At 35.5% G+C, this 144,179-nt stretch overlaps 11 protein-coding genes and 1 non-coding gene across 15 annotated transcripts; 5 read left to right on the top strand and 7 right to left on the bottom strand.

Moving 5' to 3' along the window:
- Positions 1-5,612: 5,612 nt before the first annotated feature.
- LOC113767989 (transcription initiation factor TFIID subunit 2) lies at positions 5,613-23,415 on the bottom strand. Its single transcript, XM_027312199.1, has 25 exons — positions 23,200-23,415; positions 21,535-21,868; positions 20,890-21,035; positions 20,724-20,790; positions 19,322-19,521; positions 19,085-19,238; positions 18,046-18,130; positions 17,875-17,966; positions 16,681-16,806; positions 16,508-16,561; positions 15,188-15,256; positions 14,263-14,360; positions 13,812-14,159; positions 13,630-13,717; positions 12,550-12,675; positions 12,404-12,460; positions 11,758-11,837; positions 11,627-11,669; positions 11,224-11,310; positions 10,580-10,669; positions 8,629-8,687; positions 8,457-8,547; positions 8,216-8,381; positions 7,907-8,090; positions 5,613-7,266 (listed from the first exon to the last, which is right to left on the bottom strand). The coding sequence occupies exons 1-25, from the start codon at positions 23,313-23,315 to the stop codon at positions 5,655-5,657; spliced, it is 4,572 nt and encodes a 1,523-aa protein (XP_027168000.1). The 5' UTR covers positions 23,316-23,415; the 3' UTR covers positions 5,613-5,654.
- A 1,755-nt stretch (positions 23,416-25,170) lies between these two features.
- Positions 25,171-32,230, top strand: LOC113769503 (general transcription factor IIE subunit 1). 2 transcript variants are annotated; one of them, XM_027313963.1, is made up of 10 exons: positions 25,171-25,366; positions 25,532-25,654; positions 26,318-26,438; positions 27,546-27,674; positions 27,933-28,042; positions 28,128-28,311; positions 29,724-29,927; positions 30,795-31,025; positions 31,156-31,360; positions 31,858-32,230. In XM_027313963.1, the coding sequence occupies exons 1-10, from the start codon at positions 25,344-25,346 to the stop codon at positions 31,959-31,961; spliced, it is 1,434 nt and encodes a 477-aa protein (XP_027169764.1). In that variant the 5' UTR covers positions 25,171-25,343; the 3' UTR covers positions 31,962-32,230. The 2 variants fall into 2 exon arrangements, with proteins under 2 accessions (XP_027169764.1, XP_027169763.1); XM_027313962.1 differs by lacking the exon at positions 31,858-32,230 and adding an exon at positions 31,522-31,850.
- A 1,788-nt stretch (positions 32,231-34,018) lies between these two features.
- Positions 34,019-35,092, bottom strand: LOC113768876 (ethylene-responsive transcription factor ERN1-like). The gene has a single exon (XM_027313385.1). It carries the CDS (start codon positions 35,090-35,092, stop codon positions 34,019-34,021), a length of 1,074 nt encoding a protein of 357 aa, XP_027169186.1.
- A 15,831-nt stretch (positions 35,093-50,923) lies between these two features.
- On the top strand, positions 50,924-51,472 carry LOC113768406. Its single transcript, XM_027312746.1, has one exon. It carries the CDS (start codon positions 50,977-50,979, stop codon positions 51,394-51,396), a length of 420 nt encoding a protein of 139 aa, XP_027168547.1. The 5' UTR covers positions 50,924-50,976; the 3' UTR covers positions 51,397-51,472.
- A 5,792-nt stretch (positions 51,473-57,264) lies between these two features.
- Positions 57,265-58,030, bottom strand: LOC113769470 (oleosin 1). Its single transcript, XM_027313920.1, has one exon. It carries the CDS (start codon positions 57,995-57,997, stop codon positions 57,494-57,496), a length of 504 nt encoding a protein of 167 aa, XP_027169721.1. The 5' UTR covers positions 57,998-58,030; the 3' UTR covers positions 57,265-57,493.
- A 962-nt stretch (positions 58,031-58,992) lies between these two features.
- Positions 58,993-61,586, bottom strand: LOC113767454 (protein CHUP1, chloroplastic-like). The gene is made up of 4 exons (XM_027311560.1): positions 61,310-61,586; positions 61,090-61,154; positions 60,371-61,006; positions 58,993-59,998 (listed from the first exon to the last, which is right to left on the bottom strand). The coding sequence occupies exons 1-4, from the start codon at positions 61,407-61,409 to the stop codon at positions 59,018-59,020; spliced, it is 1,782 nt and encodes a 593-aa protein (XP_027167361.1). The 5' UTR covers positions 61,410-61,586; the 3' UTR covers positions 58,993-59,017.
- Positions 61,587-62,475: 889 nt separating this feature from the next.
- LOC113768512 (probable translation initiation factor eIF-2B subunit delta) lies at positions 62,476-69,531 on the top strand. 2 transcript variants are annotated; one of them, XM_027312904.1, is made up of 7 exons: positions 62,476-63,167; positions 64,944-65,078; positions 66,934-67,301; positions 67,474-68,218; positions 68,310-68,406; positions 68,490-68,544; positions 69,071-69,531. In XM_027312904.1, exons 1-7 carry the CDS (start codon positions 62,633-62,635, stop codon positions 69,131-69,133), a joined length of 1,998 nt encoding a protein of 665 aa, XP_027168705.1. In that variant the 5' UTR covers positions 62,476-62,632; the 3' UTR covers positions 69,134-69,531. The 2 variants fall into 2 exon arrangements, with proteins under 2 accessions (XP_027168705.1, XP_027168706.1); XM_027312905.1 differs by having other exon boundaries at positions 66,937-67,301.
- Positions 69,532-69,968: 437 nt separating this feature from the next.
- LOC113767463 (putative AC transposase) lies at positions 69,969-74,663 on the bottom strand. Of its 2 annotated transcripts, none has more exons than XM_027311569.1 (5): positions 74,130-74,663; positions 73,943-74,024; positions 73,353-73,580; positions 72,170-73,044; positions 69,969-71,193 (listed from the first exon to the last, which is right to left on the bottom strand). In XM_027311569.1, the coding sequence occupies exons 1-5, from the start codon at positions 74,139-74,141 to the stop codon at positions 70,279-70,281; spliced, it is 2,112 nt and encodes a 703-aa protein (XP_027167370.1). In that variant the 5' UTR covers positions 74,142-74,663; the 3' UTR covers positions 69,969-70,278. The 2 variants fall into 2 exon arrangements, with proteins under 2 accessions (XP_027167370.1, XP_027167371.1); XM_027311570.1 differs by having other exon boundaries at positions 73,943-74,038.
- Positions 74,664-77,287: 2,624 nt separating this feature from the next.
- On the bottom strand, positions 77,288-80,785 carry LOC113767300. Its single transcript, XM_027311345.1, has 4 exons — positions 80,347-80,785; positions 80,106-80,227; positions 78,478-78,627; positions 77,288-77,445 (listed from the first exon to the last, which is right to left on the bottom strand). The coding sequence occupies exons 1-4, from the start codon at positions 80,566-80,568 to the stop codon at positions 77,346-77,348; spliced, it is 594 nt and encodes a 197-aa protein (XP_027167146.1). The 5' UTR covers positions 80,569-80,785; the 3' UTR covers positions 77,288-77,345.
- Positions 80,786-83,902: 3,117 nt separating this feature from the next.
- LOC113768877 (protein decapping 5-like) lies at positions 83,903-91,192 on the bottom strand. The gene is made up of 11 exons (XM_027313386.1): positions 90,994-91,192; positions 88,693-88,793; positions 87,341-87,412; positions 86,336-87,256; positions 85,644-85,694; positions 85,437-85,508; positions 84,899-84,958; positions 84,633-84,695; positions 84,349-84,540; positions 84,134-84,262; positions 83,903-84,049 (listed from the first exon to the last, which is right to left on the bottom strand). The coding sequence occupies exons 1-11, from the start codon at positions 91,190-91,192 to the stop codon at positions 83,903-83,905; spliced, it is 2,007 nt and encodes a 668-aa protein (XP_027169187.1).
- A 4,797-nt stretch (positions 91,193-95,989) lies between these two features.
- LOC113767786 (single-stranded DNA-binding protein, mitochondrial-like) lies at positions 95,990-98,947 on the top strand. Its single transcript, XM_027311979.1, has 4 exons — positions 95,990-96,320; positions 96,878-97,104; positions 97,835-97,935; positions 98,464-98,947. The coding sequence occupies exons 1-4, from the start codon at positions 96,042-96,044 to the stop codon at positions 98,541-98,543; spliced, it is 687 nt and encodes a 228-aa protein (XP_027167780.1). The 5' UTR covers positions 95,990-96,041; the 3' UTR covers positions 98,544-98,947.
- Positions 98,948-99,387: 440 nt separating this feature from the next.
- Positions 99,388-99,488, top strand: LOC113769682. Its single transcript, XR_003468231.1, has one exon. It is a non-coding gene; the product is annotated as a U6 spliceosomal RNA (small nuclear RNA).
- The last annotated feature ends 44,691 nt before the right edge of the window (positions 99,489-144,179 follow it).

Genomic DNA, 144,179 nt, shown 5'->3' on the forward strand with positions numbered 1-144,179 from the left:
TTTCGTGCTGAAAAGTTTTTTCCCTCGCTATACACCAAAGATTTGATTGGTTTTTCCCTTTTTTTTTTGCAATAAAAGAATGCAAATTCGTGGAGATGTTCAGTATGGTAACACTCGTGTACATAGTCAACGCCATCAGAGACCAGAAAGAATGAATTCGTTCTTCTTCAATCTTTCAAGTTCAAAAGAATAGACCAGAGCCGAAAGCAAATATTGCCTATTCCAACTGAGCAGCAAGTATGCGTTAGTGCCTTTTTCAGCAGTTTATCAGGAAACTTAAAACCTTTAAAACTTGAACAGAAAAAAAAAAAAGAAGTAGAGTATTTGGTCTCGTAAAAATTTTCAGGTATCAACTTACTATATATGGATTTAAGCTGTTCTTCTATCAGAATAGTTTCGCTCTAGTCCGTGTCTTGGTTATTCTTCAAATGTTGATTTTGTCCTTCTTGATAGGCATTAGAGTGATTTTCAAATCAACACAAGAAAAAGAAAACTAAGCATTGATGAGCAGCTGCATTGCTACAAGTGGTCACTCACTCTATAGACATAAAAATGACTAGTGACATGATTTTATCTTTAGATATACTAAGTAAAAACACTCCTCCATATATATTGCTTTTGTAACATAAAGGGAGATAAGGTGCAGAGTCTTTAAAGTGGAATAGGAAGAGACGCTAGAAAAGGGAGCAGGATCAGGTTACCTTACTCTTGTAAATTCAGCCTGCTCTATCACACATAATATGACATTAGTCCAGCTTGGGCACTAGCTGCACTTCGAGTCTGGTCTATGATCAACTCTCTGAAAAAGGTAAATAAGCCCAAAATTCCTAACTCAGTTGGCGGTTAGACTTATGGCAGAAGTGCACCAACTAGGATTAGCCGTTTAGATATATTTCTGATGCACTGGAAAATGGGGAAAAAGTTTCTTTTGAGAAAAGTGGACGAAGCAACGTACTGGGAAACAATATGAAAAAAGCATAACCTAATCATCTAGTGACATTAAAATTTTTTAAAGAAAGAGATAAAAACCTTCTATAAATAAGTTAAAACCTGCTATATAGATTAGACATTTTATTTAAAGCATTTTTATCAGAAATCAAATGAGAAATTGCAAAAAACAAAAATCGAGGCATGTCAAAATGGCCGTAAGAACTGAAAAAAGAACTGCTATATCTAATATATAATGCGTTGGAGAATAAAGGAGCTAGACAAATTCCAGACCTCTTATTCTGCACCATTTATTGGAATCCATCCATTCCCGCAGCCGTTTTCCTTCTCAAGAAACAAAGATAGAGAGAGCACAAGGAAGAAATGATGACTGATTGAATGAATTCAGTGTCTGAAAGAACAAGTGTTGATCGTGGGAAGAAGACTCAAAGAGTATTTAAATGGAATTCTGGCAAAGGAATAAAAAAATCCCGTGCAGGGCGTAATCAAGGGAGAAGTGAAAAGCGACAAATCCCCAAAAGGAAGATTTTAGCAATGAATGCAGCAGCTAGCATGGTGCAACTGTTCCTTAACATGCCGCCTGCTACGACCACAGCACAGCTCTAGCTTCTCTTCTTGTCTTTACATCAAAAAATTCAGAAAATGAGAGAAGAAAATAAAAACTGGATCAAGAAATTCTTATGGGAGGGTTTTTGTGAATACTAGCTGGGACACTTGGAAAGGAGGCAACCTAAGATTGAAGTATCCGATTATTTTCCTTTTATTCCCCTTGTACTTTTGTGGCTTTTGGGACGTGTAGAAAGAGATACAGTACTTCTTCTGCCTTTTTTTCCCAAGAAAAAGGAGAGATATTATGTATGTGTATAATTGCGTGATCAAGTTGCACATCTCGGTCTAGGACCGTAGGTTGTTCATCATTGGCTTCTCACTTCTGTACGGAAATGTTCAGGCCCGGGGGTATTAATAGTCCGGTAATTAAGGGCCTTGGATTCACACGGTTGAGATTTAAGAACAAACCCTGGTCATCATTGTATGCAAATCATTGTTATGATAACGCTAGGAAAGGGAAAAAGGGGGAGGCAAGAAGGTATGCAATGAGAAGAGGTCGATGAGCAATATTTTATTCAAGCTTTTACCGAACATGGTTGAACATCTTTTAATTTTTGTTGGTTTTTAAGGTATAAATTAAGAAACAACACCTTAGTTAGTGTTATAATAAAAAATATTTTACTTTTCATTCATCAATTTTCGCTTTTACAGAGATAGAATAACAAATCAACGATAAATATCTTCTAACAAATTTTAACCAAAAAATAATTGTTAATAACTCAACATAATCTTTTACTACCAAATCTTCTGAACAATCTTAACAAAATTTTGAAATTTCTAACAAACTGGAAATAACCAAATACTAAAAATCCTAATAATTAGATTTATTCAATAACTATTTTATTTATCCTAGTGCTAGAAAATCTAGAAAAATCTGCAGAGAAATTATATATATTTCAACACTTCTCCTTGCTACTTTTGTTGCATATTTTGAATTATCTTGTGAAATATATGAACCTTGTTTTGGACTATAAGAACTTTTGGAACTGATGATTAGCATTACAATGAATTTCTTCTTTTAGCTTTTTATGTAAGTTGAAGATAAGTCTTGCAAAAAATCACTTTTTTTTGGCTTCTTATGCCAAATTCCAAATAAAAGATGACTTTTTTAATGTATCTAAATTACATTTCTTATAGGTTCAAAGTGGAACACCCTCAATGCTTGTTATGAAATATATAAGACAAACCCTAAAACTTTTGTATGGTTATTCACAAATTTTGTCATCACCATCATCCTTGGATTTTTCATGAGTATAGGCTCCTTCGATTGGTTTATCAATAATCTTCTCCTAAATTTTATATGTATTTGAATTCTTGATTTCTTCATGTTCCACTTTAGAATTGTCAAAATCCGACCAATTAGTATTGAAACTTTCTCTTTTCATTTTAATTGAGAATAGTTTACTCTTAATCAAATCACAAGTCATTATCTTTGTGAAAACGGCATCAGAAAATGATATGTGTATAGTGGCCTTGGATCTTTGTCTAATTGCAACTCTATGTTCCCTAATTTATCTACCCATTGGTTCTTCAATTAGTGATGAAACAAAATTTGTCTCCACCATAATGCATAGATCATTGACTACCAAATAAGTTCAAAATTTAATGGTCTAAATTTGGTAAGTTTCACCACTAAAAATTGAAACATTTGACAAAAAGATCTCTACTATTTTATGGCTTTGAATTGATAAAAGATTCTCACCGAATGCGCTATCTCTCAAAAAACAACACATGCTTTTAATTTTCTCAAAAAACAACACACGCCTTTAAAATATAGGTTGTGTATACCACTTTATTGGATTTTAGGATATAAACTAAGAAACAATACCTAAGTTAGTGTTGCAAAAAAATTGCTTACTTTTCACTTATCAATTTCCCCTTTTACAGAGGTAGAATAACAAATCAACCATAAATATCTCCCAACAAATCTTAACCAAAAAAATACTTGTTAACAATTCAACACAATCTTCCGCTAACAAATCTCCCGAACTATCATAACAAAATTCTTAAATTTCTAATAAACTAGAAATAACCAAATACTAAAAATGTGAAACAAATCCTAATAATTAGATTTATTCAACAGCTATATTTTTTATCCCAGTGCTAGAAAATCTAGAAAAATCTACAGAAAAGTTGCATATTCCAACATTTTCCCTTCATTTTATAACCAAATACTAAAAATGTAGAACAAGTCCTAATAATTAGATTTATTCAATAACTATTTTATTTATCCTAGTGCTAGAAAATCTACAGAGAAGTTGTATATTCCAACAATTTTCCTTCATTTTATATTGAGCCTTTTAGCTGCAAGAAGAATACATTTGTCTGAACGGTCAAACAATTTGAAATGATATTCTTCTTTGGCTGGAGGGGTCTAACGATGATCATGACCATGAGTGAAATTTGGCAAACTGGCGTTCTCCTGATCTCCTCTGCTGAAATTACAAGACAGGATAAAAAAGAAAAAAAAATATTTAGCTTCGTTATATGCGAAGTAGTAACAACTCGAAAGGAAAAAATGGACACGAGGCGGAGAAACTGATGTACAATCCAGCCAAATTGGCAAACAATGCAAAAGCTCAATGATTTGACAAGTTCCGATACCAGCTGAGCTGATTAATCGAGTGATGTTAGTAGTGTTAAATTGTCCAATACATGCAATCAAAAAAATTCCTGCAACGAATTTGCAAATTGAATAAGTTTCATGAACAGCATTAGTATGATGTTTAAGTAACCGGGGGAAAAAAAAAATAAAAATGACGACATAGTGTCCAAACTTGCAATTTTCCGTCTAGGCTGGGTTTTTTGTTCCTTTTCTTTTTCTCGACCACTACTTAATTAACTTTGGAAAAGACCATCAATAGTTCCTGATTAAATCGGGCTTCATACCGAAGTACAGTTGCTTGCTGCGGATTCATAAGAATCTTTTTTTTTTTTTAATTTTTTGATAAAGTCAAAAGCAGATTTATGAGACCCAACAGACAGCAGCATTGAAGTTGTACCTAGGAGGAGAGTTGAACAGGTGGGACCCAGCGGAGAAACATATCCGCTGTTACTTTTTGACCATCATCTCTACTCTTATTCAGGTCTTGGTCTTGATTGATGCGTGCAATTCAAGAACACTAAGAAGAAAGACAAAGAAAGACAACCTATGATATGCATGGATGATGGATGGATGGATGGATGGGGATCCTTTGATTGGCCTGGCGAAATCCTACTGGATCTTTCTGCTACACTAAGTAGAGTCCCGCAAGCCACAGCCACCTCTTAAACTCTTTCTTCAATTTACCACGCCTTTTGTGTATCGGACAAAAAAAAAAAAAGAGAGAGAGAGAAAAATTACTAAAGGAAGCTCTTTTCTGGTCCCTCTCTTTTTGTTACACAAAAGTTTCAAGCTTTTTCAAAAAGTACTTCTACTGCGAGAAATTAAAGTTCAACTTTGAAACCATAACCATAATTTTACCATCTTCTCATCAAAGGTTAGGTACACGCCACATTGGTGCAAATGTGAAACCTTGCTCGGACGTAGGAGATTTCTCTGCACAGCCAGCAGCACGCTTTTGTTTTATGTCCTTGCCCGCATTCCAAATGTAGTTCGAGAAAGGAAGGAATAGGGAGGGAGGGCAAAAAGGCAAGGCGTATAAGCAGCAGCTGAAGCATGAAAATAGGGCCCCCAACCTTTTATGTACTTGTGACACGCGCCTTTGAACTAGTAGTAAATAATGGACATGTTCGTACTGCACTTGAAAAGGGTGAGCAAATGCAGCAGCTGGATGCATACATACGAAAACATTTGTACTATTGTGTAGTATGTCTGGCTGCATTATCAGCTGAAGAATTAATGCGCCATCTTGCGGCCCTAGCCCCCGCAAAACTTATCTAGCATTGAATAGACACTGACCAATAATTACATATAGTTTCCCAAGCAATTAAGATGTTGCATGGAAAGCGAAGTTACAATCGTCAATAATCACGGGATGAGAATAGAATATATAAGCCAGGTGGGGGCTTCATGTAATCAGGGCCCTGCTCCCATACTACACGGGAGGAAGAAAAAGTACAAAAAATAGCTTTTTCATTTTCACACTAGATTACATTCATGATGGTTTTTCAAGCGTCCGTTTCTTTATTTTAATTTTTAGTCTATGCGAAGAACTACTTTGGGTTGCATTTACACTACTATCCAATGGCTTTATTACCACCTTTGCTCCACTCGTCTCACCTGGTGGGTTCGGTTGCATGCTTGCCCCAGATCCGGAATCGTCCTTCTTCCTATACGAACCCACCGGAGGTGCCTTTCCCTCCCCACCAGTTGCAGCTGACCTAGTTTCACTATCATAATTACTTCTCTCGTGCTCCACTTGACTAGCTTGCTCATCCCTACTAATCCCTCCTGGAATCCCTTTCTTCCTCTGCAATTCAACTGACGAGGATGCCTTCGCCTCATCACTCATGAGCTTTGACAACTCCTTTTCCTTCCGCTTCTTCTCCTTCTTTAGACGCTTCCGCTCCAAGTATTCTGGGTCATTTCGGTGACCTTTGTGCTCATCCCGTTTCCGCTTTTTTTCTTTATGTTGCTTCTTATCTTTTTTCTTGTCCCTCTCTTTGACCAAAGAACTGGTCTCGGGACCGGGTCCATTCACAGTCAGAGATTTTAAACTTGCATATTTGTTACTCATCATCTCTAAATGATCATCTTTCACAATGCTCGTAGATATGTGATCACCTGGCGGTGATACCAGATAAACTTTGCTTGAATCAGCTGTGCACTGCAGTTCCTTCGCATCATCAGCTGCAAGTTTGGCACTGCCTATGCTAGCAGTTACTCGAGACCCCACATCATGGCTCGAATTCACATCCTCAAGGTTCTGATTGCCTGTGCTAAATGTCTCAGCAACAATTTTTTGAGGTGCGTCAACAGAGACAGAACTGCTTGCACCTCTATCAGCATCAGCATGCCCATCTTGAGACTTTTCAAGAATTGCATTATCAGGATCCTCTGCCCGGCTTGAAGCAGCAGAATGTTTGACCTTAAACCGGAACACTGGCTTCTTCCGCTCAAGACCATTGGAAACAGTATCATTCTCTTTGGAAACTTCAGCAACAACTAAATTATCGTGCAAAAGTTCAGCAACTGGCTTCATTTGTTCACGACTGTTTGATGGTGTTTCTGCTCCTTTAGCAGCCTCAGTCATGACGATGTTCTCACGCGGTTGGTCAATGGCCTCGGCAATGACCATGTTCCCATGTGGTGGGTCAACGGCCTTGGCAATGACCATGTTCTCATTTGCTTGGTCAATCACTGGCTTTGATTGCTCATCACTTCCAGAGAGAGCCTGTAGTTCTTTTGCAGGTTCTGGCAGGAAAATATCACTTTCTCCAAGTTCAGCCACTCGATTCCGCTGCTCATTGTTTCCAAGATGAGTATCTGCTTCTCTATTAGCTTCAGGAGCCAGCAGACCATCAGGTTCAGCAATATCAATAGCCTTTGTCAAATCATGACCATTGGAGAGAACATCGCGCGCCTGAGAAGCCTCAGGAAATACTGAACCATCACCATCACGTTCAAGGTCAAGAGCCTCCAGAGAGGGTTCTGGAGGCTTAGACTGTTTGACAAGAGCAGCAAAAATGTTCTTAAGTTCACTGCAAGTTTCTGCATGCCCCATTCTCAGCGTCTCATCCCTTGGTGCCCCAAAAAGGGTAGGTGCCCTAATAGAGTGATGAACAGAAACAGGCTTAAATTTGCAGCAGCTGATGACGTAACCTATTTTTCTTCCTCAAACAGATAGCGAGCAACCAGATATAGCAAGAATGCAGCATATCCAAGAATAACATCATCTTAGCGTTATAAAAATTACCAAGTTCTGATGACCAGGCTACTCATATTTATCCAGGAAAAGGAAAGGGACACCACTCTCAGTTAAATACCTAAGGAGATCCATTTATCCAATTGAATGCTTATCATCTGCTATTGAGATGAACAAAGAATTCTCCTTTTTCCAGACCATACAATAAGCTCCAATGACAAGTGCATATCATTTGTCTCTCTAAGATTCAATGGGGCATAATCAGCATCACACCTTTATTATGTGTCTCCAACTAAGGAACATTTCTACATAATTAGAAGGCATTTTCCCACCAAAAAAAAAGGTAGTCATTGAGATGTATTTTTTGCAGATAACTACATAAAATAAACGTGCTCCTAAAGTACAGTTGGATGTACTTAAAAGTCCCATAATCTGGAAAGGCTTAAACACATCGAACTGCATGTCAGAGATATTTGGACACATTATGGCAAGATTTCATCTGCTAAGCTCAGAAAAGATAAGGCAGGATGAGGCATACGAACCTTCGAGCTAAGACTTGCAAAATGCAGAAAAGGTGATGACGAAGGGTAATATTGTTGAATGACATGGGGCTCTCAAGCAAGCGAAGCAAAGCCACAAGAGTATCACTCTTTACATCATTGTCAGGATCAGATCCAGTTCTCATCTGGCATAATCGCAAAGCATGCACACCTAGCTTTACTTGTCCTGTGATGTAAGATCAGAAATTTTGGTATATTATGCATTTATTTTTTCTAAAAGAACAAACAACTATCACTACATGCTAAACTGAATAATCAAATGGACCTTGAAACACTAGAAAGAATACAAACCTCTTAAAGATGATTCTTCATTCAAATATTTTATGAACAACGTCAATGCTGCATCAATGCCAGCAGACTGAAACTCAAGATCAAGGAGTGCTCTACCTGCTTCAACACGAACTTGCCATACAGCCTTAAAAGTACGGAATGGCTGAATTAGTTCAATTACGCGATCCTGCAATAATCAGCATTTCAACATAAGAATAACTAGTTTGTAGAGTAAATATACATCAGAATGGAAAATACTTACAAGAGGAACAAATTCTGAAAGCTTGATTGCAATTTGAGTCAATGATCGAATACAACTGATAGTCAAAATTCCATTGTAGCTTGGCATTAGCCTGTATATTCATTTTCCATAGCAAATGAGAAGCCCAGAGTCATATAAAGGATTATATCCAGTATTCAGTGAGTTAAGGCACCTGTCGAAGTGCAAAAGTCGGTCGAGGCGCTTGAGAAGGGAGGACAAGTAGATTATAGTCTGCCACGAATTCACAAACACAAATATTAAACCATAAAAGATTAATTGGAATTTGCTATCATGCTTCAAAGAACCTTCAACAGACAAACAAGGTCAAACAGAATCTTCAATGTAGTCCTTCATATCTACACAGATAGCATAATTCAAGATGATGAAAATCATGGCAGGCCTTCAAAGGTGAACAAGTAGATCAGTCTGGCACAAATTCACATACACCAAATATTTAACTGTAAAAGATTAATTGGAATTCGCTTTCACTTTTCAAAAATTTTAACAGACAAACAAGGATGAAGAGAATCTTCAATGTAGTCATTCAAATGTACATCATAACCAATATGCTTGAAGAAAACCAATGCCGGGCCTTCACATAAAATAACATAGGAGCTGAAATAAATTTTATGGTTTACCTAACCAGGTTAATCTCTGGAATTAAAGTACAGAACCACTTGGTCAATCAAGAGAGGAAAAAGAGCTTAGTAGTAAATCCAGCAAAACTAGCATATGCAAATATGAGAAAATTACCATTGAAAGAGCACATGCAGTAAACATGAAATATACTACTGCTTCATCAATCCAATTATTTTTTAGAATTATGAGATTGTTTACTTTGTTTCCCAGCTAACTTATTTAGGTTGCAATTTTTTGAACTTCAATTGATTCTTTGCCAATTAAACAGAGGTGCAGTAAACCTCATGCTTTCTGCACATTTGACTACTATATCCCTGAATAATGCAACAGGAAATTAGATTAATAAGCAAAACCAAGCACTAATATCTTCAAGAACAGGCAACTCGACCAACAAAGCTTAGCACATGGTGTGAAGCAGTCAATTCTCTGGGTCCCCAAGAAGGTGATGCTATAGCCACATTTATGCATTCCACTGTACAGTGATTTCTCAAAGATCTTAAAGTCAAGTTAGAGCTCAATTTGGTTATTGTTCCATCACTGCTAACAGGAACTAATCAAATAGAAGAAGAGTCAAGTTCATGCTGTAAATTGTCACCTTTACACTTTCACACATCTAGATCACAAAATCTGAGATCTTAATACCAAAAGTATAATAAGCTTTTTCCAGGCCCAATAGAGGTAGAGCTTCTAATAGTTTGCTCAGCCCCAAGATTCTAGAGTTTCTTATATTTGATAATCTGCATTGGAAACAAGCCTACCAGTAACACTGTCAAAGTGCACGAGTAATCAGGTTTCAGCGTAGTAACAGGATGCTTAAAGTATACTAAACCCTCTAGAAGTATCATCTTGTACTTCAAGTTAGAAAAGAGAATGAGGGGAAAACCAAATAAGGTGGAAAGCAGATATAACTGTCTCAAGTGTCCTAGAAGTTGGCAGGGGAATGATCTTTTATGTAAACACCAGAGTTAGTAATCTTCACTTAGATCAAATCCACAGGTACACATTGTAATGCATTTTGTTCACTAAGGCAGTATTATCCAAGCTGGACAAAGAGTACAATTATATCAGTATCCTGTCATGCCTCGAATCGGAGATATTTCCTCGGTAGAAAAAGATTTAAATCTATCAAATCCAGTCAGGTTTGGTTTCCAGATTGGAACCATCTTTAACTATAATGAAGTGTTTCCACACTACTACCTATTAAATATAACCCATATCGTGTCTAATAAAAACAATGTCCACAGGAGCAAATAGGCAGCTAGATCATAAATTCAACTACCAAAATAACTTAAAGCACAAGAACTTGCAATTAAAGGCATATGAGAGCAACAAATAAATTAATACACACACTTATGTCGAGAGCAAATAATTGGCAGAAACAGGGCCCATATCTATAAGGAAAAAACATATGCATCACATGTACAATTCATCAATCGAAAAATAAACTGAATAACTACAGACAACCACAAAAAAGATATGAGCACCTGTTGCCCAAATTCAAGTTCGCCAATGGACTGAACCAATGCAGCAAGCCAAAAGACATCAGAGTAGAAATTCCCATTGTTGTCGTTGTACTGTGCAGAAACCAAAATTAGAAAAAGGGAAAAACAGAAAAAGTATATGCACATGATGCAAAGAAAATTTCAAAATAACTAAGCAAGAAGTCAAAGAATGGAGTACGAAAAACTAGATGCCCCTTACATGTGAAGATATGACAAGTATCAGACACCTAGAATCCCAACAAAACACGACACATAGCAACACGAGCAATCTAGTATATCTCAAGTACAAGCAGCAAGACATCAACAATGTCTCACAATTTCAGATAGATACATCCTCCTATATGTGAAACTTCATTAACAAATTGATCACTACTGATTTAATACAGAATAGCGTCCAGCCCAGGAAAGTGGTTATAGCAGTCAAGTAACATTTATAGCAGTTCTCCAGCATTACGTTGCATACTATCTAAGGATTTCATAGAAAAAGAGATTACCCAGAGCGCAATTTATGCATATTCATTACCCAGAGCACAATTTATGCATATTCAACTACATTCTAGCATGATGGCCACAACCCCCTCACCCATCAGATGACCATAGCTTATAATTATGAAAGAGGTTTTTACCTTCAAAAGCTGCAAAATGAATTCCACAGCTTCTCTGGGACTTTTCTTATCTGCTGTCCTGACCGTAGCTATTGCTAATGGAATAACCTGATAGGACGCAAAAGTATGAAACACAAGTCAAGTCCAGATATTAAGTAAATCCAGTTGAAGTTACAAAAAGGGACAGATGACTTGCAGTGACACATTAATCATGATATAGACTATGAATATTCAGACCAACTATGAAAAAGCCCGAGAACCAAAGACAAAGAATGCATTTAAAAATATGGAAAGTTGGGTTAAGTTTGTTATCATGAAAATTCCCTTAGACACAACCTGACTCATTTATCACCATGTTATATATAAGAATTTAAATAGCACTGAGACAATCATACACAAATCACATCCTACCTCATATCATTACCTCAAGTACAAAGTACTCCTGAAAATCATGAAAATCATTTGGCCTGCAATGCAATGAAAAGCATAAGCCTGAGCTATAGTGATTCCTGCAGTACTGAATAGAACTAAAAGCAGGAATTGCAAGAGGCTCACTTGGGGAGTCCAATATCAGGGTCGAATCTCCTGCTTTTATAAAATTTAATCAGATGGAGTAAGCCAGCCCAATCCGTTTCCTATTTATACCCAATAACAGCACATCAATATGACAATGCGTACTTGTCAGAAATGCACAAGAATGTAAACTAGAAGATAGAGAACCTATAATATATGAATAGGAACATTTATGAGTTCCCAGGACTGAACCAACCATAGAATTTGTATCAACCCAAGGCCTTTAATTTATTTACAAAATTATCTCTTTTGCCCAGATGAGGACACACAAATTTAAAGAATCTACCATGACAAATAAACAAACACCAAAGTTTTTTATTCACCACTTGGATTGGAAGAACCTGGGCCCAGATGGATGGATGTAATCACAAATGAGTGCTTTTCATAAAGTTATTAGATCTTGGCAGAGAAAACTTGTTTGTTCAAATTAAAGAAAATTTACTCAGACAGATTTCTGACCACAAAAAGGAAACTTCACTTGAAATACCAAACAGACTGGACAAAGCAGCATTGAGATTGGACCTCTAAAACATGCTTTGATATTTAAACACAGAAGACATGAATTTTGTATCAGTTTTAAAAAAAAAAGCATTCCAATTTTGATGCAAAAAGAAGAGGGCAACAATACCTCAGAAGCAGTAATAGCCAATGCGAATGCCGCCTCAATCCGGATTCTCCAGAAAGCCTTGAAAGTAAAATGAAGAATTTCAAGTTCATGGAACAAAGAAGGGTGTACAAAGAATGGGGGATTATCAAAGGGAAGCAGAAGAGAACCTTTGTGTCAGTAAGAAAATTATTCAAAGCATTGATAATAGAGAAGGACTGTTGTGGCAATGCCTCCAACATAGCTATTGCTTGTGCCTGTGCAACAACATCTTTGTCCTTCTCCAGTTGATTTACCTGAAAAAGAGAGCACATTTAGTTTACTAATATAAGCATAAAATGAGCAAGGAGCATTCATCCTTCAGGAAGTTCAAGCCTCGGGAAACAAAATGTGCAATCTCCCAGTCTGAACCCCAACACAATGAATGAAACACAAAATTCTTGAAAGAAGCATCTTTAATTGCAATAGTAAACATGAGGTTAGACTGACCCTGTATTATTGATGCATGTGTAATACACATATATCATGTTTTGACACGTGTAACAATACACACTAATCATGTCGGGAGTATAAAGATCGCATCCACACAGAAAATTAAAAGAAAGCTAATTACTTGACAAAAATAAAAAGGTAGGTAATGTCTCAATGGACAACCAACAAATTTTTAAATTTAATTGCTCAAAAGATAAGTTTGCTGATTGCCATTAGAAAAAGAGTATCAAGAATCATAGAAGGTGACAAACTTGGTACTTTGTAAGAAAATAATGGAGTTATAGAATAACATCAGAATGCCTTCATTATGAGGTTTGAAATCCAACTGCCAACTTCATAATGTCAAAACTATCTTATTGGAAAGAACTGAAGACAAAGCATACAACTGCTGCTGCACAAAGATCAACCAATGAGGGAATAGTTGAATGACATCTCAAACCGGGAAAGAAAAGCCCAAAAAAAAAAAACTCATACTCTAAAAGAACTACAAGGAACCAACAAATGAGAGATAAAATAAGGACCTTAAAAACTTAAAAGTGAAAAGTAAAAGAATATTTTCCCCCTATTTTAATTCAAAATATTGACCAAACACATCAAGAACACACAAATTCCATGGTAGACACAATCCTAAAAATATCCAACATAAAAAGTTCCTTATAACAAAACTAAAATTGCTTTCAGAATGTTGCTAATTCACCAGTATGGAACATATTAATCAATAAAAGAGCAACTAGTAAAGATGATCACTCCAAACTTACCCACATTTGTACAGGTTGATTAAAGTGAATCTCAGCGAGATATTCCATTTCTGGATCAGCCCTCAGCCACAAAAGGGGTGAATCTGAACTGCGTAGCACAGCAATAATCATTTGAGACATGGCAACACAGAATGCTATCAAGTTTAACATAATAATGTATGCCATCATCCAAAGTAACATACTTTGAACGTATATCTAAAGCTGGCACAGAGTCACCATTATCATCAGAACCATCTGGTTTCAAACCCTTTCTAGGTTTTTGAAAGCGTTTAGCGGCAAGTTTTGAGTGACACTGTATCTCAAGCAGCTGCCAGGAATCTCCAGCCATTGGTAGAATCGGATGGTCATACATGCCATCAAGCTCATGGACTCGTATGCTCATCATGCCAGGCCATCCAACATCACCCTCTCTTTTTTCAGAATCAGGATTTGCATTAGAAAGCGCTGCAGTTGGATCTGGCCTAGCTGTACACCCCCTCAGTACAGCCAATTCAATCATATTCTTCCTTTTGTTATATGAGAATCCCATCCTTTCCATGGCACAATAGGAGGACAAATATCAAATGGAGGCATCATCATATACAAGCAACATCAAAGATGTAGAAAATAAAATTTGAGCCATAAAATTCATACTTAAGCACTGGACAGCCACAAGATCCAACCCAACGAGGAAAAAACTCCTTAAGAAAAGGACGCTCAAGATTACCAACTTTGTTTGCAAAGTGTCGAAACTGCAATACACGTTGGAAAGAAAGACATCAACTCTAGAATAATCAGTGAAGAACCACCAAAACTATCAAAGAATCAGACAAATTCTGCCAGAACGTTTGTCAAAGGAGCATTAATGTCTTTTGCTATGCTACTATCAGATTTTCAGACCCTAACTCGTTCCACACCAAATTGACAGAAATATCTGGAATACAATATACTTGTGATCTAACTTCTACCATACAACTTGATCAATTTGGCCAGCACAACAAAAAACCAAACCAAGATGTATTTGATGGATCTGGTTGCATCAGCAGTCCTGCTGGAGTAGGCTGTGACACATAGTAAAAGGAAGAACTTTGACTGTCTTTGAATAAGATAAGGAGGAATTTCAAATGGATGCACTACAACTTAAAAGCAGAAGTACAATATCCAATGAGGCGACGACAAGGAAATTCAGAAATACGTATACCATAGAAAAAAAATCTAGTGCTCACCCCAGCAGTAAGAGTATAAAGCAGAAATTTGAGAGAGAGAGAGAGAACTCATCGGACGGGAAAGAAATAGAATAAAACAACACCAACAACCACCAGCTACCTTTATTTTTAATCTAAGTCCCAGCTAATTAGTAAATACTAATACAACCACGTTTGGTCTTTCTTGCTAAGCCCTACAATCAACCTCTTCTCCTCCACTCAAATTACCTTTATTCCTCCCCTGATGGGGCAAATAACTTTTTCTTCAACTCTAGACATTGTCTATTTTGGCATCTCCCATATGGAAGTCCAAGATTTGGAAAATCATAATCAAGCATAACATAGGTTAGGTACTGTGGTATAATTATGAATACCTCCTTAGTGCTGAGAGTTCTCAAAGGACGACTTGTATCTTGAGCACGGACAACTATTACTTGAAGAATCTACAAATACAAAGATTTGATCATGTAAGTAAAAAAAATATTTGGCAAGTTGATGCAGCTCAACCAACAAATTAACAAGCAAGTATATCAGCAGTTAAAAATGAGAAGATCAAATTATGATATTATGAGCAAAATCAATCAAGCTAGCAACAAAGCAGCTGTCATGCATATTGCATGTTAAATACTTGTTTTTGTGGTATATTTTCAGCATCGATGTGATAACTACTTTATAAATAGAAGAAATAAAAGATATGAGCCACCTATCACCCACCTCCAGAAGTGAAAACTACAATAAAGAACCAAAAAAAATTGTGCAACATAAGAATTGATTGAAGAACATTTGATAAGTTTTCCCCACAATCTCCTCAGCACCTTATTTACAACCACACATCAAGGAATTAAAACTCTCCCAGATAGCATCCAAGAAAACAGTGCACCAGCGGAGACAGAGACAAGAAACCACTATATGACGCAAAAACTATGGCCCTACACAAAGCTTTTGTCCTTACTGGGAAAAATCAGAATGCAACCAGAATGTTCAACATATTTTATCACAGGTCTTCACCCCAACCCCCAAGAAAAAAGGTGGGAGGAGGAGCTCTTGTAATTTAAAAAGAATGTATTTAATTGACGAATGCCTTCCTTTTCTTACAATCAAAACCCATAACTAACAACATTCAATATGGAAAATTTTCTTTCATGCATGATTGGTTCAAGCTTCATAAAGGTGAGCATATAAAACCACATCTGAAAAATGACGAGAAATTGTCCACTGACTTTTTGTAGTGTCAATTTTTTTTTAACAATTGTAGCACATTCAGCCTCAAAAACACTACAAGCTTCAACAGGATATATCCATCCTTTCCACGCACTAGACTTGAAAGTCCAATTATATATATTTTTAACAAAATATAACAAAAAATTGTAAATGACTAAAAGAATATGATGAATTACTATATTGTGAAAAAGACCAAAGAAAACTAGACTATCAAGCCACACAAAAAGCAGTCTTATCAGAAAGAGGAAATTGCTGCGCAGAAGACATTAATATTCCACTTAGCCTAACCATAAAAAAACTTGCATAATAAAATAAAGCACATACTTCAGGGATTAGAACCAAGAACCAACCTTTAATCTCAATTAGTTTCTAATTGATGCTACCAGTAGGGTAGCGCAAAAAAAAAAAGGAGGTCTTTCAGCATGAACAAAGTCAAAAGTAGACATATATCACAATGATGTATACATTCTTACTTTTCGGAACGACTCAGGACCCATTTGCTTTTCCAACATTTGAAGGACCGCAACCTGTAACATGAAGACATAATACGTCAAGACATAGGGATGCTAGAAACAGAAGAACAAGTGCAATTTATTCTAAAAAACTAACAAACAACTATCAAGTATCATGGGAGATAACAACTTACAGACTTCCATGATCTTATTTTTCCATAGAAACCAAAGCACTGAGTTCCATACAGATCTTTTGAAGAAGCCGATGAGCATAAGGCAGTTGCACCACTATCATCCGCCCCACAGACACCACAATTGGCCTGCAAGTCAAGCAAAAAGGACAATATTAGATCGACATGGAAAACTATACCTTACAGCCAACACCTCATGGTCAGAAGCTAGTATGGGACCATATGCCTAAAATAAGCTATAAGCTGATTTGAGCTATTATTAAGCAAAAAGCATGAAGAGTTGGTCTCCTTGGCTTTCTATCTTCACTTTTAGGTTAGAGTACAAAAAATTGTTCCTCATAAGACGCCAAATACCCTCCTAAAGCAACATTCACCTTCAGAATCTATTTGTATAACAAGGCCTTGTGGATGTCAACAACTTGTTTAGTGATCTATTTCTCATCAAGCACATTAAAAATAATACGTCAAATAAAATCAGGCACCCAATTTGAACAACTAATATCTTTCAGAAAAAGGACATCTCTGTTGCGAAATAAAACAAACCTTAAAAAAGCTCCCTCCATCCCATAATTTGAGAAGTTTTTTCTGGAAAAGAAATTTTTAAGGGGAACATGTAACCACTGTGAGGTGGATGAGGAGGATTTGGATGAATTTACAATGTTGTCCTCAAATTCAAAATTTCCAAATTATGAGGAATGCATTGGTAAGCAGGTAAAGTTACTTTTTCAAATGGCAAAAGTGGGAAAGCTAATAAAATGTTGTGTTGACAACTAGAAAGAGACTTATTTTGGGATGTCAAAAAAGTAAACATGACATTAACAATGGGATGGAGGGAGCAAGTAACAAGAAATTACTAATAACATTAATGTCAAAGAAAAAAAATTTTCCGACACCCCAACATGAATCAATGAGCATTTATTTCGATTCCATAACATTTAAGTAAAATTTCCAACATACCCTGTTTCCTTGGTGAACCACTAGAAATGATTCAAATAAACAACTTACAGCTTTTTTAGGAACGTGAGAAATTGCAGTAGACAACTAACTAGTTTTCCAAGGATTTTCATCATGACCCCTTACAAGAAGATTGAATCCACTATTTTCAAACAACTGACCGTACTCCACAACAAATTTGTTGCTGTATTGGCTAAGGTCAATAACTTTTGTAAAAAACGAAATTCTCATTGGAAAGCAAACCTTATATCGCCTATAACGTGCTTCATTATTTCCCAGGAAACGCTTAACGAATGAATCAGTCAGAAACCCAGCAAGACCATCCAGCAACCAATCTGACGGTAAGCACAAGCAACGATATCAAAATGCAAGTGTCTAATCATTATCATTGAAATAACTCATTTACACACTCACCATCAGTTGGTGCTTCAGGGGTGATATATACACCAAACCACTGTCTTGCAAGAGCATAAGCTAGTTTAATCCTGGTTTCAATCGTCTGTTTAAAATTCTGACCCATTAGCAGATATAGCAAACAACATAGAGAACTATGAAGAATAATTCACAACTTAAAATCAATAAAGAAAGCACACTGATGGGGAGATTGTTAATAACCCAATAGATGTGATTTACTGTCTTCATAATTAACATATGAGCAAGGTTAAGTCCAAACAACATCCAGTATAATTAGGGATTTAAAAATCAGTCAAATCAAACCACCAGTTCACAAAACACATCACAAGCTTTAGAAAATCCAGAGAACCAGGACCACAAAGGGTCAAACTAGACAATCAGTGGTTCAAAAATTGTCATAAAAATGCTCACAACCTATTAGGATGTTGATAATAGCAATTGAGGCTGTCTATCAGGGAAAAGCAGTCCTTTACTACGTCAGGTAGCATTTGCTTACGTCCCCTGGAAGTTCCGCTTCAGTGTAATAATTGATCAACTTACACAACCAACCAGCTCAAGGGACGTAGATTTTACTACAGTGTTGTCTATTTGACCTCCTTGGAGGAACTACGGAAAATGTTCAAAAAGTACCAATTAAAATTAAGAAACAAGAAATAGATCTATAATCCAACCAAGTCAAAATTATCATCAAATCCTCAACCAAAAAGTACAGCAAAGGGCTTGATAATGCTTTTGACACAGAGAACATTTTGATGAGTAGGATTTAGCTTCATAGTTCAAAAACAACAAAAAGGCCCCAACTTCATTCTACAACTCTCTTCAAGTTTGCATAATCTGTACTTGTTAAACTATCATCGCTTTATAAAAACAAATGTCCCTTGCCAAGACAGTCACTCAGTTGCTTCAACACTCTGATGCTTTCTGAAAAATCACAAAACATAAGACACCATCCAATTTCAAAAACTCCACATTTAGGCATGCCAAGTCTGCTAATTGCTAATGCTAATGGTTGACAACTCAATGTCCCATATTGTCATACCTGATCAATGACTTTCTCATCAAACAGCAATTGAGAACTAAAGATGCTAATAGAGGCTCCCAGACTCAAAGAGGATATTGCCATCTCAGGAGCAATAAAAACTTGTGCATAGCACCCAAATGGAAACGAGGCAGAGAGGTATTCCTCATAGTAGCTGTTAAAAAAAACTAAATATTAGGAGATTTACACAACAAAGCAAAACATGTCATGACACACCCCAAAAAATAGAAAAACTACCTGAAAGCACTGTGGAAAAATCCCAGAGTGTTCTGCAACTTTGACAAGTTAGTAGGTAGACAGATATGTGACAGCAATGCATTGTGGCGATCAGGAACAATTTCAAAAGGTGCAACTGCCAAGGATATCCATCTAGCAGCAACAGGAATATTTAGTTTGTAGACGTATGTTTTCCGTGGGGGATCCTCCTTGCTCAAGACCTGCCAAGCAAACAAATTTTGGAAAATTGAAAAAAATGAACTAAATTAACTCTCTAAACAAACTACATGTCATCCATCTAAGACACTTCAAAGCAAATCCCAATAAAAAGAGAGGAAAATTGGTGCATAAAATCCCAGAAGAACTAGTGTAGACTTCTGCAAATTAATGTAAACAAGTCGACCATGCAAGGATCTTGTCAAATGACCATGTAGATATATCATCTTTCTAGCGCAGCAAAATCTGATGAAGCATGAAAATTCATGACTTAAATCTACCAAAAGTATCAAGTGCCCGATATCCCTGCATCACTAGAAGTTCATCCCTTCTCTAGCATCATTTCTAACTTTCAACAGAGAGCAAATTAGTTGCTAGGTTGGATGAATGGTAAAAATATGTGACAATTATCTGAAATTAAAAAGTTTTCCTAGCTACGGGATGCTATCAGAAAGTAATTGCATTTCCCTAATATCAAGAGAGACAGGTCCAACGCATTGAACGCTCAATGATGTAGACAGTGATATTACCCAAAGGTATAGCAGTTAAAGTGAAACTAAGTAAATACAACAATGGTAAAAATTCTACTCTTCTTCATTGTTTATGCTATTCAAAAATTAAATCCTATACCTGACATGGATTAGAATATGTAAAGATCGCTACTGTCATGATAAATACATATGAGTCAATACATAAATCAGCCTAACATAATAAGAAAGGCTAAGAGACTGATGCCCAGAGCTGATACAGGGTCATAAACAGTTCAAAAGCACGGAAAACTAATTTTCATGTGTCAGCTAGATTTCTTCAATTATCAAAACTGAACTGAAGTTATTTGATTGCTGTTAATGATGGCAAACTATGTGCTTGCAAATGACAACCAACTTCCTATTTACTGAATTATTTGCAAACCGTAAACCTTACAATCAGGGAGTTAGCAGGTTTTAAGAAGCAAAATACAGCCCTGGTATTATTGTTTCAACTAAAATTAATGATAAGACCCTGAACCTAAAGAACATTACACCTACAACAAGAAACAACAGTTTGCAACAGTCTCTGGAACAATTGGATAACATTAATCAATTCAAGCCTATACCACGGGAAGTAATCACAATAAATATGGAGCCTCCAATAAATCAGCTGATCTACAACTAAAAGAATCTCGTAACAACTGTGCATAAAACAAAATGATAGAGTTCTACTTCACCTGATAGAGTAAAGTTCCTGAGCTGACCGCCACAAAGTTGCAAGCCACCGTAAATTCCAGATCATAGCTGGACAAGAGTCACAAAGAATAGAATGATTAGCATGAAATTTCACAACAATAATTACCAACCATATGTTGGATCAGAGAATCAGAATCGCATTCTTACCTGCAATGCTGCAAATTGTCATCCATGCATGGGAACCAGCAACGGGCACGCCTGATTTGGTTATCAGTGTGCAGAACATTATGGTCAAAGTGAATTCCTGTTTCTGCTTTCTCCACCCAATACTCAATCCGAACCATCTTTAAATTCTGCATTCAACATAACCTACATGAGGAATCATAGGAAAGTAAACCTCTTCGCATAAGATTAAAAAGCAAGGGAAACAATCAACTTATAGCATGAATGGAAAGGGTACTAAATTTCACCACCAACTGCAAGGGTTGGACATTATTACCAAATCTCAGTACGTAACAATTCAATTATTTTGCAATGGAACAGAATTAACAATTTTGTATAAAAAAACTACCAATTCTCTGTTCAGAGCATCTTTGAAAGAAATGATGTAATTCAGTAGAAATGTCACCAACACAAACTCAGTTACATGTATGTATGTTACCAAGTGATCTACCAAAAAAAAAAAAAAAGCAAAAATTCAAAGAAGCAAATTGAACAGCAATAGAAAGTCCCCAATTGCTTCTATATATGAAACTTATTCAAGTACATAGACTCCTCAAATGATAAAAGCACGTTTAGTAATTCATCTCCATACACAATCAAGCCAAGGAATTCACAATACTAGTCATAAACCTGAGTGCTCTCAGCTGATGGTTGTGATTCATTGTCAAGCTCTATTTGTCCTTGTCGTTCCCCATCTGGCTTGGCAGACTTACTACACATTATCAGCAAATTAGGAACCAGCTCTCTTTCAAGAGACGATAGATAAACAGATCCTGCTGCATCAGCAGCTGAAGTAGCTGTTGAGACAGAGCACCATCTATCTCCATTATCCAGATTTAGATAATGAGGGAAAACTTCAAAATGAGCTGGCTCTCCATCAACTGTTACACTCTCGATTGCCAGATTATCTGCATGCAAACCCACTATCCCATTCTCCGGTACGATTATTTCAAGCTCAGTGTAACTGAATAATCACAGAAACCATATTTCCCTAGTCATCTTCCAATAAACAATGCATTATGAAAAAGAGGATTAACGGCATACGATAATTTTGGTTCAAAGCTCTTCTTCATCGCTTAAAAGTGAATTACAGCAAGAAACTCCACAATGAGTAAAGAGCGTTAAATTGTAAATACACTCAAAATGCACACCCTCAACCCAAGAACAACAAAAGAATATGTAAACCACAAATATGAATCTCATTTTCAAAGGCAAACCCAGAATACTACCACTGTTGAATGTACAGACCACATTCTGTATTTAGCCGACTCCTGAATGGCAACAACCCTAGATTGGGTACACAGAATGGCAGGGAAAAATAAAAACTGATCCAACACCAACTGCAAACCTTGGAAATTGTAAATCCTATCAACACATTTAAATTGAGTTTCTATAAGTTAATATACTTTTGCTATACCCTCACTAGTACTACTTGCACATTATCACCCAAGCTATTAAAAAATGACGCTCTTGTTTCCAAAAGTAATAACAGCAGCAAAAATTGTTTTCCAAGAATATCTATAGGAATTTCATTGTACTCTAATGCTGTTGATTCAATATATATGACTTTACGAGTGTATTTGGTCAATAACAATAAGGTTCAACATTACAACAAATGACTCTTAAGTATCAAAGATTCACGCTCCCATAATTACTAATTAGAAGAAATTTTACTTCATTACATTTTAGCACCTCCCTCCACAAGTTCTGGTAAGGGTAGGATATTGATCTCATCAACAAATTTTAAACTGATTAACTTACATTAATAGACTGAACTAATTGCCAATTGATTGGCTAAACCTTGCCAGAAACTAAACTAGCTTCCCCCCATCCTAATTTTCTTTCACTCTAGTGACAGCTGATTCCTACACAAAATCTCCACCTAAATTTTGTCAATCAGTTTAATATCCCAAACCATCCAAATCATTCGATCTCCAACGTAAACATACTCAAGTTAGCAAATTTCTTCCTTCCAATTGAACATATAACAAGGTGGCAGCACTCGAAGCCTATCACACCTTCCATCCCTACCAACTTAAAAACTCTCCCACATTTAGCCGGTACCTTCAGCAATAACAATCTGCAACTTGAGACCAACAAAATTCAACCTTTTTACGAATTAAATCTACTTTTTCTCACTAATTACATTTCTCAATTTTCAAAACAGCTCCTTTAACTCAGTCACCATAAAATTTACTACTATCTAATCACCATCCAATAAAAATCTGGTTACTGTACAAAAACAGTAATCGCTCAAATGAGCGTACAATTTGGAAAGTTCAAGAAAAGAAGTACCCGTAGATTCGACGCTTTTCCATATCGATTGATAAACAAAGCTTCTGGTGCTTGACCACTGCCTCGGAATTATCAGGTTTCTGCTCTTCAATTTTAGACTTTTTGGGCTTCGCCATGCCAGCATTTATCTACGGATTTTGGAAGGATTCAGAAAAAAAAAGAACAAAAATTTGAGTGATGAAATGAATTCAGAGAGAGAAAGAAAGACAGTACTGTGAATTCAATCTCTCTCGCTCGCTCTGAAAAGAGTGGGAGAGACGGGGGAGGATTTATAGAGGAGAAGAGGGGAGTATCTCTGTGTTTTGGATCAACGTGGAAAGTTTGTGCCCTAGGCTCTGTGATTTAACCTTGACCGTTGAATGTTGGAGATAATTTACTGGACGGCTAGATGTTGGTTTTGGTATTAAATCTGCGACTAGATTTTTCATGGATCTTGTACACGGGTGCATTGACTCGTGATAAACAGTCTTTGCTTTCTGAAGAATAAAATCCAAACCGGGGGAAAAATTTTTTAATTTAGTTTTTTTTTTTTTGGTATCATCTGTCATTTAGCTTTTAATGCAATACAAATTTCGTTCGTGTTTATAGAATTACGTTAGTGTTGGCATTAGTTTTCAACCATTAAACCTACATGTTATATTTCCAACAACAATTCACCTTGATATTACCTCTCAAAATTATTTTGAAATCATAAAATATAATAACTTTTATTTCACATAAGCATCTATTTAGATATATAAAATACATATTATGTTAAAATTAAAAATTTGAAACAGCGTGTAGTTTTAGAAGTTATAAAGTTTTGTAATTATGACAAATGTCAAGTGAGCAAGCATAATTTTCATTTTAAATGATGATGATGATGAGTTCAAACAATATTGGTATTAGTATCGTACCTAAAGTTTGATTCAATATACATATTATGAAAAAGACTTTGATTATTCCGTGAATACACGGGACTTTGATCATTTTGCCACATTAAGCAAAAACGGTGTTACTTTTTTCATTGCTAATCATAAAAACCAACCGTCTGCGTAACGGGTGCCATAAAGCTCCCACGGGTTTAGCCACATGATAGTAGCGTTTCCTTGGGACCTTCAGGTCCCGGATTCGAAACTGCGCTATGGGGGCGCCTGTGCACTTATCGTGCCTTGGTCGGGTTGGGGCGCGGGACTCAGGCCGCAGGGGATTAGTCGAGCTCCGTAAGAATTGACCCGAGCACCCCTGTGTCGACAAAAAAAAAAAAGTATAACGGGTGCCATATGGGCAGTTATTAAAATATATTTTATATGTTAGATTTTTAGAAATATAAGAATAATTAGGGAAAGCGTATAAATGTAAAGGGATTAATTAGAAAAAGTGTATAAATACAAGAAAAATGATAATTGTTAGTATGTGTATCAAATGGTAGGTTGGATAAAATATAGATGTACTAATTAACGAGAGTGCTTGTAGGACATCTGTTAGTAAAACCTAAAACTAAATAATCTATCCACATGAGTTATTTGTTTCAAGAAGTATTATATAGGTTAAAAAATTTAATGAAACAATAACAATGTCATACCCGTTTATAAGACGAAATGGATTGATTGTCAATATTAGAGATTATATCCAGATGTAACTATTTGATTAGCACTGCCCTTAATTAAGTGTGACAACTTTTAGGTGTTATGGATTTTATTATGAAATTCAAACAGACACGTAAATTTACTTCTAAAATGTTGTTGTGTGATTGTAACTTTTACCTTTGGTGAAGTACACTTTTTTTTTTTTAATCCAATCCAATTAAAGCGAGAACTATAACCCAATAACATGTCACAAGCTACAAAAATAGTAGCTGCAAGCCTGCAACACACGATGGTGTGAATACTTCAGGCGTTCAAGCTGGGGGGGGGGGGGGGTGTGTTAAACCGTAATAATATAACTATTAAGTTTTACACTATTACCTTATTAAAACAATCGAAGCAAGCAAGTCGCATCAGCAGTCATAATCTGCAAAGCAGCAGCCAAAAAGCCAGAAATCCTACCCCGGTTCTCTCGAACCTTCAAGCTGGTGATCTCTTTCCTCTGTCGTCAAATTCTCAGAGCTTTTACTGGATAATGACCGGATACTTTTCAATAAAACGCAATTAAATTGAACGAGAATGAGCGTGGAGCCGTTCAATCGGTAAGAGGAATATCTTACGAACTGTAAATCAAGAACCATTGAGCTCATGAACTCACATATGTGATCGATAATATTGTAAAATTGTAATCTTTTTTCAGTTATATAGCTCATTTCGGTTTAATTTCGATGCGATTTGTTTAATTTTATTGTAATTTAATTGGATAGACTGGTCAAGTTAGCTGCTAGGGCATTTTATGATGATATAACGACGAAAGGAGATAATCAGCCCAAGACCGGACGAAGTGACAATCGAGGAATTGCTGTTGTGGTTCTTGATGCTCTCACCAGGTTCTTTTTTTTTTTTTGGTTATTTGATTTAAAATTTTCTTTCAAGCCGCTAATTTTGATCGGAAAAATTATGTATGTTTATATTGTTGCTTATACCGATTGAGAATAGAATGGAACTTGAGAAGTGCTGGAAATTTAGAAGCTTGGTGTTGGTTAATTAAATAGATTGTGTCAATATCAGCATACCTGGATTAGATGAATTATCGTGGACGCAATTTTTATGTTTGCATTGGTGGTTTTTGAACTGCGAGTCATAGTATAGCTGTTGGTTTAAAGCTTGAAAATTTAACTGAATGCGAAAGTCAATTTATGTCTGGAATACATGGTGGCAAATTATCTTTTTATTGTAAGGGGTAATTCTTAAGACGGATGGTGTCGAGCAAGGTAAAATATTAATATCAATTTGGATATGAAAGATCTAAAACTTCACTTTGAAGATGATGCTTCAGCAATATACATTTCCATGGCATGTAGGAATTGTATTTGTTAATCTACTTTTGCGTGTGTATATGCTTACGTTTTGAGGTGCATCTCTGATTCAATTGTATTTCCTATAACACATTTTACTCTTTTTTGTCTGGCCTTTTGGTGTCTGGAGTAGTGTGTTTGGATGATTATGGGGGTTTTGTCATTTTTTTAACTATAATTCCGACATAATTCCAGGCGGCAATGGGTACGGGAAGAGGATTTGGCAAAGGATCTGAAATTGCATTCCAAGCAACTTCGCCGGACTTTGCGGTTCTTTGAAGAAGAGAAGCTGGTTACACGGGATCATAGGAAAGAGGTCAGGTTTCCAGTTTTTAATTCTTGCCCTAAGTTCTATATTGTTTCTATTGTTTGCCTTATAATATATTACTGGTATTGTTAATTAACCCTTGGAATACATTTAATTGCAAATATATGATATCCCTTCTGATTATTGAGCTTTGGCTGCCAAAGTTTCTGCATCGTCTGACCGCGTTCCTTCAGCTTGGGATAAATGTCTTCTTATTGTTCCATGATGCATTCTGGCATTTGTTGAATTCTTTCTTGTAATGTGGAGCTGATGTCTCAAGTCCTTTTAGTGCCACTTTGGTTTCTGAAGTTATGGACCTTGTAGAAAACAATCTCTAACCTGCTGTTCCTAATCACATATCTGTCTGATGGAGATTGTAGATATCAACAATATGTGACAGTCTGCAAAATGAATTCGCTGAATATGAAAATGCCTAGGTTCTTTCATGTCTAACCGCAACACATTTGGTTTTATTTGGATCTTGATTGTTGGACCTAATATTTATGTAGTTTGCAGCTCAGAACCTTGAAAAAACCTCTCTCGGCATTAGTTAATTATTGGGTAACTAGTAATATAAGAACCATTGACTGTCCCCTTTCAGCATATCAAGCTCCAACAGTCTCCTCTCAGATAATCAGCCCTCCCAATAAGCCCAAGCCTGCTTCTTGGCATTCATTTAGTATCATGAAAGAGCCCAGAGAATCTGTGATTATAATATTTCATTACTTCTACCAGTAGACATCTTTGTTCTCATGACTGATTCATATTAAGGTGCTTCAGAGGATAATTTCCACTTTATAAAAGATTCAAAAGATAGTGTAATTTTGGTTCAGTTTCATAGGTATAGATTCTTCTGAGAAACCTTGTAATCCTCTACTTTTCTCATTTGGGTTTGCTTGGTACCTGCTTGGATATTTTGATTGGATATGGTGCTTTTCTTTTCTGTTGAGAGACAACCAAATGATGGTTCCCGAGTTTTGTTGGATATGTGCAACTTAATTTTAACGATAGTAGATGTTCTTTGCCTCTGATGGCTTGTGATTGATTTGTACTGATATTCTCTAGTACATTTCTTTTGATGGAAAAAGTTGTTTTTCCTTGTATAACAATGCACAGACAGCAAAAGGTGCTAAAGTTTACAATGCTGCTGTAGCTGCTACAGCTGATGGTCATCACAATGGGAGAGAAGGAGATGAAAAAATTAAGATGCATACCCACTCTTATTGCTGTCTGGACTATGCACAGGTGCTGTTGTGTGAGGACCTAATGTCTCTTTCTTTATCCACTTTTTAAAATGGGCATTTACTGATACATCAATGTTTCCATTGCATAAGTCATTATCTTGTCAGATGATGGTTTTGTTAAATATTGGACTTTTCAACTAAAGAGTTAAAACTACACTGTCCACGTGATATATATACTTGATGTAATGGGCTGTAACAGAACATATCATGAATGAATTGATTTTAGTTGGGTAACTTTAAGGTGAGGATTTTGTTGCAGATATACGATGTTGTGAGGTACAGGTTACACCGCATGAGGAAAAAGTTAAAGGATGAGCTAGATAACAAGAATACTGTTCAGGAATACGTGTGTCCGAACTGTGGAAAAAGGTTTTATAGCTGCTGCTATTTTTTAAAATCATGTATCTACATTTTCTTGAAGGCTTTGAGGAATCAGTTGGTATTCAAAATCCAGATATAATGCTTTGGATGCCCTGCGGCTGGTTTCTATGCTTGATGAGTATTTCCACTGTGAAATTTGCAATGGAGAACTTGTGGCAGAGAGTGAAAAGTTAACTGCTCAAGAGATGGGAGATGGAGACGACAATGCAAGAAGGCGGCGACGTGATAAACTAGAGGACATGCTCAAAAAGATGGAGGTTTGTCTTCATGCTTGCTAGATGTACATGCTACTGGTGTGATTTGATTATCCTTGTTATGCAATTTTGGAGTTGTAGAAGGGATCTAATGCCTTTAGTGCAATATGTTTGCAAATGGTTTAATTTTGGAAAATGGCAAAATTTTCTGTTTTTCTTTAGTTGCTGTAAAGTAAGAGAACTGCTTCTTTTACAATATTTAGAGAGGCAAACAGTCTTGTTAAGTCTCGGCGCTCGTTAGTTAAAGTTAGACCTGAAATTTAAGATCCTTGATTGGTACACTTTTTGAAACTTCACATCTGGGGGCCTATTCATTCCTATAGAGTAACTCATAGTGATGGATAATTTGGCACTAAGTTTGCACCTTGAAGCCAATTTGGCATTGTGTGAGTTGCAAAATGTCTTTTACAAGGTGGATAGATCACTGCCGCTATACCAAGCCATTTTCAACTTTTCACTTGCTTGAACAGGTCAATATTGTTTTATATATAGTTGTATTATGATAGAAATAGATTTTCTTACTTATCCACTTAAAAGAAGGTGTCCATAATGGTTGAAGTATGGGCTGCTGATAGTTTCTGGTGGTTAATTACATCAAGAACCATGGGCATTAGAGTCAGTTGAGGTTACTGAAACTGAGTTTCTTAGGAGGGTTTAATGCTGAAAGCAATTTAAAGACATATTCGAGTGGGTTTTTACGTTCCCTTTATGCAACATGCTGCTAATGACAGTAGTGATTTTATTTTATATTCATTTGCAGTATTGTACGTTTGTATGTGTTCCAAACATGATTTACAGTGTGAAACACCTTTCTTAGTTCCCAAATGGCAAATGTCTGTTTCCCAAAGAGTGTAGTTGAAATTATTTGTACAGTTATGTTGTCATGGAAAAATATTCTTATTTCATTGTGCTGTTGCCTGAAGCAATCACTCTGTGTATGAAGAAGTGGTCTTAGTGATTCTAGAGACATGCAGGCACTGTGATCATTTGGCTTTTTGTAGTGGGTAGAATTGGATATAGACATGTAGATTCTGGTTCACTTACAATGTATCTGTTGTGGTTTTTCCCTTTCTTGGCATCAATTTATAAGTTTTTTATGCCGTCTTTTGTCTAGATAGTAGGGACCCATGAAGGTATTAAGGTGTAATTTCGGAGCAACAATTTATATGAAGTTACTACAGTGTAACTTTAGATTTGAGATGTCCTTAATACTTTCATTTCACCCATTTTTTAGCTTATTCTTTCCGTTATGCCTAGTTGCAAATTTTGCTTTGTACTTCCAAGGATTTGATTGTCTCTCTGTAGGTCTCATATTTAATCATATATTCCATAAGCTGTTTCCCTTTTCTATTAAGTATATTATATTTAGTTTTCTTGTTCCTGTAATTTGAGTAGATAGTAATATCTGAGTGCAGACACAGCTGAAGCCATTGATGGATCAACTCAATAGAGTAAAAGATTTGCCAGTTCCTGAATTTGGTAATCTCCAAGCATGGGAAGCTCGAGCAAGTGCTGCTGCTCGGGCAGCAAATGGAGATCTTAATGGAAATGATCCCTCTAAATCTGGACAGGGACTTGGGTTTGGAGGAACGCCTATGCCATTTTTGGGTGACACAAAGGTTACCTCTTAAACCGACCTGTGTGCTTATGTGTTAAAAGTTCTTTGTTGATTTTAGGGGTTTGTAGGGTTTGCTGTTGTCAATGTTCTTCATGAAGCAGCCTAGCTCATGTATGTTTACTTTTGGCTTTCTAAACTAGAAAGGATTAAAGAGCTAGGGACGGAGATACAGTTATGTAAAGTTCTAAAATCAGAATATGGTGCATCAAAAATGAAGGAATACCTTGGCCCCATATGCTCCTTTACATGTCACTTCTGCTCCAGTCATTCTCAAATTCCTGATGCATTTCATAATGGAGTTTGACTATATCTGCGTGTGTAGTGGTTTTCCAATCTTTATCCAAGGACATTGATCAACATAGTACATTTGGATGTCTTTTTCCAAAGTCCAAGCTCCCAAGTATGTGTTGGAGATTGTTTCACTTTTCAGTGCAGCTGTTTTTGTTCATGCTCTTAGTTGTATTTGGATTGCTTTTGCTTTTATGCCTAGTTGCACTTTGAAAATCTTTGAAAGAACATAGCCTTTTGAATTAAATTAGTCCTTTTGAATGTCATATACTGGTGCATATTGCAAGGGAAATTAGTCTGTACTTGTTATTGTCCAAGTCCAAGAAGTTGCTGTTGCTGTTGCTTAGAGAATGAGACAAATCTTTGACTGTTGTCCTTATTGTGGTCACTTCCATTAGCACGCAGCCTGTGAGAAGGGTCTATATACATTTTGGGATAATACCAGGAAAGACCTGTTGTTCATCCCTCTCCTGTCCCCCTCCCCCCCCCCCCTCCTCTCCTTTCTAAAAAAAATAGAATCCACCAAAACACAAAATAAAATAGTTAGGAATTAGAGAGGCTTATGGATGGCTTTTGGCAGGTTGAAGTTGATTTCTCTGGTACTGAAGAAAAAGGAGAGAATATTAAAACTGAGAGTGCAAGTAAACCTATGAAAGTTTTGCCCCCATGGATGATTAAGCAAGGCATGATCCTTACAAAGGAGCAAAGAGGCGAGGTCAAGGAGGAGGCTAAGATGGATGGTTCTTCAGCACCTGCTGGATCATCTGATGAGAAGAAATCTGCAGCTGAAACAGACGTGAAGAATATACAGGTTAGAAAAATGAAAAGTCTGGTGCTTTTTTATTTAGGCTCAGTTCTCCTGATTAATTTTGGCACAAGCTTCACTATTTCTCTCTCAAGTTCCTAATCTCTTAATTGAATTTTCTTGTTACTTTTTGTAGGACGAGTATTTCAAAGCATATTATGCTGCTTTACTCCAGCGTCAACATGAACAAGAAGCTGCCCTCAGGGAACAGGGATTGCCAAATTCTAGTATTTCCAATGGTGCTGCTGATACATCATTTGAAAGACAAGTTGGAATGAAATCTAAGCGTGATGATCAAGATGATGGAGACGACGTTGAATGGGAGGAGGCAGCTCCTGCAGGTAAAACATTTTCCGAGTTGTTACTTTAAATTCTAAGGATATCTGATACTTGTTTGTTAAAGCTTTTTATCTGAAGATAATATGCTAGGCATGGTCAATGACTGCCTTAAGCAAAGTGTGAAACTTCTATAAATAAATTGTTTATTGCATGCTTGATGCAGATCTGATTAAGTTATTCAATGGGAAGAGAACACAAGTCTTCCTGTGTGAGATTATTTTGTACCAGAAAAAGTCGTGCAAAGGCTTTCATATCCTGCTCTTTTTAGCCATTTCCTCTCCTTTCTAATTCTTTCTGCTGGTTTACGTGATCTAACTTTTTAGATTCTTTCCAGAGTGCTCTAATCTTCCAAATTTGGTTACTTTAGACATCACCACTGAAATGCATATGCTGTTGAAATCACTTGTGTGTTAATTATTTGGCATTTTAACTTCTTCTGGTATTTTGTAAACCTTTGCTGGTTACCATCGTCAATGAGGTTTACACTGTCGATCCCCAGGCAACACGACGAGCGAAAATTTCAAGGTTAATGACTTAAATGTCCAAGCGGATGCTTCAGGAGATGATGACGAAGACGATGGCTTGGATTGGGAGGAAGGCTGATGTTTTGTAAAAAATTGTTGACTTTTTTATTCTGATGTAGTATCAGGCGTGTAAAAAAGGGAAATGGGCAAAATGATACTGAAGTCCCAGTGCTTGAGCGAACATATCCGTTATCTCCCTACAGTTTTGAAACCCACATTCTATTCTACCCATTGTTTAGAGAAAGTTGATTTGTTAGGTCGGTATGATGTTGAACAAGAAAAGTTACTTTTCAAGTCAATTAATAGCTGAGTGATATGATGCCCTTTGGCCAGGCAGAATTAATCAAACTCGGGAGTTAAAGTAGAATTATACAAACGCTTGGGGTCAAATGTTTCCTGGTTCTTTCTTCATCTCACGTTCTACCGTCTTCTCTCTCACAAATTTTACGTGACTTTTTCCTCGAGCATGTATCAACTCTGTTTTGCACATGGAATTCAACTTCATTTAAAAAAAAAAAGAGTACAAATATAGATGGAAATTAGCGACAAATGGCCGTGATGGAAATTTGGCCGTGTTTCTCTCTTTTTTTTTTTTTTTTTGGAAAAATCTATTGCTTTTTTATTTGTTCGAAGAATATGTCACAAATCAAATTGTCCGAAGTGTTGAAATTGATAGTTTAGGATTACTTTGAATATTGGAAAAGCCCTAAAATGATAGAGCTCAAAGACTAAAACCAAAAGGAAAAATGGTACTTGGTTGTATTGTTCGAAAATCGGAAGCGGGCTGCGCCAAAAATTGACCATTCCAAGTTCCAACCAAATACGTACGCCATACGAATATTAAAGTCTGGGTAAATGACGCACAATTAGGACGAACTTGAATTTCTAAGGACAACCGTACAACAATGGTGAATGACGTGGAATCATAATAGTTCCAAAAGAGAAGGACAATTGGCAAATTTAAATGAGAGAATACGTTGATGGATAAGTGTGTTTTCTTTGGTAAGGCAGCAGATGTATGAAAACAAGAAGATAGTATCGGTAAAACCTACCTTGGTCACATCAATGCTAGTTTTTGGTGGTTATTAAATAAATAATACATTACCTTAGAATAGATTGCGTTATATCTTGGCTTAACACAGCTTCACGCTAAAAAGAAAAGGCAAAAGTTTATGCAGAACCCATTCAATCTAAGAATTTATACTTTTTTAGTACAGGAGACTTTGTTCCACAAATTTTTTTTTTAAAAAAAAAACTTGTTTCCTGTATCTGGGGAGAAAGCAACCTGGTGTAGTTTAAAAAAAAAAAAATTGAAGAATCACTATCCAAAAATTTTGGGGGGGACGAAGAATTTTATTAGAGGAATTTAACTTTATTAAGAGCAAGACCCTTTAAAGAAATTATCATGTAACTCTTATAATACAGGGTTCTTGTGGGCGGAAGCAAATTATTGCTTAGCTTTAGAATCAATGAAGAACTGCATGCAAAATAAAAAAAATAAGAAAAGAACTCATTTGTACAACAGAAGAAATAATCCCAAAGTTCAAACTTTCTCAGTTCAAGAGAACTTTGCTGCTGATGTTTATCATTCCTAATGGTGCTCCACCTAGTTTGGCAAAAAGCAGATTGGTGTAGGATTAAAATCAGTCAAATCGGACTCTGCCTTTTTTATTCACTGCTAAAATGCTTGGCTTATTTAGGCAGAAATTAAGTTCGTTATGGGAGTACAATAAATTAAGGACTTCACAGCAGAAACATCAGAAGCAAAGACAAGACAAAATCAGCTTTGAGCTTTAATGTCACTGTCAATTGATCTTGTATATGTTTTGAGCTACAAAATGGAAATGTCTGTGGTACTTGCCAAAAATGGCACAACCCCTTGAATTATGAAATGAAGCACAAATTTTGCAATTTCATCAATGCCAAATTTGTCTTTTGTTTAACAAATCCAAGAAGGGTTGCAATGAATCACAGATCTTGCGTATTCACAAATAATCACAAGAAGCAGTTAAAAACTTGTAGGCTTGACAACGAGGAAGGAATTGCCATTTTAGCAGAAGGATAAAAATTCAAAGAATTTGGTTAACTCATGATTGTCAAGCTACAACCTAATGGTTTTCCTCCCTTAATTTCTTTTCAGCCTAAGACAGAGGAAACGTAAAGAAAAGGGTCCCAAGTGGCATTAACACCACTACCCCAATTGGTATTTTCACAATGCAAAATCTGTTGTTCTGAGGGCATAGCCACTCCTGAGTTTAATCCGCTCATTTGAGACACAACCTCCTGGACATGTAACATGTCCACATTTCCTGTATTACTTGTCATCAACTGCCCACTTGAACTACTGGCAGGGAATGAATAAGGCATTTCAACACTTGATTGACTTGTTGTACTTGGAATTGACCATGCACTAGTAGTTGTGGAAGTAGTGAACAGGGGATCCTGTTCTTGAACATGGTTTATTTGAGCTGCCCATGCAACTCCATGCTGATTATTAGCCCACATCATGCCTGAGGCCGGGGATCCTATTTGCCATTGCATAGCACTAGCTGAATTATTTTGCACCATTTCTTCAACTTGATCATGGTTCTGCCTCAAACTATGATCATAATTATGTCCTAAGACCATTGGATTAATGCTATTCCCAACAGATGATGATCCAATGTTGTTTGCCAAGCTTGGAGCAGCAGATGTTTGTGGCTTATTCGCGGCCGCGGCATTGGAGATGTTATTGAAGGAAAAGACTGGAAGATTGACAGTGGATTGAGGAGTACTCTGCTGCGAAGAAGCTGTGTTTGCCTGAGAATTGATATTCAGTATTCCTAAGGAAGTCTTGTTGGTTTCACTGTATAACTTAGCCTTGAGAGCACCAACAAGGCCTTCAGGCTCTTCAGTCCTGCAGGCTTCTTCAAAGGAGAATGGTTCACCCTTGTCAGGCAAATCATCATCATCGTTCTCAGGCAACTCAAAATTGGTGCGAGCATTTGCTCCCCTGAGTGCTCTGGCAGCTTCATCATAAGCCCTGGCAGCATCCTCTGCAGTGTCAAAAGTTCCCAGCCAAAGCCTCACCTTTTGCAAGGAGTCTTTGATCTCAGCAACCCACCTCCCGGATGGCCGTTGGCGGACTCCGACGTACCGGTGGTGGCCTCTGGACGACGTTTTCCTCCTGCTTCGCACACCATCATCGGTGGGTGATGAATTAGGCTTCATTTGCTCTGGTTTTGGTTTGGTACTTTGGTTGGTGATGTTTTTTGTGCCCTCTTTGTCTGAAACGTAGCATCTGAGGATACAGAACTTATATGGTAATCTTTAAGGATGGCATATTCAGCACCAAGAAGGGGACAAGTCACTACATGTCAACTGGATTATGCTCTTCCATCGAAGAAGAAAACAATCTTAGCTTTTGATTGATGCAGGCCGAGTTGGTAGTATCGAAGAAAACTCCCAAAATCTGAATAAACCACAACGAAATATCAGATCATATCCTATAATTGCGAAGAAAGAAAATGCAAGAAACCATGCCATTGATTGCAGCTGCAACTGTCCTGTCCCCCGAAAGGGTCAATTTCTTGGTTTATCTTTTCGCTAAATTGCATTGGCCTCTCCAAAAGTTTTTATAATTATACTTATGTCTCTTTCAACTTCCAAGTCTCCAAAATTTCCATTCAAATTCCATATCAGTGTACAAAGGGTTAATTCTAGCGAGAAACTAGTGGTAATTATACTTGAAAAAGTTATTACTATAGAGTGGGAGAATATTTGAACTCAAAGCATAGGACAAATTAAAATAGAACCCACAACTTGAAAAAAAAGAAAAATAGATAGAGGAGATCAATAATATGATTAAAGAAGAGAGGAATGGGTTTTGGTAGTCCATGAAATCTCGAGTACCTAATTCTAATTTAATCCCTTGTCCTTATAACATCCCACAGATAACATGCCAAAACACAAGTAAAAGATAAAAAGAAGAGGTCAAGTTGCTGTTTATGATGGCTACTGGTTAGTGATGTCCAGTGGTAAAATACACTAATCATTCCTCTAGTTTAAGAAATTATGCTGTGACCAAATTCATGGGGACGCATGGCAGCCCGACAAAAACTTTGTCCTTTTAAACTCCGTTTTTGGAGGGTTTCTTCAGAAATTTCAAAGTCGAATGCCACCACTTCCCTAGGATAAAGATAAACAGAGTCCAATAAATCCCATTTTGCTCAAAGAGGATGACTGAGACAATGAGAGAGAAAAGAGATAAAATCTAATAGGAGCAAGCCACTTTTTTGGTGTTTTTGCTTGTTGGCCTGTTTGGGATTGTGTCTTCGCGAACAACAAAAAATTTCAACATTTTTTATTTGGACGTTTTGTAGTACTTTTGAGATAAAACAAAAAGAGATGGTCGAAAATGTCTATAGTAGAAATAGGGGCAAAGCTACCAAAGAAAAGGAGATTGAAAAAGATAAATGGAAGGGTTTTTGGGGCAGGTCAACCACAAACTTGGTTGTAAAAAATTTTGGTTACAAAGAATGGAATCCAATACTAGTGCTATTTTTGTTTTATGTTTTTGGTTGATTCCAAAGAATGATGTAAATATGCAACTCCTGATTTCTGAAGTGTTCTTTTTTTTTTTTTTTTTTATAATTATGTAGAGCTTGTTTATTATCAATCTTGGTTGAAAATTCCAAATTTTAGGCGTTTAAATTATAAATTCCAGTAAGGTATGGATATCCTTTTTTTTTTTGTCAGCAACAATACATTTGTATAACCTACTCTATCTTAATCTAGGGGGAGGGGAATGCTAAGGGAGTGCTATGGCACAACCCTTAGGGAGGGACTTAAGCCCCTCCCTGGTGGCCACTGAGCCATTGGCCCAGTGGTTAGTAAGGGGAGGGAAAAGGAAGATTTGAATGTAAGAACTCTAATTTTTGGAGTTTCAATCTTATTATCCAATGAATGCTTGTTTTAAGAACTGTACATGTAAAGGTTTTCTGATTTATGATTTTTATTATAAGGCTATACAGAAGTTGTATGACCAGTGATATCAGATTTTTACCTTTGTAGAAGGTTTCTTAGGGGGTTCTTGATGCATTACTTTCAACTGTGTCAAAATACCTGATTCTCGAACTGTATATTAATTTCCAGTTGCACTGCAGCTAAGTGTAAATGGCGGCTTCTTATTTTCGGCTATGAAAGAGGCAATACAATTCAATCCAAAAGAGAAGGACAGAAATGCACCAGGGAGCCTCCAAGGGCAAAGTGGCAATCATCAATGGAGGAGATACTCCAATTAATTTTAATGTGTGAAGTTCTTGCCATAAGAAGTTTGTATTTGTGTAGCTGATCAGTTCGAGGAGTTGGGCTTTCGTTTCCTATTATTCAACATTCTTGCTGGCCTCAAATTTTAGTCAGAAGTGTCATACTAAATTATGACTTGTTCTTTATGTTATAGTAATAAAAGAAATAGGTATGGTAAATGTTTGAATCATCATATCTCTTTCTGACTTTTTTTTTTTCTCTTTTTTAAGAGGCAAGATTCACAATGTTATAGATGAGACAGTAATAAGATGTGAGAAAAGTGTTGATTAGCGATTTGTAAGAATTCTTTCTCTGTGTAATCTTCAAGAGACATGTCCTATCCGTGGCGATGACCGGAACTAAATCCATCCAAACTTTTTATTATATAAAAAAAAAATTAGTGTGAACTTTTCTAAACATAAAGTTGGGAATGTCTATATATTTATTAAAAAATTGAGAAATTTTAGAATCTCAAACTTAATATTTTTAATGAGGGGAGCCTACTAATAGTTTAGGTCCCTATACTTACAAAACCACCAAGAATCGTATTCTTTTTGTTTTCAAATTGTTTTGGGTAAACAATTAAAGCTTTTATCAGTATTAGCCATCAAATCATACACGAGCATGAACCTCAATTACCTCATGGAACCATCACTAATAAAGAGATACGTACTCGAGTTTTGTTTTGTGGAAATCTGAATTTGAAGTTCCATATGATTTACTTTATGAAATTAACTTTGGACTAGTTAAATTGTTTTTTATTGCTTTTTTCTCAACAATTTATAAAAGAATTTCTTTTGTTTCAATTCAGGCGATTTTCAACCGTATAACTGAAAGTAAAGGCAGCAATACAAATTTCTATCTGTAAATGTATGATTATTTTATACATTTCAACTTAATTTGCATTCATATTTTATTTCCTACAAATTGATCCAAGTTTCTTTTTACCGTCTGTTTTATTATTTTCATTACTTTTCCCTCGTACAAACAAAGTTATTTTTCCATTGTCTACGTTAAGGATACTATAGTTTTTTTTTTTTAATTCGCTGGTAATATTCTATCAAATATTGAAGCAATATCCACATGTAATATGAAAGGAAATGGGAGGTGAATTTAACTTCTAATCAACATTGCACCAGTTAAAAATTCCTAAAATATCCATATTTATAACCATAAAAGTGAGGTGCAAATTCGTTACCAGTACCTGCTTTTCGAGCATATTGCACTTTCCCCACTACTTCATGTAGCATTGAAATGTTAAAGCTTAAAAGTTAAAACGAAACTGCAGTAAACAATATAATTAGAACGTCATTTCGTATTATCAGAAATTAACATGTACAATATATTTATTTCATCTTTGTTGTTAGGGATAATTTCAGATACCTCCCTCGATATTTCTGACAATTGCACTTAAATATCCTCTAAAATTAAAAATTACACTCACCTCCCTTCGATGGACACATTTGATAAATATTGCAGCCCCTGTCACTAAAAGAAAGTTAAAAAAGTGGGAAAAAGGTACTGACACACAAGTTCTTGCCGCTTTACCCTCTTTATATTCTGAACGAAACATTTGTCACTTTGTTTATAAAAATTAATTAAAAAAGAGAAAAAAAAGTATGAAAATAGTAGGGATCCTCTCAATACAACAAAGATTGCATATACAATTCTGCACTTTTGATTGTTAAAAGCAAGAAGGGCTGGACAAGTTGCAATGGCTCTATCTTGGCAGTATATAAGATGGATAAAGTGTAAAAAAATGAATGGTATTTTTAACACTTGGCATTCTTCCTCTCAGTGGCAGTTGAGGAATAATAAAATCAATTTTACTTCTCAGGATAATAGTTGAGAAATGACAAAATCAATTTTTCTTTTGCAGATGCTTGCGTCAAGAAGCAAATAAAAAAAATATTATTGTTGTAGGCAATTTTTTCTCACGTTTTTGTAATGATATTAGCCACAACATTTTGAGGGCAAGTTGGTTATTAGGAGGCTTTTGGTGCTGACATGTTGTCACATCCATCCCAGAGGGGAGGTAAGTGTAATTCTTAATTTTAGAGGGCATTTAAGTGTAATTGTTAGAAACATCAAGGGAGGTATCTGAAATTATTCCTTGTTGTTAACTTGTTAGATCGTAATGAATGTTTAATTTGACCCCTTGTTCGTCCCCTTTGTGCGAATTAGATAAGAACTCTTTCTTTTCAATCTCGGGTTCTAGAAGGTCTTAAAAAATTTCAAAGTTTATTTCCATCACTTCAGAAGACATGGGATTCCCACAATCTCATTATCCTCGAACAAAAAGAATGAGACAAATAGAGAGGGAGAAGAAACTAAAAAGTACAAGCCACCAATTTTAGACGTTTTTGGTTCTTGGCATGTTGGGGTTTGTGTCTGCATCATGAACAAAAAAAATGAAACATTATTATGAGCTGGAGTTGGGCAATATTCAGGACTTTGACATAAAATATAAGGGAGGTTGCAAAAGGTCTATGGAATTATTGGAGTCAATGCTACCGGGGAAAAAAAAAAAACAAAGATAAAGAAAAGGGTACTTTTTTTCTGGGCTACAATATTCATTTGCAACCCTTCATTTTCTGAAGCTTCTTAGTAGATCTGTTTACTCTCAATTCCGCTTAGAAAGTCCATCTGATGAGCCTTGGATCATAAATTACAAATTTGAATCAAGCATTGATGGTTTATATGAGTAAAAGTAGAAAAAATAGCTGTTAAATCACACACTTGTTGCCCCAGGATGAATGAATTATAATTTCTTGAACAAAATATAGAGCTAGAACTATTAATAAGGAGGCTAATTTCAACCCAAGTTGTACATTTTCAAAACATGACTTTTGATGCCAGGACTGAAGAGTATATACTCCTGCTGGCCATTAACATCGTATGTTTACAATTACAATAATGGGGGGATTAGGTTCATGGAAACATTCTACACATTAAGGTTATTAATTTTTTTTTTTGAAACAAAAATTAGATCTTTCTTTTGTAAATTAATATGATTTGAAACATCCGAAGAAAGAAAAATTGCCTGGTTTTCTGTCACTAGCATATATTAAAGCAGAATGCTCAACAATTTTTCTCTTTGAAGGCAGGACATAATACCTCGTTGACAAATTGTAACAATGGCATGAAGAAAAAAAAAAAAAATACCCAACAACCGTGCAACTACTACTTCCTTGTAGCATGATGGAGAAAGATGGAATGGATAACCACTCAACATCTAATTCGTAGAATTTGAAATGGACAAACGAGTATAAACTCAAAATTGAATTACCAAACTTGAAGAACTTAAAAAAGGATAGCGGCTAATAGGCACTACATCAATTTACCCTTTAGCTATTTGGACGTCCTAATCCCCATTCCCCATGCATATATATAATTCAATGTTTGACTATAAGCCCTTGATTCACCTACATTTCTTGAACGGAAAGCATGATTTCATTGGAGAAATGGTCGACAATTTGCTCCCTCTCCGCAGCATTTGGACCTCACATTCCTCTCAACTCCCCTCCCCCTACCCCTTAACCCCTTCTCTTCTTATCCAGCCTTGAATTAAATCAGCAAAAAGTGCAAAATGTGAGTCTTATGGAAGCAATCTTCAGCATCATCAATTTTCATGCTAGTCTACAACTAATATTCAATATGTCAATCTTGCTGAGCTTTTTAGGCTACCCCTTAACTACAAGAAACAAAGTCTATATTCCCTCTTAATTCCATATCTTCCATGCTTGTTCTATATATCCCTCTCAACTCTTGTTTTTCTTCTTTCAGTAACATGTCTTTGAAGAATATTGGACATTTCTTGATGATCATTCTTTGGCTCTATTTTCTCTTGTTACTTTTCCACGGTTGGGAGGCTAGTAGCACCAGTTTTATCAGGCTACAGAGTGGAAAGATGCATCAATTTTCTACCTCTCACTACAACAGGAAAGCAATGGCGCCAAGCAAGTTCGACTTCACCCCATTTCTTCATCATCACCACCGCCACCACCACCACCGCCGTGATCATCATCATAGACATATTGCGGTCGAGCGTGAGCCGCCTGATGATGGAAGCGGGCTCGATCCACTTTATGGTATTGATAAACGTCTTGTTCCAACTGGTCCCAATCCACTACACCATTGAGCTTGTCACTGTTTCCTTTTTGTTGTTTTTCACCGAGCAAAAGGGTGCTGAATATTGTTGATTTTCTTCATTGAATTGTAGTATTACTATCTCAGACACAGTATTTATCAACCTGATGTTCACAGCGAATCATTAGATGTTGCGTCATTAATTTGGATAATTACTTTAACTTTCTACATCTTTTTAGTGATTATGTGAAGAAATTCATACATGTTCTCCGGGATAGTTTATTTAGATGCAATCTGATATATTCAATGCAGATTGATTACTTAATTAATCCGCGTGTGTGTGTGATTGTCACTTTACTTATTATGTGCATTAGATTCGGGAAACTACATGCAGTGTTTAGTTGCGACGGCACGTCTTGTCACGGGAAGCTAAAAATAATAATAATATTTTGAACTTTCTGCACAAATAATTAAACATTTATTTAATTGATATGCTTCATGCATACTCGTTTTAAACACATATATTACAGTTAATTTATTATGTGAATGCACAGATTCAAATTTATTGCACTCCTTTTATTTAAATACCTTCTCAAATTAGCTTCTCATTTGCAAAAAAGAAAAAAAAATAATAATAATAATTAATGCCTAAGACCTCTGCCTTGAGGTACTGGTTAGCCAAACCATTAAATTAATTAAGCCGTAGTCAAGGTTAAGAATAATGGAGCAAATGCTTTAACAAATTGCACATTTGTCAAAAACTTGTGGTACGTGAGTTGACTACAAGGTAGATTATTTCCCCCTCTTGATAGACCGTGTCGGGTGGTGGCAAAACTCTAAACCAAACAAATTGGAAAACAAAGAAAAAAAAGCTTTTCCAAATTAAGTTAAGAAAAGGAAACTAGTGTCTGATCTAAGCAATTAATTTGAGAAGTTTAACCATATATGCAAATCTACCTTCTTTTAATTTTATTCCCTGTTTTATTTATTAAGCAGGGCTTGAATGGTTGATCAATCTGAAAAAGCAAGTTTACTTTGATTTTGTTAATCAGTTGCTGTGATGACTGCTTGGAGGGTGATTCCTTTTTCACGGCAATAGAACATATTACCAGTAAAAGTTAAATCAATTATAGAACAAGCAAACTTTTGCCTAGACAAAAATTCCCATGAAAATTGTTGGGGATGGAGAAATATAACAACATAAAAATCTGGCGCATGACCATATGTTGGGTAGTCCCATTTGCTCCATAATTTTACTTCCAAGGACTTGAAAACCACCTGCATGCCAAAGCATACTCAACTATAATCCTTGAAATACCACAGAAACTAACATTCTATCGAGGATTTCTATCTGGCTAATTTGGACTTATGGGAAACAACCACGTCTTTCTTTCTTGCAGGAGAGTACCTTTCCTCTAGGACAGGTCAATACAATTTCTTCTGCGTTCTTTAGATCTTCTGCCCAGATGCAAGCTTGAATTTCAAAGTCCCTGGTGAAATAGTTTTCAATGAGCACGTTAAGCTTCTGGTAGGGTAGGTTCGTGTACCTCCGCGGGCTTGCTAGATATTCCTCGCCGGGTATTTTGGTTTTTTTTTTTTTGCCAGGTTCAATCAATTTTGCACGAGAGTGGTCGGGAATACAATCAGAATCTCTTGGTGCGACTGAACTTGAGAAGCATGCTTGCCATCGCACCAGCTTGCCCGTTTTATTTCGAATGATGACCTTTGGCATGATTGGCTGATGCTGAAAAGAAGAAAGTCATTTATGGTATTCCTATGCCTTTGATGAATCTCTTTTCAAACTCCATAGATCAATTGGTTGCATTTACACTACAAGTAGAATCCACTACATACATACATACTTTTATTATGAAGACGTCTAAAACCAAATTGAACTTACATTTAATGTGATAGTAATTGAAACATTGTCTATTGCAGCAGGAAAGAAATAAGATGTGATTGTGTTTGTTTTCCTGTGTAAGTCCAAAGTTAAATTTGAAATTGATTTTTTTTTTTTTTTTTTTTTTTTAGCATTCTATAGTTTTTTTCTTACTCATGGGAATAATCATTGATTCATTCAATGATCGTTTTGCAGGCAGAGACTTTTTGAGTGGTAGCTCACTGATGATTTTCCCTATCCTCGAAAGCAAAGCCCTGATTTTTATTAGTATGTGATTGGAGAATAATTAGCATTCTGTCATATTGTTGAGTCTGATTACGTTATTCTGAAATGGCTTTCATTTTTACATCGTGTTTTAAGGTTTAATGATGTTTTCCGACTGCCTATTGATAATTCTAATGGCAAAATATCAGCAACCACTACCCTCATATCTGGTATCGGTTGAAGACTCTGAATCAGTTTTATTTTAAATATTAGTATATGTTAGCTTGCTAAAGCAAGCATACAATTGGCAGATTTGGCATTGTAAAATTGGAACGATCATGAATTCAAGTGTTGGTTTTGTCCAAGCGCATGCTTGCCAAGATGAAGATTGAAGGGTGCAATTTTTAGAAAATCACCTCCAGTGTTCATACTTGCCAAGATGCAATTCTTTGTCCAATAGTATTTTGTTATTCAATTAAATCCAAGATGAAATAATATTACAAAAAGTAGTAGTAGTAGTAATGAAAATTTTGAGAAATGGGCCAAAATTATAAACCATATATCTTAATAGAATTGTTATAATTTGAAAATATTAGTTAGCTTATACTTATGTTCTATAATCTAAAAAAAAAATATTTTAACCGTTAGGATTTCAACTATTATATTTGTTTGCCTAAAAAATATTATTATATTTTCTAAGTTTAGATCATTAATATTAGTGTGTCTTTATTCTTCACTTAAAAAGTAAAATAGGTGTACAGTGGATAGCATATTTTTGAGTATTTTAAAAACTCTTTAATCACTTCACAATCCCATCTTCAGTTTCAGTTCCATTCCATTTTTTTCTTCAACAAATATTCAAGCAATACGTGAACAGTATAACTCAATGAGCCAGCTATATTACCAACTTCACCTCCAATCTTTAAATCTGAAACTTGAACAAATATTGGGTAAAATACAAAACACCTCTGTGCTAAAATACAAATAACCCCCATGGTATTTGAGACATGATATTTTGGACCTCTATCTTTGGGATTGTGATCATTTTAATCTCTTATCTTTATTTTTAAAAAAATCCTAATCTCGAAGTTCTAATGGAAAATTAAAATTTTCTAACAAAGTTAATCACATGTGCACTATTAAAAATGACTATTTTAGTCCATGATTTTCAAAGTTGTATCTAATTTTATCTTTGTAACAATTTAAACCCTCATTCTCATAATACAAAGTCCATATAGGACATTTAATGGGAAATTAGAGAACCCTAATGGAGTTGGTTCTGTGCACTATAAGTCTATCTTTGAAATAAAAAATAGTATTATATATATATATGTATGTTTATGTATGTATGTATACATGCATGCATGCACGAGTATGTAGTGACATATAAGAACAAAATTGGAAGTGATTTTAATGATAATGGAACAAAATGGTTATTTTTAATGGTGCACATCTATGCACAACATGTGCACACTACTTTGTTGTACACAGTACTAACTCATTTTTAATTTATCATCAGATGGTCTAAATTGGCTTGTTATAGTAAAGGAATAAATTTTTAGTTTTCCATTAGAGGGCGTAGATAGTTCACGTACCATGCGCGGTACAAATACGGCTAAGCAATTTGATTAACAATTACAAAGCAGCAATTTGATTAACCATTACAAAGCAGCAATTTGATTAACCATTACAAAGCCAATTGGATATGCATACTATCAAATTTTGTTGCGGATTTTGATCGTTTTCCAATACCATGCAAAAATATGTAGCAAACCATGAGTATGATTTGATAGTTAAAGGTGTGTCTCAAGGCAAGCAATTGGGGACTTAGGAGCGAGGGGCTGCCACTGCCACTGCAGAGTAGAAGGCGAGGACGCGACGCTGCCACCATCATTGCTGTCGACATCTAACGTGGAAAACAGGGAAGTTGGTGTCAGGGGTTCGACACTGTCGCAGCCACCGTAACTAGCGGCGGACATAGTAGTAGAAAACAGTAGAGGAGTAGGTGATGAAGAACTGTTGCTATGATAGGTATAACCGTATCAAAGATGAACTAATGGATATGTCATCCAAGCTGGTGCAACTTATGGTTGTATATAACAGCCTATTAGGCCTGTCGTTAGTTGACGCCACCAAAGAGAGGGGCGGGAAATGAGAATGGTGGGGTTGTGCATACCCCAATCTTCAATTGTTAGCAGCGGCTATTATTCTGCAATTGGGTATCATTTTCTATGGGGCAAGATATAAGCAGATCAAATGCCTAATAAGAGAAGAGGTGAGATATCAGAATGCGATCAAACCCCATGCCTCTGCTTGCTCTAGGATTGGTGCTTTGGGTTAGTTTAATGTAGCACACTTAACTGCAATGGACTGGCCAAATCTTCCTGAATTAGTAGTCCACTATCCTCACAACACTGTTAGTCACTGTTCACGAGGAAGAAATTGAACAAAGCCCAACTTTTGGGATACAGAAATGATGGAACAAAGGTTAAAAGTTGGGTTCAATTTCTACGCTTTGTCTATCGCTTGTGCAGCTTTGGGTCTCTTTCCCCTCATCCAAACGATCCTTTGGTGGATGAAAGGTCCATGAACAAATCGAATAAAGACTAGGCCCTGTTTGATAACCTAGTTTAGCATTTAAACTTAATGGAATCAGATATTAACATATTCAGATCGTTTGATAACAAAAAATTGAACATCTGACTTAATTAAATAATACTAAATTTTCTAAGCAAAACTTGCTTCCAAAATTAAGTAATAAGCTATTTACTTATCATTGAATATATTATGCACTCAAATGTATTAAATTTAATACTTAACAATTCAATAACTTAATGGATTTAGACTTCAGATTTCAAATTTCAGACTTCTGTTTTATCAAACGTACCCTAACTTTTGGGGATATAGAAAGGATATGGAACCAAGGTTCAAAGTTGGGTTCAATTTCTATGCAGTGTGATTATAAGTTGGGTTCAATTTCTATGCAGTGTGATTATGAGTAGACTTAAAAAAAAGTGTAGGCAAAATTTCCCTGATGATGAGGCTGAGAAGAGAGGCAGCTCTGTTCTGCAATGCTCATGGTTGCTTCGCCAAGCAAAAGATATCTGCAACTTGCAGCCATTAAACCTATCAATAACAAGCTTTTCCAATTGAATTTGTTCGATGCGAGTGGGGAGGAACATATGTAGCATCCAATCCAGTGTGTCTGAAATACAACTGGTCTCTTTCTTGGACCTTCGACGAAAATCATGAGAAGTAGAATGGTGATTAGCTGAGGGGGCCAACTTGAGAGCCAGAATTTAACAATATAGGCTTAATATGGTAAACCTTCTGAGAGTCAGAATAAACTATCTGGCTTTGATTTAGCAACTGCATACAACAACAGTTTTGAATTCATGATGCTCTGATATCTCCACATAACAAGCTTCGTTGACACTGTCCAACTATACAGTAATATCAATTTCCAGACCTATATTCTACTTTGATTGATGCACTTGTGTGGCGAAAAAGCAATAAAAATCAATGCACTTGAAGGGAAATCACGGGCACATCCAAGTCAGACTTGTCAGCTAAAGTCGACGTTTCCGCATTCTCATAGTAAAATAGATTGACATTTCTAGACATGCAGGAATGTAACGCATACTAGCCAACCGATACAATTCTTAGTAATGTTTCACAGGTCATAGGAAGAAAACTGAAAAATTTGTACTCATTATTGAGTTTAAGCTATTCTCATGAGGTGGACCGCAACCATAAATAGTTAAATATTCGGATATACTACTAAAAAAAGGTGATATATTTTCAAAACTAGTAGTAATAATATTCAAAAGTGCCGAGTGCCTAATGCAATAAGAATCAATTCACCATGACTTGATCACTCATGCTGACTTGCCTGAACATATTGCCGACTGGGCTGCTCCAACCTATCAAATTTGACAGAAACCCTTGTCATCTGAGAAGACGCGACGCACTGCTTGGCTTTTTAGGATGGATTTGACTGGGTAAAGGCAGAGCCCTGAAGCCACCAAGCAGCCATACACTACAGCTTCCTGAAAGTGGCATGCATAACTATTCAGAAACTATAGAGACGGATGCACTTGAATTCATTGACGAGGCATTGATCATGCTATTAAAAAAATGGAAAGTTAAATCATATATGGCCCAAGCCACGAACTAAAAGGTAAGAGATGTACCCATCCACACGCACCCAAAAAAGAAAAAAAAAACAGTCACTTACGTCTTGCTTCGACTGATGATAATTTCTCTTCATTCAAATTTCAAAATAGAGTTTTTTTTTTTTTTGGTTGATAAAACCTGCTCCTAATCGCATAAACTGTATATCTTGGAGTTGCAAAGATACGAGCAGACAGGTTGGTAAGTACATCGTATTGATAACAAACTCAAGTTGGTAAAGGGCAGATGGAATCTGTCTTGGATGTTTCTCTTTTCAACTCAGCTTGGAGGTCCCTAGAAAAGATTAATAACTCAAGGGCACATGACATATGTCTACTAATTAATGCAAGTAGAAAAAGGTATCCACTTTGAAGCTGATGGAACAGGATTTGCAAACCAGCAAAACAATTTCTATATATATATATATAAGCTGTTGGTGTTGGCCCCACATTCAGGGAAACCTGTCATTAATCCACAAATTATCTCAATATTAGCTATAGGGACATTGGCATCTTAAAAATAGATCATCGTTAAGAAAGTCAACTTTAATGGGCCATTAGGCATGCGATTGACGTATGCTACGAGTATGCCTTTCATTAATCTAAATGAAATTTGAAGATTAAGACTTTGAAGGCATGCTGCCATTCTTGCTTACTGTCAGCCTCAATGGTTCAGAGCATGCCAAAAAATCAAATCCCGCAGATAACACTATGCCACTTTCCCAGATAAGAATCACGATTCTTGACGTACATAATGCAAAGCTATTATTCTGATTGTTGCTTAAGTATATGTGTCATTATCTGCTAATGTCACATTGCAACCATGTTTAGGTGCGCCACTCGTGCAAGTTTTGCTGCTAATGATGTTTGTTTACCCTCTTTTCTTTAAGAGAAGAATATGATGTATTTGGTTACTGAAGAATTGCTGTCAAGATTTTGGTGATGCATATATATGTTTTCCACATTTGTACTTTCCTGAAACAGGATAACAACTTCAAGGTTTGTATAACACAACTTCAAGGTTTGTATAACGAGAAGCAGTGTTCGTTGTTTCATTGTACGACCAATCTGTTCAAGTTTTCAATCATTTTGTAAAAGATCATAAAGAATTTGACAATTTTGCACTTATATGGATTAGAACATAGATTACCATTAACCAAAATGCTGTAATACCGGACGCACGGTCGAACTGATCCAATCTAAGATCACTATTCCTGCTCCTTAATTAATATGTTAGGCTTCCTTTCCTTTTTATATATGGTCGTAAACTTTTCTGAGTGCTGGTGGTATCCTTCAAGTGATCAGTCAGCAATGACTTGCATTTTCATTACAAATGATCGATCGTCAGTCTTTTACTTGAATCGGTTGGAAAGAATCTTAAACTAATTAGGTTGATACAAAAAAAGAAGATATAAATTTCAACCAAGCAATTAAACTCGATCAGTTGTTCCAATTGCACTTAAAATAGATGGGAGGTGACCTAACAACAGCCGTGTTAGCATAGTTGTGGTTGTGGTTTCTTATCTGCAAGATTCTATGTTGGTTAGCAACCAAACTTGCATGTACCAATAGTTTGGCCTAGAAAGCTTTGGGGCTACCATGGTAAAGTTGTTTTTGCTACTTTTTTTTTTTTAAATTTTCCATAACCCATTGCTGCTTAAAGAAGACAAAGAAATCACAAAAAAAAAAAAGTTCCTTAATTATTATGTCAAAAATTTCAAGACAGGTAGCCAACAACTTCGTAGTTAGCACCAAGGTGGAAGAATTAAGGTACAAAATTAGTTTAGAACTTGGTGGTTGATCAGGTATTGTCAATTTTGGTATATATATCTTGGTTCGTTAAATAACTACCCTTTCTTTTTTCGTTTGCTTCAATGTGACCTGAGCTGGTGTGCAACATGATTAGTTACTTGGAGTAAACTTATCTACTGAAATTCTATCTAAATCCAATTTTGAGAAAGATAATCACACTTTTCTTTTTATGCTAAATGTCCAGTAACATATATGTATATATATTAACATCAAAACGAAAAAGGCTGTGATAAAACCCCATGATGACGATGAGTCAGGATGTGTGTACCATCAAATTTTGTTGTGGATTTTGATCAGTTTCCAAAACTATGCACAAATGTGCAGCAAACCACGAAATGTGATCTTGTAGTTGGAGATGTGCATGCCACAAGGAATTGCCGACCTTTAAAAGTGGGTTACAACCAGTGGTAGAAGATTAGAGGAAGCAATGTATTTAGATTTGGAGGAAAATGACACAAAAAAACAACATCAGGTGGGTCCAAGATGGATAATAACCTCTAAATTACAAAGTTGCAAGTGTGAAGCATATCGCAATTCCGACCACCATTGACTAATGCTCCAAATTGAACCAGACTCCATTCATTTATTTAGCCCACAAATTGCATTGACTCAGCTAACTACTAACCTGCATCCATATATCTCGACTCATTATCCCAAGTGGAAGTGCAGAACAAGTGTAAGTCAATGAACCTTTGCCAGCAGCTAGCCACGGTGCTTACGTTGCTTGCTCAGAAAAATCTAGTTCAAACTGATCAATGATGACGCGTGAGATCATTTCACCAACAATAATCATATTAAATTCCATTTATTGCAATACGCTAATGGTCTATTAGACATTAATCTAATCCACAGCCTGGATTAAGATAATCAGGGTGTAATAGTAGCCAAAACCTGTTGCTAATTTGACACTTGACGCTCTAATATTTTGTTTTAAGTAAAGTGGCGGTTCAACCAATTAATGACTTTTGGCCGTGACTAAATTTGCTTCGTATTTTAAATTTAAAATTCGAATTTCAATATTACCTACAATATAGCATGGAGTTTATAATTATATCGATCGAATTTAGGTGGAAACAAACCTTCTACAAGTGAATTTTACTCTTTTTTTTCTTTTGTTTGGTCCTCATTATACAACCAATCTTTCAGTTAATGAGCTATTTTTCGAGCAATTATGTTATTTAATGATTATATAAAATGATTGATAGGTTAAATTAAATACCTATTATGTTATCCAGGAAAAGAAAAAAGAAAAAGAAGAAACGTACGGGCACTAGATGTATAGTAGTGGAACAGAGTGACATACCTTCAAAATTTTAATTGTCCTTGGAAAATAAATATTTTTCAAAAACTTTTATGCCATTTGGAGAATTTAACGCTAATAATTTGTTTAAGTTAACGTTAACTTAAAGAAATCCACATAAATCAGAAAATCGATAATAACCATCCAAATCCAAAATTGATCAAGTCAAACTACAACCCAAAACCGTCGCCTCCTGTTCCCCCACACTGAACCCCACCACCACCCAGTCTTCCTTATAAATACTCCCCACGCCGTTCCATTTCCCACTAGAAATCCCCGTCAGGCAGCAGCAGCAGCAGCACCACCGCCGCCACCGCTAAAACCCAACAAAATGTCCCGGCTAACTCCACCATGCACTCCCTCCCCCACCTTCGCCACCACCAGGAGTGTTAGCTTAATACGGTCCATAAATTCTTTCTGGGCTAAGTGCACGAGACAAGCTAGCAAAGCTACAAAGAAATTTGCTACAAATTCACCAAAGTCGCCTTTGGCCAAGCCAAAGCAACTTTTGGTGACCCTTAGCAATAAGGCTATCAACTTTAAGCACAAGAAAAAGGTGGATGAAGAATTTGAAGGTGAAATTGATTTTGGAGACGGAGGCCTGTGGCAGAGGAACATCTTGATGGGTGATAAGTGTCAGCCGTTGGATTTCTCCGGTGTGATTTATTATGATAGCAACGGGAAAAAGCTTTCGGAGCTTCCCATGAAGTCACCTCGTGCCAGTCCTCTGCCTAGCTATCTGCAGAAGTAATAGAAGAAGAATCTCCTGTTTGTGATGCTATTACTTGTTTACCTGAGTTTTAGCGTACAAGTGGCTACATATGTGAGTTCTTCAGTCCAAGTTGTTGTGTCTTGATCGTGTATGGCAGAAATCTGGTAAATGAATTATGCATGTACTAGCTGTTGTGGGACACTGAAATAGATGGGGAACTTTCTCTTACATTTTGGGGGCCTCAAATTTAGAAAACCAGAAATCAGTGTCCATGTTTCTTTCTCTTTTTCTTTCTCTTTTTCCCTAGAACAAATTAATATGCATGTGTATAAAATGTTTTCATTTTTGAGGGATGTGAACCTCTGAGATGTTTTGTAGTGGAAGGTTTCAAATTTTGTTTCCGTATTTGGTTCATCTCATATTCTTTATATTTAATTTCCTGTACCACTATCAATGGTTCTCAAGTTTACTTGTTAAAGCTGAGACCCTAAAACCTATAGGTCCTGGTTCGAGTCTTATAATCATCAAACTGTGAGTCTGTTCCAACTTTATGTTGGTATGTATCCCACTAAATGTAGAGATTAATTGTAATTGTAATTAATTATGATCTCTTTGTAATCTTTTGTATTGTTCCCACTGTTGTGGGTTATTGTAATCTCATAGAAAAATGAAAAAAAAAAGACTAAATAGTCTTTATTGGTCAAGTCTGCTAATGATATTCTAGATTCGACACTTCAACTTTTTTTTTTCATTTTTTTAAAATTTTGATGGAGCTGCAAAACTAAGAAGTAGCCATTGATTCACTTTCACTTACTTCCAACTTCATGAAGAGGCAAGTTATCTAGTTCATTCAACTTTTCCTTCATCCAAAGGAGATGAATTAGTACAAGATATCTTCCTTATTTGACCCGAATTCATTTCTTTAAAGGGGTTTAATTGATTAATCATTTCCAGAAGCAAGCTTAAGCCCTCCAATTAGCAAAAGTTTTGTGGTTTCTTTCAAATTGAGAAATTGTTAATTAGTCTACGCAGAGCATAATTACAGCCAATCTGGACCCCTACGAAACTTTGACTGAGTGAAGATATGAGGTAGGGAAAAAAGGAAAAACCCATACAAGAAGTACATAAATACATAGGAAATTTTTCTCAAATTAGTTTGTCAATGAAGGTTGGTTGGACAAAGCATATTTTATAGATCGCTTGCACGAATATGCAGACATCATACATCAAGTCGATCCTTATGTATTGTATTATGACACTAATGATAACCTATTTAATTTATCATGCATATAATAACAGACCTGAACTTAATTAGTACACAAATTATTTATAGTATAGGAGATAGTAGTCTTAGTGTCAAAAGAATTAAGGTAAGATTGTGAAGAGTATGAAGTCTTAGATAATTGGATTGGAGTTTTTAAATTCTGATCGCTGGTCCTGTTTGGATTGCAAATTTTCATTGAAAAATTTTTTAAATACGCTTTTCAAATACCTTTTTACCTCATATATATCACATTATTAAAACATATTTTTCTATAAATACTTCAAAAATTTGTAATCTAAAAGGGTGATTTTCCTTGTGTTGGGAAAAGATTAATCATTGGCGCATGAGGAATGAAGGGGAGTTAATATTGCTAACCATCTTCCAATTTTTCTTTTTTTTTTTTTTTTGAGAAATGCCCGAAATAGTGTTGATTAGCTACCTTTTATCCGTAGGGCTAGGCCAAAGGTTCGTTTCTCCTTTAAGACAATCATAGTCTCCACTCCAGCCATGGCCGGTGGCTGTAAATAATGAAGAAACAGCATAAGGAATGGAACCCAATTCTTTCCTTCATGTGTTTGTTTTTCGCTTTAGTTTTAGTTTATAAGAATGTGGTAGCTGGGGAAGGTAAAGTTCAAGATAATTCGCTTTGCAAATAAATTAATACAGATAAAGTTAGCACCAATTCTGAGTATTTCCGTCTCTCTTGCCCAGTTCAGCTGGGGTCTGCCCCTAGTTTAAAACCTTTCTCATCAAGCATCTTAATTAGTTCAATTGTTTCTACCATCCCTCCCCCCGCCCAAAAAAAAAAAAAAAGCCTTGAAAATTCGATATATATACAAAAAAAAAAGAAGATGATTCGGAATAGAACTACAAACGAGTCGAGTCGGAATAGGACTACAAACGAGTCGAGTTTTGGCCTAATCGAACCAAGTCTTGACTTAGTTTTATCAAATTTGAACTCGACCTCTAGCTCGACGAGTTGCCAATTTAAAGTTCGAGTTCGAAAAAATAAAAAATAATTATTTTATTTTTAAAAAATAAATAAACTAATTTTTCCTTAATAAATAATAAAATATTAGGGATATATATGTAATTTTACTATTAAAATAAATAAATAAACATATATATATATACTCGAACTCGTAAGTCGACTCGCGAACTAACGAGTTTAATATTTTTTGAACTCGAATTCGAGTTTGAATTCAATTTGGCCTGCTTGAGCTTAATTCGAACTCGATATTGATCATACTCGAGTTGAGCTTAGATGCGAGCGGTCGCGAGCAACTTAATTTGTTTGCAGCCCTAATTCGGAACTAAGTCATTGGCATTAGCTTTCTGGGGAGTGTATAGATGCCAAATTCCTGGGTACAATTTTTTGGCTTCCTTTTGAAACTCTTGAATTTACTAAAGGCCCCGGAATGATTTGACTTTTTACATGGATAGGGGTAGAAGATATTATTCTCAAAAAAGATATTATCCAAGGAGTTGAACTTCCACGTAGTAAATCAGGGTTCAAATTCTAACTGATAGGTTTGGGTATGGGAGGAAGTAATAAAAAAAAAAAAAAGAGTGGGAATAGGGGATGACTTTCCAAGCCGAAACGTTGTGCACTAGTCAATATTGTCTAGCAGAGACTTCGGCATTTCCAGCAAAACAACGAGCCCAAGACTTTGCCGCTCTAAACTCCCCAAGGCTTTGTTTTACTCATTCCTTGGGCTCTCAACTCCATTCATCCGTCCTCAGTCATGCTCATTGAGCAGTAGCAGTCAACTGCACCGGAATTTTCCCCCATTTTTTTTCCTTAGGACATAAATTTGACAAAGTCCATGTTCAAAGTCCACGTACGGATATTCTTTTATTTTTCTTTCCTTAGTTTCTCATATCTTAAAGAAATCTACCTAATTAATTGATCACCGACTAATTAACATAATTAATCATTATTTTCAAGCATGGAAAAATGGTCTCGTCAGCTTCATCCAGTTGAACATATCGTGATCTATGTATCTTGTGGTGCATTATTGAGATTCGTAATCAATCTTGAATATCAAGGTACAAAAATTTCAAAATCGACTTCTTCAACTTATAAAATCGCTTTTGATTAAAACTTAAAACCTAACCTGTTCTCCCCTGCTAGTCCAACATCCTCACGTTTTATGTAGTAAATCTTTGTGAGGTTTTAATTAAGCTATTCATTTTTAATTTATGATTTAAAAAATGTTAATAAGCCAAACTTACCCATAAATTTTACTTTGTGGGTCAACGGGATATGGTTATCTTCAACTTGGGACCTTATGATAACTGAGAGGCCGGTATTGAGCAATAAATCATCACAACCTGGCCATCCATGGCAGCTGATAGCTCTAGTAGTTTTGGATAATAAATTCGTACAAATTTGCAATGGAGTGTGTGCCAAAAATTGGAAGGTCTCCAAGGAAAAGGGAGAAAGAAGAAAGCAGGTGGTTGAGCAAAGAAGATTAAAGATGAGAATGGCTCATGTATTAATTCTCTTTGAGAACTTGAGAAGGAATGACTCGGGCGTGTTTGGATACCAATTTTTTTCGCTAAATATTATTTTTCTTATATCACAAACACGTTTTTTTTAGTTATCATTTTATTTTTTCAACTATTTTTTTTTTATTTCACATGCATTATATCATAAAAATTATTTCAAATAATCTCCTGTCTAAACAAACCATTATTGATTGAATACGAATCCCAATGAACTTGCACACTTCACTAATTCTTTTGGCCCTAGTTGAGACACAAAATAAAGAAGAGGCAACCCAAGTTAAAAGGGAGAGAATGAATTTTGACGTTGTGTTTGGAAGAGGTAATTATGGTTGTTTTGGGAGGAGGGAAAAAAAGGAAAAAGAAAAGGTTATGTTACTAATGTATGTGCTTTACACATTTATTCACTCATCTAAAATTCTTGATTTATATTAGATGGACTAAATTGGCATGAAAGGATTTATATATAAAAAAAAATAAGTGCAAAATTGGCATATTTACGTTCCTTTTAGATGCTTACTAGAGAAATAACACCCTTAAATATGTAAATATCTATTTGACTGGAGAAAGAGGAAAAATACACAAGGGAGTCTTATTCAAATTTTCTCCAAGCACAAAAAAAATGGTCCGGTCAGCTTCATTTAGTTGAACATTTCCTGGTCCTGTTGGAATATCTTGAAATACGTTGTTGAGGCTAGTAACCAATCTTGACTATCAATTTTCAAAATTGACTTCCTAAAATTTTTTCAAATTATGTGGGTTTACCGGGGCAATCTTTCCTATGAATATTTACCATCAATTTAGTGCCTATCGCTTTTGATTAAAACCTGCAAGTCATAACATAAGCTGTTTTCTCTTGCTAGTCCAATATCCTTAAAATCAATAACAAAAATTGTACAGTGATTTTTCCAGCTTGACTTGTGAAACCAGAAGTAAACCAAAGTTGACCACTTTAATTCGTGTGCATCCTACTTTAATATGTCCTCCTCAAACTCAAAGTAATTAAAATATGAAGGTACAACCGCTGCTGCAGGTCAACGGACGCCAAGTTGTAGGTCAAACAGACTTAGCTGCTGCAAGCCTGCAAATTGTTAAAGTCTTAATCTTGGATTCTTGGGACATTGCAGGGTTTCTGAGGTTTGTGGGGTCTTAATCTCTTAGCGCGCAGCAGCCTTACAGAAGTCTGTGGGTTTCTATCCCACATCGTTCTTGGGGGATTAAGGGTTTTGTGGGGTCTTTATCTCTTAGCGCGCAGCAGCCTTACAGAAGCCTGTGGGGTTTCTATCCCACATCGTTCTTGGGGGATTAAGGGTTTGGTAGTTAAGTCCACAGGAGAACCTCAAAAGTTGCCGGCTTTTGAGGTTACTTCTGGGATTAAATTTATCTGTCTAATTTCTTACTTCTGTAAGAAAAGGAAAAAGGGACCTTTTATGATATACGTAGAAGAAGCCTAAGCAATAAATTTTCAGAACCTGGCCATTAATGGTATAGTAGTTAGGGGATAAGAATTTCGTACAAAATTGCAAGAGAATAATCCTCCTTAAATATATATATGTGGTTTTATGTATTCATTCATCTGAAAGTCTTGATTTATATATAATGGCTGAAATTAACATGACGAGGATCCCACCGACAATTTTATTTGTTGAACAATTAATATTCAGTTGCCCTCCATAGTTAAAGAGAGAAAAGTATGTTTTTCTCAGATCGTCTTTCTGCTTAAAACTCCCAAAAAAAAAGAAAAAAAAAAAAGAAAGATGAGGTGAAAATGGACTCTCCTTTGTTGAATAAACACTTCTAGGATTAGCATTGATGAAGCAACTAAGAGGTAACTGGCAAGTTGAGGTAGCTAATTAATGCTAGTAAAATTTTGATTTCAGGATCCGGGGTCAAAATTTGGTTGAAGATGTTATGATCAGATAATGAACTAAATAAAGAGACAAGGAGTGACTACATCCTCAATTCTAAATCTGTTTTCAGGTGATTTGAAACTGGCGGTGTGGTGTAAACATTAAGCCCAAACTTGAAGTGTGACGTGGCCCCAAACAATTGAAGAAAATAATCAATATACAAGCTAGAATTTCAAAGCCAAAATTTTATTAAGTCGAACTCAAGATCAAGCATCACACTACTCAAGATAGATTCGAGTCGTTTCCACCCCAGTTAGACCTAGTAACTCCAATTCTTCAATTAGTTTATGAACATGCAAACTTGGAAAGTATCGAAATTGCATTACACACATATATATATATATGACATCTCATTAATAATTAAAGAACAGAACAAGCTAGCCGAAAAACAACATCTTTTTTTTTTAAAAGCCGGTTTATTGCAAGTCCGGTTTGGCATTTTGCACTTGAATTTTCAAGCACCAGGAGCTGCATCCTTCACTTTACCCTGCAAATATCCACCATACTCTCTAGCATAATCCTTCACCTGACTTGCCGTATCCGCAATTCGGCTTCTTGCATAGTCTACCCGGTCCGAACCGGGCGGGTGGAAACCCCGAAAGTACCTATACAGCCAGGAAAAGGCCGCCATGGCTGCGACACCGAACCCGAAGAAAGAGAGCAATCCGGCGATGATCACGAAGAGAATTGATCCAGCCGGAACCCATATGGGGCTGGAGATTATAATCAAGGGAGCGAAGAAAACTAGGCCGAGAACCGTGGCGGTGAGAGTTAGGCCAGTGAGGAGAAGTAGAATGCCACCGGATATTACCAAGGTCAAGAACCCGATGAGCTGGGTTGAGTTGGGTGCATGCTCATGCATTTTACGGAGAAATAAGGTAGTGGCGCCGGCAGTGGAGGTGGTGGTTGGGCGCGGTGGCCTTTGGGGTTGGCCAGGGCTGGCTTGGTGGTCGGCCATGGTTGGAAAGTTGGAGTTGTTTGGAGAGGAGAAATTATCTTGATCGAGAGAGCCAGAGAGACAGGAAAATGGGAATGGGGTTAAAAGATCAAAGGAGGCGCTGGCTTGTGGGGGGTGACGTGGTCTGATGGGTCGCGACATGCAAGGGAACACGTGGAGGTATGGGGAGGAGTTTGGAGTTTAGTTTTCCTAGATGTGCTGTGGGAAGCGGGACTTTTTCTTTTTGGAATTATTTCTGTTTTGGAGATTCGAGGAATATGATCGTCTGTGGCCGGACTACTAGGACTTTCTGTTCTCAGCCGTTCGATTAAGCTGGCTAGATTTATTTTCCCACAGGAATTGTGGTTTAGTTACTTCAGCCCTTGAATGTATGAAACAGAGAGAAAAAGACGAAAGAACAAACTCAGGGTGGAATCAATCTTGCTGCCTTATTTGGCATCATTCATTGGGTAAATTATTAAGGGCACTGCAGCCGGCTTGGAACAGTTTCGTTTGTTTGAACAAAATGTAAATCCATTTTTAAATGTAACATAAATTTATAACTCTTTTATGTAAGTTTTACACATGACGTTAAAAATGACTTAAACTTGACATTTTTTCAGAGCATGTCAAGGCTACCTTTAGGAATGGTAACAGTTCCTGCCCCTGATTCATGATTCAGTTTCCAGCAATGCTTCCCTTCTCAGACTCTCTTGTTGCAGGCATTACTATTCCTTTTCTTGCGAGTGGTGAACATATTGATTTTCTGTGACTGTGGTAATTTTGGCGATAATAATTAGTTGTCAATCTTCAGCATTGGAAACTTAGGAGATTGATGGAGTAACACAATCTCGTAGCAGCAATAAAAACATGTAAAATATGTTGTTATATGGGAAAATGGCAGTTAGGGATGTATAGCTGTACTTATGTATGAATACAGGTGTTTCTATGCTTGTGTGCGCACATTTATTCTCATGATAAGTATAACTAGTTTGATCCTAATTAAGTACCGATCCTGAACTCTGAAGAGCTTGACTATCCTCAAGCAAAGAGAGGTCTGAAATGAAAAAGTATCAGAGAGAGGACAATAATGATTGCTGCTATCAGATTCACTACTACACTAAACTTGCTGGCAGCTGAAGCTGCACAAGGCATTGCTTGACTCAGACATTCTGCCCGAACTGCCTCTTTCCTGACTACTTCAGTTTCGATTGTGTCTTGATTGCCTAGGACAGTGGAAGCTTCATGGCTTTCAGAATTGACATTTGATGATGGAATCTCACTATTGTTTCCCTCCAAAATTTCATCTCTGCCGGAGCTAGTTTTCATATCTGAGCAATAGTCATTGAAATTGTCAGCATTCTTTTGACCATTATCTGATATTCCCTGATCTGATTCTGGGCTATCATCATATATGTATCTAACTGAAGTTATCGCATCATTGAAGGAAACTCTTCTTACACGTCGAACCGCTGGCGTCTCAGGGGAATTGGAGTCTACTCCCTTCTTCTGTAATGGGATGAGTAACCCTCTCTCTCCTCTATTCCTTAAGCCTAATATGCTTGATGGAATGGATGAAGTGGAAAATCTTCTAATTTTGCCTGCCTTGCTTGGAAAAGACCAGCTTTCTGATGCATTATCAGTTGAACCATCCCTTCTCCTTCCCCATCTCTTGATGTTTTGCAGGAAGCCTTTTTTCTTGTTCTTAGTATTTTCACTACTAGAAGAACTTGTGGTTGTGGAATTGCTAATTTCATCACTCTCAGCTGAGGATATTCCAGAGGATAAGCTATCAGACCGTAAATCTGATCTCCTGCAGACATTTGGCTTTATTTTCTTCGGTGATGGGCTACAATGGTCCCCGAGTTCAAACCTCAGGCAGGTACTCAGCCATCGCTGATAAACCAGTTCTTCAAGAATGCTGAGCCTGTCGTTATGCAGCTTGTCAACTTGTTCCGTCAGATTCTTATTGACATTCTTCAGTCTACTTATTTCTTCCTTATACTTGGCTGCAAGTTTATGCTGCAACATAAGATACATCATTCCTCGGTATGATAAATATTTGTGCAAATTGAGATTCAGGCAGGTAGAAGATAAATCATTCTTCAATATGTTAAATACAGAATTGTGCAATTTAAGATTTCAGACAGGCAGAATACTTAGCATTCGAAAGATGGATGGTGCACATACAAACTTGATTACAACTATCATGCAACAATTCTAATTATTTATGAAGAATTGGAGATTTCTTTTTCCGTAGTAGTTTGATGACATGCTGATCAGACTATGGTATAATACCGAGTGAAACTTTTGGGTGATTTCTCAGGGAAATTTCAAAACAGCTAGCATAAGAAGAGAATGCAGCATATATATTGCTGTTGACATTTGCAATACCTCTGTCATGGTAGAAAGTTCGGCAAACTTGGAATTTGCAGCACTCAATTTGACAACCAACTCCCTTTTCTCTAGCTGAAGCTGGATGTTCATTCTCTTTACCTCCAACGCTTTCAACTCCACAACTTTAATAGCTTTGAGATTCTCCTTGGATTCTTCCTTTGCATGAAAGCCCGAAACTTGTTCCTTTAGCATGAGTAATTGTTCCTTCATTTGACCTGAATCAAGTTCCAATTGCCCCTGCAGCTCTAGCATGATAAGTTCTGCACTTTCTAGCTGCTCTGCAGCCAACTGATTCAGTTTCACCTCTTCATAAAGTTTTTTCTTTTCATCCTGCAATTTGTTGATCGTCTCCCGAAGCATGTTAATCTCTGATGTTCTGTCATTTAATTGCTTCTGCAGCAGAGCTATTCTTGATTGCTGCTCCTTCAGGCAATATAACTCGAGTAATCTCATTTCCAGGCTCTCTCTCATTTTCTCCTTTTCCTTCACTACATTCTTCAAGATATCAATTTCGCTGACATTTACCCTTCCATTCTCCTGTACAGAAAACTCGAGACTTTTTGCATTCAATCGATTTACTGATTTACTTTTGCAAGTTTCTTCCTGCTCTTCTTTCTTCTCCCTCGGATCAACCTGCATGCAACGGGTAAATTTCTCTTTAGTATTTTCACCAAGAATGAATGAGGAAAAGATCAAGAAAGGAAGAATTTTGGTACATGGGATTCTTCAGATTTGCCATTCTCCTCAGCTTGCTCTTCATCAAAGCTCACTTTCCCGTGCTCTAAAAATTACAAAAAAAAAAAAAAAAAAAAGAAGGAAGAAGAAGAATTAGAAAAGGACAAAAGGCAATCAACAAGAACTTTAACAAGTTGAAATGATGTAGAAATTCCAGATAGAATAAAAATAAAAATAAAAATAAAACCAGCAATAAGCTACCTCCTGAAGTGCTTGGCTTTCTTGAACGCTTGTTGGTAATCTGACAAACTTTAACAGCCGAAACTACTGCTACTATAAGAAATCCTGCCCTAAGTATCATAGAAATTCTGGGAGTAAAGTGTCAAAGCAGCTCAAGCAGAAGCTGAACATGGCCGCTTAGACCTGCAAAAATCTTGGTTCATATGTCACACTTCATAGATAATCCAAATCTTTTGCTGTTGGCACAAAAATCTCTTCACCAAGCAGCAGTTGATTTTTCTCCAACTTGAAGACAGCAGCAATTAATGGTGCCATTTATTGCAAGTAGAACCATGGAGATTAGAGAGAAGAAGTTGAATTGCCAAGGTGAAAAATTGGAATCACATAAATAGTTTTTATTGGAGGATTTGTGGATTAAACTATTTGTCTGTTATTAACATCAAGGATAAAATCAGGGTGACATCACTTGTTGTTGTTGTCAATAGAACAAAAAGACAAATCATCTCGTGGGACAAAATTTTTTCAGAATATTTATCAAAGGACAACAGGCCAATTTGTCCTTTATTAAAGTTCAAAAAAGAATAAAGGAAGAAATTGACAATTTTCTTATGAAAATTGATACGGCTCATACACTTGAGCAGATGGAAATTAAAAATATCCAGCATCACATCACATTATTCCACAAACTACTTTTCAATATGTGAGTTACAATCTATATAAAAACTGATTATCCAAAATCAAACTTTAAAATCAGTTAAAATAATCTATCGAGAACAAGTTCATAATGTGGTACTCAATTTTGAAAAGTTGTTATGTACTCTTTTTTTTTTTGGTAATAAAAATGATAATTTTATTGATTTAAAAAATAGCACTCATGGCATTTTAAATCATAAGCTATTGTTTGGAAAAATACTTCGTGGTTCTTTTAAATGACATAAAATTTTATTTTGTTTCATACAATTAGATGTATTTAAACTTTGGCTCTTCAAAAAAATGTAATAATTTTTTTTTCAGAAATTAATTATTCCACATTTTTTTGAAATTGCCATTTACTTTTGATTAGGTTTATTTTGGTGAGACTTGATACAAAATTTGACCTTGCCACGTCAGTCAAAAAGTATTCTCCTCCAAGCATAAACAAGTAAAACAAATTCCTCTCAATCTCCACTGCAGTCCTGTTCATGAAAACCCCACTGCCTTTCTGCCAATGGTGCCCTTCCTCTTCTAGCACTAATCAAAACCCTCCATGTCTAAAATGGTCAATTCACCTCCAGAGCAGCTATCTATAAAACCCTATCATCTTGCTCTCACGCAAACCGAGAAAAACTGAATTTCCCTCCGGAAATGGACCCGCGTCGATACTCCCGGGTCATCGATCCGAAAGTCCGCCAAGTAGGCTTCTGTCCACGTTCAGGCCAGGTCCAAAATCAATCCGGTCCGACCGGCCCATCAACATCGCCACCGGTTTCCGACATCTCTCCTTCGAGCAACTCCTTATCTCCAGTCATGATTCCTCCGCCGCGTCATCCATCAGATGCCGCGTCACGTGCGGTGAACGTACCTGCTGCCGCTACGACGCCGTTGAGGCCACGTAGGCCTTCTTTTGATGATCCTAATAATAATTCAAGTAGCACTGAGCAGTTAGTTGTCAGCAGTTACAATCCCGACGAGTCTGTTCTCGGAACCTCCCCGCCGTTTAGCGGCATCGGCGACGACAGAGATGGAGATGCCGAGAGTGAATTCTCTGACAATTCGGTGAATTGGATTCGGCAAAATGATTCTGGTAGGTTTCCTTTGTCGTTGGCACCTGACGGTCGGTTTGATTCAGCGGCAGCGAAAGAGAAGCAGTCGAAGAAGCCTCAAGTAGGATCTAGAAAAGGTAAATGCACGGTAGTTATATCTAGTGCTATGAATTTTTGTTTGAAAATTATGTATGGAAGACTTAGTAGAATTTTTTCTTTTTTAAGTCTATTCTGCTTCATTTTGCACGTAAACATGACTTTTTTCTTTTATTTTTATAGCTTTTGCATGTGTATATGAAGCTTGGTGCTCTGTCTGTTGATTAGTAACTTTACTGGAAAGGCATTAGAATTAGCTGAATTTTGCAAACGTTTGAAGTTTTTTTTTTTGGGTCAATTTTGGGTTTGAATTTTGAAAATGCTGACTGCGGAATTAATTTTATATTCATCTGTATCTGTTGAAAAGATGTCCAAAATGTGTGCTTTTTCGTAAACTATTCTGCATATTGCAACCAGAATGTGAAGTTGCTATTTATGTTGAGTATTTGTGTTCTTATGCTGGTGCAAAAAGAGGTGGGAAAAAGGAAATATAGAAGTTTGTCTAAATCGATATTGGCATTTACGTCTATTCACTTGAAAACTTGTTTGGTCAATCAGGAAAGAGTTTTGTGTTTGGAATACTTTAGAGGTGTCATGACACCAACAGATTGGCTGAATTGATTTATGAGATTTCTGGAAGACTTTGAGGGCAGAAATAGTTAATCACAGAACTGTTTCACAAATGAGTTGCATTCTTCTCCTGACAACTTACACACAGGTTCTGTGTTGGTAATTTTGTTAATGTCTTAGCGTAACATTTGTTTGATTGTAAGGAACTTCCTTTGCGGTTAAGTTCATTCAGATAAATTGAACAATATTAGTGTGGCCTGTATCAGATAGAGATGCATTGGTACTGATCTTAGAGATCATTGAATACATCCCAGGAGGGGTTGTGCGCAGTTTTTTTCCCCTCTTTTCTCTTTTCTTTCCTATTGATTGTCAAAAAAAGAACCATGAAAAAGAGAATGACAGATGTTCGTTTTCCTCTACAGTATTGCTATACTGTAGGACCCTATAATACGAGATACGTACAAGCATGGCGTGGCAGAATTATCTTTCGAAATTTACCCATCCATATTCAAGTTCCTTGTCTTTTGTTGACCCCACCCGTCACAGACATCCTCAGAAAACCACCACCTTTCCCAGATCACCAAATTATGACCAACGGCGGCACCACATTACAAACAACATAACACAACATCACTATTACACCAGTTGGTGGCCAGAGATTGGGGAGCAAAACAAAGTAAGAATAAATGAGAATGGCTAAAGGCTTGAAGCAGGGGAGGGGCTAGGGGAAAGGGAGGAGATAGATAACTCAGGGGAGGGAGTAAAAGTGAAAGGTATGAGGAATGGGAGGAGGAAAGAAGAAGAGATGGCGATGGTTCAGCGATACAAGGGGAACTTTTAGCGGTAAGCGACATAAGAGGAGAGATAAAAGGGTAAAAGAGAGAAAGGAATTATTGGGTGGGTTAGTTTCCTAGTTTTCTGAACATCATACTAGAGTCATGTTTACATAAGTTGTATAGTATATCTTTATTTTACTAGGCCCCAGTGGAAAATATATATTTGAGAGGCTTCTATTGGCATGTTATTCTGACATAGTATGCCACATGAAAATATTGCTCACAATTGAAGATTTTCTTAGTCCCTCATCGATATTATCGATTGTGAAATCCACAATTTTCTTAGTCCCTCATCGATATTATTGTTTGTGAAATCCACGATTTTCTGAGTCCCTCATCAATATTATCGTTTGTGAAATCCACCGAAATTTATAGCATTTATAGAAATTCTAACAATGTTTTGTTGGCCAGAAAGAGGTGGAGGACAAACTGCAGAAGTCCGGAATGACTTGCCATCAGAATCAAAGCCGTTGAAAGAGAAGACCTCAAAAGCTGCAAGGCGTGCCCTGCAGGAAGCTCAACGTGCTGTTAAAGCTGCTGCAAAAGGTTCATCCACTGAAATTCCTGTCTTTCTTTGGGAACCTTAAACAAAATAAGTTATTTCTTAGGCACCCTTAAAAGATTTTTTTTTTTTTTTGGTTTTTTTTTTTTTGGGGGGGGGGGGGGAAGGGGGGGAGATTACCTATTAGCAGTTGGCAACTTGAAATTCTTCAAGATAATGAAGTTTGTTGGCATTTGTTTGATGCTGTACCTGTTTCTAAATAGTGGTTTATGAAGTGGACATATGTCTGCTGGACTGAACTTTTACTATTATGAGTTTCATTATTTTGAGATCTACTTTTAGGTCAGCTTGTTGCATGATAATATCAAATTTGTTAATGTCTTTTTGCAGTTTGTGTCAATTAATTCTTTCTCTGTTGTGTGTGTTTGTCCAGAATGCAAGTGCACAAATGGTTAATAACTTAAGCAACTTAGTTTTTGGGAGGAATATTTTCCTGTATCCAATGTGTTGGTCGTCTTTTTAGGATGTTTTATCTTGTCCCTGTCTTAATGAAGATTGTAATCTACAGCTATATGATTTCCAGCAAGCAATTGCCTTTATTTTCATATTCTTGTCAAAATTATTAAGTTTCCTCACTGAATAATAAATTCTGTTCAGATCTAAGCAAAGATTGTTAATGCTTCTTGGCATTACCATTCAGTAGATTGTTTTCCATGTTCATCCAACTTCAAATTTCGTCTTTCAGATAACTGATACGCCACTATCCAACTATATTAGGATGTTATATGAACTTGGCTATGGGTATATCAATTCCTTTTCTTTGGTGTTTACTCAAACTGAATTCATATAAAAGCTTTGCAAACTTCATATATTTAAGAAGAATAAAGAATTTGCCTTGTTCATATTCATGATTGTCATGCTAAGGATACTACCAAATGTAAACTCCAGAGTATATTAATGGTTAAGTTCCATGTTTGTATATAGGCATGCAAGGTAAGAAACATACTTTGTTAAATACATTTGAAACTATTTTATTATATTTCCTTCTGGTGGGCATTAGATCTCTCTCTCTCTCACACGCACGCACGCACCGCAAAGAGGTACTCTTAAAGTTGATCATCAAAATTGCAATATTACTAATAGTTTATCGTCACAACAGGTTCCCTTTCTAATCTTTTTTAGAGGAGTGATCTCCTAGAGGCTTTATTGTGTCGTATCTGTAGCAATCAGTGAGGAGAAATTTAAGGGCTTGTTGTTCAGTAACTGCAAGTTGGAGATGGCGGATGGAGTGTTTGGAGGACTGGATTTACTTTTGCTTTTGCTTTTCCTTCTTATCCTTCATTCTTTTTCATTTTGTCTATATTTTTTTTAAAACCAAAAAAAAAAAAAGATTTTTCCCCTACTTGTAAAATGAAATGATTTGCGGGAAAACACTAGGGACTTAATACTTGGGGGCATGCATATTTATGTTTTGTTTGGCTGGTAGTTCATCTTATGTTTATGTCTTGTTTGGCTGTTAGTTGATTGGTTACTGCACAATTCTGCCTGGTTTTTTTGGTTCATTTCTCTTAGGGAAGAAGAGTCAAAGCAGGTTGTTAGGTCCTGCATCACTCTAAAGATTGAACTTTTTCAAATGGTTTTTCTTCTTATCTAGCCTGATGCAATCCACGGAAAAGTTGGCCCTGGCTACTTTCTGGTCCTCTGTCCTTGTGTTGATTTCATTTCTATTAGACATTTGCAAAGCAAGCAAAGGATGAAATCTTCTGTGTTAGGAATTCTGCTGAATGGCTTACCCATGACTGTTAACTCTCTCTATACCTAATCTCTTCAAGTTAAGTTGTGTCTAAATTAGAAATGCTAGTATGTTATATCTTTGTAAAGGATCTTTTGCCTAAATAGCAGCTGGTGGAAATAAATCAAAAGCTGCATCATTGTCAGCACACGAACAAACTGATAAAGCAGTGAAGCTGCCTTTACAAAGGAAAGATGACGGGCCTGTCACATCTTCTGCAGCTGTTTCTGAGAGGAGAGGAGGTGAGCGACCACCTGAGAAAGATCGAAAAAAAGATGCTCCTGCCCCACGCATGCAATTTGATGATAAGAACCGTGTTGAAAAGGCTAAAAAGCGTTCAGTAGTTAAGCAAACTGAAGCTAGAAATAGAGTTGAACTCTTTCGTCATTTGCCTCAATATGAACATGGTACTCAGCTTCCGGATCTCGAGTCAAAGTTTTTTCAACTTGACCCTATGCATCCCTCCATCTACAAGGTATTTCTCTTGTTATGCAAAACTAATTTGCTGATTACCTTTTCTGTTATGTTTGTTATGGTTGTCTAGTAATGAGTTTGCGATGGTAAATAAGAATCATGGAAACAGTTTACTGCAGCAGCCAATGGACAGTTATATGGCCATCAAAATAAAATTATTTCTTCTTTGTCAGGTTGGACTACAATACCTTGCTGGAGATATACGTGGGGGAAATGCACGTTGTGTTGCCATGCTACAAGCATTTTCAGAAGCAATTAAAGACTACTCCACACCCCCCGAAAAAACCCTTACTAGGGATTTAACTGCCAAAGTGAATAACTTTGTTTCATTTTTGATCGAGTGCAGACCCCTTTCAATCAGTATGGGTAATGCGATTAGGTTTCTCAAGTCTCGAATAGCCAAGCTACCAATAACTCTATCTGAGGCAGAAGCAAAATCCTCCCTGTGTTCAGATATTGAACGTTTTATTAATGAGAAGATAGTAATTGCTGAAAAAGTGATTGTTGAACATGCAGTAACGAAAATCCAGGATGGTGATGTTCTTCTCACATATGGCTCATCTGCTGTTGTTGAAATGGTTATATTGCATGCTCATAAGCTTGGGAAACAATTTCGTGTGGTGATAGTAGACTCTCGTCCTAGGTTTGAAGGCCAAGCTTTACTTCGGAAGCTGGTGAAGATTGGTGTTAGTTGTACATACACACATATAAATGCTGTTTCTTATATTATGCGTGAAGTTACAAGAGTGTTTTTGGGGGCTGCATCTGTTTTCTCAAATGGTACTGTATATTCAAGAGTTGGAACTGCTTGTGTTGCCATGGTTGCTCATGCATTTCATGTTCCAGTTCTGGTTTGTTGTGAAGCATACAAGTTTCATGAGAGAGTGCTACTTGATTCAATTTGTTCAAATGAACTTGGTATGCCACTGCTTCTTTTGTTCCAGCTTCCATCTTGCTTCGGAAACTATGCTCTGCATTTGACTTTTTATGCGTATTTTAATATGTATAGGTGATCCAGATGCAATTTCTAAGGTTCCTGGAAGAATGGATATCAACTCTTTGCATGATGGGACTAATAAAGAAAATTTGCAGCATTTGAATTTGATGTAAGTTTTGGATTTATTATGGAAGTAGGAGTACAATAAGGATTTGATTCTGAAATTGCTTGCTTTGGGTGCAATCATCACAGGTATGATGCTACTCCACCAGATTACATCTCAATGATTGTTACAGAGTATGGAATGGTAAGTCATGATGTAAGTTACGATTTGATTTTGTAGGTCACACACATTGTAAATCTAGAAAAACTGGTTCCCCCTTTTAATCACTATTAATTTAGTTGTGATGAAAAACAAGTGCTTGTATATTTTTAGGATTAAAAAGAACCACCTTTATTTTTTGGGCCATTCAGATGGATGAGTCTACAGTGTCACTGAATGTATTCTAAAACATCAAATCACAACGAGGAATTGGAAACCTGCTACTCGAAAAGATTGGGGAAAGTGTGAACCATATCGACCATTTAAGTGGAAGAACATCACATTCACTCCTTTGGATGTGGTTTGAATGGATAATTGGCCTGTGGCTTGTGCGCAGTTTCCTTCGCTTTCAAATTTTAATTATTTAGGATGGATTAAGACATACTTAAACTTCTGCTCTAACATGAATACAACATTGCTACAGATGCTGTTTACGGTTAACTGGGTAAAAGATTGTTTCTATGGTTTGTTATTTACTGTATGTACTGTGATATTTGGTTATTTTCTACAGATCCCAACAACCAGTGTACCTGTGATCGTCCGCGAGTACGGGAGAGAGCACCTATTGATATAGAGCACAGAGAAATTGACGCTGGCTGCATTTTGGCAAAATGTGCAGAGGTTTTGGTCCTGCTTTGCACTGTTAACATATATTAGGTTTAAAGGATGCCAAAGTACACCAAAATTTTCATCTTCTTTTGTTTTTCCAACATGTGGGGCCTTTGGTAAGTGAGGTGTCATATATTATTGTCAGTAAGTAGGCAAAGGCGTTCATGTGGTACGCTTGGGGACGATGCAATCAATTTGCCTAATCCGGCAATTTTGTGAAACCATCGTTGTATTGGTATAGTGTCAAGTAGACCATTCCTTTGGCTTAATATGCTTATTATGTTCTAATTCGCTTCAATCTGGGGGCCTCAATTAATTAGTTTGCGGAAAGTAATAAATGGTATTCTGTTTTTAACAGATACATTTTTGTTCTGTTGCAATATTGTGAGATATGTTGGAAATGTGACGAATAACAACCTTCAGCCACTACAATATCTTGCAGGCATGGTAAGCTTATGTAGTTCGTCATGTTATTCCAAGGCCAAACTATAATCGTGACCGTTCCTTCGTGACAGAGATGTTCAGAAATCAAGTTTCATAATGATTTCTTAGCTATATGTGCGAGTCGTGAAAAGCTTTTTGATTCCGAGGTTATTAGATGTGTTCCCTTCCCGCAAAAATTGTTCTTTGGACGACACAATCAGTACCCCTTTTGGCCCTTTGTTGTGCGTATTTCACTCCATTTTCAGTAGCAGAGTGTGAAGGCAGATAGAAAACCCTATGTACACTCAGGTCCGCGTGCCATGTTGGTTTAAGATGTCGATATTATGTCACAGCAGACAGAGTGAACAAGGCATGGGTAAGTAATATCGTTTAGTGTTACAATATCCAAAAATCAATATTCGAATATCTATGGATCACCCACTTGGGAGTGCAAAGGATTGATATTATCGTTTCCCATGACATATCTTGCAGCTATCTACGTTACCCTTCTGACTAGCTCTCACCTGTACAATGGTACATAAATTTATCTTCAAACAGCAAAGAGAATATAGACACTTGTTAAACTCGCAGGTGGACAAGAAGTAACATCTACTGAGATGTAAACTTATGAGCAAAAATGATTAGCTATCTCCCCCTTGTTGTATCCCCTCTGGAGGCAATTAGTCATTATTTCTGCTTCTTGTCCGAAGCAGTTGAGCTATTTTCTGCTGCTGAAGCAGCTGCCAGTTCCATCAACCTTTCACAGTCAACCTCAGTTGATTTATACTTCAACCTCATCCCACCTTGTAGCCATGACCTTATACACTGCAGAGATTGTGTGCTATCATGGGATGCAGAGAAACGCAGCCTATCAATCTCATCACCTTTGCTGCAGAAAAGATCTTCAGGTGCAATAGCAGTGGCTTGTACGGCTAAGAAATCTCGAGCCATCACGGACAACCGTGGGTAACGTGAACTATTCACCTTCCACCACTCCAAAGCATCTGTTGATATGGGGGCTGGTGGCTCTGATAGATACTGGGTTAATTCATCAGTCGCAGAGCTCATGCTTGCCCTTCGTTTTTTACGAGCAATTTCCTCGGCGAAAGAAACAGTACCCCCATCCTCAAGCTCTTGTGCTGCATATGAACTGGTAACGGATTGAAAATGGCTGGTGGAATAATTTCTTATAAAATGGGTTCTTGCTTCCTCAAGGTAATTCTCTAAATTTATACTATCAGGGATTAGCTCCACTTTTATCCGTGGATCCAGTATTGCAGTCATGTAGGTGAATACATTGCAGATTTGGTCATTGTAGTTACGTGCCTTGATGGCCATTTGTTCAGCAGCAGCCTTGAGCCAGTCTGGGTTGTGTCTGGAGTCTCTGCAGGCTGCTATCATCTCCAGAATGTGATCCATGAAGAAAAGAACCAAACCAATTGTTAAAACTTTGGTTGTGCATATATTGTTGATGGTTTTATAGAAAGGCTCTAGATACGCATGCATGATATTGACAGCATTTTTCTCTGGAGAACTAAGCAGCATCCTGCTGCCCAACAATTCCTCATACTTTCGGATAATAGTTTCCATTGATTTCCCTGCCTGCATAGATAAAAATAATATTGAAAATCATAGTTAGCTTTCTGCCAGGTCCGTGCACAGAAGCACCAATAGCATCAAATTTAAAGATCGCCATTAATCCATTGTTTTAGTCCTTAGTTAGCTTTTGATCAGTTTTCCTAAATCCTCACAGAATCTTGGCCTTTCTTAGGAAGGAAATCTGATTTCGCCAGCACTTGATCAGTCAGTATCAAAGAACCTACTCAGATGTCACTTCATTTATCTCTGCAGAGTATACACTCTCTCATTGACAGGGAATGATTAGATTCTGGAGCATTTTCAGAAGTAGGTATTGTTCATCAAAGATCTGAGTACCAAGTACTACTGATCCTGCTTCTTAAATCCCACCCTTCCCCTGCTAAATATATATATTTTTTTAAATTTACTCCTGATCTATCACGTTTTGACATAGTTTGGATAAAATATAGTAGGAGTCAACACATAGCAGTAATTAGGCAACTAGAACTTTGTGCCAAATTACTTCATCTTGTGCTTCTCTTCCAATAGAACTAGGTGCACAAATAACCTAACACTCATACTGTGAAACGAGCATATGAAAAAAGTTCAGCAAAACAAATTAGAAACTCAAATAGTAGTTGTGAATATCATGAAATAATGCAACCCAGCCCAAAAAGACAGTTTAATTTTCATACATCTATTAACTCCACTAGAAGGCTGAAAAGTAAAATCAGCCACTTCCTTAAGACTATTTTTTACTCAGATAATATCAACCTGAAGACTTATTAACAGAGGATTTATGCCTAATTCCGAAATTATCTCCAAGTAAAATGAATTCTACATGCAAGGACAAAAAATTTAAATTTCAGTTAGAGACAGATTTAATGACCAATAACTCTGAAAATTTGGAAATTGTGAAAATTCATGTCTGCTGTAAGATACACCAAACTAACCAATTAAGTGCGCTTCTTTTGTCTCAGCAAGGGAATATAGAAAATACCTTACGTGCAATATCAAGCATCTGGTAATTGCCACTCCATCGAGCAGAGGCGTCAAGGGGAAATTTCCAATTTCCTTCTTGATAAGCAGTCGTAAATTGCAGGAAATCCTCAGACATTTGTAAGGAAGAGTTCAACTCCAGAACGAACTCCCTAATTTTTGAGATTATCGACTTTGTAGTTCTTAATCCATCATTTATGATTGAACTCAAAGTATGAGCAGCACAGGGGTTATAGAAGAAGGGGCCCATTTTCTGGCCATCCATATCATCTTTTAGAGTGTGGCATGCAAGTAGAGCATTTTCACTGTTATTATGTGTACAGGAGAGGACTCTGTTATCAACATTATAGAACTTCAAAACCTTCAATAGAGTGTCATATATTTCAGTACCCCCACAAGGGCAAGGAATGTGACAAACATCAAGTAGAACCCTCTGAAAGGACCAGTTTTCATCTATCCACTGGCAAGTGACACTCATGTAAAGAATTTGCTCATATGACGTCCAGAAATCAAGAGTAATGGATACTTTTGATGAAACCTGATCAACAATAACCCTCACATCTTCCTGCATACTCCGGAAAACTTCATGAAGTACTGCTCTGAACCTTTCCCCTGACCATAGTTGTATTGATGGATTGAGGAACTTGAATGAGTTTGCCAGCCACTTTTCCTCCATAGTAGACGGGGGAAGAGATGCCACAATGAGCCACTGGGTAAGCAACCAATTCAAATGATCAAGTTCCACTTGAGCTGTTTTTACTTGAGGCTGAGGCTTCTTCACTACCGTGACAGGATTAGGATATGTAGTAGGATTTGAAAGATCTTCCACCTTATCATATCCTGGATGGCGATTACTGAGATGCCTTCCCAAGTTTCCTTTATCAAGGAGAAGGCTGACTGTCAACTATACGCATTGGCATATATCTCAGGCTAAATCGATAATGTAGCATGTGAAAGTAAGCCGTTTAAAGAAAGCTCTGGTAAAATTATTCAGCTTTCTAATCTATAAAGTCCTAAAAGTAAATGTTAATGCAGTTTCAGCATACTAATTACAAATTTCAGCATCCAAGCTAATCAAGTTCTTCTGAGTCCTAAGGGCAAATCTAGGCCATATCTTTACAGGTAAGACGTGTGAATTATCAAAGTTGAAACATGTTTCTATGCCTCGGTGAAGGAATAATTACCTGTGGCAGTAGCTATAGAATAGCTCTGTCCACAAAATTTGCACCTCCTACTTTTGCCATCAGCAGCAGTTTCAAAATACTTGAGATACACTGACGTCATCGTCTTTTTTCTTGGTTTTCCAGCAAGAATAGCATTGCCCTTCTCTGAGGAACTTAAACCAGTATCTGTCGGATCAATGCTTGGAATGATCGATCCATCCATTATTGCCAATGACTTTGGTTCCATTTCTGGTCCAAGATACAAGGAAAACTCCCATTTGATCATATTATTGACAAAAGATGTAACAGCTCAAATAATGTTTTCTCTCTTGGAATAACTAGACGAGAAATGAATTTCCAATGTACAAATCTACACAAGAAAGAACTGTCAAGCTTCAATTTTGCTTGCAGGCAGCAATCTTGATGCACCTCTCAAGATTAGTATAACAGATATTGCACAGTTTGCATAAAGAAGAAGTGATAATGACATCCAAACGAAACATAATAATTAATACTAATAGGACTAGTCTCCTGATATTTAAGAAGTACATTGTCGAGATGATAACAGTCCCATTAAAATCCCAGTAGGAGGCAAATAGTCCTGCTCTTACCTTTCAAAGTTTTGAAGGCATTGTTGACACCCCAGTCCATCACATTCGCTGCTGCACTAGATTTCCCACTGACGGTTCCTCCCTGCATTTTAGACACTAACACATAAAAGTTTTTCAAGAACAGAACCATTACTTCAACACAATCACATGGTCACTCGTATACACTAGCCTGTACAACAACATATACCTGAAAATTCATGGGTTTTGGTTGGAAGCTGAATTGGAGCTAATTTCAAGCATCAAAATTGGATCTTGAAATGGTGAAAAGTATTGCCAAAGTTTTACAAGCAAATTCTTGATTAGCTGAGAAGCTCAGAAGAAAAAACAAAGGGTAGAAGAGAAGATCATCATTGATTCATTTCATTTCTCTCTTGCAGTGTGCGATTTTGAAAGAGTGGGAAGGAAAAGAAGTTGATGGAGGAGGTGAGGAAAAAGGGAGGGAAAGGGAAGGAAAGAGGAGGGGAATTTGAAGTTGGGGCTTGTTGGAAAGGGAGCTGGAAGGATCAGTTGAGCTGAGCTGAGAGCGGAGTTAAGAGGGTAGAGTTGGGATCTGCAAGCTGTGGCTACTTCTGCTGCTGCTGCTGCCGCTGCTGGGGACTGAAAACTGAGTCTCACTCTTGAGTGGTATTTTTGAGTTGAAATGAGCCAAAGCCGAAAAAGGGAAAGTGGTGTGAGCGAGTCGACTGAGACGAAATCTGTGATTAGAGAGGAAAGATGTCTCTGGGAGAGAAAGAAGGGATCGGCGACGCTGTTGGGTTAGCGGAGCCGTGACGCCACTACTTAGACTAAGACAACCAAACCAAAGGGGATAATTGCAGTTTTTGCCCCCGCGACTTTTGCATCGGTTGTACTTTAGTCTCTTGTATTTTTTTCATTTGGACATTGCTCAAATTCTTTTCATTTTTCCCTTGTTCAATCTCACACTCTCGATGATTATGTTTCATTTGAATTTGGTTTTCTATAGTTACATAGCTTGTTGTTTCTAATATATAGTAGTTCTCAAAGATGATGAATGTAATTATAGAAATGTAATAATAGTGATATGAAATCAAATTATAAATAATCAAAGTGATTTGAATTGAAACATGAAAAATCGAATTGAAATTAGTACAAAGCATATGGAATCAAAAGTTGAAAATTGTACATTTGCATATTACATTTGTAATATTTTTCTTACGAAATCATTCAATATTTTTTAAGAAGTTTTTATCTTTAATTCGAATTCGCTGATATTATTCACAAAATCAATCTTTCTAATTTGCCTTTTACTCATGAACTCAATTTGCACAATTTTCTTATTCACTTAGATTTTCTTCTTATCCTATGGTCGAGAGGATTCCACAAATTGTAGTTTATTTTTTACTAAGATTCAGGCTTATAGTAACCAAATACTAACACCTATAGTTTAAAAAGTAAAAGTTAATAACATCTATAGATTCAATGGAAATAATTCAACTAAAATGAAAATTTTCCAAGAAACTTTAATTTTCAAGGTCTTACATGTAAAACTCGTTTTACTCTTTACTCCCTTACCTTGCACCTTCAGAATAGAGTAGTAACGCCTTTTGAAACGGCGGCTCAAACGACGTGTTTGGTAGGCGTTCTGACGCCACTGGAAGATTAAAAAACAAGACAAAAAAAAAAGGAACAAAAAAGCCCAGCTGAGCTTGTTGAGTTGAGTTGGACGAAGATGGTTGGACCATTTCCATTTGTTCATGTGGCTCTGGAAAATGCTCGGGCTTGAGTTGAGCTGAAGTCGAAAAACCATACAAGAGTTGATTCAAGCCGGCCTGAGGCGGCTGTTCCAGGCTTTTGTTTAATTGAGCCCCACGGTCCAGCTAGCCCACAAGCCCAGCTTAGGTTGTTGAATAATTTCCAAAAAATGCAAATACTAAAAGCCTAAAACACCCCATGATTTTGCTGACCTAGTGATTTATCTCAACTCTTTTTTTTTTTTTTGTCGATACGATATTCCTACACACTCGCTTGGATTTTTTAAGCAGAGCCACTTTTTAATGTGGCGAATTGGTGGGAGGCAAGATTTGAACCCTTGACTCCCACCCCACCAAGTGTTAATGTATTGGTGGTGCCTACCAGTCCAAAGGATTCAAGTTTTTTACAATTTGTGCCACGTTATTCCACTCATACAGAAATTAAAGCTTTAAGTGAATTTCAGATACCATGTTTGATATTTGAAGCCTATTAGAATTTCATGATTACTTTAGAGGCTACAAGACAATTTTTTACCTTCTACAATTATTTTTTCAAAATATTTCTAGCAAGGGAGGAGTAGGGTTGCAAACAAGTGAAGTCGAATCAAGTTTTGGTCTAATCAAGCTGAATTCAACTCAACTTTATCAAACTTAAATTCGACAAGTTTTCAATGTAAAACTCAAATTCGGTTTCAAATTCAAACCTAGTTGAACTTGAGTTCAAGCCTACTCAAGCTCAAAAAATTAAAAAAATAATTATTTTATTTTTAAAATGAATATAATAGATTTTTTTCTTAAAAATAAAAATATTGAGGATATATGTGTAATTTTATGATTAAAATTATAAATATATATATATATATATATATTTGAGTTTGGTTGCGAGTTAATGCGTAGAGTTTCTATATGCTCGATTCGAGTTTGACAGCTCAACTTAGTTGACTTGATTTTGATGTTGGCTGAGTTTGAGTCGAATTTTGACCGAATTAACTCGCAAGCAATTTGATTCATTTGTAGCTCTAGAGAAGAGTGAAATTTAAGAAGTGAAAACGAGCAAAGACGTTAGAATCCAGGGCCTCTAATTCAAAAAAAAAAAAAAAAAAGTTAAAGCGAGAGTTTGTGCATAATAGAACTTTATTGTTGAGTTTCAATCTTGCCAAGTTTCTCTCATGAATTAAGCATTTTGACCTCAAAAGCAATAACTGAATAACCATGGCATTGTTTGGAATTCCAATTACACATTGCAATCTTTATGCCTTCACGTATTTCCTTCTAAAGCGTGAACTATAACTATTACACTGAGGTAATCAACTACATCTAAGAATGATCCTTCTTGAAGTCCCTTGACCACCACCTCCCCCAACCCAGAAATAGTGAAAGCACTTTTGGCTCTTTCCAGTTTCCATGCTTCCAATCACGCCTTCAGATCCCCTATGGAAGGCGCACCGAAGGGTAAATTCAAAGCGTGATCAAGTCACTCTTCCAATCCACGTCTAAGATACAAGTTCAAGCTGCTGCCACGATGAGACCTTCTCCAATCAGAAAGAGTGTGTTGAGTGCAAGCAGCTCTGTGACTATATATATATATATATATATATTTTTTTTTTTTTTCTAGTTTCTATTTTCTATGTGCTGTGTGAGTCAACAACTATTACATCATCCATCAGTTAACTATTTTGAAGAAGGAATGGTCAAAATTTTCTTCTTAAACTTCTTCTTGATCTCCATATAATGGCGGAAGGGTCTGGACAAAGCTGGTAAGGAATTTTTTGAGGAGGAATTTCTGGTATGCTGCAAAATAAGCAATCTAATTTTGAGCAACATTATCAATAACATATCAAGAATCCCAACGTACCATCATTAACGTAAATCTTAGTCTGATGTTAGCATCCATTCTATTGTATGTGAATTTCCCTTCATTCTTGCGGTCCAATAATTTCTACAAACGCCACCCCTCAACAACCCCCCCCCCCTTCCCCACACACCCAAAAAAAAAAAAAAAAAAAAGGAGTCAAATGGATAGGTACAATTTATACAATTGGTGATGACCACAGTTGGTTGACCTATAATAAAAGTATCTATTACATAAAGAAACACACAAACCACATTAAGTTCAAAAATAGAGTTCCTAATCAATGAGATCACTGTCGAATAGAACATGAATAATTTGGTTTAAAATATTGCAAAACTGAAACAGCCCTAAGGATGTCTAAATTGAGTCCTAGTGTAGTATTAGTGGTAACATGTCTTTTTCTTTTTCTTTTTTCCGGTTTGACTAACAGGTACCCATTAGAATATATTTCAGGTGTTATATTTTTTAAAATATAAGATTAATTGAAAAAAGTAAATAAATATAAGGGAGGATAGGCAAGACTAAATAGGGAAAGTATATAAATATAAAAGAGAATAATAATTATTAATATGTGTATGTCTAGAAGTATTAACGAGGGCACTTGTTAGAAAAATCCCTTTTTTTTTCCTTCAACGCTATCCATCCCATTTTGGGTGACGGATAAAATGTAAGTTGTCATCCTTTAACTTAAAAAACTAAAATAAAAGACCCGTTAAAGTCCCCATAGAAATGTCAATTGTGCAAAATTAAGGTCACTTATTTAATTTTGTTGACCATTGTCTGAAATCTCGAAGGCTGATCAAATCTAGTGAAACCTTGATCAGTGGAATCAGGATCTAATGGGGCATTTTGATGGATTATAGTATTAGATGTCCTTGAATACCAATGACCATAGAGGTCCATTTTCACTGCCTGGAGCAGGTAAGAAACTTTATGCCATACCAAAAGATCAATAGAATTAGTTATATTACCTTAATGCAGAAATTTCAATTTGGGAGAAGTCCATGTTGGTTGAACTATCCGGCACAGAAATAGTCCTTGTCGCCATTGATGTTGGGGCTTTGACGGCTAGGACTTTGCAATTCAAAGCGTTCACAATATTGTTGTGGTCCATTGCCAACCTAAACCCACATAATATATTGTCATTTTAGTGTTTCAGACAAAGAAGTTTCGGGTTTGAATGAAAGCTCCTCATTTCCATGAATGGATACAGTACCACACATAATTTTGACTGAGACAACTTTCTTGAATTTTCGTAGCCCGAATTGCATGAAGTAAAATGGGACAAGTAAAATTTCCAGGATAATTGATAAGGCTCATTGAATCTACGTTGCAATACACAACAACGAAAGTGGAGGACAACCAATCAAGGCATAGAGGTTCTTGATTGAGCAACATGCATGATGCAGAATCTTCCATACGAGAGAGAGAGTGTCTGAACTATCACGGTTGGATACATGATACGTGCAAAATTAAAAACTTGAAATCTAAATTCAAATTAATCGTTTTATATCTAATGACGATAATATATACATGATTAGTACATAAAAGATTGATCCATATGAGGAAGAATTACCTGGTCTGGGTGCAACTCAAGTTCGTCCTATCCTCTAAAAAACAATGAATTATGTATATGGCATTAGCCATCACACTCCATTCTTGATTCTTGCTGTCCATTTCAATATTTTAAAGAAGCTGGCAGCTGTGCAACTCTAATTAATTAAAAATGCATGAGAAATTTTGTTGATTTTTCACATAAAAGCATGAGAAACCACATGCTTCAGGTTAGTAAGCATCAAGATCAAAGTCCCGGTCAACATGACAGTTGAGGGCATTTGCATTTGGTAGCTAACCGAACCATTAATTTGTGTGAAGCTACTGAATTTGTAGGTCTCCCATATCGACCTTTTTTTTCTTTTTTCTTTTTTTGGAGAAATGCTGCATTAAAAAGTTGTATTTTGATCCTTAAAGCTTAATCAATACATTCTTAAAATGTATGAATTAAATTATAAACTAATGTCCATTTAAAGACGCCTATGGACCATACACTACATTAAGAAGCAACTATCGCCATATCACGAAATTCTCATATGTGCTCCACATATTTCCTGTGAGCCAAAATTTTTGCACCTAATGCAGCCAGGCACAGAAATCTCACCCTTTTCTAGAAATTTTTTTCTTTTTCTTTTTAGACAAAAAAAACAGAAAACCCATTACAGCTTATTGCTATAGTTTCTTTTTTCCTTCTTTTTTTTTTTCCGTGTCATTTGCCTCTAAAGTGCAAATGTACAAAATTCCTGTAATTTAATGCAAAAATTAAATATAAGAAAGCATATTCTATTAAAGCCTAGCAGGTCAGCAAGTGTAGAAAACCGTCGTGTGAATCAATCTATGGACCGAAACAAGGAAGTGAATTGAACGTTGACCAATCAAGCTTTATGGCAGGCAGCCTTAACCAATCAATCATTCATCTCCATCAGCCACAGCTTTTTGATCAGTTCAAACTTCGAAGATGCTTTCAATCTCATGATTTCCATCATCTATTCCTCAATCATTGTTATGATTCAATTTCCAAGAAAGAATTTTTAACACTACTTACTTGTACAGAAAGCTCTGATCATGAAGCCCAACTACAAGAGTAGAAGCTCCAAGCTCTCTAACAATGGTCACAATCCTTCCTCCTTCTCGGTCCTCTTCAGTCACAACAATCTCAGTCTTGGTCTGCAACCATTATAATCCTAAATCATACACTTGGTCATTAATCATAACCATACCAAATTATCTTCTACATCAATAAACAAAAAAAAAAGGTACTGGAGGAATTTGATCTTGCCACTTACATTTGGGAAATTGTTGCAGATATCTTTGAAGGAAAGAGCCAAGTGGAAGCCCTTTAACCTGAGAAGTCTGAGCTTGTTCTTGTTCCTAGATCTTGTTGATGGGAAAACATGGAGCAGAGTAATCAAATCCCCATAACGAAGAAGATTGTGTAAAGTCCACTGCAGGGCTGTTCTCGCCACATCTACATCTTCCACAACCACCACTATTTTTCTTGCATCCATTGAACTTAAATTCCTATGACTAGCTAGCAAGACTTCTTCCGTAGGGGTTAAAAAAAAAAGGTTTGCGAACTTCAATGATGGATGGATTGATTGGGAGGCAGTTCTTTTACCTTTGTTGTAACTTAGTTAACGTAGAAATTTCTGTCTGTAGCTGGTAAAAAGGGTAGCATATTTTTGGAGATTGCTTGCGGAAATATGAGAAATGGACACCTGAAAATGACTCTAATGGGATCCTCTGATTATGAAAGGGTTTGCCAGAGAGGATAAGAGGAACAAGAAATGGACTTTATAGAATTGACTGGGATCCCTTTGTCAGATTTTGTCACCCTTTATACTCCAGCAATGTGTGTGTGTGTGTGTTTGGTTGTGCCCGAAGCCAGAGGGGATAGGCAGAGTTTAATTTGATACCTGCAGACTCCATTCAATCAATACATTAATCTAATCTAATCCCTCTTCTATTAGGGGAAAATCAAGGTAGGGTGGTCTGCTAGCTTAAGACTACCACTTGAAATTGAAGTGAAAGAAATTGTTGCATTACAAATTTAAATGCAGACAATTAATAAATATGCTAGTATTGAAACATTGAACTCGAAGCAAGGGTGGAAGTTTTATGAGATTAAACATCTTACAAGTAAAATAAGAAAGACTACGGCCTTTCTTATTATGGAAAATTTGATTATGGAAAGTGATTATCAAAATCAACTTGCTATTGCCTATTGAAGTTCTTTTCCATATTTTCAGCCTCTTAATGATTCTTTTTTTTTCTTCTATTCGGACAAGAAGAACTTAGCTTGAGATTTTTCCTTTTACAATCAAATCCCAAATTATGATTGGTTCAATTATCTGCTCTCTAGTTGTTAGACTATGTATCAACATTAACTCTTTTTGTTTCTTCTTCTTCTTTCTGTCTTGGACAGAAGATGAATGGACAGCCCTTTCTTTTAAACGGGTGAATGGACACTTTAACTGTCGTACAAAGGGTAAACCATAAAGAGTTACCAGGCATAGAAAGAGGCAATTAATATGGACGGTGTTAGAAGACAAAAAGGACAACAAAAAGAAAAAGAACAGTAGTATTGTAGGGAAAAGGGATCTTGAGGGATGCAACTACATTGCATGATAAAAAAGACAATAATCTTCTGTCATATCACACTCATGATTTTACAAATATTAATCGTGCTCATTTCAAGAATTGTCATTGCATGCAGAGATCATGCTGATTTAAGTACAAGAAGATGCAAATAAATAAATAAAATTGGTTGTGGTTTTTGATTGTGTCATCACCATTTTAAAATTCCCATTAGTGCCCAGACAAAAAGATTTAATGTCGTCAAGTGATTTGGCCTGCTGGATTCTCTGTATTTTTGTTTATCCAAACAATTAGCCCAATTTTATTTTTTTCAGTTTAGTAATTGATTTAAGAGGGAATAAAAGTTTTCTGTCCTCTGCGATCCCTTACAAAATTACACTCATTCTCAGGAACTGACACCACGACGCTCCAATAACGCAACCCACATCCCAATCCACCACAGTAGGGAAGGAAGGTCTTGAAAGTCCAATATTCTGGACCTGGTGATTCTACAAGGATTAAGAATCCTTGAAGTTTCCCCATTTGCTGAGGATTCATTATGTCTGAGTAACATCATCGAAAAAGTACTTAAAGGTCTTTACATGGTCCTAGAGTTTCTACAGTTTCTCAATAAGTTTGATGTTGTTTTGTCCTTCCCAAGTATTGAAATTTTAAGGGCATGCATGCAGTTTAAAGGTTTACTTGTTAATGCCCAAAATTTTCTTTCTTGCCACTTTGATTGGATGGAGGCTTAATTGCCCTTTCTTGAAACCAACATTCGACCTGCATATAGATCCTAACTGATACAATTGTAGAAAGAAACAGAAGGGTCGACTTTAGAAGACCACGTCAGGAATTGGCTAATACGTTCCACTATTTTCTTTGTGGTCCATTTTTTTTTTCTGCAAAATGCTAAAATTCACATTCCTTCGTCTTAAATCGACATGTCGTATATATTTTAGTACTGATAATACATAGCATCAACGCACTAAAGATGTGGATTTACGATTGAGAGATGTAAATTTAGCCCCTCACTTGACTGTTTGGATGTTAAGGAGGAGAGAAAGATGAAAAAGACAACGATCCTTAGAGCCAATAATTAGCTATCCTACTTGTGGAATTAAAGCTAAATTGCTGTTCTAGCTTTTATGTGCTTTCTACGTCCGGTATGAAACTTTTTACAAACTGCACAGAAAAAAGATAGAATAGTTCATTTTTGTGAGAACAAGTATTGACAGGATGCTTTAAAAAAAGAAGAAAACAAAAGAAAAGTATTAACCGGATGCATTGGTAGGCTACAGTACACTGTTGCAGATCATACTCCTTTTTAGAGGTTAAGGTCCAAGTCGATCGCCAAACTTCAGGGGTTTAATGCTCAAGGTAGAGGCTATTGAGTTATGAAACCAAAGGTTTTCAAGGTTTCTCAGGTTATATGATGGCAAACGTTGCCCTCAGTTATATACATGTTTCAAGGAAGATACCCTGTAGAAAATGCACAACAACTCTGCTATCTGGTTCCCCATCAAAGAAACCAAGACAGGAGGAAAATAACCTCCACAAGACTGAAAGAATTTGAGTATTCTTTCGGAATAAACGGAAGGATTTCTTACACAAAACTAATGAGATCCGGGGAGAATGTATTTCGAACAACGAGCAGGAACACAGAGATCAAACTAGACAAAGGATCTGCTCTTGCTTCAATCACGCACCTGTTTTCTGGTTCAGTAACTAGGAAAAATGCTGACCACGACCTCTCGGTGCCAAGAGCCCAGGACTCTCAAACAGTGTGACTAAATGTTAAGGACAAGCTTGGAATGATATATCAACTAAGACTCCAGTCAACTGACCTGTAACCCTGCCATCTCAAGTAAGAACCTGCAACAGAACTAAAAGCAATTTGACATGTGTTTGAACATCATCAAGTTCAAACAGACGTTCTTTACTTCACCTAAAATTGTCAAACTTATATGACTAAATATATTACACAGATCAGCAGCCCGTTCATTTGTTCCTATAGGTCTAAATAACAACAGGCAGTTCTGTTTTATTGTTCCTGAGTCTTACCTGCCCTTTAGTTATCATACATATTGTTCACAACAAAGTTTTGGGCATGGTTCTGACCCAGCTACCTGAGAGCAAAACCTGCCCTTGCTAACATTCATGACAATACAAACATCACTGTACAAATTTGATGAGTTTCAATACAACACAAAATACTAAGGGCATGCTGCTTCTACAACCCACAAACAGAGCAAGCTAGCTTATTTAAGTTGCACGGCTCCAAGCTGCTTTCACACGGCCTCTTCCTGCATTGTAATACCCCCTACCACGGTAGGAACCCTGTGAATTCCCTCCCCTATATGGCCCCTGAATGCCATGATCCCTTCGATGTTGCAGAATCTCGCCAATTTTCTGAAAGATTCAAATGCATGTATAATTCAGTAATTGACCAAAAACAGATACCAGAAGACTACTTCTATCTGAAACATGCATTACCTCGTCATCTGTCTTTCTAAGCTCTGAAACCTTCCCTCTGTAAGACTCACCATCCAGGGTAGGGCATGAAAGTGAATCAAAGAAGTCATCCTTACAGTAAGCGCTCTGGAAAAGGAAGTGACAGTCTAGCTGGTGAAAGACTTCAGGAAACAGAAGTTATGGAGAATAAGCAACGAGTGTAAAACTTTTTCTAATTAGGCAGACAATTGGCCCACCTTATTGTCTAGCTTCGGCAGTCCATTTCTAGATTCATCTACTGCTTCTTTTCCTTTACGCCCTATTTCATCTTCTTTGTTATCTTCTGATCCACCTTGCTTGGCTTTATCAAGAAGACCCCAGATCTCCTTTTTATTAAATTTGGCATTCATTGCCTCAAAGTCAAAATCCTCAGTAAAGTTGGCGTCAGCCTACAGAACAAAAACAAAGAATGACATAAGTCAGCAATGAGGTAACTTGAACGGATTCTGGAATCTAAATTTGAATTGTAAAGTACTCCTACCTCACTGCTTCCCCATGCAGGACTCCCACCATGGCGGCGATAATATGGTCCAGCAGCATTTGGCTGGCCAAAAACATAAAATTAAACAGTACGAGCATGGATAAATCAGAAAAAACAAAGTTAGCTAGACATGAGTACAAGAACATAAGAGGAGACAGAAACTAACGTAAAAAGAGAAAAATAACAATTAAGCAGACTCTGATTATATATATATATGTATGTATGTATGTGAGAAGGAATGAAAATAAAATGCAACACAAAATTACCGCATTCGCTCTTCCCTGGCCTCTAGGAGCCTGGTGACGGTATGAAGCAGTGCCAATCAGCTGGAAGATTAGACATCCAAAAAACATTTGATTATGATACGTAGAGTATGAGCAAAATACTGAAGTTCATGATTTCCAATGCTTAACAGGAAATTAGGGAAAATTAGAAGGACATGGTATTTACCGGATTTCCTCTTCCAACTGGATGACCTCTACAGGTCTGATAATTGTGTGAAAAAGCTCTATTTGGCTAACCAAATTGTAGAAGCACAAAAGACGTTATCAATATCACATATTTTTTAATGAAAGAAATCAGTGGAAAAATGCATTACATTCCCCCAGAAAAAATTTTTTTGGATATGATAATTAACAAGGTTCAATATAACCAATCAACAGCATGAAGTCATTTTCTTTCTCTTCTCTGACCCTAGATATCTATCTATGAACTGCCTGCCTTCCTTTGACTTGTATATTGATGTTTTCAGTTAAGTTTGGGAAGTGTGCATAAATGCAGTAAGAGAAAGACATATGAATTTACCAAATTTCCTTGACCCCTTCCAAGCATACGATCTCTATTACTCTGGTACCGGAGATGCATATCTCCATAAATCTGCACAAGAGAAAATGCACAAAAAGAAATGTAAGAAAAACCTTCCAATTGCAGTATACGATATTCTCTATGAAAAGGAAAATCAATCAAGAAAGGCATAAAATGAACCAAATCTCCTCGACCCCGTCCTCGAACCTGTCCATGGTGCTGGCTACCATGGTGAGATGATGATGCAGGATCATACAGCTACAGTTAAAATCACAATCAGAAAAAAGTTTGATATCTCCCGACAATGAAATGAAGAAATCAACTAAAGAAACAATGAAGAGAAAATTTTCATGCACAGTACTCAAGCAACTCATGTTATTGCTACTTTTTATCACAAGGAAAATCAAATTCATGTCTTGTTGACTGTTGAATGAGAAATTTGACAAGCTATTGATTAGAGACATGACAAAGTGAATTGGGTACATTTGATTTATAATTGAACTTGACAAAATTTCTCTCAGTCATCAAGTCTGAAATACCATCATTACAACATAAACTGCAATTTTCCTGATACAAGCTCAACATGATGGTCATGAACTGCAGCAACTGCTTTGGCCATACTAACTGCATGGGCATGTTGCTTGCCCTACGTGAGAAGATTATACTAACTGCTGATAACTAATGCGAATTCAAGCTAACATCGTTATTTTCTCAAATTCTGATCATTGGACAATAACACCTATAGCACGGAAAATGAAGAGAAATGTGCATGCCTATAAAGGAAAATTAAGTTAACTCCTAATAACTAATGTGAATTCATGCTAGCATCTTTATTATCTCCATTTCTGATCATGGCCAATAACACCTTTAGCACCAAAAATGAGGAGAGAAGTGCATACCTTTCGAGCTGGTGATTTTGGCAGTTCTGTTGCTAGTTCTTCAATATTCTGCGAATCTGATGGCTGATGGTTGGATGGTGATCCTAAATTACTGTTCCCATCTGTACAATTGTGAGGAGACGATGCATTTACTGGCCTTCGCTCCCAAAATGAACCTGGGATTGTAGGAGATACATTTGATCCCCTCACATGAGGAGTGGTGGATGAACCCACAAAACTTGATGTGAATTTGGATATCAATGGAAATGGAGCAGGGCCAAGCAAGGACTGAGCTTGGTTGTTACATGGAGGTACAGCAGAGTTCACATTGGAAGCGATTACCAACGAAGGCTCTTTTTCAGAGCCAGAATCAACCACTTCCATCGAAAGGGGTTGATCTGTAGGAAGGGCATTGGAAATGTTACTTGACATTGGTGTGGAGGATAGATTGGAAAACAATGTAGAAAGAGGTATATGGCTATATTGCACAGTTGAAGGCAGTGGCGATGTAGATATTAAATTCACAGAACCAAAACAAGCAGGTGGCAACAAGTTCTGCGGAAGTTCAATGAAATTTAATGCATTTCCGGGGAAGGATGCGTTCACACTCGGATGTGGCAATTGCTGCTGAATTGAATTTGGTAACAATAAACCTTGGGGTTGCGGCGGATAAGTTATCTGCTGAAGATGAGATTTTTCCCCAGGCAACCCAGTAAATCCAGGCCAATAACTTTGCATGGTAGGCCCATTTATGTTTACTGGTGGAAGAGGAATTACTGAAGCCCAAGAGTCAGATAACTCCATGGATCGACGGGGAGCTGTATTTCCTTCAAGTGGCAGAACATTAACTCCCAAATGAGAATTGGAACTAGGATTTGAACCTACCAAGGCACTTGAAGAAGCCAAACTGATATTTGTAGATGGTGGGTGAGAATGATGTGGCTGCACCACAAATTTAAGTTACAGTTAAGATTCATTTGCAAGATGCATCAAAAATATTAGTCCAATCATCCTGAACAGACATACCTGTATAATGGCAGGATCATCAGGTAAAGTTGGTGTACTCTGAACAGGTGGAAAAGAGATAACCTGAAGATCCTGCAAGGTGAAGCAACGCTAGTTAAGATCCTGCAAGGTGAAGCAACAATAGTTACAATAAAAAGCATTTGTAGCAGATAGAAAGAATATCAGCACCAAACAGGCTTGTGAATTTCATGATGAAATGTTGCATGTAAAAAGCTTTCTCCTAATGAGCAGAGAGATCATATGCATGTACTCAGTCCTCGACTTCCAATTTACCTGAAGACAACCTTTCCTTTGATCAATGTAACTAAACTTTAACGCTAAAGCAACTAAGAGGAAAATGGGCATACTAAAACTTTTTTTTTTTGGGCATACTAAATGTTGGTGCCTGCAATTGCATATTTTATCATGAAAGTGAACTAAATGAACTCTAGTGTGAGGGAAAAAAAAGGAATATATGGAAATCCAATGATACAGATATTACTTCAGATAAACTGTGCTTACTTATCAACAGAAAATCTCAGAAATGAAAGCCCCTGGGAAAAAGAATAAGTTCTCCATCAAAAAACCAGAGGGAAGACCAAAATAACTCTTTAGGAGTGAACAAATTCACCAGCTCGACTAAAAATCCAGATTCAAATCTTTACTCACACATTATTGACCACCCTTGATTCCTGTAATTTTTAAACATGTCGTGAAGTCTTATACCAGTCAAACATGTGAGGTGGATTTTCTTTCTTTAAGCCCAGTGCACGAAGCTTCTTGGACCTACACCGAGATAAAGCAAGGGGAACAAGAGAATGCCAAATTGGAGATAGTGTGTTTATTTTTGCATTGTTCTTTAATTCTAAGCACAGAAGTCTCGAGTGTTAAAATGTACAGGCACTAAACTCTCAGGTCCAAATGAATCTAACAGGAAGAATTTCAGGTGAGGTCTCTTGACTCTTCCCCTTTAATTGGCTCTCCTGGACAAAAAGCAAGGAAAAATTCCAACAAGTAGCGACTCTTCCAATCGTCCAAACCTTTCATTCTTGGGTGTAGTTGATAAAGGGCACTAAGGTCAGTCATATGAACTTAATTAGTGATTATGCGGCACTTGGAACTGCCTTACCGTTATCCAACAGTATAGCCAAAGCAAAACTAAGATTGTTACCAGTGTGAATGACGTTTCATGATTCCGAGAAAAGGAACTGAAATTTGTTAACATCTTCACAGCATCTTATTCAAATTCTAAACAGAAAACTTCAAGACAACTCACAAAACATCGAATATTTGTCCTAGACAACTGCTTAAACCCATTAGGTATCGAAATAGGAAATGTAGTGTGTGAAAGATCCAGTCAAAATAAATTTTACCTTAATGTCGGTCCCTCGGAAGTATATGTATTCATAAAGTCTGTCACTGGGTGCAACCTGGGTACCATCCATCTTTTGTCTTTCCGTTCCAGAAGATTTTACTGCCAATAAATAAAGAAAAATCAGTATAAACGGAAACTGAAGTTCATGAGATCAAGTAATAATGGGAAAGGACATCAACTAGATCAATCTTATAAACTGTGTCACAGATGGAAACAGAATCATATCATAAACACAGAAGACTCTTATAAAGTAACCAAATGAGTCTGAGACATTATATCACACATCTAGATCCTTCTCTACTTGTCAAGAGCATACAATCCGATCTTTAAATGTGTTTCCTGAAACAACTGTATTTGGTAGGAAAGAGTCATGAGACTGGATATTCTGAAGGATATATGTAAGGGAAAGTAGTTGAACCACTGATATGAAGATCCATATGCTTAACAAGTTAAGCAGCAACATATCTATCAGCAGATTGTTCAGTTCAAAACGATAAATGCATTGGACTGATGTGCTGAAAAACCGCATCAAAGTTTAGGAAGCAAGAAAAGAAATATGAGTAGTTAAAGTAATGCATCCACTCAAAGAAGTCTTAAACCAGAAAAATGAGACCGGCTTCCGACATGCATTTCGCGGTAGTATCCATGCATGCTACGTAAAACATCCAAAGGGTTGTGGAAAATTTTCTTTCTGCATTGATCAATATACAAATATGCATGCATTTCATGAGAGCTTGCCTTGACCTCATCCTCCCATTTCATATTTCTTCTTCTTCGTTCCCCTGAGTTAGGCCTTCATATCTCTCCTCTCAATCATTTTGTTCCACCCTTAAGGAACTCACTGAAATCGATGACATTCTTTTGTCCTCCCCCCACAAACACCCTGGCGATGTCTTTTAAATTTTTTTCTTCTTTGAATTGGAATAATCCCCTTGTATCTTCATGATTTCCTAATGACATAAAATGCATAATCCTGCCCTAAACAACTTACAGTGTACTTTCTAGTAGATCTATCAAAACCACACACATACAATATCTTTTCTGTATGGTCAGAGAGATACACGTGCTTTTCCACAACATTCAATACAGTAACTGAAAATCCACATACAGTCACTTATTCAAGAAATTTTACATATTTTTGAATTACTTCTTATGAAGAAATTGTAGCCTGCAAACAAGTTGCTCCATTATCCTTAAGCCTCATCAACACATACGTGTTAAATATTCCCGTACAACTCCTATACTTGATTATAAAAAAAACATATGTCAAACAATCAATGTACTGTATGAAAATGCACATACATCTAACAAATTAAAACATAATCTAAGCAAAAACAGTTTTTTAATCAATTATTGTACAGCATCAAAATGTTAAATTCATTTAATATATTAAACCATAATGTAAGCAAACCAATGATACCCAAGAAATAAATAATTTTGCAAGCCTATGCAACTGCAAAATGTATAAAACACCAACTAAAGTACGGACAGAAAGCATAGCTGTATCTGACAATTTGATTCTATGATTTGTTTTAAAAAAAATTTGCGACTTTATGTTGAAGAAAAAGTATAGAAATCATAGAATCAAATTGTCAGATACAACCATGCTTTCTGTCCGTACTTTAGTTGGTGTTTGATACATTTTGCAGTTGCATAGGCTTGCAAAATTATTTATTTCTTGGGTATCAAAGCACAGACTTTATGCTGAAGAAAAAATACTATATACGAGTACAGACATATTCAACATAAGTAGTTCTTCCATGATGATTAATCAAACGAAAAATGAGGGGAAAAACCAACAAAAAAACAAAATTAAAAAATACAAATTTCAAGGAAAAAAGAAAAGAAGAACTGTCAGTGGCAATGTGTATAAGGGTATGTAGGAGTATGTGTGAATTTTGCATGTAAAAATTAGCACATGCATACATATAGAAACACAAATTCGTATGTCGAAACGATTAAATTACGCAAGATTTAAAAAGTTTTACATGTGTGTTCAACTGAGTATCTGAATTTTTTAATATACAAAAAAAAAAAAAACTTTTTTGCATGATCACAGACTCACCAGTACATCAATCAATAAAACAACAAGCAAATCACATGAAATTGAAAAAAAAGAAAAGAAAAATCAAGAACTTCAAGCGTGTGAGTGCGTGTGTGTATGTGTGAACTGTTGCATGCAAGACTATACACAAAGATAAACAAGTACAATTCAATGGCAATACACATTATAAACAGAGAAAATTAAAAAACGAAGAAAGAAAACCAAAAAAAAAAGGAAAAGAAAGGAATTAGAAACCATTTCTCAAGCCTATGATGGACTCCTGCGGGCTGAGATGAAACAAGAATCCTTCATATCGAATATCCGACTTTGTAATCAAGCTGATTAGACTTCCAATGTACGCTTCCACTCCTCTCGCTGCATCGGTCTCCGTCTCCACTTTCTTCCCCTTGTCCGTCACCATCGCAGCCACTGAGGACGCCCCCGGCGCAGCCATTCTTTCTCCTTCTCACCAAGATAAAAAAAAGGAAAAAAAATTCCCAACCAAAGCCATTGACGGTAACAACTAGGAAGAAAGAACCAGAAGGAAAGAAGCGGTGGTGGGAAACGTGAGAACCCTAGTAGGAGAAGAACAAGTGAGTAGTGGGGGAGGGAGAAATTGGGCAATGAGGAAAATGTAGGCAAAGTGTAACTGCCTTTGGGTCGTCAGCTGGCAAGGGAAGGAGGGAAGAAGACGCCTGGGTTTTTGCCCGGTGTTAATATGCATTTGTATTTATGCAGAGTTTGGGTGTGATTTTTTCGAAATTGATTTTGCTCAAATGTTTGTTTTGCCCTTCTTCCCTTTGTCCTTTTGGCCTTTCTCCTCCGGGTTTTGGGTTTTTTTACCTTCTTCATCATTTTGTCTCTTTTGAGTTTGGTGAGTAAAAGCCAAGATGGATAAAGGGGAAATGCATGAAGTTGCCAGGTAGGAAGTAGTTTGGTTTTGCTCACTCTGCTCATTTATTTGCACCACTCTCATTTATTATTGATTGAGTCTCCTGTTTTTGTATATTGGCAAATTGGCAAAATCTTTTTTCCTTAAACTAGTTTCACTTCTTAAAAGACTTGTGGGATCTGTTTGATAACATACAAAAGTGTTGAAACTGAATCTTCTCAGATATTCAGATATTTTGAGTGTTTGGTAAATGAAAATCCATCTACTGAATTTGTTAAACAGTGCTGAACTTGTGTGTATTTTTTTCAGCACAAAAATCCTAACTGAATGCTTAATTCTGATAAGAATCAATAGAATTACTTCAACTACTTTATCTTATCTACCAAATCTACCCTTGTTTGTTAATTATGTTCAAAATTCTTATCCAATTAAACAATTTGATATTCTCTATTTAACGGTTTTTAGTTTCAATTTTCTTCCTTTTTAATGACTTTCACATCTTTTCCATACTCCTCGTATAATATATTTCATCTTTTATATTAATTTGATTTAAAAATAAATATTGTCATTTTCATACCTAATAATTTTAAGTTAATTAAATCATAAGTTCTATTTCTTTTTTGAATGAAAAGATATAAGGGCTAAATTGTCAAATTAAACTTATTAAGCATTCAGTTATAAATATTTATCAAACAGTATAAATAAGTTTAGCATTAAAATTCAAACATTCATATATTTCTTTTCAGTACTTAAAATTTAGCAAATTAATTGTTTCAGTATTCAGATTTCAGAATTCAGATTCAGTTTTGTCAAACGGAACCTTGGGCCAACATTGATTATAAGTTTCTATCCACAAAGAAATTAAGAGGTATGTATGATAATTAGTACTAATAATTACTATTGTATTCTTTTCATATTATTCATGATGCATGTAGGGGTACCATTGTATTCCAATTTTGTCGATATTTTGAATTACATGTTGTACATTTCTTGTTTTTTAAAATTTCTGTTTTTATAACTATTTATTCATTTCATATATGAATGTACCATGATCATGTAGGAGCTAAGTCTTTCTTTTTTTTTTTTAATATCAATATTTTGAGTTATGGTAATTGTGTTGTTTCTACCATTTTTAATTTTTACATTGATTGTGATGAATGTCGCATGCTTTGCTTGTAGTTATTTTAGGGTTTGGAAATAACTTTCTAGTAATTAGTTATATAGTAGGGTTGACATTGGAGAAGAAGAGTTAGGTTGACGTTCTTGTTCATTTATTTAATCAGTTGATAGGATTAAATTAAGGAAAAAATAACTTTTTTTTGTGTCTTTGTGATGGATAATGAGCAATGGTATAGCAAGATTACTTACTGATGAAAGATGACATAATTTAATTATCTGATGATTTACGTAATTCATGACCTATTAAGTTATTGAATCCATGAAAAGAACTTCTGATGAAGTTAAAAGACGATATCATATAGAAACCCCCCCAATCAATAATGATAAATACAAAAGGAAATACGTTAGAAACTCCAAATCTATGCGTCTCTAATATATCTCTATGTTACTATGTACATTGCTGAACAGGGATTTGGCTACCACCCAAAGTGCAACCAGTTGGGACTTACCCATGTTGCCTTCGCAGATGATCTCTTTATCTTATCAGCAGCCATGGAGGAAGACTGCAAGTTATTAAATCTGCACTTGCTGGTGTTCAAATATATTGGTCGAGTCGAGTGCATTTATTCCGCCGCCTAAAGAGAGTCATTAGAAGAAGAAGAATAGAAAGCTTATATATATAGTATCTTCCTTTCTCTGGTCGGGTGAAATAAAGCAGCAGTATGGAGCCAAAGTTAGCTGGTATCATATATGTAAGCCAAAAGAAAAAAGGAGGTGGCCTGGGTGTGCATGACTTGACTCTATGGAATCAATGTTTGGTCCTCAAGTTAAGCGGATATGGAATATTTGAGCCAAGAAGGATACATTATGGGTGAAGTGGGTACGCATAATTCAGCTTAAATCATCATCAGACTGCTCTTGGAGTTTTAAAGCTGAGAACGATAGCTCCAGGCTTCATCAAACAGGTGGTTGGAAATGGTCAAGATACCAACTTCTGGAATGACCAATGGCATCCGCTAGGGCCATTATACTTGCACTTTTCTGAGAACTTGCTTACTGGATTCAATCTGTCAAAATTGGACTCTGGTTTGCTTTGCAAAAACTCAGACCAGTATCACCTGAAGTCACCTGGTACAAACTGGGATTGGTAGATTTCGTAGAACAGCCTTGGCTGTCTCAAATTACTGCATCTGGAAAGCGAGAAATCGAGTGATTTTCCAGCAAGAAACGGCATCCTCTGTGAGAAATAATAGTTGCTCAAATTATTAACACTATCAGGCATGTTGGTGCTTCGTGGAGACAGGTACCAAAAACCCATGACAACTGGAGATTGATTGCAGAGTGGGGAATCCCGGTAGCATGTTTTGATAGATAGTGAAGTATGTATGGACAAGACAGGATCAGTAAGAGTACATAGCTAATGCAAAGATGGCCTTGATTCTTTCTATGAATAGAAATTGAACAGTTTTGCTCTCAAAAAAGAAAAAAAAGAGAGAGGTAGATATAACTCAATATGAATGGACTTTCCGGTACCTTCTTTATGAGTTTTTCCAGCTAATAACATAACTTTAAGAGTAAGTAGACAATGGCAATAAAAGACGATCTTGAGCATAAGGAAATAAGAGAAGAAAAAGAACTCTTTAGCAAATAATTGAAGTTTAACAAGCTAGAAAGATTAAGCAAGAAACAAAGTTTAAGGTGTTGCTAGCTCTATAACGACTCTATCAATTCAACATATATCCCTTCAATCAATTTAATCTTCAACCCATTTGATTTGAGTATTTACATCATGACGGCATATGCCCGTCTTTCCCGATGTTGTGTAGCATGAAGAAATTTTTTTTAATTTACTTGGAATACTATACTCATATTTTGCTTTGACATCCCTTCAATCCATTTAAACTTCAATTCATTTGTTTTGAATCTTCACATCATGAGGACATATACCGCCTTTCCCAATGTTGTATAACACCAAGAAATTTTTTGAACTTACTTCGAATACTATACTCGTATTTTGCTTTGACATGTGAATTATAAATTTGAAGTAATTTACTTGAATTTTTAACTTAAAAGTTAAGTAATAATAGGAGTGTCGATATAGTGATTTTTTTTGGATAAGTGGGAGGTCTTGAATTCAGACCTCCTACTTACAATTACGGGTGTTCATATTTCAGAAAAAAATCTAAAAATCAGCCGATCTAATTTAAATAGAATTTTCGAACAACGGAATTCAAAAAAATTGAAATATAATATTCGGTAAAATGGTTTGGGAACAGATATTAAAAATATATTACAGAATTACCGATTACCAACCAAATTATTAAATTATTTATAATATTATATTATATATTTATTTATTACTAAATATAAGATTAAATCTTAATCCTATTACTAAATACTAATTTGTAATTACTAATTAGCTAACTTAATTATAATTATATTTGGAATACAAATTTTGATGGAAGTTGGCATGCTGGACCTTAGTTTGACAATTAAATCTAGAATTCTTGTTCATTTCAATGTTGTTTAAGAATTGAGATTATGAGCTAGGGTTTAGGATTATAAACCCCTTTTTTTTTGGCATATCATGTTTGTTTGAATTAAGTTGATTGAATTTTATTAAAAAATTCATGGGATATTATTTTGTTACAACAATTTTTTAGAAAAAAAATTAAAATATTTTAATTCACTATTGACATTTTTTATTTTAGATATTAACGAATTACTGATTTTTCGATCTAATTTACCAAACTAAAGTTTGAAAGATAATCAAATATTGGTCTTAAACAATCAAGTCCTTAAAAACTGGAATTTTTTTTTAATCAAATTCAGGATTACTGGCCGATAGACATCCCTACTTATAATTCCTGTCATTTTATTACCTCACTCAACCCTCCCCCTATCAATATAGTCTTCAATTTATTTTAATGGAAATTTTATGTGACTAAAATTGGCCCTTTCTCCAATCAAAATGGAATTAAATTGCTATTTTTAATTCACTTAAAATGTTAATTAACAGCTTTTTCAATTAAATATCCTTTATGCATTTGCAAAAATTGTTAAAGATAACTTAGATGAGAGACAAATATGTTTTGGCAAAATCATAACTCAAGAAGGACCAAATTCGTATTCTCTCTCTCTCTCTGTCCGGTTTTTTTTTTTTGGTAAGGTAAAAAAAAAAGAATTATTAAGATAAAAAATAAAAGGGTTTAAGAATAGAAGGGTTAAAGGGATAAGGATTTCATTTCAATTTCCCCCAAATTTTAGCAGATCATTTCTTTTCTCTTCATCAATGGCGTCTTCACTCTCAAGGACACTTTGCCGTAGACTTCTTCTCTCAAACCCCAGATCAAAGCCCTCGACTTTCTCTTATTCCTTCTGCTCAAAAAGCTTTTCTTTTGTGGACGCCTCCTCAGAGTCGGACGAACCCTCCACTGTCAATTCGGCCCATTCCGATGCTGAGTCAGCGGCCCCCTCTTCATTTTCTGTTTCTTCCTCAGACTCAACTAAGCAGCAGCGCGTCATTCGGAGTCGTCCCCTCGAAAATGGGTTGGATGTTGGCATTTACAAGGTCCAATTTTTGCTGAACATTTCTGAATTTGTTTTTTTTTTTGGAATTTATTGTCATGGTAATAACTGTTAGAATAGAGTTTCAAAGTTTAATTTGTTTTTACATGTCGACAGTAATCTTGTCTTCTTGTTTTTTCTGTAATGTATAAAAATTGTTGTGCGTTTTTGGTGGGGTTACTTTGCACAAAATTTTGTTAGACAGGATGAAATTCTTATTAGTTTATAATGAAAATTACTAGCAGGTCAAAGATTAGAATTTTATTAGGATCTGACTGAAAGTTTGTGTCAGGGCAAGATTGAACTTTTATTATGTTCTAACTGATATTTTTTGTTTGTTTATACGGGGAAATTTTGAAATTTTTTTTTGTTTCTTTTCAAATTTGGCGTGTGTTTCCCCCCCCCCCCCCCCCCAGATTGATCAGGAGTTTAGTTTGTAAGGGAATTTTTTTTGAAAAAAGCTTATAAAATGTTCTTTTGAATTCTTCGGATTAAGAGGAATTTTGCATGTACAAAACGAAGCTGATTTGCATCCGTAACTCTATGATGTATGTGGAACAGGCTGTATTGATTGGTCTGGTGGGGCAGGCTCCTCTTCAGAAGAAGTTAAGGAATGGGAAGGCAGTCACTATGCTGTCACTTGGGACAGGTGGGATTCGGAACAATAGGAGGCCATTTGATAATGAGGAGCCTAGAGAATTTGCAGATAGGTGTGCAGTTCAATGGCACAGGGTTGCAGTTTACCCTGAGAGGTTAGGAGCGCTAACTGTGAAGCATGCTGTACCAGGGTGAGCCTGTTTGGATTTATTTAGGCTTCTGTGATTGACATTTTGCAAAGGTTATGGCTCTTAAGTGTTGAAATTCTAAAAGTTATTGCATATAACATGTCAAACTCTTGTGTATACTAACATGAACTTTTAATTCAATTGAAAGAGGTGAAAAGAGACTTAGAATCCAAATTAATGAACCTTGGATTATGTCCTGCGTTCTGCTGGTTTCTGAGAAATGACAATCTCATAATTGGGAATTTAATACTAAAGTGAGTCAGTTCTGTAGATTACTTGGCAGACCACCAAATTAGATGGTTTATGTTGCGGTTCAAGAATTTCACTTTTTTTTTTTTCAATTTGTTGGTGTTTGTACACCAAATCCTGCTCCGTAAGTCTTACCCCTTTAGTTGTACTATTTGTATTGATACAAACTGGTGGTCCTTGGGCATTGTTACTATGTTTAATCAGTCTACTTTCTTATCATAGTTGATTTATTAAAGATTGTAGCCTATGGAGATATACATTGGCTGTTTTTCTCTGTTCTCTCTCTCTCTCTCTCTGTTTCTTTCTACTGAGTTAGCTTTGAGCACGATTCGCCCTGCACTTATACTCATCAGCATGCACTGTTCTTCACTTAACAACCATGAGCATCCCTTGCTCCCACGTGTTAGTGCATCAATCAATTGCTCACTTTCTTTTGAGTTATGGTTATATCCTTAATGTTATTGATGTTTGCATCACCTCACAGATCAGTCTTGTACGTGGAAGGAAATCTGGAGACTAAGATATTTAATGATCCGATAACTGGTCTAGTTCGACGTATACGAGAGATTGCAATACGCCGAAATGGTAAGTTTATCACCGTGTTCCCACATACTATCATAATTGCACTGTTGTTAGTTATAGTGCTTGTCTCCAGAAACAAGAAACTATGTTTATTGAAGGTACAGTATCAATTCAATCTGTTTTATTTTCTGATTTCATGTTGGTAAACTACATATTTCTGTACTTATATTGATGCTGTTTTTTCAGCTATTTGCCGCTTGGTGATTTTTTTTTTAACGATGTTTGAAAGAAATTTTATGTATGTTAGACTATGGTGTCTCATCTCTTCTGATGCCAAAATATGAAAGCATTTGGTCACTTGAAAACCTGACTAGACTGTTTGCATGACTGCTTAATGAATAGGATATACAGTATCTGTTAACAGATACAAATGGAGCACTCCAATTTTGCTTTTCAATTGATCTATTCCTATAAAGTTACATGTATAAAGCTTGTTCTGTCAATGAATTTTTGGAAGTTTCATTTAGTACCCAAAAAAAAAATGGTGAAACACTGATAATATGGTGAACTCTGGTTATGTGGGTCTTGTAGGTCGGCTGGTGTTTTTGGGACAAGGAAGTGATAACCAGAAACCATCACAAGGAGATCTGAGAAGTGTTGGCTATTATTAAAGCGAATCAAGTGTGAAAGCAATGGGAGGCTCTTTGAGAGAGTATTTTAAAACACTCTTGTAATTATGTTTGAGCATTGCTTAGGGAGGAGATTTGGGATGGCCAGATCAAGTCTGATTAAGAAATTGTACTATTTGTCTTGCTAATCTTGATGTCCCTTGCTGAAGTAGTCCGTGGTTGTTAGTGGGAGAATTTCCGAGCATTGCTTATGGTCGCGTTTGATAGCCAGTTTACTTGTTAGTTGGAAAAGTACTTGCCTTGGAATATTGAAGTAGCTCTCTCTGTCTCTCGTTTATTGATGCTGGTATTTCTTATGCTCATAGATCGTTTAACTGTGTTATTCCGCAAATCAATAGGGATATTCTTGCAATAATCTGTTGGTGTTACTCCCAAGAGGGAGAGAAGTGGTGAATGTGGTAGAGACATTAGAATGGTAGAAGAAAGCAATGATGTCTGGAACTAATTTACGAAGGGGCAGCCATTCTTTCTGCTGTACTTCTTGTTCCTTGTGTGTTGTGTGTTATACATTGTTGGGGAGATGGAGAGACTTATTTAGCAGTATACCTGGCAATGGAGTAATCTTATTGTGATATCAATTCATTGTCATATTTTAGCTCGATAGTAGACTGGATTCTAATAATCAGATCCAAATGAAGTTGAGTTCTAGTTTCAAGAATGGACAATAGGCAAGCGCACAAGTATTTGGAATTCAGGTGTTCAGTTTTTCGAGCCAGCTTTGATGGCAGTCGCACTCTTTTAATGCATATAATTGCACTCAGTTCCCACATCGCCTGCGATCAGAAAAGCCAAGCAGGTTGTATTTGCTCTTCATACAGCATTGGACGTCCCTTCGGAGACATCCGATAAAATTGGAACGATACAGAGAAGATTAGCATGGCCTGGGCAAGGATGACACGCACAAATCGAGAAATGGTCCAAATTCTTTTGGGCTATTTTGCAGTCAGTGTCGAATTCAATTACCCGGCTCGTCTGTGATGATCGTGGGCCATGATGCATTGTGTCATATGTTCTGCCACTTTGGACCGCTCTGTTCATCAACACTCTTTGCATGCGCCAAATTCAGCTTTTTTTTTTTTTTCTTTTTTTTGTAGAAAAACCAAGTTTTGCCTTAATCAACAGAAAGAGTTATTGAATTTCACTGTCGATGTGAGAATTATATCAGTGAGCTAGTCGTAAGAACTCTTGTAAGCGATTTGTAATATCAAAAGCATGTTTTATGGCGACTTCAAGTTTGGACTAAAAAGCATGAGCCAGTTAGAATTGACAAAATGGACTATCATTAGCAATAGCTGAAGTGGCAATAGCAGGAATTATCCCACTGCAAATTTGAAAGTCCTCATGTAGTTTTCAATGTGCAAAAACTGTCATCATGTTAAGTTAAAAGCTAGATCAAGTCCCTTTGAATCTCGTTCTGGTGCATAACAATGGGTACTCACATGCAAGGAGTGGAGTAAACATTCTATAGCACTTATATAGCTTCACCCTCAAAAAATAAAAACCTTCCACAGGATCAAGCAAACATAGAAAACAAGCTGATTTATCATTCACTTGTTTAGCAATTCTTTTTCTCAACAACTGTAAAAAGAGGGAAAATAGCCCAGCTACGGGACGTCTCATAGCCTGTTCTGTATTGAAGCCAATGAAAAGTTATGTACTATTGAGAGAACTAACCAAACTTGAGCAGAAAAAATTTCCCTTCATCCCATCATTGCGATACCAAATACCCAAACGGATTTTATCTTAATCATTTAACTGACGAAATTTGTCGATTAAGCAAAACAACAATTATAATAATTAATCAAGAAATAAATGATATAAACCTGATTTATTCACCACTGCCACTACTCTCAGAGTCTTCTGGGACAAAGGAACACTTTAATACACTTGATATCTTCATACTTAACAACTGCTGGAGACAAAGAATGGAGCAGGAACAATAATTGCTCATTTGAGGACAAAAAGTTTTCTTCAGCAAAATAAGTCAAGGGGTTTTATTTTCCTTCCCATGAACATACCTCATTTGCCTAACATTCAAATAATTGCTCTCAAAGGTAGAAACTAATATACCACCTATATCCTCTATCAACCACACAAAAACAGAATTGCTATAGATAAATAGAAAAACTGAATTCAAATACAAAATTTATTAAAAAAAAAGTGATACGTACCACTTAAAAAGCCATATAAAATCAATTCCCCAAATAGAAATCAATCAAAGATTAAACTCAAATTTTAAAAATTCAATGAAAAAAAAGAGAATCTTTGAGCACAAACACCAGCTACAAAAGTGCTCACAATCTAGAAAACAAAGAAATGAAAATTTGAAAGAAACAAATAAGACAAAACTTAGGGTAAGAACAAAATTTTGTAAAATACAAGAGAGGAAGTAATGAATCTGGGTAGTCTCGCCAAGATGCATGCCCATGTGTCTGTGAAAGTGAACGAAGGGTGGTGCGATTGAATAGAAGAGGCAGGAATTGCTAGATAATTGTTGATGAGCTGAGGGAATTTTTTGTCTTTTAACCATCGGCTCTCTACGCTCTATTGTTGTCCCAGATTAACACTAGAGCTGTGAAAGATGAAGATGATGACACAACAGGTAAATTTACCTCCATGCTTGGTCTGTGCAGAAAAGGAGTATACAATGGAAGAGAAGCAATTTGTGGACAATTGGGAGATCGGAGTGGGGAGACAGAGTGACAACAATGGAAGGTTAGAGGAGAGAATGGAATTGCTAGGATGTTTGTCAAGTTCACGGCAAAAGCCACTGGAATTGTTAAAACTTACAAGATAACCAGTCCATTATCTAACCAAAAGATGAAGATGCCCCAAAAAATTCAACAAATCCACAATAATACCGCAACAGTCTCAGCAGCCAACCAGAGATCAAATTAGATGATGAAATCAATTGATAACCAAATAACCACAGCAACTGCTTTAAATTACCAAATAACCAAATCCGGTCAAAATAAGTGGCCCAGTCAAAATAATTGAGCATCTAAATTGGAATTCAATTGACAATCCAATTCCACTCATTCTCATCTTTACAATATTAAGGATATATATACTAGTTATTGAGCATCATGCCTAGACAGTGTGGAATGGCATATAGATTTATAACCGCAAACTGCAGAAACATACAACTAAAAAATTACTGTGCAAAGCCACAGCTTCTCCATTCTGGCTTGCTAATCTGCTTTAACTGCAGCTTTAAAGCTATTCAACATGTATTGCAAGAGATGCACAAACTTCATGTAAAAACTACAATCATAACCAAAAGCAAAATTACATTGTCATATTACTGAAGAGCTCCAACCTTAGGAAGCTTGCACATTCTATCTTTCTCAAGATAAGAAGGATAGCAAAGCTCACTAAGAGAAGCAAGTCCAACTAGTATTTTTTGATATCATGACATGGTACAAGATTAAATTATAACTCATTCAGAGATTATACTCCTAATTCATTTATTCCGGTGTAAAATATGCTAAAAATATGTTCTTCGAAGATGGTATCTCCCAAGAGATACTCAAATTTGTCCCTAAAAGCAAGCATAAAGCCAAAATAACAAGTGTTGTTCCTTTGAGTACCGATATGAAGCCACATCCAACAGATGCATTCAAAATTTCTCCTTATCCATTAATCCATGTAAGCAAGAGCAGGATCCTTGTAAATCTCCTCTATAACCCATTTTGGGGGGAGAAAATCTAAACAACGAAATGCCAGACAATAATTTGTAAACGTACCTCATTTGGTCCCCGTCTGGTGTTCACGAAGGCGCCGACGGCGAATACAGCGGCTATGAAGAGTAAAACCCCATATATCGTTAAATCTTTGGTTGCAGTTGTTGATCTTTTCCTGCAACTTTGTAACCTCAAGCTGCATTTCCATTTGCTTGGCGCTCAAATTGGCAACTTCCGACGCTTTAACTGCCGTGGCACGGGCCTCCCTATCCAGCATCTGCTCCAATTTCTTTTGCAATAACACGAGACCTGTGGCGATTGATCCCGTGACGACCGATGATAAAGCTAAATCGCCAAGGTTAATGTCAGTCTCGCCTGGGGCTGAGGTTGGGGTTTGGGTTGCAGGGGTCGGGGTCCCGGTCCCGGTCCCGGACCGGGATTGGGTAGGGGTCGGGGTCGGGGTCCCGGTCCCGGACGTAGGGGTCGGGATCGGGAATTGGGTAGGGATCGGGATCGGTGTGGAGGTCACGGTTGGGGTCGGGTCAGCCACAGAAATGGGGGTGGATTGGGACTCGACGGTTGAAAACCGTCTTCTCACCTCTGTAAATCTGGGAACAACATTTGGATGGCAGTAAATGATACTGGTAGCGAGAAAAATAGGCGTGAAAACAAGATTTAACAAGTAAACTAAACTTAGAACAAGTTTTCATTTGATGTCCGGAACTCTAATTTTAGTAGGTTTAAAGCGTGACCGATGTCTTCCATCACATATTTGCTTGCTGTAAATATAATATGAATGAGACTTTGCATCTCTGTACACCGATCGTGTAATCTTGAACTCTTGATTACTTGAACTAAACAAATGAAAACTTGTTCTGAGTTTAGTTTACTTGTTGACGCTCCGCAGAAATTTAATAGCTTAGAGAAAGTTGTGCAGACATTTACCTGATTTTTGCTTTGCCAATCCACATTTGGATTTCGGGGATGTTTTGGATTGTAAGGATGGGAGCTCTGGCCGGAAACGGAAACGGATATTAATCCACCAAGAACGGTTAGAAGTTAAATGGAGGCCTGTGTCTTTTGCCCTAATAAGTAATAAGTAGCAGCGATTTTTATTTTTCTTTTAAATGAGGAGGGAGGCTTGCTTGTTAAATTGAGAGTTTAAATTACCAAACCAATTTATGAATGTCCCATTACAAGAAATTGCAAAGGCAACTTATAACAGCAAATCTTAAAGATTAATTCTCACACATGGCATACTTCCTTATATTGCAATTAAACAATTTCATTATCAAGAGAAAAGCATAAAGCCATTCTAGTTCTAAACACTAAACCATAGGCATGGAACCCTGCGTTTAGCATCACTATGAATTCATCAAGATAAATGTATCCAGCCAACCGTAACACTACAAGAGAAAAATAAGTATCCAGTCAATCATAACACTACAAACAAAAGTAACCCATGCATAGCATACGTGTTTAAACAATTTTCATCACTAAAGTTGCACAACAAGCTCAGTTTATATTAGCTTAGAGGGCTCTAAAACATCACCAACAGCAGATATCCAGGTCTGCCTTCCATATTCCCCCTACTTAGGTTTCATCATATCTGCAGAAGAAGAAACAGAATTTCAATCAGGAGTGCAATCTCATGCAGTAGAATAAGAAAACAAGTACTCTTATGAAACTCAGAAGGCCAAAGGAGGTCATGTTGCCTCACATTTGTCACGGCCAATACAAGGCTGACACATTAACCTTCATATTCACAACCAAGATATTACTGTAAAAGTTGAATGCATACCATGAAGCACAGTTAAACATGATGGAACATTACAAGGACCATATTGTTATCGACTGGTACCACATTATGCAGAATGCAGAACATTCCTACAATATCTTTTGAACCTGTGGAGTAGGAGGATAAACACAAGCACACACCTATGCAGGCACACAACTGAACTCATCCAAATAGAAATTCAAAGACATTGCTCATATTTTTCCAATTAAATTAAATGACTAGAAAATTGAGTTTGCCATCCAAAAAAAAAAATTGAAAGAAGAAAATAAAACATGATTACCACTAAAAAAATTGAAAGAAGAAAACAATGATAATCTCTAAAAAGAAATTGAAAGAAGAGAAAAAAATTGTTATCACTATAAGGTGCAACCTTCAACGATTAGAACCTCAAAATACTCAATGCAAGACTTCACCTTAGGATTTTGAAGACCTTCAAGCACCCATCATCAATCTTTTAGAATCAACAACCATCTAATCCCATTCTCATCAAAACGGTCCAATGTCCAAGAATTGAAGGAAAATGACGTATCTATTTCTTCCTAAAAAGAAAAGGCGAAATCATCTAATAATTACTGTATAAATGTACATTTGCCTGGGGGATTCTACATTATAAAAGTAACCAATGAAAAAGGGAGGATTAAATATCGTTGTCTTCTTCTGAGCATAGGAAGAAAAAAAAAACTGAAATCCAATCTACAATACTGCAAAATTACCATTGAATAAAAACTTCACCTTGAACAACATGTCCAGTTTCTCTCTATTATTGAAGGAGAGGGTGATACCCAGTAGCTCTGGTTAAAACAATTTTTTTTGAGAAGCTAGTTCCAAATGGTAAAGATTGAGAGTAACTAAAAGTTATATAGCCACCCAAACTTAACAACAATTGGATGTAATGACAGGTAAGTCAGGTGCACACTGTGCAGCGGAGAAGGACGACCAAGAATCTTGGCAAAATTGAGAAGAAACCCAGAAGCAGGAGCAACAGGTGCAGCCATTGAGAGGAAGAACAAAGGCACAACCAGTATAGAGATTCCTCAGTGATGTGGCAAAAAAAACTAACTGAAATACCAAGATGCAAATATGGTGTTCTAGTATTCAAAAGAATAGAGAAGACAATTAGTTGCAAACTTTTTTTCAATCCAAAATGTGTACACACACAAACATGTATATATGTGTATGTATGCATTTACGTATATACAGGGAGGTGTATATAGCCATATATACATATATGTATAGTTGCATATATGTATATACATGAATATCCATACATACATATGTACTAGTTTATCTGTTGCCACACATTCGCGTGGCTTTTCCCAGATTTGAGTGCAGGAAATGGTTAATCTAGACCTATGTATATATCTGTAAAGTTAATTATCTGCCGCACTGTTCTAGGAGCTAATTGGAAGAATGTAAAAATATTGATTATAATCAACAAACAGTATGAATTCCTGAAGTGAGAAGAAAGTTTCAATAAAGTCTATTATATTACAGTGTGAATACTTCGTCAACCATACCACGGGCTGAAAAACAAGCAAGCAATTTTCAATGAATGCCACAAAAGGTGAAGCCAAGCAGGGTGGTCATTGCTGCTAGAAAAGGCACGCCACTGCTAAGCACAAAAAGAGAGAGATTTACATTATGAAAATTTGGAAAAAGGAGTTGCTCATCTAGTGCTTTTTGTTACCTATTCTCTTGCTAGTAAATAGGACCTACGTTGAGAATGTAGCACAAGTATTTGATAAGGACAAAAAACTCACATCCATACAAGACTAATTAGCAAAATTAGAAAATCAAATGCTGAAATTTAGTTGGGAAATATAGACCATTGCTGCTTTGGCTCTGAACTTACAAAGCCTAACATTCAGGTATTCAAATTTGTTCATCTCAGTATTGCAGTTTAGGTTTTGGACTTTCATTTCCTAACCAACAATTTAGCAAATATGGTCAGAATGATGATAAAATTATGTCGATGCAAGTAAATAAAATACTTGCATAAAGTACAAGAAGCCAAGGAACTCTCTTATCATCCAATTTAAGCAAATTCTCAAGCTCACAACATTCTTGGTGTCAAATATACCCGCAGCATTTGCACTTCTATTTGTATGGACTGCCATTTAAACTATCCTCCTCTAGGTTGCCATTATGTAGACTACACACCTTAGCCTTTCCATCTTCCCACCACCGCATTCCTTCTCTCTCGTGTTACCAAGACAGGACTGTCTTCATGCATATTTCACTGATACATAACCTTATGAATGCAATGAATAACTCACATTCAATTCAATTGAGACATAATCTTGTGAATGCAACGTGTTCACAGCACATACATAGCTCACAGGAAATTCTAAATATCATTCCGATCTAGATTTGCCATAGGTAAATGCCAACAGCACCATCCCACCATTTTAAAACTTCATCATAGAAAGAGAAGAGCTCCCTGCTCCTACGTAATATATGAACTTCAACAGCATCGGGAAACACATATGAAAAATATCAAATAATTGATATGTCTCTAGATTCAACCTCCCAGGGTTAAAGCTAAATACTCCGAATGGTCGACAGTAAGTCATATATACTCGATAAAAACACCCATCTTCAGCACCACTACTTAAAAAAATGCACATGCAGCATTCCTTAGATGATGGTTACTCATCTAGAATTTAAGCTGCAGTTCATTTAATAACCAGAAGCATTATATCAAAGAAGCAACAATCAGGCTATCAAAGCCATAACTCATCATGTTAAGTTAAAAGCTAGATCAAGTCCCTTTGAATCTCGTTCTGGTGCATAACAATGGGTACTCACATGCAAGGAGTGGAGTAAACATTCTATAGCACTTATATAGCTTCACCCTCAAAAAATAAAAACCTTCCACAGGATCAAGCAAACATAGAAAACAAGCTGATTTATCATTCACTTGTTTAGCAATTCTTTTTCTCAACAACTGTAAAAAGAGGGAAAATAGCCCAGCTACGGGACGTCTCATAGCCTGTTCTGTATTGAAGCCAATGAAAAGTTGTGTACTATTGAGAGAACTAACCAAACTTGAGCAGAAAAAATTTCCCTTCATCCCATCATTGCGATACCAAATACCCAAACGGATTTTATCTTAATCATTTAACTGACGAAATTTGTCGATTAAGCAAAACAACAATTATAATAATTAATCAAGAAATAAATGATATAAACCTGATTTATTCACCACTGCCACTACTCTCAGAGTCTTCTGGGACAAAGGAACACTTTAATACACTTGATATCTTCATACTTAACAACTGCTGGAGACAAAGAATGGAGCAGGAACAATAATTGCTCATTTGAGGACAAAAAGTTTTCTTCAGCAAAATAAGTCAAGAGGTTTTATTTTCCTTCCCATGAACATACTTCATTTGCCTAACATTCAAATAATTGCTCTCAAAGGTAGAAACTAATATACCACCTATATCCTCTATCAACCACACAAAAACAGAATTGCTATAGATAAATAGAAAAACTGAATTCAAATACAAAATTAATTAAAAAAAAAAGTGATACGTACCACTTAAAAAGCCATATAAAATCAATTCCCCAAATAGAAATCAATCAAAGATTAAACTCAAATTTTAAAAATTCAATGAAAAAAAAGAGAATCTTTGAGCACAAACACCAGCTACAAAGTGCTCACAATCTAGAAAACAAAGAAACGAAAATTTGAAAGAAACAAATATGACAAAACTTAGGGTAAGAACAAAATTTTGTAAAATACCGGAGAGGAAGTAATGAATCTGGGTAGTCTCGCCAAGATGCATGCCCATGTGTCTGTGAAAGTGAACGAAGGGTGGTGCGATTGAATAGAAGAGGCAGGAATTGCTAGATAATTGTTGATGAGCTGAGGGAATTTTTTGTCTTTTAACCATCGGCTCTCTACGCTCTATTGTTGTCCCAGATTAACACTAGAGCTGTGAAAGATGAAGATGATGACACCACAGGTAAATTTACCTCCATGCTTGGTCTGTGTAGAAAAGGAGTATACAATGGAAGAGAAGCAATTTGTGGACAATTGGGAGATCGGAGTGGGGAGACAGAGTGACAACAATGGAAGGTTAGAGGAGAGAGTGGAATTGCTAGGATGTTTGTCAAGTTCACGGCAAAAGCCACTGGAATTGTTAAAACTTACAAGATAACCAGTCCATTATCTAACCAAAAGATGAAGATGCCCCAAAAAATTCAACAAATCCACAATAATACCGCAACAGTCTCAGCAGCCAACCAGAGATCAAATTAGATGATGAAATCAATTGATAACCAAATAACCACAGCAACTGCTTTAAATTACCAAATAACCAAATCCGGTCAAAATAAGTGGCCCAGTCAAAATAATTGAGCATCTAAATTGGAATTCAATTGACAATCCAATTCCACTCATTCTCATCTTTACAATATTAAGGATGTATATACTAGTTATTGAGCAACATGCCCAGACAGTGTGGAATGGCATATAGATTTATAACCGCAAACTGCAGAAACATACAACTAAAAAATTACTGTGCAAAGCCACAGCTTCTCCATTCTGGCTTGCTAATCTGCTTTAACTGCAGCTTTAAAGCTATTCAACATGTATTGCAAGAGATGCACAAACTTCATGTAAAAACTACAATCATAACCAAAAGCAAAATTACATTGTCATATTACTGAAGAGCTCCAACCTTAGGAAGCTTGCACATTCTATCTTTCTCAAGATAAGAAGGATAGCAAAGCTCACTAAGAGAAGCAAGTCCAACTAGTATTTTTTGATATCATGACATGGTACAAGATTAAATTATAACTCATTCAGAGATTATACTCCTAATTCATTTATTCCGGTGTAAAATATGCTAAAAATATGTTCTTCGAAGATGGTATCTCCCAAGAGATACTCAAATTTGTCCCTAAAAGCAAGCATAAAGCCAAAATAACAAGTGTTGTTCCTTTGAGTACCGACATGAAGCCATGAATGTAAAAACTTTGAAACAACTTTCTTTGAATGTAAAAAACCATGAATGATTGAATGGTCTATACAAAAAAGCACGATACCATGCCATTTTATAATCTTGATAAGTAAATCCATCTGGAATGAATCTGACTGAGAAAGATTTCTTTGAATAAAGAGAAGTCCATTCATTGGGAGAACAAACTTTCTTTATAATGCATTTTGAATGACTAACAATTTCAGGGTTCTTTTGATCAGGAATAGGAAAAATTTCCACAGATTGAGTATCTGGAAAGATCAATTCATAATAATCCAGATTTTTAGACGGATCGTCTGGTTGCCAAAAACATTTTGAAGGAAAGATTCTTTGAGTAAAGGAATTAAGAGTGTTATAAAGAGGAACTTCTTGGAATCTAGTCAAAGTAATATGTTGAGTGAATGGTTTAGTAAAATATGAATTTTCTTTGACTTTTTCTGAGGTTCTTGGAATCTGTTGAATGGGTCTTATTTGAGAAGAAATTGGGGTACGAGCAGCTTGACTATAAGTCAATGCTGGAAAATCTTGCAATAATTGGAATCGATTTTGAGTTACAGGAATAAGACTCATCTCATAGTCTTGAGGAGTCTTAGGTCTTCCTGCTTTTGAATCCATGATCCTGCAAAATTCAAAGTCAAAAAATAAAGTTGTTGAGTTTCTCTCGAAGCTGTTTAATTTGTTGGTCATAATATTGAATCTCTTCTTGAGGATGACCGGCTTTTTTGAGGACATCTTTAAAGATAATATTGGAATTAATTTGTCTTGTGAGAAGAAAGGCTTTTTCTTTTGGAGTCTGAACAGACCAAAAACTTGGTCGAATATAAACTGGGGAATGATTTTGAATCTGATGATGAGGAATAGGCTGAATTTGTCCTTGTGAATTTTTAATATAGTAAGTATGATATCTATGGGAAATGTTTTTATCTTTTCTTTGAAGAATAGGATCGTCCCTTTCTTTTCTCCGCCTGCGAATATATTCTTTGTGGGTTTCACGTTCCATTTCCCTGTAAAAATTCTCTAGTCAAGAAGTCAGGGAGAGAATTATTTTCTCCTTTAATAAATTCTATTTCGAAATCAAATACAGATAGAATTGCTTGCCATCTAGCAAATATTTGTTTTGAAACAATATTTTGAACATCTTTTTGTAAAACTTCTTTTGCTGATTTACAATCTATTCTAAATAAAAAATTTTTATTATATAAATCATCTTGAAATTTTGATATACATAGTACTATAGATAAAATTTCCTTTTTGATAGTGAAATAATTCTTTTGTGGACCGGACCAAGTTTCTGAATGGAATCTAACTAATTCTTCTTTTAGATCATCTATTTTTTGTTTTAGAATTCCTCCATATCCTAATTCTGATGCATCTGTTTCGACTATCATAAAGGCTTTAGGATGAGGAAGACATAAACATGGTAATGATTCAATTTTCTCTTTAAGATATTTAATTTTTTGAGTATGTTCTTCAGTCCATGGTTTAGGGTTTTTCTTTAATCTATCAAACAATATAGCACATTCTTGTCTTAATTTAGGAAAGAAATCTGCAATGTAATTTAAACATCCTAAAAATCTTTGTAATTGATTTTTCTCTTTTATTTCATCTGGAAATTTGCTTGCAAATTCTAAATCTCTATTTATTGGTTTTATTGTTCCTTCATTTATATCATGTCCTAAAAATCTTACTTTAGTTTGGAATAGTTTCATTTTTTATGCTGAAACAACTAACCCATTTTTCTTAACTACCTTTAGAAATATATTTAAATGTTTAAAATGTTGTTCTAATGATTCTGAAAAGATTAATACATCATCTATATAAACTATGCTAAATGAACTATAAGGATTAAATATATCATTCATTATATTTTGAAATTCTGAAGGTGCATTTTTTAATCCAAATGGCATTACCTTCGATTCATAGTGTCCAAAGGGTGTTGTAAATGCTGTTTTATATCTGTCTTCATAGGCTATTAATATCTGCCAATATCCTGACTTCATATCAAATTTTGAAAATATTTTTGCATTATATAATCTATTTAATAAATCCTTTTTATTTGGAATTGGATACCTAATCCATTGCAAAACTTTATTTAATGGTTTATAATTAATAACTAATCTTGGAACTCCTCTTTCTTTCTCCGCTTGATTCATGACATAAAACGCTGCACAACTCCAAGGTGATTTTGAAGGTGTTATTAATCCTTTATCCAGTAATGATTGTATCTCTTAAAGCTAGATATATAGGAGCATCTACTCCTAGATGGAATAAAGGTTTTACTGCAACTTGAATTAAACCTATATGAATATATCTATATCCTTTACTAAGATATTTCTGAATTGTATTATGATTTAATAACGGAATTGTTTGATATTCTTCTTGAATAGAAATCGTTTCCTCATGAGTTTTAACTGATAATGCTGTTTTGAAATCTAATGGGTCTATTCTATAAATATGTTCTATTTTTTCTTCTGGAATAGTCCAATCTGAATTGTTTACAGGCATATGATATTCATGACTTTGTACTGTATTTACTTGTTTTGAATTAGGTCCTATCTTAAATTGTCTACGAAATGCAGCCATGGTTAATATTTTATTTAGTCTTTTATCTTATCAGGAACAATCGAGCTTATGCGTGGAACATCCTATCCTGGACTTACCAACCGACTTACAAAACTTCAAAATCTTACCAATGATAGGATAAAATCGTAAATGAAATATATAACTTAAAAGCATAAATTAGAAATTTAATATAGGAAATAATTCAAAATTAGCAATATCTATGGTCTGGCTCTGATACCAGAACCTACCCAGGCATATGAAAGCATATATGAAAGCATATAAAGTTTAGAGAAATCAGACTTACAATTAATCAGAGTGATATTAGCAATGGAAGCTTTAAATTTCAGAGGCTTTTGGATGAGATCAAACTTCGAACTTCTATTGAACTTCTTGAATTAAAGGGCGTACAAAGAAATATAAAAACTGGAAGAGGAAGGTTTACAGAGAGAAATTCTTAAATTGGCTAAAAGACTCGATGCCCTTTCCTTTGATATTGAATCCTATTTATAGAGACATCTTTCTGTGAATTTCATTTGCATTTTCATGCCGACACTTTCATTTGAATGTTATTTACTTTTCTTGCCGACACCTTATCTTCTTGTAATTGGTCCTTTTGAGATTCTTATCCTATCTTGAAATCGATATCTTTGAGATTGGCCGACAACTTTATTAAAAGTCTGTCGGGTCTTGAGCGCATGGGCCACCAAAAGGATCAAAAGTGGATTCTGATGATGATCCGGCTGACTCATCTTTTTTTTCTTCTTCCTTTTTGTCTTGATTTTGCAAATAATTCAGATATTCCTTGAGCATTTCTGGATTTTGCATCATCTTTTTCATCAGGAAATCATTTGCAACTGTTTTCGTTGTTGAGCAGTTTTCTTTTTCTTTCTTTTGTGGGGTTGTTGGAATGTTAACTCCTTTGGTATTTTGCTGATTTGGATTTATCCATTTGAGCTTCTCTCCTGTTTCCAAGAATCTTAAAACATTTCTCTGGTCACAGAATTCTTGATTGAATCCTATCCACCATTTGATCTTGAATTCTCGAACTAGTGACATTGGAAGTGATTTTTCAAGTTCTTGATGAATTTTGAAACTCTAGCAAAAAATTCATGGTACTTTGAATTCCATATGGAATAATATTGGTCTTGTCCAAAAGTAATATTTTCGAATGAAATAACATCTGTTCCCATTTCTTTTTGTAAATTATCCCTTATTCTTTGTGAAAATAAATTTGGTAATCCTGTAATAAATCTTTCTTTCCAAAATGAAGCATTACAATCTGGTCTTCTTAATACATTTGTTAAAAACATATCTTTATACCATCTAAAATCTGACAAAGTTGGACATCTTAAATTTGTTAAAAATGTTTTATTTGCATTTAACTCTTCTTTTGGATTTCCTACAAAATACATTACTATAGTAACAAGTAAAAATTCTGCAGCATCTGATTGTACTTGAATATTACCTTGATCATCTTCTACTTCTATTGTATGATCTAATATTGATAATTTATCTTGAAATGTTAAAGCATTATCCTACCAATTTTTTAATTGTCCGGTAAATCCTGATACTAGTAATGTTGCAATATTTCTTTCTTGAATATTTTTTAACTTATAAGCTAGTCTTGCCATTCCCATTTCTTGTAAAGTGTTTAATACTTCATATTCTGCTCTTCCGTTTATATTTCATTCATAAATTGAATCTCCATCATATTTTGTGGTATGAAATTTTGATCTTTCTTCATATTGGATATCTGGGGGACTAGGTTTTGGATAATAATTTCTAGTGCTTACTATTTGCCAATCTTTTTTATTATTTTTAAAAGGTCTTTTTCTTCTTATTTTATTTATTTGATTGTTATCTTCTTCTTTAAATTGCTCTTCTATAGGTAAAATTATATCTTCATTATTTTTCGAGTAGCTTGATTCTTCTGATGATATTTCTTCGTTTATTATATTATCTAATGTATTTATTCTAGGAGTTTGAGTCTGAGCTTCTGTTGTTAGACTTTGCAATGTTTGAGATATTCTATTTAATATATTATCTGTATTATTTATTCTTTGAGTATTAACGCTTTGAATTAATTCTTGCTCTCTATCTCTTGTTAAGCTTCTAGGTTGAAAATGTGGTGCTGAAACATCATTAGGAAATTTTGTAACTGGTTTCTGAATACTGTCTATTTTAGTACTTATTACTTCTATATGTTGTGATATAGTATGCAGAATTTGATTTGTGTAATTATTTTGTTGGTATAATTTTTTAATATCATCTAGATTCACATTATTGCTAGTACTACTTGCTTCTGCTTCGCGTCCTTTTTTGAAAGGGGATGCAATAACTTCTCCTTGTCCTAAATTAATTTTTACTTCTTGTAATGGAGGATGAATTAAGGTTACTATTTGATCGTCTTTTAATTTTCATTTTTTATATAAACTAGTTTGAACATTTATCTGTGGTGTATTATATATATCAATTATTCCTGTTTTTGAAATGTAAAATGATAACCAAGTAAAGAAGGGAAAATCAAATTTTCTATTTTCTAATTCTTTTTTCCATTCTAATATTAATTTTTCTTTACACTCTGGCGACAATTGAAAAAATCAAATTCTTTTTTCTGTATTTTCTTCATCATCAAAATCTTCTTGTAAATATTTATGATTTATTTTATATTTTTTACTTATTACATTTATTTCACCTCGCATTTGAGAATGTGTTGGGGAATATTCTGATTTATTTTGATTAATTACTTCTAGAACAGGAGTTTTAAATTTAAATGTTGAGGAACTTTCTGGAATAAAAGTTGTATCACTTGATTCATAACTAGATCTTCTAGCCGGAATCCATGAATGACTTGAAGTTGAAGATCTTTCTCTAAATGAAGAAAATCTTAACAAAACTTTTCCATCAGGTTCTTCTATAATATCTTCTACATTTGTTTGCTCTATGTTTCTTGGTGCTTGTGGATTTTGAATTATAAATTCATTAGGTATACTTATTTCGTTCCATTTTAATCTTTTGGGAGTATAAATAGTAGGCCTATCTGCATCAACTTGCAATAATGTTGTTTCATCTTTTAAAGTTGGAGTCATGATAAATTTTGGATTTAGTTGAGAGGACAATGGTCTATAATACATTTTATAGATTATAGCAAAATTCTTAGTATGTTTTTCAAATTCATCACCTTGTAAATGAATATCTAATATGACTGAATTCAGAACATGTGGATCTGTTAAGTCTACTGAAAAATTTGGAGCACAGTTAAAGTAAATTGGTCCATTACATACATTTGTTTGAATCATAGATAAAAGAGAGGTTTTATATCTTTTGAGTCTTGTATCTCTTAAAGTTAGATATATAGGAGCATCTACTCCTAGATGGAATAAAGGTTTTACTGCAACTTGAATTAAACCTATATGAATATATCTATATCATTTACTAAAATATTTCTGAATTGTATCATGATTTAATAACGGAATTGTTTGATATTCTTTTTGAATAGAAATCGTTTCCTCATGAGTTTTAACTGATAATGCTGTTTTGAAATCTAATGGGCCTATTCTATGAATATGTTCAAAATTTCTCCTTATCCATTAATCCATGTAAGCAAGAGCAGGATCCTTGTAAATCTCCTCTATAACCCATTTTGGGGGGAGAAAATCTAAACAACGAAATGCCAGACAATAATTTGTAAACGTACCTCATTTGGTCCCCATCTGGTGTTCACGAAGGCGCCGACGGCGAAGACAGCGGCTAAGAAGAGTAAACCCCATATATCGTTAAATCTTTGGTTGCAGTTGTTGATCTTTTCCTGCAACTTTGTAACCTCAAGCTGCATTTCCATTTGCTTGGCGCTCAAATTGGCAACTTCCGACGCTTTAACTGCCGTGGCACGGGCCTCCCTATCCAGCATTTGCTCCAATTTCTTTTGCAATAACACGAGACCTGTGGCGATTGATCCCGTGACGACCGATGATAAAGCTAAATCGCCAAGGTTAATGTCAGTCTCGCCTGGGGCTGAGGTTGGGGTTTGGGTTGCAGGGGTCGGGTCCCGGTCCCGGACGTAGGGGTCGGGACCGGGAATTGGGTAGGGATCGGGGTCGGTGTGGAGGTCACGGTTGGGGTCGGGTCAGCCACAGAAATGGGGGTGGATTGGGACTCGACGGTTGAAAACCGTCTTCTCACCTCTGTAAATCTGGGAACAACATTTGGATGGCAGTAAATGATACTGGTAGCGAGAAAAATAGGCATGAAAACAAGATTTAACAAGTAAACTAAACTTAGAACAAGTTTTCATTTGATGTCCGGAACTCTAATTTTAGTAGGTTTAAAGCGTGTACGATGTCTTCCATCACATATTTGCTTGCTGTAAATATAATATGAATGAGACTTTGCATCTCTGTACACCGATCGTGTAATCTTGAACTCTTGATTACTTGAACTAAACAAATGGAAACTTGTTCTGAGTTTAGTTTACTTGTTGACGCTCCGCAGAAATTTAATAGCTTAGAGAAAGTTGCGCAGACATTTACCTGATTTTTGCTTTGCCAATCCACATTTGGATTTCGGGGATGTTTTGGATTGTAAGGATGGGAGCTCTGGCCGGAAACGGAAACGGATTTTAATCCACTAAGAACGGTTAGAAGTTAAATGGAGGCCTGTGTCTTTTGCCCTAATAAGTAATAAGTAGCAGCGATTTTTATTTTTCTTTTAAATGAGGAGGGAGGCTTGCTTGTTAAATTGAGAGTTTAAATTACCAAACCAATTTATGAATGTCCCATTACAAGAAATTGCAAAGGCAACTTATAACAGCAAATCTTAAAGATTAATTCTCACACATGGCATACTTCCTTATATTGCAATTAAACAATTTCATTATCAAGAGAAAAGCATAAAGCCATTCTAGTTCTAAACACTAAACCATAGGCATGGAACCCTGCGTTTAGCATCACTATGAATTCATCAAGATAAATGTATCCAGCCAACCGTAACACTACAAGAGAAAAATAAGTATCCAGTCAATCATAACACTACAAACAAAAGTAACCCATGCATAGCATACGTGTTTAAACAATTTTCATCACTAAAGTTGCACAACAAGCTCAGTTTATATTAGCTTAGAGGGCTCTAAAACATCACCAACAGCAGATATCCAGGTCTGCCTTCCATATTCCCCCTACTTAGGTTTCATCATATCTGCAGAAGAAGAAACAGAATTTCAATCAGGAGTGCAATCTCATGCAGTAGAATAAGAAAACAAGTACTCTTATGAAACTCAGAAGGCCAAAGGAGGTCATGTTGCCTCACCTTTGTCACGGCCAATACAAGGCTGACACATTAACCTCCATATTCACAACCAAGATATTACTGTAAAAGTTGAATGCATACCATGAAGCAGAGTTAAACATGATGGAACATTACAAGGACCATATTGTTATCGACTGGTACCACATTATGCAGAATGCAGAACATTCCTACAATATCTTTTGAACCTGTGGAGTAGGAGGATAAACACAAGCACACACCTATGCAGGCACACAACTGAACTCATCCAAATAGAAATTCAAAGACATTGCTCATATTTTTCCAATTAAATTAAATGACTAGAAACTTGAGTTTGCCATCCAAAAAAAAAATTGAAAGAAGAAAATAAAACATGATTACCACTAAAAAATTTGAAAGAAGAAAACAATGATAATCACTAAAAAGAAATTGAAAGAAGAGAAAAAAATTGTTATCACTATAAGGTGCAACCTTTAACGATTAGAACCTCAAAATACTCAATGCAAGACTTCACCTTAGGATTTTGAAGACCTTCAAGCACCCATCATCAATCTTTTAGAATCAACAACCATTTAATCCCATTCTCATCAAAACGGTCCAATGTCCAAGAATTGAAGGAAAATGACGTATCTATTTCTTCCTAAAAAGAAAAGGCGAAATCATCTAATAATTACTGTATAAATGTACATTTGCCTGGGGGATTCTACATTATAAAAGTAACCAATGAAAAAGGGAGGATTAAATATCGTTGTCTTCTTCTGAGCATAGGAAGAAAAAAAAACTGAAATCCAATCTACAATACTGCAAAATTACCATTGAATAAAAACTTCACCTTGAACAACATGTCCAGTTTCTCTCTATTATTGAAGGAGAGGGTGATACCCAGTAGCTCTGGTTAAAACAATTTTTTTTTGAGAAGCTAGTTCCAAATGGTAAAGATTGAGAGTAACTAAAAGTTATATAGCCACCCAAACTTAACAACAATTGGATGTAATGACAGGTAAGTCAGGTGCACACTGTGCAGCGGAGAAGGACGACCAAGAATCTTGGCAAAATTGAGAAGAAACCCAGAAGCAGGAGCAACAGGTGCAGCCATTGAGAGGAAGAACAAAGGCACAACCAGTACAGAGATTCCTCAGTGATGTGGCACAAAAAACTAACTGAAATACCAAGATGCAAATATGGTGTTCTAGTATTCAAAAGAATAGAGAAGACAATTAGTTGCAAACTTTTTTTCAATCCAAAATGTGTACACACACAAACATGTATATATGTGTATGTATGCATTTACGTATATACAGGGAGGTGTATATAGCCATATATACATATATGTATAGTTGCATATATGTATATACATGAATATGCATACATACATATGTACTAGTTTATCTGTTGCCACACATTCGCGTGGCTTTTCCCAGATTTGAGTGCAGGAAATGGTTAATCTAGACCTATGTATATATCTGTAAAGTTAATTATCTGCCGCACTGTTCTAGGAGCTAATTGGAAGAATGTAAAAATATTGATTATAATCAACAAACAGTATGAATTCCTGAAGTGAGAAGAAAGTTTCAATAAAGTCTATTATATTACAGTGTGAATACTTCGTCAACCATACCACGGGCTGAAAAACAAGCAAGCAATTTTCAATGAATGCCACAAAAGGTGAAGCCAAGCAGGGTGGTCATTGCTGCTAGAAAAGGCACGCCACTGCTAAGCACAAAAAGAGAGAGATTTACATTATGAAAATTTGGAAAAAGGAGTTGCTCATCTAGTGCTTTTTGTTACCTATTCTCTTGCTAGTAAATAGGACCTACGTTGAGAATGTAGCACAAGTATTTGATAAGGACAAAAAACTCACATCCATACAAGACTAATTAGCAAAATTAGAAAATCAAATGCTGAAATTTAGTTGGGAAATATAGACCATTGCTGCTTTGGCTCTGAACTTACAAAGCCTAACATTCAGGTATTCAAATTTGTTCATCTCAGTATTGCAGTTTAGGTTTTGGACTTTCATTTCCTAACCAACAATTTAGCAAATATGGTCAGAATGATGATAAAATTATGTCGATGCAAGTAAATAAAATACTTGCATAAAGTACAAGAAGCCAAGGAACTCTCTTATCATCCAATTTAAGCAAATTCTCAAGCTCACAACATTCTTGGTGTCAAATATACCCGCAGCATTTGCACTTCTATTTGTATGGACTGCCATTTAAACTATCCTCCTCTAGGTTGCCATTATGTAGACTACACACCTTAGCCTTTCCATCTTCCCACCACCGCATTCCTTCTCTCTCGTGTTACCAAGACAGGACTGTCTTCATGCATATTTCACTGATACATAACCTTATGAATGCAATGAATAACTCACATTCAATTCAATTGAGACATAATCTTGTGAATGCAACGTGTTCACAGCACATACATGGCTCACAGGAAATTCTAAATATCATTCCGATCTAGATTTGCCATAGGTAAATGCCAACAGCACCATCCCACCATTTTAAAACTTCATCATAGAAAGAGAAGAGCTCCCTGCTCCTACGTAATATATGAACTTCAACAGCATCGGGAAACACATATGAAAAATATCAAATAATTGATATGTCTCTAGATTCAACCTCCCAGGGTTAAAGCTAAATACTCCGAATGGTCGACAGTAAGTCATATATACTCGATAAAAACACCCATCTTCAGCACCACTACTTAAAAAAATGCACATGCAGCATTCCTTAGATGATGGTTACTCATCTAGAATTTAAGCTGCAGTTCATTTAATAACCAGAAGCATTATATCAAAGAAGCAACAATCAGGCTATCAAAGCCATAACTCATCATGTTAAGTTAAAAGCTAGATCAAGTCCCTTTGAATCTCGTTCTGGTGCATAACAATGGGTACTCACATGCAAGGAGTGGAGTAAACATTCTATAGCACTTATATAGCTTCACCCTCAAAAAATAAAAACCTTCCACAGGATCAAGCAAACATAGAAAACAAGCTGATTTATCATTCACTTGTTTAGCAATTCTTTTTCTCAACAACTGTAAAAAGAGGGAAAATAGCCCAGCTACGGGACGTCTCATAGCCTGTTCTGTATTGAAGCCAATGAAAAGTTATGTACTATTGAGAGAACTAACCAAACTTGAGCAGAAAAAATTTCCCTTCATCCCATCATTGCGATACCAAATACCCAAACGGATTTTATCTTAATCATTTAACTGACGAAATTTGTCGATTAAGCAAAACAACAATTATAATAATTAATCAAGAAATAAATGATATAAACCTGATTTATTCACCACTGCCACTACTCTCAGAGTCTTCTGGGACAAAGGAACACTTTAATACACTTGATATCTTCATACTTAACAACTGCTGGAGACAAAGAATGGAGCAGGAACAATAATTGCTCATTTGAGGACAAAAAGTTTTCTTCAGCAAAATAAGTCAAGAGGTTTTATTTTCCTTCCCATGAACATACTTCATTTGCCTAACATTCAAATAATTGCTCTCAAAGGTAGAAACTAATATACCACCTATATCCTCTATCAACCACACAAAAACAGAATTGCTATAGATAAATAGAAAAACTGAATTCAAATACAAAATTAATTAAAAAAAAAAGTGATACGTACCACTTAAAAAGCCATATAAAATCAATTCCCCAAATAGAAATCAATCAAAGATTAAACTCAAATTTTAAAAATTCAATGAAAAAAAAGAGAATCTTTGAGCACAAACACCAGCTACAAAGTGCTCACAATCTAGAAAACAAAGAAACGAAAATTTGAAAGAAACAAATATGACAAAACTTAGGGTAAGAACAAAATTTTGTAAAATACCGGAGAGGAAGTAATGAATCTGGGTAGTCTCGCCAAGATGCATGCCCATGTGTCTGTGAAAGTGAACGAAGGGTGGTGCGATTGAATAGAAGAGGCAGGAATTGCTAGATAATTGTTGATGAGCTGAGGGAATTTTTTGTCTTTTAACCATCGGCTCTCTACGCTCTATTGTTGTCCCAGATTAACACTAGAGCTGTGAAAGATGAAGATGATGACACCACAGGTAAATTTACCTCCATGCTTGGTCTGTGTAGAAAAGGAGTATACAATGGAAGAGAAGCAATTTGTGGACAATTGGGAGATCGGAGTGGGGAGACAGAGTGACAACAATGGAAGGTTAGAGGAGAGAGTGGAATTGCTAGGATGCTTGTCAAGTTCACGGCAAAAGCCACTGGAATTGTTAAAACTTACAAGATAACCAGTCCATTATCTAACCAAAAGATGAAGATGCCCCAAAAAATTCAACAAATCCACAATAATACCGCAACAGTCTCAGCAGCCAACCAGAGATCAAATTAGATGATGAAATCAATTGATAACCAAATAACCACAGCAACTGCTTTAAATTACCAAATAACCAAATCCGGTCAAAATAAGTGGCCCAGTCAAAATAATTGAGCATCTAAATTGGAATTCAATTGACAATCCAATTCCACTCATTCTCATCTTTACAATATTAAGGATGTATATACTAGTTATTGAGCAACATGCCCAGACAGTGTGGAATGGCATATAGATTTATAACCGCAAACTGCAGAAACATACAACTAAAAAATTACTGTGCAAAGCCACAGCTTCTCCATTCTGGCTTGCTAATCTGCTTTAACTGCAGCTTTAAAGCTATTCAACATGTATTGCAAGAGATGCACAAACTTCATGTAAAAACTACAATCATAACCAAAAGCAAAATTACATTGTCATATTACTGAAGAGCTCCAACCTTAGGAAGCTTGCACATTCTATCTTTCTCAAGATAAGAAGGATAGCAAAGCTCACTAAGAGAAGCAAGTCCAACTAGTATTTTTTGATATCATGACATGGTACAAGATTAAATTATAACTCATTCAGAGATTATACTCCTAATTCATTTATTCCGGTGTAAAATATGCTAAAAATATGTTCTTCGAAGATGGTATCTCCCAAGAGATACTCAAATTTGTCCCTAAAAGCAAGCATAAAGCCAAAATAACAAGTGTTGTTCCTTTGAGTACCGACATGAAGCCATGAATGTAAAAACTTTGAAACAACTTTCTTTGAATGTAAAAAACCATGAATGATTGAATGGTCTATACAAAAAAGCACGATACCATGCCATTTTATAATCTTGATAAGTAAATCCATCTGGAATGAATCTGACTGAGAAAGATTTCTTTGAATAAAGAGAAGTCCATTCATTGGGAGAACAAACTTTCTTTATAATGCATTTTGAATGACTAACAATTTCAGGGTTCTTTTGATCAGGAATAGGAAAAATTTCCACAGATTGAGTATCTGGAAAGATCAATTCATAATAATCCAGATTTTTAGACGGATCGTCTGGTTGCCAAAAACATTTTGAAGGAAAGATTCTTTGAGTAAAGGAATTAAGAATGTTATAAAGAGGAACTTCTTGGAATCTAGTCAAAGTAATATGTTGAGTGAATGGTTTAGTAAAATATGAATTTTCTTTGACTTTTTCTGAGGTTCTTGGAATCTGTTGAATGGGTCTTATTTGAGAAGAAATTGGGGTACGAGCAGCTTGACTATAAGTCAATGCTGGAAAATCTTGCAATAATTGGAATCGATTTTGAGTTACAGGAATAAGACTCATCTCATAGTCTTGAGGAGTCTTAGGTCTTCCTGCTTTTGAATCCATGATCCTGCAAAATTCAAAGTCAAAAAATAAAGTTGTTGAGTTTCTCTCGAAGCTGTTTAATTTGTTGGTCATAATATTGAATCTCTTCTTGAGGATGACCGGCTTTTTTGAGGACATCTTTAAAGATAATATTGGAATTAATTTGTCTTGTGAGAAGAAAGGCTTTTTCTTTTGGAGTCTGAACAGACCAAAAACTTGGTCGAATATAAACTGGGGAATGATTTTGAATCTGATGATGAGGAATAGGCTGAATTTGTCCTTGTGAATTTTTAATATAGTAAGTATGATATCTATGGGAAATGTTTTTATCTTTTCTTTGAAGAATAGGATCGTCCCTTTCTTTTCTCCGCCTGCGAATATATTCTTTGTGGGTTTCACGTTCCATTTCCCTGTAAAAATTCTCTAGTCAAGAAGTCAGGGAGAGAATTATTTTCTCCTTTAATAAATTCTATTTCGAAATCAAATACAGATAGAATTGCTTGCCATCTAGCAAATATTTGTTTTGAAACAATATTTTGAACATCTTTTTGTAAAACTTCTTTTGCTGATTTACAATCTATTCTAAATAAAAAATTTTTATTATATAAATCATCTTGAAATTTTGATATACATAGTACTATAGATAAAATTTCCTTTTTGATAGTGAAATAATTCTTTTGTGGACCGGACCAAGTTTCTGAATGGAATCTAACTAATTCTTCTTTTAGATCATCTATTTTTTGTTTTAGAATTCCTCCATATCCTAATTCTGATGCATCTGTTTCGACTATCATAAAGGCTTTAGGATGAGGAAGACATAAACATGGTAATGATTCAATTTTCTCTTTAAGATATTTAATTTTTTGAGTATGTTCTTCAGTCCATGGTTTAGGGTTTTTCTTTAATCTATCAAACAATATAGCACATTCTTGTCTTAATTTAGGAAAGAAATCTGCAATGTAATTTAAACATCCTAAAAATCTTTGTAATTGATTTTTCTCTTTTATTTCATCTGGAAATTTGCTTGCAAATTCTAAATCTCTATTTATTGGTTTTATTGTTCCTTCATTTATATCATGTCCTAAAAATCTTACTTTAGTTTGGAATAGTTTCATTTTTTATGCTGAAACAACTAACCCATTTTTCTTAACTACCTTTAGAAATATATTTAAATGTTTAAAATGTTGTTCTAATGATTCTGAAAAGATTAATACATCATCTATATAAACTATGCTAAATGAACTATAAGGATTAAATATATCATTCATTATATTTTGAAATTCTGAAGGTGCATTTTTTAATCCAAATGGCATTACCTTCGATTCATAGTGTCCAAAGGGTGTTGTAAATGCTGTTTTATATCTGTCTTCATAGGCTATTAATATCTGCCAATATCCTGACTTCATATCAAATTTTGAAAATATTTTTGCATTATATAATCTATTTAATAAATCCTTTTTATTTGGAATTGGATACCTAATCCATTGCAAAACTTTATTTAATGGTTTATAATTAATAACTAATCTTGGAACTCCTCTTTCTTTCTCCGCTTGATTCATGACATAAAACGCTGCACAACTCCAAGGTGATTTTGAAGGTGTTATTAATCCTTTATCCAGTAATGATTGTATCTCTTAAAGCTAGATATATAGGAGCATCTACTCCTAGATGGAATAAAGGTTTTACTGCAACTTGAATTAAACCTATATGAATATATCTATATCCTTTACTAAGATATTTCTGAATTGTATTATGATTTAATAACGGAATTGTTTGATATTCTTCTTGAATAGAAATCGTTTCCTCATGAGTTTTAACTGATAATGCTGTTTTGAAATCTAATGGGTCTATTCTATAAATATGTTCTATTTTTTCTTCTGGAATAGTCCAATCTGAATTGTTTACAGGCATATGATATTCATGACTTTGTACTGTATTTACTTGTTTTGAATTAGGTCCTATCTTAAATTGTCTACGAAATGCAGCCATGGTTAATATTTTATTTAGTCTTTTATCTTATCAGGAACAATCGAGCTTATGCGTGGAACATCCTATCCTGGACTTACCAACCGACTTACAAAACTTCAAAATCTTACCAATGATAGGATAAAATCGTAAATGAAATATATAACTTAAAAGCATAAATTAGAAATTTAATATAGGAAATAATTCAAAATTAGCAATATCTATGGTCTGGCTCTGATACCAGAACCTACCCAGGCATATGAAAGCATATATGAAAGCATATAAAGTTTAGAGAAATCAGACTTACAATTAATCAGAGTGATATTAGCAATGGAAGCTTTAAATTTCAGAGGCTTTTGGATGAGATCAAACTTCGAACTTCTATTGAACTTCTTGAATTAAAGGGCGTACAAAGAAATATAAAAACTGGAAGAGGAAGGTTTACAGAGAGAAATTCTTAAATTGGCTAAAAGACTCGATGCCCTTTCCTTTGATATTGAATCCTATTTATAGAGACATCTTTCTGTGAATTTCATTTGCATTTTCATGCCGACACTTTCATTTGAATGTTATTTACTTTTCTTGCCGACACCTTATCTTCTTGTAATTGGTCCTTTTGAGATTCTTATCCTATCTTGAAATCGATATCTTTGAGATTGGCCGACAACTTTATTAAAAGTCTGTCGGGTCTTGAGCGCATGGGCCACCAAAAGGATCAAAAGTGGATTCTGATGATGATCCGGCTGACTCATCTTTTTTTTCTTCTTCCTTTTTGTCTTGATTTTGCAAATAATTCAGATATTCCTTGAGCATTTCTGGATTTTGCATCATCTTTTTCATCAGGAAATCATTTGCAACTGTTTTCGTTGTTGAGCAGTTTTCTTTTTCTTTCTTTTGTGGGGTTGTTGGAATGTTAACTCCTTTGGTATTTTGCTGATTTGGATTTATCCATTTGAGCTTCTCTCCTGTTTCCAAGAATCTTAAAACATTTCTCTGGTCACAGAATTCTTGATTGAATCCTATCCACCATTTGATCTTGAATTCTCGAACTAGTGACATTGGAAGTGATTTTTCAAGTTCTTGATGAATTTTGAAACTCTAGCAAAAAATTCATGGTACTTTGAATTCCATATGGAATAATATTGGTCTTGTCCAAAAGTAATATTTTCGAATGAAATAACATCTGTTCCCATTTCTTTTTGTAAATTATCCCTTATTCTTTGTGAAAATAAATTTGGTAATCCTGTAATAAATCTTTCTTTCCAAAATGAAGCATTACAATCTGGTCTTCTTAATACATTTGTTAAAAACATATCTTTATACCATCTAAAATCTGACAAAGTTGGACATCTTAAATTTGTTAAAAATGTTTTATTTGCATTTAACTCTTCTTTTGGATTTCCTACAAAATACATTACTATAGTAACAAGTAAAAATTCTGCAGCATCTGATTGTACTTGAATATTACCTTGATCATCTTCTACTTCTATTGTATGATCTAATATTGATAATTTATCTTGAAATGTTAAAGCATTATCCTACCAATTTTTTAATTGTCCGGTAAATCCTGATACTAGTAATGTTGCAATATTTCTTTCTTGAATATTTTTTAACTTATAAGCTAGTCTTGCCATTCCCATTTCTTGTAAAGTGTTTAATACTTCATATTCTGCTCTTCCGTTTATATTTCATTCATAAATTGAATCTCCATCATATTTTGTGGTATGAAATTTTGATCTTTCTTCATATTGGATATCTGGGGGACTAGGTTTTGGATAATAATTTCTAGTGCTTACTATTTGCCAATCTTTTTTATTATTTTTAAAAGGTCTTTTTCTTCTTATTTTATTTATTTGATTGTTATCTTCTTCTTTAAATTGCTCTTCTATAGGTAAAATTATATCTTCATTATTTTTCGAGTAGCTTGATTCTTCTGATGATATTTCTTCGTTTATTATATTATCTAATGTATTTATTCTAGGAGTTTGAGTCTGAGCTTCTGTTGTTAGACTTTGCAATGTTTGAGATATTCTATTTAATATATTATCTGTATTATTTATTCTTTGAGTATTAACGCTTTGAATTAATTCTTGCTCTCTATCTCTTGTTAAGCTTCTAGGTTGAAAATGTGGTGCTGAAACATCATTAGGAAATTTTGTAACTGGTTTCTGAATACTGTCTATTTTAGTACTTATTACTTCTATATGTTGTGATATAGTATGCAGAATTTGATTTGTGTAATTATTTTGTTGGTATAATTTTTTAATATCATCTAGATTCACATTATTGCTAGTACTACTTGCTTCTGCTTCGCGTCCTTTTTTGAAAGGGGATGCAATAACTTCTCCTTGTCCTAAATTAATTTTTACTTCTTGTAATGGAGGATGAATTAAGGTTACTATTTGATCGTCTTTTAATTTTCATTTTTTATATAAACTAGTTTGAACATTTATCTGTGGTGTATTATATATATCAATTATTCCTGTTTTTGAAATGTAAAATGATAACCAAGTAAAGAAGGGAAAATCAAATTTTCTATTTTCTAATTCTTTTTTCCATTCTAATATTAATTTTTCTTTACACTCTGGCGACAATTGAAAAAATCAAATTCTTTTTTCTGTATTTTCTTCATCATCAAAATCTTCTTGTAAATATTTATGATTTATTTTATATTTTTTACTTATTACATTTATTTCACCTCGCATTTGAGAATGTGTTGGGGAATATTCTGATTTATTTTGATTAATTACTTCTAGAACAGGAGTTTTAAATTTAAATGTTGAGGAACTTTCTGGAATAAAAGTTGTATCACTTGATTCATAACTAGATCTTCTAGCCGGAATCCATGAATGACTTGAAGTTGAAGATCTTTCTCTAAATGAAGAAAATCTTAACAAAACTTTTCCATCAGGTTCTTCTATAATATCTTCTACATTTGTTTGCTCTATGTTTCTTGGTGCTTGTGGATTTTGAATTATAAATTCATTAGGTATACTTATTTCGTTCCATTTTAATCTTTTGGGAGTATAAATAGTAGGCCTATCTGCATCAACTTGCAATAATGTTGTTTCATCTTTTAAAGTTGGAGTCATGATAAATTTTGGATTTAGTTGAGAGGACAATGGTCTATAATACATTTTATAGATTATAGCAAAATTCTTAGTATGTTTTTCAAATTCATCACCTTGTAAATGAATATCTAATATGACTGAATTCAGAACATGTGGATCTGTTAAGTCTACTGAAAAATTTGGAGCACAGTTAAAGTAAATTGGTCCATTACATACATTTGTTTGAATCATAGATAAAAGAGAGGTTTTATATCTTTTGAGTCTTGTATCTCTTAAAGTTAGATATATAGGAGCATCTACTCCTAGATGGAATAAAGGTTTTACTGCAACTTGAATTAAACCTATATGAATATATCTATATCATTTACTAAAATATTTCTGAATTGTATCATGATTTAATAACGGAATTGTTTGATATTCTTTTTGAATAGAAATCGTTTCCTCATGAGTTTTAACTGATAATGCTGTTTTGAAATCTAATGGGCCTATTCTATGAATATGTTCAAAATTTCTCCTTATCCATTAATCCATGTAAGCAAGAGCAGGATCCTTGTAAATCTCCTCTATAACCCATTTTGGGGGGAGAAAATCTAAACAACGAAATGCCAGACAATAATTTGTAAACGTACCTCATTTGGTCCCCATCTGGTGTTCACGAAGGCGCCGACGGCGAAGACAGCGGCTAAGAAGAGTAAACCCCATATATCGTTAAATCTTTGGTTGCAGTTGTTGATCTTTTCCTGCAACTTTGTAACCTCAAGCTGCATTTCCATTTGCTTGGCGCTCAAATTGGCAACTTCCGACGCTTTAACTGCCGTGGCACGGGCCTCCCTATCCAGTATTTGCTCCAATTTCTTTTGCAATAACACGAGACCTGTGGCGATTGATCCCGTGACGACCGATGATAAAGCTAAATCGCCAAGGTTAATGTCAGTCTCACCTGGGGCTGAGGTTGGGGTTTGGGTTGCAGGGGTCGGGTCCCGGTCCCGGACGTAGGGGTCGGGACCGGGAATTGGGTAGGGATCGGGGTCGGTGTGGAGGTCACGGTTGGGGTCGGGTCAGCCACAGAAATGGGGGTGGATTGGGACTCGACGGTTGAAAACCGTCTTCTCACCTCTGTAAATCTGGGAACAACATTTGGATGGCAGTAAATGATACTGGTAGCGAGAAAAATAGGCATGAAAACAAGATTTAACAAGTAAACTAAACTTAGAACAAGTTTTCATTTGATGTCCGGAACTCTAATTTTAGTAGGTTTAAAGCGTGTACGATGTCTTCCATCACATATTTGCTTGCTGTAAATATAATATGAATGAGACTTTGCATCTCTGTACACCGATCGTGTAATCTTGAACTCTTGATTACTTGAACTAAACAAATGGAAACTTGTTCTGAGTTTAGTTTACTTGTTGACGCTCCGCAGAAATTTAATAGCTTAGAGAAAGTTGCGCAGACATTTACCTGATTTTTGCTTTGCCAATCCACATTTGGATTTCGGGGATGTTTTGGATTGTAAGGATGGGAGCTCTGGCCGGAAACGGAAACGGATTTTAATCCACTAAGAACGGTTAGAAGTTAAATGGAGGCCTGTGTCTTTTGCCCTAATAAGTAATAAGTAGCAGCGATTTTTATTTTTCTTTTAAATGAGGAGGGAGGCTTGCTTGTTAAATTGAGAGTTTAAATTACCAAACCAATTTATGAATGTCCCATTACAAGAAATTGCAAAGGCAACTTATAACAGCAAATCTTAAAGATTAATTCTCACACATGGCATACTTCCTTATATTGCAATTAAACAATTTCATTATCAAGAGAAAAGCATAAAGCCATTCTAGTTCTAAACACTAAACCATAGGCATGGAACCCTGCGTTTAGCATCACTATGAATTCATCAAGATAAATGTATCCAGCCAACCGTAACACTACAAGAGAAAAATAAGTATCCAGTCAATCATAACACTACAAACAAAAGTAACCCATGCATAGCATACGTGTTTAAACAATTTTCATCACTAAAGTTGCACAACAAGCTCAGTTTATATTAGCTTAGAGGGCTCTAAAACATCACCAACAGCAGATATCCAGGTCTGCCTTCCATATTCCCCCTACTTAGGTTTCATCATATCTGCAGAAGAAGAAACAGAATTTCAATCAGGAGTGCAATCTCATGCAGTAGAATAAGAAAACAAGTACTCTTATGAAACTCAGAAGGCCAAAGGAGGTCATGTTGCCTCACCTTTGTCACGGCCAATACAAGGCTGACACATTAACCTCCATATTCACAACCAAGATATTACTGTAAAAGTTGAATGCATACCATGAAGCAGAGTTAAACATGATGGAACATTACAAGGACCATATTGTTATCGACTGGTACCACATTATGCAGAATGCAGAACATTCCTACAATATCTTTTGAACCTGTGGAGTAGGAGGATAAACACAAGCACACACCTATGCAGGCACACAACTGAACTCATCCAAATAGAAATTCAAAGACATTGCTCATATTTTTCCAATTAAATTAAATGACTAGAAACTTGAGTTTGCCATCCAAAAAAAAAATTGAAAGAAGAAAATAAAACATGATTACCACTAAAAAATTTGAAAGAAGAAAACAATGATAATCACTAAAAAGAAATTGAAAGAAGAGAAAAAAATTGTTATCACTATAAGGTGCAACCTTTAACGATTAGAACCTCAAAATACTCAATGCAAGACTTCACCTTAGGATTTTGAAGACCTTCAAGCACCCATCATCAATCTTTTAGAATCAACAACCATTTAATCCCATTCTCATCAAAACGGTCCAATGTCCAAGAATTGAAGGAAAATGACGTATCTATTTCTTCCTAAAAAGAAAAGGCGAAATCATCTAATAATTACTGTATAAATGTACATTTGCCTGGGGGATTCTACATTATAAAAGTAACCAATGAAAAAGGGAGGATTAAATATCGTTGTCTTCTTCTGAGCATAGGAAGAAAAAAAAACTGAAATCCAATCTACAATACTGCAAAATTACCATTGAATAAAAACTTCACCTTGAACAACATGTCCAGTTTCTCTCTATTATTGAAGGAGAGGGTGATACCCAGTAGCTCTGGTTAAAACAATTTTTTTTTGAGAAGCTAGTTCCAAATGGTAAAGATTGAGAGTAACTAAAAGTTATATAGCCACCCAAACTTAACAACAATTGGATGTAATGACAGGTAAGTCAGGTGCACACTGTGCAGCGGAGAAGGACGACCAAGAATCTTGGCAAAATTGAGAAGAAACCCAGAAGCAGGAGCAACAGGTGCAGCCATTGAGAGGAAGAACAAAGGCACAACCAGTACAGAGATTCCTCAGTGATGTGGCACAAAAAACTAACTGAAATACCAAGATGCAAATATGGTGTTCTAGTATTCAAAAGAATAGAGAAGACAATTAGTTGCAAACTTTTTTTCAATCCAAAATGTGTACACACACAAACATGTATATATGTGTATGTATGCATTTACGTATATACAGGGAGGTGTATATAGCCATATATACATATATGTATAGTTGCATATATGTATATACATGAATATGCATACATACATATGTACTAGTTTATCTGTTGCCACACATTCGCGTGGCTTTTCCCAGATTTGAGTGCAGGAAATGGTTAATCTAGACCTATGTATATATCTGTAAAGTTAATTATCTGCCGCACTGTTCTAGGAGCTAATTGGAAGAATGTAAAAATATTGATTATAATCAACAAACAGTATGAATTCCTGAAGTGAGAAGAAAGTTTCAATAAAGTCTATTATATTACAGTGTGAATACTTCGTCAACCATACCACGGGCTGAAAAACAAGCAAGCAATTTTCAATGAATGCCACAAAAGGTGAAGCCAAGCAGGGTGGTCATTGCTGCTAGAAAAGGCACGCCACTGCTAAGCACAAAAAGAGAGAGATTTACATTATGAAAATTTGGAAAAAGGAGTTGCTCATCTAGTGCTTTTTGTTACCTATTCTCTTGCTAGTAAATAGGACCTACGTTGAGAATGTAGCACAAGTATTTGATAAGGACAAAAAACTCACATCCATACAAGACTAATTAGCAAAATTAGAAAATCAAATGCTGAAATTTAGTTGGGAAATATAGACCATTGCTGCTTTGGCTCTGAACTTACAAAGCCTAACATTCAGGTATTCAAATTTGTTCATCTCAGTATTGCAGTTTAGGTTTTGGACTTTCATTTCCTAACCAACAATTTAGCAAATATGGTCAGAATGATGATAAAATTATGTCGATGCAAGTAAATAAAATACTTGCATAAAGTACAAGAAGCCAAGGAACTCTCTTATCATCCAATTTAAGCAAATTCTCAAGCTCACAACATTCTTGGTGTCAAATATACCCGCAGCATTTGCACTTCTATTTGTATGGACTGCCATTTAAACTATCCTCCTCTAGGTTGCCATTATGTAGACTACACACCTTAGCCTTTCCATCTTCCCACCACCGCATTCCTTCTCTCTCGTGTTACCAAGACAGGACTGTCTTCATGCATATTTCACTGATACATAACCTTATGAATGCAATGAATAACTCACATTCAATTCAATTGAGACATAATCTTGTGAATGCAACGTGTTCACAGCACATACATGGCTCACAGGAAATTCTAAATATCATTCCGATCTAGATTTGCCATAGGTAAATGCCAACAGCACCATCCCACCATTTTAAAACTTCATCATAGAAAGAGAAGAGCTCCCTGCTCCTACGTAATATATGAACTTCAACAGCATCGGGAAACACATATGAAAAATATCAAATAATTGATATGTCTCTAGATTCAACCTCCCAGGGTTAAAGCTAAATACTCCGAATGGTCGACAGTAAGTCATATATACTCGATAAAAACACCCATCTTCAGCACCACTACTTAAAAAAATGCACATGCAGCATTCCTTAGATGATGGTTACTCATCTAGAATTTAAGCTGCAGTTCATTTAATAACCAGAAGCATTATATCAAAGAAGCAACAATCAGGCTATCAAAGCCATAACTCATCATGTTAAGTTAAAAGCTAGATCAAGTCCCTTTGAATCTCGTTCTGGTGCATAACAATGGGTACTCACATGCAAGGAGTGGAGTAAACATTCTATAGCACTTATATAGCTTCACCCTCAAAAAATAAAAACCTTCCACAGGATCAAGCAAACATAGAAAACAAGCTGATTTATCATTCACTTGTTTAGCAATTCTTTTTCTCAACAACTGTAAAAAGAGGGAAAATAGCCCAGCTACGGGACGTCTCATAGCCTGTTCTGTATTGAAGCCAATGAAAAGTTTGTACTATTGAGAGAACTAACCAAACTTGAGCAGAAAAAATTTCCCTTCATCCCATCATTGCGATACCAAATACCCAAACGGATTTTATCTTAATCATTTAACTGACGAAATTTGTCGATTAAGCAAAACAACAATTATAATAATTAATCAAGAAATAAATGATATAAACCTGATTTATTCACCACTGCCACTACTCTCAGAGTCTTCTGGGACAAAGGAACACTTTAATACACTTGATATCTTCATACTTAACAACTGCTGGAGACAAAGAATGGAGCAGGAACAATAATTGCTCATTTGAGGACAAAAAGTTTTCTTCAGCAAAATAAGTCAAGAGGTTTTATTTTCCTTCCCATGAACATACTTCATTTGCCTAACATTCAAATAATTGCTCTCAAAGGTAGAAACTAATATACCACCTATATCCTCTATCAACCACACAAAAACAGAATTGCTATAGATAAATAGAAAAACAGAATTCAAATACAAAATTAATTAAAAAAGAAAGTGATACGTACCACTTAAAAAGCCATATAAAATCAATTCCCCAAATAGAAATCAATCAAAGATTAAACTCAAATTTTAAAAATTCAATGAAAAAAAAGAGAATCTTTGAGCACAAACACCAGCTACAAAGTGCTCACAATCTAGAAAACAAAGAAACGAAAATTTGAAAGAAACAAATATGACAAAACTTAGGGTAAGAACAAAATTTTGTAAAATACCGGAGAGGAAGTAATGAATCTGGGTAGTCTCGCCAAGATGCATGCCCATGTGTCTGTGAAAGTGAACGAAGGGTGGTGCGATTGAATAGAAGAGGCAGGAATTGCTAGATAATTGTTGATGAGCTGAGGGAATTTTTTGTCTTTTAACCATCGGCTCTCTACGCTCTATTGTTGTCCCAGATTAACACTAGAGCTGTGAAAGATGAAGATGATGACACCACAGGTAAATTTACCTCCATGCTTGGTCTGTGTAGAAAAGGAGTATACAATGGAAGAGAAGCAATTTGTGGACAATTGGGAGATCGGAGTGGGGAGACAGAGTGACAACAATGGAAGGTTAGAGGAGAGAGTGGAATTGCTAGGATGTTTGTCAAGTTCACGGCAAAAGCCACTGGAATTGTTAAAACTTACAAGATAACCAGTCCATTATCTAACCAAAAGATGAAGATGCCCCAAAAAATTCAACAAATCCACAATAATACCGCAACAGTCTCAGCAGCCAACCAGAGATCAAATTAGATGATGAAATCAATTGATAACCAAATAACCACAGCAACTGCTTTAAATTACCAAATAACCAAATCCGGTCAAAATAAGTGGCCCAGTCAAAATAATTGAGCATCTAAATTGGAATTCAATTGACAATCCAATTCCACTCATTCTCATCTTTACAATATTAAGGATGTATATACTAGTTATTGAGCAACATGCCCAGACAGTGTGGAATGGCATATAGATTTATAACCGCAAACTGCAGAAACATACAACTAAAAAATTACTGTGCAAAGCCACAGCTTCTCCATTCTGGCTTGCTAATCTGCTTTAACTGCAGCTTTAAAGCTATTCAACATGTATTGCAAGAGATGCACAAACTTCATGTAAAAACTACAATCATAACCAAAAGCAAAATTACATTGTCATATTACTGAAGAGCTCCAACCTTAGGAAGCTTGCACATTCTATCTTTCTCAAGATAAGAAGGATAGCAAAGCTCACTAAGAGAAGCAAGTCCAACTAGTATTTTTTGATATCATGACATGGTACAAGATTAAATTATAACTCATTCAGAGATTATACTCCTAATTCATTTATTCCGGTGTAAAATATGCTAAAAATATGTTCTTCGAAGATGGTATCTCCCAAGAGATACTCAAATTTGTCCCTAAAAGCAAGCATAAAGCCAAAATAACAAGTGTTGTTCCTTTGAGTACCGACATGAAGCCATGAATGTAAAAACTTTGAAACAACTTTCTTTGAATGTAAAAAATCATGAATGATTGAATGGTCTATACAAAAAAGCACGATACCATGCCATTTTATAATCTTGATAAGTAAATCCATCTGGAATGAATCTGACTGAGAAAGATTTCTTTGAATAAAGAGAAGTCCATTCATTGGGAGAACAAACTTTCTTTATAATGCATTTTGAATGACTAACAATTTCAGGGTTCTTTTGATCAGGAATAGGAAAAATTTCCACAGATTGAGTATCTGGAAAGATCAATTCATAATAATCCGGATTTTTAGACGGATCGTCTGGTTGCCAAAAACATTTTGAAGGAAAGATTCTTTGAGTAAAGGAATTAAGAGTGTTATAAAGAGGAACTTCTTGGAATCTAGTCAAAGTAATATGTTGAGTGAATGGTTTAGTAAAATATGAATTTTCTTTGACTTTTTCTGAGGTTCTTGGAATCTGTTGAATGGGTCTTATTTGAGAAGAAATTGGGGTACGAGCAGCTTGACTATAAGTCAATGCTGGAAAATCTTGCAATAATTGGAATCGATTTTGAGTTACAGGAATAAGACTCATCTCATAGTCTTGAGGAGTCTTAGGTCTTCCTGCTTTTGAATCCATGATCCTGCAAAATTCAAAGTCAAAAAATAAAGTTGTTGAGTTTCTCTCGAAGCTGTTTAATTTGTTGGTCATAATATTGAATCTCTTCTTGAGGATGACCGGCTTTTTTGAGGACATCTTTAAAGATAATATTGGAATTAATTTGTCTTGTGAGAAGAAAGGCTTTTTCTTTTGGAGTCTGAACAGACCAAAAACTTGGTCGAATATAAACTGGGGAATGATTTTGAATCTGATGATGAGGAATAGGCTGAATTTGTCCTTGTGAATTTTTAATATAGTAAGTATGATATCTATGGGAAATGTTTTTATCTTTTCTTTGAAGAATAGGATCGTCCCTTTCTTTTCTCCGCCTGCGAATATATTCTTTGTGGGTTTCACGTTCCATTTCCCTGTAAAAATTCTCTAGTCAAGAAGTCAGGGAGAGAATTATTTTCTCCTTTAATAAATTCTATTTCGAAATCAAATACAGATAGAATTGCTTGCCATCTAGCAAATATTTGTTTTGAAACAATATTTTGAACATCTTTTTGTAAAACTTCTTTTGCTGATTTACAATCTATTCTAAATAAAAAATTTTTATTATATAAATCATCTTGAAATTTTGATATACATAGTACTATAGATAAAATTTCCTTTTTGATAGTGAAATAATTCTTTTGTGGACCGGACCAAGTTTCTGAATGGAATCTAACTAATTCTTCTTTTAGATCATCTATTTTTTGTTTTAGAATTCCTCCATATCCTAATTCTGATGCATCTGTTTCGACTATCATAAAGGCTTTAGGATGAGGAAGACATAAACATGGTAATGATTCAATTTTCTCTTTAAGATATTTAATTTTTTGAGTATGTTCTTCAGTCCATGGTTTAGGGTTTTTCTTTAATCTATCAAACAATATAGCACATTCTTGTCTTAATTTAGGAAAGAAATCTGCAATGTAATTTAAACATCCTAAAAATCTTTGTAATTGATTTTTCTCTTTTATTTCATCTGGAAATTTGCTTGCAAATTCTAAATCTCTATTTATTGGTTTTATTGTTCCTTCATTTATATCATGTCCTAAAAATCTTACTTTAGTTTGGAATAGTTTCATTTTTTATGCTGAAACAACTAACCCATTTTTCTTAACTACCTTTAGAAATATATTTAAATGTTTAAAATGTTGTTCTAATGATTCTGAAAAGATTAATACATCATCTATATAAACTATGCTAAATGAACTATAAGGATTAAATATATCATTCATTATATTTTGAAATTCTGAAGGTGCATTTTTTAATCCAAATGGCATTACCTTCGATTCATAGTGTCCAAAGGGTGTTGTAAATGCTGTTTTATATCTGTCTTCATAGGCTATTAATATCTGCCAATATCCTGACTTCATATCAAATTTTGAAAATATTTTTGCATTATATAATCTATTTAATAAATCCTTTTTATTTGGAATTGGATACCTAATCCATTGCAAAACTTTATTTAATGGTTTATAATTAATAACTAATCTTGGAACTCCTCTTTCTTTCTCCGCTTGATTCATGACATAAAACGCTGCACAACTCCAAGGTGATTTTGAAGGTGTTATTAATCCTTTATCCAGTAATGATTGTATCTCTTAAAGCTAGATATATAGGAGCATCTACTCCTAGATGGAATAAAGGTTTTACTGCAACTTGAATTAAACCTATATGAATATATCTATATCCTTTACTAAGATATTTCTGAATTGTATTATGATTTAATAACGGAATTGTTTGATATTCTTCTTGAATAGAAATCGTTTCCTCATGAGTTTTAACTGATAATGCTGTTTTGAAATCTAATGGGTCTATTCTATAAATATGTTCTATTTTTTCTTCTGGAATAGTCCAATCTGAATTGTTTACAGGCATATGATATTCATGACTTTGTACTGTATTTACTTGTTTTGAATTAGGTCCTATCTTAAATTGTCTACGAAATGCAGCCATGGTTAATATTTTATTTAGTCTTTTATCTTATCAGGAACAATCGAGCTTATGCGTGGAACATCCTATCCTGGACTTACCAACCGACTTACAAAACTTCAAAATCTTACCAATGATAGGATAAAATCGTAAATGAAATATATAACTTAAAAGCATAAATTAGAAATTTAATATAGGAAATAATTCAAAATTAGCAATATCTATGGTCTGGCTCTGATACCAGAACCTACCCAGGCATATGAAAGCATATATGAAAGCATATAAAGTTTAGAGAAATCAGACTTACAATTAATCAGAGTGATATTAGCAATGGAAGCTTTAAATTTCAGAGGCTTTTGGATGAGATCAAACTTCGAACTTCTATTGAACTTCTTGAATTAAAGGGCGTACAAAGAAATATAAAAACTGGAAGAGGAAGGTTTACAGAGAGAAATTCTTAAATTGGCTAAAAGACTCGATGCCCTTTCCTTTGATATTGAATCCTATTTATAGAGACATCTTTCTGTGAATTTCATTTGCATTTTCATGCCGACACTTTCATTTGAATGTTATTTACTTTTCTTGCCGACACCTTATCTTCTTGTAATTGGTCCTTTTGAGATTCTTATCCTATCTTGAAATCGATATCTTTGAGATTGGCCGACAACTTTATTAAAAGTCTGTCGGGTCTTGAGCGCATGGGCCACCAAAAGGATCAAAAGTGGATTCTGATGATGATCCGGCTGACTCATCTTTTTTTTCTTCTTCCTTTTTGTCTTGATTTTGCAAATAATTCAGATATTCCTTGAGCATTTCTGGATTTTGCATCATCTTTTTCATCAGGAAATCATTTGCAACTGTTTTCGTTGTTGAGCAGTTTTCTTTTTCTTTCTTTTGTGGGGTTGTTGGAATGTTAACTCCTTTGGTATTTTGCTGATTTGGATTTATCCATTTGAGCTTCTCTCCTGTTTCCAAGAATCTTAAAACATTTCTCTGGTCACAGAATTCTTGATTGAATCCTATCCACCATTTGATCTTGAATTCTCGAACTAGTGACATTGGAAGTGATTTTTCAAGTTCTTGATGAATTTTGAAACTCTAGCAAAAAATTCATGGTACTTTGAATTCCATATGGAATAATATTGGTCTTGTCCAAAAGTAATATTTTCGAATGAAATAACATCTGTTCCCATTTCTTTTTGTAAATTATCCCTTATTCTTTGTGAAAATAAATTTGGTAATCCTGTAATAAATCTTTCTTTCCAAAATGAAGCATTACAATCTGGTCTTCTTAATACATTTGTTAAAAACATATCTTTATACCATCTAAAATCTGACAAAGTTGGACATCTTAAATTTGTTAAAAATGTTTTATTTGCATTTAACTCTTCTTTTGGATTTCCTACAAAATACATTACTATAGTAACAAGTAAAAATTCTGCAGCATCTGATTGTACTTGAATATTACCTTGATCATCTTCTACTTCTATTGTATGATCTAATATTGATAATTTATCTTGAAATGTTAAAGCATTATCCTACCAATTTTTTAATTGTCCGGTAAATCCTGATACTAGTAATGTTGCAATATTTCTTTCTTGAATATTTTTTAACTTATAAGCTAGTCTTGCCATTCCCATTTCTTGTAAAGTGTTTAATACTTCATATTCTGCTCTTCCGTTTATATTTCATTCATAAATTGAATCTCCATCATATTTTGTGGTATGAAATTTTGATCTTTCTTCATATTGGATATCTGGGGGACTAGGTTTTGGATAATAATTTCTAGTGCTTACTATTTGCCAATCTTTTTTATTATTTTTAAAAGGTCTTTTTCTTCTTATTTTATTTATTTGATTGTTATCTTCTTCTTTAAATTGCTCTTCTATAGGTAAAATTATATCTTCATTATTTTTCGAGTAGCTTGATTCTTCTGATGATATTTCTTCGTTTATTATATTATCTAATGTATTTATTCTAGGAGTTTGAGTCTGAGCTTCTGTTGTTAGACTTTGCAATGTTTGAGATATTCTATTTAATATATTATCTGTATTATTTATTCTTTGAGTATTAACGCTTTGAATTAATTCTTGCTCTCTATCTCTTGTTAAGCTTCTAGGTTGAAAATGTGGTGCTGAAACATCATTAGGAAATTTTGTAACTGGTTTCTGAATACTGTCTATTTTAGTACTTATTACTTCTATATGTTGTGATATAGTATGCAGAATTTGATTTGTGTAATTATTTTGTTGGTATAATTTTTTAATATCATCTAGATTCACATTATTGCTAGTACTACTTGCTTCTGCTTCGCGTCCTTTTTTGAAAGGGGATGCAATAACTTCTCCTTGTCCTAAATTAATTTTTACTTCTTGTAATGGAGGATGAATTAAGGTTACTATTTGATCGTCTTTTAATTTTCATTTTTTATATAAACTAGTTTGAACATTTATCTGTGGTGTATTATATATATCAATTATTCCTGTTTTTGAAATGTAAAATGATAACCAAGTAAAGAAGGGAAAATCAAATTTTCTATTTTCTAATTCTTTTTTCCATTCTAATATTAATTTTTCTTTACACTCTGGCGACAATTGAAAAAATCAAATTCTTTTTTCTGTATTTTCTTCATCATCAAAATCTTCTTGTAAATATTTATGATTTATTTTATATTTTTTACTTATTACATTTATTTCACCTCGCATTTGAGAATGTGTTGGGGAATATTCTGATTTATTTTGATTAATTACTTCTAGAACAGGAGTTTTAAATTTAAATGTTGAGGAACTTTCTGGAATAAAAGTTGTATCACTTGATTCATAACTAGATCTTCTAGCCGGAATCCATGAATGACTTGAAGTTGAAGATCTTTCTCTAAATGAAGAAAATCTTAACAAAACTTTTCCATCAGGTTCTTCTATAATATCTTCTACATTTGTTTGCTCTATGTTTCTTGGTGCTTGTGGATTTTGAATTATAAATTCATTAGGTATACTTATTTCGTTCCATTTTAATCTTTTGGGAGTATAAATAGTAGGCCTATCTGCATCAACTTGCAATAATGTTGTTTCATCTTTTAAAGTTGGAGTCATGATAAATTTTGGATTTAGTTGAGAGGACAATGGTCTATAATACATTTTATAGATTATAGCAAAATTCTTAGTATGTTTTTCAAATTCATCACCTTGTAAATGAATATCTAATATGACTGAATTCAGAACATGTGGATCTGTTAAGTCTACTGAAAAATTTGGAGCACAGTTAAAGTAAATTGGTCCATTACATACATTTGTTTGAATCATAGATAAAAGAGAGGTTTTATATCTTTTGAGTCTTGTATCTCTTAAAGTTAGATATATAGGAGCATCTACTCCTAGATGGAATAAAGGTTTTACTGCAACTTGAATTAAACCTATATGAATATATCTATATCATTTACTAAAATATTTCTGAATTGTATCATGATTTAATAACGGAATTGTTTGATATTCTTTTTGAATAGAAATCGTTTCCTCATGAGTTTTAACTGATAATGCTGTTTTGAAATCTAATGGGCCTATTCTATGAATATGTTCAAAATTTCTCCTTATCCATTAATCCATGTAAGCAAGAGCAGGATCCTTGTAAATCTCCTCTATAACCCATTTTGGGGGGAGAAAATCTAAACAACGAAATGCCAGACAATAATTTGTAAACGTACCTCATTTGGTCCCCATCTGGTGTTCACGAAGGCGCCGACGGCGAAGACAGCGGCTAAGAAGAGTAAACCCCATATATCGTTAAATCTTTGGTTGCAGTTGTTGATCTTTTCCTGCAACTTTGTAACCTCAAGCTGCATTTCCATTTGCTTGGCGCTCAAATTGGCAACTTCCGACGCTTTAACTGCCGTGGCACGGGCCTCCCTATCCAGTATTTGCTCCAATTTCTTTTGCAATAACACGAGACCTGTGGCGATTGATCCCGTGACGACCGATGATAAAGCTAAATCGCCAAGGTTAATGTCAGTCTCACCTGGGGCTGAGGTTGGGGTTTGGGTTGCAGGGGTCGGGTCCCGGTCCCGGACGTAGGGGTCGGGACCGGGAATTGGGTAGGGATCGGGGTCGGTGTGGAGGTCACGGTTGGGGTCGGGTCAGCCACAGAAATGGGGGTGGATTGGGACTCGACGGTTGAAAACCGTCTTCTCACCTCTGTAAATCTGGGAACAACATTTGGATGGCAGTAAATGATACTGGTAGCGAGAAAAATAGGCATGAAAACAAGATTTAACAAGTAAACTAAACTTAGAACAAGTTTTCATTTGATGTCCGGAACTCTAATTTTAGTAGGTTTAAAGCGTGTACGATGTCTTCCATCACATATTTGCTTGCTGTAAATATAATATGAATGAGACTTTGCATCTCTGTACACCGATCGTGTAATCTTGAACTCTTGATTACTTGAACTAAACAAATGGAAACTTGTTCTGAGTTTAGTTTACTTGTTGACGCTCCGCAGAAATTTAATAGCTTAGAGAAAGTTGCGCAGACATTTACCTGATTTTTGCTTTGCCAATCCACATTTGGATTTCGGGGATGTTTTGGATTGTAAGGATGGGAGCTCTGGCCGGAAACGGAAACGGATTTTAATCCACTAAGAACGGTTAGAAGTTAAATGGAGGCCTGTGTCTTTTGCCCTAATAAGTAATAAGTAGCAGCGATTTTTATTTTTCTTTTAAATGAGGAGGGAGGCTTGCTTGTTAAATTGAGAGTTTAAATTACCAAACCAATTTATGAATGTCCCATTACAAGAAATTGCAAAGGCAACTTATAACAGCAAATCTTAAAGATTAATTCTCACACATGGCATACTTCCTTATATTGCAATTAAACAATTTCATTATCAAGAGAAAAGCATAAAGCCATTCTAGTTCTAAACACTAAACCATAGGCATGGAACCCTGCGTTTAGCATCACTATGAATTCATCAAGATAAATGTATCCAGCCAACCGTAACACTACAAGAGAAAAATAAGTATCCAGTCAATCATAACACTACAAACAAAAGTAACCCATGCATAGCATACGTGTTTAAACAATTTTCATCACTAAAGTTGCACAACAAGCTCAGTTTATATTAGCTTAGAGGGCTCTAAAACATCACCAACAGCAGATATCCAGGTCTGCCTTCCATATTCCCCCTACTTAGGTTTCATCATATCTGCAGAAGAAGAAACAGAATTTCAATCAGGAGTGCAATCTCATGCAGTAGAATAAGAAAACAAGTACTCTTATGAAACTCAGAAGGCCAAAGGAGGTCATGTTGCCTCACCTTTGTCACGGCCAATACAAGGCTGACACATTAACCTCCATATTCACAACCAAGATATTACTGTAAAAGTTGAATGCATACCATGAAGCAGAGTTAAACATGATGGAACATTACAAGGACCATATTGTTATCGACTGGTACCACATTATGCAGAATGCAGAACATTCCTACAATATCTTTTGAACCTGTGGAGTAGGAGGATAAACACAAGCACACACCTATGCAGGCACACAACTGAACTCATCCAAATAGAAATTCAAAGACATTGCTCATATTTTTCCAATTAAATTAAATGACTAGAAACTTGAGTTTGCCATCCAAAAAAAAAATTGAAAGAAGAAAATAAAACATGATTACCACTAAAAAATTTGAAAGAAGAAAACAATGATAATCACTAAAAAGAAATTGAAAGAAGAGAAAAAAATTGTTATCACTATAAGGTGCAACCTTTAACGATTAGAACCTCAAAATACTCAATGCAAGACTTCACCTTAGGATTTTGAAGACCTTCAAGCACCCATCATCAATCTTTTAGAATCAACAACCATTTAATCCCATTCTCATCAAAACGGTCCAATGTCCAAGAATTGAAGGAAAATGACGTATCTATTTCTTCCTAAAAAGAAAAGGCGAAATCATCTAATAATTACTGTATAAATGTACATTTGCCTGGGGGATTCTACATTATAAAAGTAACCAATGAAAAAGGGAGGATTAAATATCGTTGTCTTCTTCTGAGCATAGGAAGAAAAAAAAACTGAAATCCAATCTACAATACTGCAAAATTACCATTGAATAAAAACTTCACCTTGAACAACATGTCCAGTTTCTCTCTATTATTGAAGGAGAGGGTGATACCCAGTAGCTCTGGTTAAAACAATTTTTTTTTGAGAAGCTAGTTCCAAATGGTAAAGATTGAGAGTAACTAAAAGTTATATAGCCACCCAAACTTAACAACAATTGGATGTAATGACAGGTAAGTCAGGTGCACACTGTGCAGCGGAGAAGGACGACCAAGAATCTTGGCAAAATTGAGAAGAAACCCAGAAGCAGGAGCAACAGGTGCAGCCATTGAGAGGAAGAACAAAGGCACAACCAGTACAGAGATTCCTCAGTGATGTGGCACAAAAAACTAACTGAAATACCAAGATGCAAATATGGTGTTCTAGTATTCAAAAGAATAGAGAAGACAATTAGTTGCAAACTTTTTTTCAATCCAAAATGTGTACACACACAAACATGTATATATGTGTATGTATGCATTTACGTATATACAGGGAGGTGTATATAGCCATATATACATATATGTATAGTTGCATATATGTATATACATGAATATGCATACATACATATGTACTAGTTTATCTGTTGCCACACATTCGCGTGGCTTTTCCCAGATTTGAGTGCAGGAAATGGTTAATC

The sequence above is a fragment of the Coffea eugenioides genome, chromosome 4 (assembly GCF_003713205.1).
Source record: "Coffea eugenioides isolate CCC68of chromosome 4, Ceug_1.0, whole genome shotgun sequence".
In the NCBI taxonomy this organism is placed as follows: Eukaryota; Viridiplantae; Streptophyta; class Magnoliopsida; order Gentianales; family Rubiaceae; genus Coffea; species Coffea eugenioides.

Coding starts and splice junctions, on each gene's coding strand:
- LOC113768877 (XM_027313386.1), bottom strand. CDS start 91,192: ATGGCTGCGCCGGGGGCGTCCTCAGTGGCTGCGATGGTGACGGACAAG. Junction 87,413..88,692: donor TCCGAGGGACCGACATTAAG/GTAAAATTTATT, acceptor TTCACCTTGCAG/GATCTTCAGGTTATCTCTTT. Junction 84,263..84,348: donor TGCCGAAGCTAGACAATAAG/GTGGGCCAATTG, acceptor GTCTTTCACCAG/CTAGACTGTCACTTCCTTTT.
- LOC113767454 (XM_027311560.1), bottom strand. CDS start 61,409: ATGATACTTAGGGCAGGATTTCTTATAGTAGCAGTAGTTTCGGCTGTT. Junction 61,155..61,309: donor AAAGCCAAGCACTTCAGGAG/GTAGCTTATTGC, acceptor TGTAATTTTTAG/AGCACGGGAAAGTGAGCTTT. Junction 59,999..60,370: donor AACTTTCTACCATGACAGAG/GTATTGCAAATG, acceptor CTTATGTTGCAG/CATAAACTTGCAGCCAAGTA.
- LOC113767300 (XM_027311345.1), bottom strand. CDS start 80,568: ATGGATGCAAGAAAAATAGTGGTGGTTGTGGAAGATGTAGATGTGGCG. Junction 80,228..80,346: donor TCTGCAACAATTTCCCAAAT/GTAAGTGGCAAG, acceptor TAATGGTTGCAG/ACCAAGACTGAGATTGTTGT. Junction 77,446..78,477: donor ATTGAAATTTCTGCATTAAG/GTAATATAACTA, acceptor CTTATTTTGCAG/CATACCAGAAATTCCTCCTC.
- LOC113767989 (XM_027312199.1), bottom strand. CDS start 23,315: ATGGCGAAGCCCAAAAAGTCTAAAATTGAAGAGCAGAAACCTGATAAT. Junction 20,791..20,889: donor GACAATTTGCAGCATTGCAG/GTAAGAATGCGA, acceptor ACTCTTGTCCAG/CTATGATCTGGAATTTACGG. Junction 19,239..19,321: donor TTTTTCCACAGTGCTTTCAG/GTAGTTTTTCTA, acceptor TTTTTTTAACAG/CTACTATGAGGAATACCTCT.
- LOC113767463 (XM_027311569.1), bottom strand. Junction 73,581..73,942: donor TGCCTTCAAAACTTTGAAAG/GTAAGAGCAGGA, acceptor ATCTTGGACCAG/AAATGGAACCAAAGTCATTG. Junction 73,045..73,352: donor TTCTATAGCTACTGCCACAG/GTAATTATTCCT, acceptor TCCTTGATAAAG/GAAACTTGGGAAGGCATCTC.
- LOC113769470 (XM_027313920.1), bottom strand. CDS start 57,997: ATGGCCGACCACCAAGCCAGCCCTGGCCAACCCCAAAGGCCACCGCGC.
- LOC113768876 (XM_027313385.1), bottom strand. CDS start 35,092: ATGAAGCCTAATTCATCACCCACCGATGATGGTGTGCGAAGCAGGAGG.
- LOC113768406 (XM_027312746.1), top strand. CDS start 50,977: ATGTCCCGGCTAACTCCACCATGCACTCCCTCCCCCACCTTCGCCACC.
- LOC113769503 (XM_027313962.1), top strand. CDS start 25,344: ATGAGCGTGGAGCCGTTCAATCG. Junction 27,675..27,932: donor GCTGTCTGGACTATGCACAG/GTGCTGTTGTGT, acceptor ATTTTGTTGCAG/ATATACGATGTTGTGAGGTA. Junction 28,312..29,723: donor ACATGCTCAAAAAGATGGAG/GTTTGTCTTCAT, acceptor ATCTGAGTGCAG/ACACAGCTGAAGCCATTGAT.
- LOC113767786 (XM_027311979.1), top strand. CDS start 96,042: ATGGCGTCTTCACTCTCAAGGACACTTTGCCGTAGACTTCTTCTCTCA. Junction 97,105..97,834: donor GTGAAGCATGCTGTACCAGG/GTGAGCCTGTTT, acceptor ATCACCTCACAG/ATCAGTCTTGTACGTGGAAG. Junction 97,936..98,463: donor GATTGCAATACGCCGAAATG/GTAAGTTTATCA, acceptor TGGGTCTTGTAG/GTCGGCTGGTGTTTTTGGGA.
- LOC113768512 (XM_027312904.1), top strand. CDS start 62,633: ATGGACCCGCGTCGATACTCCCGGGTCATCGATCCGAAAGTCCGCCAA. Junction 67,302..67,473: donor TGCATCCCTCCATCTACAAG/GTATTTCTCTTG, acceptor CTTCTTTGTCAG/GTTGGACTACAATACCTTGC. Junction 68,219..68,309: donor AATTTGTTCAAATGAACTTG/GTATGCCACTGC, acceptor TAATATGTATAG/GTGATCCAGATGCAATTTCT.